This window comes from Macrosteles quadrilineatus, unplaced genomic scaffold (genome assembly GCF_028750875.1).
Source record: "Macrosteles quadrilineatus isolate MER2022 unplaced genomic scaffold, UCM_ALF_1.0 Scaffold_1__1_contigs__length_201487025, whole genome shotgun sequence".
NCBI classification, from domain to species: domain Eukaryota; kingdom Metazoa; phylum Arthropoda; class Insecta; order Hemiptera; family Cicadellidae; genus Macrosteles; species Macrosteles quadrilineatus.
The window spans coordinates 4,474,417-4,594,896 of record NW_026542594.1 but is presented as its reverse complement, the minus strand read 5'-3'; the positions used below and the strand labels follow the sequence as shown (position 1 = coordinate 4,594,896).

Genomic DNA, 120,480 nt, shown 5'->3' with positions numbered 1-120,480 from the left:
GTTTTCATTAAAAGGGGAAGACTAGTTACTAGTTACTACATGCTTTGCGCAAGCAAATTGTGGAAAACTAGTGGAGAACTGTTCCTCCTATCCCCTCCACATACCCCGGTTGCGACATCGGCCGGTAGCCAATTCTTTGACAACAAGTTTTCCACTAGTTGTTCTAAATTAATGAGGAACAACTTTTGGTTTTCCACCAAAAATCCTCCACTATTTTCACAAATTTGTTCAGAGCAACATTTAGTTGTAAACTTTAGTGTAAACATGGCTTTAAAGGCTGATGTATCAACCATCAGAGCTAACTAGTGCACCTGTTGCTCGAATTTGAGCAATTGCAAACTATTGCAGGCGTTTATTTCAAAACGAATAACAGTCATAATTTACGATGACTTAAAAGAGTCAACTGAAAGATAATGTAATCAATCCAGTTATCGAAACTGAAAACAAACTCACTCTGAAAACTAACGTTCTTGTGTGTATCACGTGTTTACTATGAACAGCTGTAATCAATACTAATTATTTTGTTTAAGTAAACAAAATATTTTCTTCATAAGAAATACATTGGGATTTTGATGGCCTGAGGGGCAAAGCCCGAGGACGTTTATTACAGGAATTGGTGATAGGGGGCGTTTACACAACAAATACTAAATAATTAATTTTGACCCATCGTTTGTAAAAACCATTATTAACGGAGGAGTAGTGTTTTGTAGAAATCGCCTTCACGTATTATATATAAGGATATAACCAAACGTTCACTTATCATATAGGCTTAGGAGTATATAATCTGTCTGCTTGGTGATTCCTTGCTTGTTGGAAAAAATAGGAATACTATATACTATATTCAGATTCAGAAAATCTTTCTTTAATCTTCTTTAATAAAATCAGCTGTGAATTCAACTGGATACAGAATTGTTTTCAAGCTCTAAGTGTACACAACAATTAAACCAACAAACTGTAAATATGAGTTAGTAAGGATTCCAATAAACTGAATAGTCTACAATTGTAACGTTTTGTGTCAATGGTGAAATTTGTGGTGTAGTGGTTTAGGGAACTCAGAAAAATGTCAATCAAGAGTAGCACAAAGAAAAGTGGCACCAAGTCAAGTTTTGGTTTCTCAACAAGGGTAATATTATTGATCACAATACATTTTTTTTTATCAACCGTAGGCGGAACTAAAGTTGACTCAAATATGTGGTTAGGTTTGCATGACAATGTCTGACCTAAAAAAAATGAAGATCTCCCCTCCTTTGAAATGTGAGATTTCATTCTATAATATGTTGCTTACTTTCTGACTAGCCCTAGTGGTTAAAAATAAGACCATTATTTTTACTAAAGCCAAACTCAATGCTAAAGCAATGTATTAGTTAGATAACCTAAACAAAGAAGATTAAAAGTAGTGCCTGTAAAATCTTTCATTGTAAATTTTCTTTACTACAACTACTATGGCATTCCTTCATGTACATGGTAAATACTACACAAGTGCGAAACCTTCCAAGGAGGATTTTACAGGAGAGATTTGACAAAAATCAATCGTGCATGCTTCCCATTATATAATCAAAGTAAAATTGAGCTTAACTCTGGAATTAGTTGGTCTTAAAAAATTTAAACACTTTTTTAGACATAACATGTCTATAAATTGCTTGGACTTGCTGTTTTGAAAATCAAATTTATGTGATATTATTTAAGTTGGAACTGCTACAATTATACTCATAAAGTTTACTTTGGTTTATATAATTAAATTATTCAAATAATCCATCGTGGTTTTGTTTTAGGATTTCCTACAAATGAACAACTCAATATGTTTTGGGAGCTTAAATTCAGAACATGGTTCAAAATTCGGAAGATCAGTCCAAAAATTTGCAAAACAAAATGATCCTGGACTGGTTCAGTCAGTATCGACAGTAAATTCAAGAGTTTTTTACACCATTGTTAATTTCCCTTTAAAAGCAAATTCTAAAATACCAGATTTGACACATATGGAGGCAACAGACTGTATTCGGTAAGGAAAAATAAATAAAATATGAGAATTAGTGTGTTCAATATAATCTAAAGTATGACTAGTGATGAAATATACTACTTCGTAATTCCGCAGCAAAAACAAGCCTTTTTACTCCCTAAGGAGGAAAAGTCAACTGCTGTAAACTCCGATTGTAAGCAATCACAATATTTATTAAAATTATGTAACAAATTACATCGGTTGTAGATTATAGCTGTAATCTTGTCAATAGTTCGACATAATGACTGGACACTAACACAACAATGAATAACTTCTTGATCAGCATCGTACGTGTTATAAAATGACCTGAAAAACAAACAGATTATATGTCTAATAACTTTAGTAATAATATATTTACACTTATACTGTTGAATCACAAGATGGTAAATACATATGAAAGATGGTAAGTGGTGATCGATTTTGATTGGACATTCCAATCATCATCAGACCCAATAGGCAAATGATTCAGTAAAAAATGATTCGCCTATTGGGTCTGATGATGATTGGAGTGTCCAATCGAAATCGATCACCACCTACCATCTTTCATATGTATTTACCGTCTTGTGATTCAACAGTATAAGTGTAAATATATTATTACTAGTGCTATTAAACGTATTATTATTATTTTTTTTTATACTAACACAACAGTAATAGATGAAATGATTGAATCACTTAGGTACTATATAGCTGCTTGCTAATTTGCATTAACACAATTAATTAATAAAACAAGTTGGAAGTTATTTTGAGAGAACGAGATATTATCTTGAAATGAAAAGTATTTTAGTTTTCTAGCTTAGCTTGTTAATGTTCCAATATGACAAAAAATATAGTTAATCACACGGACAAAGAGTGTCTTTTCAACCCTTACTCATTTTCCTCTTATGGGCTGAAACTTGGATTGAAAAGAGTCACTTTATGCCCTAGTGATGAAATATATAAGTTAGAGTTTTATTTATAAAACTAGCTGTACCCGCGGGCTTTGCCCCGTTTAACTTCATAAGTGAGCTCGTACGCATGGTTCAATCACGGCCTGGTTGAAGTTCGTTCGCTACGCTCACTCACCTTTAGGTTGGAGCTCGTTCGCTGCGCTCACTTGCCTTCAGGTTAGCTCGTTCGCTACACTAACTCGCCTCCAGGTTGAAGTTTGTCCACTACGCTCACTCACCTTTTGGTTGCAAATTAGCTGTTGTCATAAATTAAAAAAATATAATAGTGCTGCACCCTGTTGGTAATCATTGTAACTTTAATGCTATTGAACATCATAGAACAGAACCAACTTGTTTAATTGAAACAGCTGTTCAACTGTTAAACAACTTGTTTAAGCTATGGTTCCACAGGATGCGGAATCTCCGCCGTGCGGTGCGATTTCTTCCGCTGCGGAATTACAACGACACTGGTTTAATGGAGTTCCCATGTGTGCGGTTCCACTGACGTGCGTTTCCGCATCCCGAATTTTCGGTTGCGCATGGCGGACAAATCATACTGGTCTGAGAGCAGTGCAGTGCGGATTCCGCCAGTGGAGAAGAGCCATCAATTAATTATTGTGACCGATCAGTTAAGTTTCCTAACATTATTTCAATAACCTTATTCATTTTTGGGGCTTGTATATTTATTCGTGTATCAATAAAACTACAATTTAAGTCCAAATTATTATTTTATTTATGTTTACTATCACCATCCTCATAAAAAATTAATAAGGTAATTTTTAAAACATCAGTTTACAATAAAAGTAACCACAATTAAAAATAGTTAAGTCTGAATATTACCTAATATTATTTTATGGTATTTATGGTATTCTATTTGTGTTCCATACTCGTCGCTAGTTTGGACAGAACTGAATTTCCGCAACGTTATTTCTGCAGTCAGTGGAACCACCCCTCCAGATTTACGCTGCGTAATTTTTCACAGCGGAAAATTACGCACCGCACGGCGGAAGTTCCGCAGTCTGTGGAACCATAGCTTTAATTGAAACAGCTGTTAAGATTCATTAATTCCATTTAAATATGAGTACTCATAAGGTTAACATGGGAAACTCCAGAGCCACTGGGGCGGAGCCCAAGAGTCCGATCGGAATAAAAACAACTTAGTTTTCCTATTTAATGCCTAAAGAATCAGTGTACCAAATTTCAGCCTCCTAGGTAAATGGGGAGTAAGATAATTAGTGATGAGTGAATCAGTGAGGGCTTTGCCTTTTATATATATAGATACAGTATAATTTCATCTATTTTTGTCTCTCCAAATCGTGTAGGTTGTTGTTTGTTTTAGGGAGCTAGGAGGTTGTTTGAACATTTTTGATTATGAATTCAACTGTACATCTTTTTGGCTTTTGGATATTTTATCCAAGTTAGTCAAGTACTTGCAACTCAAAGGCTTTTCTACTCAAGACCAAAATGTTCACCTCATGTGGTTCAGATTTGTCTTACGCTGTATTGCAAGTAAGTGACATGAGTACTTGACTCTTTGTATCACCAACCTAGATTAGTAGATTTGCAACTGATGAGGTCCAGTTGATACACGTTCTAGCGTGACGTCCATGCCGTTAGTCCACACAGTGAGATACTGGTAAATAAAGATTTGAAATAAACCACAAGTTGAAACCGATTAAAAAAAATAATATTTTACCCTATAATATATTATTGTTCATTTATTAATTTTCCATTTTGATCTATTGTGTATTTTATAAATTTGATTCTCCTTACTAAAATCCATTTATTGGCAGAGGACAAGACTGAAGAGTATTTTTAAGTTCAGTTCTAATCGATTCACCAACAAATTTAATCATTGTATATTAAGGACAATTAATTGTTGCAAGAATTGACGTGTCTTTTGAAATGTTCAACAACATTTGTTTTACAGAAATTGCCAGTCTTATTACTTTGTAATAAAATATGTGCGATTCTAGAGCCATGTTGCTATCACAGATTAAGTCACAAACTTTGCACAGTTTCACCTTTATTTGATGTACAGTATTAATTTGTAGTGGCGAATCAGGCTGCTTTCGTTGGAGAGCGACACGGAGCAGTGTTGACATGACGGCTTCATGTTTAGGAATGAGGTCTCGGGCTGATGTCACCTCTATATATAGGCTTTTGCAAAATTTCAACATTTTTAACTAGAAATTAAGAAATTTTAACATAAATAATAAAAAATGAACTAGAAATTAAGAAATTCAATAAGAGATGAAGTTTGGAAGGTTTCCCACCCAGGACTCGATCAAGAGGTGCCACTGGGGACAAGAAGCACAACTGTGGGTCGGGAGCGAGACAATTATAGGGAAGCGTGCCCGAGTTCGCGTGCAAACCTCGCACAATTTTGAAAATATAAGTGCGAATGGATGTGGATTTGAAATGTTTATAGAGTTGTACAATAGTATTGAACATTTGCATGTATAGGCAAAGATCAGGAGTTTTGAAAAAGTGGCTAAAAATGATCCCCATTATGGGAAAAAACGCCCCAAGTGGTGTCTCTTTCTCCTATTGCCTCTACTGGCAGAGAATGACGAGAGAGATTAGGAGAGTTGAAGAAAATATACCTGGTTTGATTACAAGAGATCCCAATCTTTGTGCAAGGGTTTCTATTCATTGATTTAATCTACCATAACGTCGTTGAAAGTATACAAAATCGTCTAATGAAAGACAAAGCCTATTTTAGCTCCAAAAACAGTGACTGATTTGATCAAGAACAAAGTCTTCGATAAATTTTTCCAGGTGAGCCCAAGGTCTACGAAAGCATTGATAATTTGCTTGCAGATTATTTAGTAATCTTATTTTGTAATCTTCCTGAAGGTAATATGTAATATGTATTCAAGGGTTTACGACTAAAAACGTAGTATTTAAGGAACTCTTGTGTTAAAAATATTGTTTTGTAGTTTTTATTATTACAAGGGTTTTCTTCAAGCAGCAGTTTTATGTCCTTTTAATATGCTTTTATATGATACAATGATCTATTAAATGTGTCCCTTCTAAGGCTTTATTACTTTATTTTATTTTCGATTTAGAGTCACTGTATTAACCGATGAATTTGTTTTCTAAATTCCTAATATGTTATTTTGCGGCGCGTTGAGCCTCACTAGTATCGTAAATAATGATTAAAATGTAAAATTAAATTTATATTTTATGCTTGTGATTTTAAGGTGCTAGAGTTGTGGAATAAGTTTCTTGTACTTAATTTATATTTATGAGTTAGTCCAATTAAAATATAAATAATATCATATGAACAAAATAATCATTACCTATTAATATATTACACAGTCAATGGTGAGTTGAGGGAAGAATTATTTTTTCAACTACAAGAAATGTTTTATAAAGCTGAGAATCACATTAAAGCTGGCGAACCAATGCCCCAACCAGGACAAATGTGTACTCTAAAGAGAAAATCAATCATTGGTTTATCAAGTGACAATGAAAGTCGGGTTTCTTCAGAATCCCTCCATAGTGTGAGTATACGTATCATGTTTATTCTGTCTATGCACTACTAAGGGTATAACAACTCTGCTAGTTCATCATTTTTACAGCCCCATCGGAGGGTTTTTCCTAACACATTTTAAATAAGACCGAACATATTCTTTATTCCTGATAATGTATTGCTGGTGTTCTTAAGTTAAGTTGCACTGTTACTATGAAATGCCATTGATTGATGGGCTAGGATGAGGTTTGGGAAAGCACCTTTATGCCTCTGTGCATGCTGGTGACATGTTATGTCTATTGGATAGCTTCTTGATGCTGACACTGCTGCTACCCACCATCAGAGCCAAAACTCAGTGAGCTCTAACAATTATAATTGTCTTGCTCCTAATCTTATCTGAACATTATTGACTATAATAGTAATTTCTTAACTTATTTCAGGCAATTTTAAGAAATAACCAAGTGAATCTCTCAGACCAAAATCTTGAGCTAAAATTTAAAAGATCTAATATTTCACATCATGCCTCTAGAACTCAATCCAGTTACTCATTAAAAGTTGAGGAAGAATCTGGCTTTACAGAAGAAAAGATTGCTAAAAATTTACGAATCCTGAACTCAGTAATGGAAATGATTTATGATATGTATGTACACGTTACTACTTGTAGATAGGATTATTAGATCTAAATTTATTTTAGATGTTAAATGAAAGGCCCAATCAAATTTTACATTTTAAACCATAATAATTTATTCTATATTCAATTGCACACAGGAAAGCTGAGGCTTATAAACAGCTTACCCTAACCATCTTATTCCTTCAAATTTGATCACCCAGATGTCGGTTCAAAATCGTAATTATTTACCACAATCTGTTGATTAATTTATTTTCGTACTTATGTAGATCCTAAAAGAAATTTCTCAATATTAGCATTACTAACATGATTTTGTATTAAAGATAGCTGAGAGGATATAGTAATTAGTCAGAAGACTGGACAGTTTAGACCTGAGCAAAGGCATAAATAACTTGTTGATAGTTTGAAACTTAACCAAGCTGTCCTTAGTGGGATTTTAAATCCTGGCTAATAAAGAACAAGCTAGTCAGTACAAATACGTAATTTCATTCATTCATTTATTCTTTCAACACGTACTCGGACTATGATCATTCTTCATTCATCTTCGCCTTAAAAACTACATTAAGGTGTTGGGGTACATCTAATGCAATCTAAAGTATCAATTTCAGTTAATAAAGTGCAAATAAAATCTTCAAGCAATTAAATTTGACCTATAATTTACAAAAATAAACATAAATTTGTAGTTTTGCAGATCGTTTTACATTCTCGCTGATCAGTCAGACTTATAGCTCTCCTACCATTATAGTCCCAGTGGAAATTCCACTTGTTTTTAAAGAACCAAAACTCTTAACATCCACAAATGATGGAACACTCCCTGAGTCTCCAGGATCTAAGAAAACACTGATTCCGAAACCCAAGAAAAAAAGAAAAGGTCAAGTGAAAGATAACAGAAAAGGATCTCCATATTCAAAAGGTATCGGCAACCCTGATGTTGTCTGATTTTTAACATTTTTATAATAATTTGATTTGAGTTTTTAAGTAAATTTCAGAAATGTCATTTAATCTTTCCTTAGTCTATTCATTCATTTGCTTGAAGTTATAATTTCTTGGTAGGATGTTGCGATGTTCAAGGGATCGGTCTTCTGCAGTACTTACAATGCTAATTTACAATTTGAAAATAAATAAGTAGGAAAACGATTGTGTTTATTCAAGGATAATAAAACACACATTTTTTAATATTTAATTTTGTTTTCAAGTAGTAATCATGGTTCTTAATAGTTCTTAAAATATTTATTCATTTGTTTTTTAAAAAAAACTTACTATCTATTATATGATTGTGGTTGGACTTTGCTAAATAGTATTAGCCAAAATAAACAGTTCTGAAACGGAATCAGCTGTTACAATTTCAATAGTAGTTTAAGAGCCAGTGAAAAGCTACCTGTATGTATTTGACCAGACCTGGGGTTTTGTACGGTGAGGCCCCTATACTTACCATACATGAGGTGGAGAGTCACTAATCCCAAAGTGATAATATTTGAGTCGAATCTTGAAAGTCATCAGAAATTATTACTGTTATTCGTTTTAAAATTACGCCTGTAATACTTAGCAATTGCTCGAATTTGAGTAACAGGTACACTAGTAAGAATAAATAAGCATTGCAAATTTAAGCGATCTTTGCACACCTGTCATTCGTTACTCAGTTATCCGTTTGAGTTCGGGTTTGTGGCATTGTGTTAAACTAACGGAGACCTTTAATTTAATACCAAACTCAACCTATGCTGATATTTAAGAGTTTTTTTTTATTGTTTCAGCACTTCACCTTTACAACTGTCTGCCACCATGATAAACGCACAATAATGGTCTGCCATTGTTGTTTTTGTATAATAATAATAATATATTTTCAAATAACAAAACGGCAGACGTGGTCAACATAATTTAAAATTCGCCGAAAATCGATACCTGTCTTGCCTGTGGGGGTCTGTGGGGGTCCATTACTTTGGGATTAGTGACTCTCCACCCACTAGGTAGGTAGGTACAGTATAGGGGCACTGTACAAAACCCCAGGTCTGGTGAAATACATACAGGTAGCTTTTCACTGGCTCTTAGACTATAGATATTAACATTTACTAGTCAATACTTAAGACTACAAATTATAAAAGTACATATACACAATTAAATCTAACTAGGATTGCTTTCATGGCATTGAAAGCCAGTTGAGCAGAACGATCACGTTTCATGGTTTTTTAATAATTCAATAATAAAAACAATGTTTATAGATATGGGTAATACAACTATTTCATCAATTAAGGCCTACTCATCAGTTTCTCTCAAAACTATAAACATTATATAACAAGTTTCATTAAGGAATGGTGTGAACATACATATTTATTCTGTATCGGTATTTTTTCCATGTTTGCTTGGTAATGTCATCCTGGTCAGCCAACAGTTCTGGTTGAACCCGACCAATCAACATTATTTTGTCAATCTTGGCCAGATTTGGCAAATGTGTTTTTTTTTACATTTTCGTCCTTATGTTTTAACAATCATGGCAACCCATAAAGCCAATGTTAAAATTTATAAACTTTGAAATTATAGGCTAGGCATTATCAAAAATTGGAATTGTTTTTTCATAAACCTTCCTAACATTTTTCGAAACAACCTTAGTAAGTTTGGCTAAAATCTGTTCAGCCGTTATTTAGTGATAGTGATAGCCTTAGAACGTTTGCATTGCAGCCGATCCCAAAGAGCTTCGCTTCGCTCCGCAAAAAAAAATATATACCTTATCAGGGGTTGATTCCAAAAATTGTGACTTAATTTGAAAATACACTGTATCTCTGTAATATTATACGTTCATCACTGTTGTCACAGATGATAACGTTTCCCCTTATTTTGTTTATAAAATACCCCTGCCGCAGCAAACCTGCAGACTAAGCGAATTTCCATATGTCTGATTGGATTTACACTAAAATATCTACTTAAAAATTTAACATTTATTTCCTATTTAAATAGAATTATTTTAACAGGTACTTAGGTTTGCTGCATCAGGGAGGATAAAACTTTTTTTGTAAAATGTTAATAGTTAGTAAGAAATAAAAACATTTTCCAAATTTGATCAAAATATATTCATAAACAAGCAAACTACAACAGTTTACTCATTCTCCATAAGAATAACATGGGAATTTAAAATTTACATTTTTTTGGAATTTTCTCCGTAACCATTAGGCGCATAGTAACACTTCAATATACTAAATTATTTGTTTTTTGAAGCTCTACAAAATGGTTTGAAAAAATTTTGCAAAACTTTATTTTTTTTGGTAAAAAATGGGAAAAACCTATTTTTACCCCATAAAACCCCCCGTAAACCCCCGTTCCCATAGTCCGATCATGCTGGTTCGCGAACTCGTTCGAGTTTATCCCGCCTTACACCTTCAAACCAAATTTTATCAAAATCGGACAAAAATTACTCAAGTTATGGTGCGAATGGACACACACACATATATATATATATATATATATATATATATATATATATATATAGATATATAAACATTTGAACGAATGGTGTTTTTGGCCTCTGGGGACATCAAAATGAAAAAGTAAATCGGTCCCGGGCCTAGGTCTTACCATGAGACCTACGGTAATAGCTACTTCCCTATAGGGAAATTCGCTAAAAAAGATATTTTGTTTATAATATTATGTTTTTTTAAATAAGCATATTTGATTTTTTATTCTAACATTTTGATCTGCTTCTATATTTTCAGATGAATTTGATGGGGAAAATGTTGGAAAAATCATGAAAAAGTCTATAAATAGAAGAAATAAGAAAAACGAGTCTACAGAACAAAATAATGGAAATGAAACATATAAAGAAAAAGATGAGAATAAACCAAAGCTCAGCAGTAACCACGATGGAAAATCTGAATCTCCACATAAAACTAAAGGAAGAAATAAATCTGTAGGAAATAAATCTAAAAATAGGTCAATGAACAAAAATAGAAAATTTGGTAAATCTATCACCCAAAATAATCTTACGGCAAACACACAAAAGCACACTCAGAATATTGAAGATCAACAAATTCAAGACAAATTAGAAAATTTTAACAACACCATTGCCTCTAAAACGAAATTAGAGACTAAAAAAATAGAAAAAGAAAATCAAATCATAAGTATTTTACCCTTATCTGAAGGGGTTAAAAATGGGTGAGTTAAACCAAACTAAAGACAAGGTAGTAATGCTTTTAAGAATATTTCCCTAATTGGGAATAAGCTATACAGTAGGTCTCATTGTAAGACTTGGACCCGGAACCGATTTATTTCTCGTTTTATTTCTCCCCTTCAGTGATTGCCTGTCTGTTTGGATATTTTTCGTAAGTTGAGCTACAGTAGATATTGTGCAATCGGCCCTTGGTACGAACGCTATTTTTCACCACATTATACGAAAGTGAGAAAATATATTCAATAAATGCACACATCTACAATTTTAAGGTTAGGGAATGACGTGCTAACACCACCACCCTTACTAAAGATCATAAACCACAACAGAAACCCAAGAAACGTTTGCAACGTTTTTTTTTGTGGAAAAGATTGTATGGATATCTTTCCATTTTTTTCAATTGTATGGAATTTTAGTGATTCCATTTAGAGGAATCAGGAAAAATAATAAATACTGTAGTTGGTAGTCAGCTGTGACAAAAACAGGTCTATTCAAGGTTTTTTTAGTGTGGCCATGGTCTATTGCAATGCATGATGTGGATACTACACTAATGTTTTGAGTAAATAAACGAACAGCTTATTTTCAGCCCTGGGGATGTAAAACCCTGCTCGGTCCCCAAATGACGATGACAGCTGGCATGCACAGCAATAGGCCTACGTAGCTTTCAGTTCAGATGCTTTCAGCCTCCAATTATAAACGTTTGTAAAACGGCTAAAAACATCATAGTGTGGTGAAACAATTGTTATCTTACTATAGTTCGGCCGCTTGGAAAACGACCTGCGCGCTAATGCTAAACCAATGCTGGAGGAGGTCGCTTTCTAAGCGGCCGAACTATAGTGTACATGTTGCAACAACATTGTTACAAGTAAAGTAGCCTAGTTATTGAAACACAAATAACTGAATTAAAAACGAATAAAATCATAATTTACGATGAATTTAAACGACTCAACTAATAGTTTACGTCCCTATCAGTTCCATATAATCAATATTTCTTGTAAATATTTTATAATTTTTCAAAAGCTGATTCGGTTTTTTAGTGTATTCTACAAATGTTTCCCACTTATAGCCGCATTTGCTTGTCCATGTTGATCTTAGTCAATGATAATGTAGTCTGCATGGTACCACCCATAGTCGCCAGTACGTTTACAAATTTCAGTCATTTTTTTATAGCGATAACATTTTGTATATATTACTTACGAACTACCTAATTCTCTGCACAACCTCTCTGACATAATTTTATTTGCTTCAATTGGAATTAATTTGGCTAGTTATTGTTATAACGTAAATTATATTTAGGGCCTACCTGGAAGAATGCAGAATTGAAAGGCCTAATGTTGTTCAGATGGTTTGTTGTTTCCCTTAAATGTGAATAATGCGAATCCTTCAATTCAAGTTTTATTAAGGTTTCTTGGATGTAGTCGTATTCTTTTTAAAATAACTTGACCTTTATGAAAACATATATTTATTGTCCTTGCATTACCAATTTAAATCAGCAGAGGGGTTTCCTTTGTCAATTAGCGTAATGTTAAGTCCATGTTTCCTACAAAATAGTAGTACTATGGCTAACATCCTTCTTCATTGTTTGTGGGAATCTTCATATTGTAGGTGTTCTTCATCATTATATAGGCTAATAACGATAGTACTTAACCTAAATTTTGTTTTCTCTATTTCTTCTACTTCGTGGCGTTCTATGACTTTCTTATGTTTTCGTGGTAAAGTAATCGGTTCTTTCAATGATTGCTCAAGAAATACAGTACAATGTCAATTGTCCAGGCTTCTAGATTTTTTACATTGTATGTACGAATATAAATTAAAATAGTAAATATTTCATTTCTACAAAATCATTGAATGTACTTAATGCGTTTCATTGAATTGAAAAAAAAAACAGCAATTAAATTAGACAGCTGATCCAAATGTAAACAATTATATTCTCCATAAGGATAACGTAAGAACTTCAAAAGCCACTGGGGCAGAGCCCAAGGGACTTTTTCAGAAATGTAAGGCCAGTTTACAAATTTACGCGACACGCTCTTTCCAATGAGACGACAATGGATAAAATCGGTTAAGAAATGGTGGAGGAGCTCAACCGACAAACTTCGTGTCTATATTAATTATATAGATTATATAGATTTGCCACTACTATCTTTGTGCAAAATGTGAATACAAACTTTAAGATGGTTTTAAAATAGCATCTTTTAAAATATTTGATACAAAATTTATCAGAAATGTTAATTTTGCAAATAAATATCATACATCAAATTTAGCAAATTGTGTAGACATCTCAACAATATCTTTTAAGCTTAGTTTGGAGAAAGAATAACTGAGGAATTAATTCATTCCTTGCAATATTCACAGTTTTCTTAATTTGAACAAAGTTAAAATGTTAAAACTACCTTCCGCTTAAAACTATTAACTAAATTAGGTTATAAGATGGTATGCATATTAATATTTTAAGTTTCAGTATCGAATACCACAAATAACATTAGTCCATGACCATCATTTAACTATAGAAACCCCTTTTCTAGATATGTGGAACATTTAATTAATTCATTACATCCCTTGGAAACAAAAGCAAAGTATAATGAAAAAGCAGTTGACCATTCAAAAGCAAGATCGAGAAAAAGTTCCAAATCCCAAAGAAAGAAGAATAAACAGAAAATTTCATCTGAGAAGAAAGCTAAAGGCAAGAAAAAGTAAAAACAATAGTAAATGGTTTAAACTTCATGCATAAGGAGGTAACAAATAAAAAAAAATACAACTGTGTTCATATACATATTTATTTTGTAAAGTGATAAAAAATTGTTTATATTACAGTATTACAATTTGAGTATTGTTTTTTTTTATACTAAACTATCAAGCAAACAGTGATAGTAAAAGACATTGCTCTTAGAACTTTTCTTTGAGAAATGGTTTGTCAACTGAACTAATAAAAGCTTTATCTTACTAATATTATAAATGTGAAAGTTTGTGCGTTTGTTTGTTTGTTTGTTTGTTTGAAGTTCAATCACACATTAATTACTGGACGGATTGGGCTGAAATTTGGCATGATGATAGCTCACATTCCCGATTAACATATCGGGAATTAGTTTCATATTCTTTTCTGAAAAATCCTTTCAGGCTCCGCCCCAGTGGCTCTAGAGTTTCCCAATAAGTACTCATATTTAAATGGGATTAAAGAATTTAGTCAGCTGTTTCAACTAAAAAGGTTGGTTTGATGACATGCAAAAGCATTAAAAGTTATACGATTTACCAACAGAGTGCAGCACTGTTATTTTTTTTCATTTATGAAAACAGCTAATTTGAACCAAGCAGCAACAAAAAACGCAATGAGAACTGGCTGTTTACAGTTATGTTTATGTTTTTAGTTTCAAGAATAATTTGTGATATTTTGCGAATATTTAATAATGTATTTTTTTCTATTGTTTGGGTGAAGTAGTAGAATCTTATGGCTATGTTAGATGTGTAATACTATAGTATACCTTAAAATTTTAAGAAGCAAATTTTATCAAACTGTATCCTCTCCCATTGCAAACGCAAAGCTTGAGTATAACTGCTCATCGTGGTTGACTACTAAAACTAAAACCATAGGATATACATCCCATGAATACTAGTTTAAATGTTTTAGTGCACAAGTTTAAATATGGCTGTGTTTAAAATTTTGAACAACGTTTTTAAAAAGTTAGAGGATGAGAATTTTAACTGATAACTTAATCTAAAGAGTAATGAAATGAGAATGTGTTTGGCAATGCTAGAAGCTTCTGTCCCAATAAAAATGGTAATCCCGGGACTGCTCTGGAGTCTAAGCCTCCATCATAAGTCAGCTGGTTTACGTCCGATTCTGCTTTAACCAGATTATCAAGGGTAAGCCTCCTTTTACACTTTGTCAAGTTTAAAATACCAGAAGTTAAAGTTCCATTATGTTACTCTTTCCTGATATACAATCTTGTATAGCCTACCTTAAAACTGTATGGTTGTAGAAAACATGTTATATTTATGATTTGTGATGGAGGCGTAACTAAGCCAAAATTATAAGTGTGTTGACGGTAGTAAACGATATAAATATGATTGGTAACATTAAATAAGGAAATTATGTATTATGTATATGTATCGATTGATTTAATCGATGTAGCTTATTGCTGCATTCTTGTCAATAGTTAAACATATAGATAGTAGACTATAATGTATAGTAACACAATCAGACAAAATAATTGAATCACTTACTAAACAGTTGCTTGTTGGTATTACAACTTTATATTTGTAAATTTGAAAACATGTTTAAAGTTGTTTGAGAGATTATTTTCCAGAACTTCACGTAATATTTCATTTCGGCATTTAAGAAATAATCTTAATATTTCAAGAATCTAACTAATATTATAAATGTGAAAGTTTGTGTGTTTGTTTGTTTGTTTGTTTGTTTGTTTGTTTGTTTGTTTGTTTGTTTGTTTGAAGTTCAATCACGCATAAACCACTGGACGGATTGGGCTGAAATTTGGCATGATGATAGCTCACATTCCCGATTAACATATAGGCATATTCTTATCTCAAAAATCCTTTCGGGCTCCACCCCATTGGATTTTCCCCAAGTTAACCTTATGACTATTCATATTTAAAGGGAATTAAAGAATTTAGTCAGCTGTTTCAACTAAAAAAAGTTGGTTCTATGATCTACAAAAGCATTAAAAATTTATAAGATTTACCAACAGGGTGCAGCAAACTATATTTTTTTGCATTTATGTAAACAGCTAATTTGAACTAAGCAGCAACATAAAACTGTAATACGCAATGAGAACTGTCAAAATAGGATTGTTTACAGTTATGTTTATGTTTTTAATGTCATGAATGATTTGTAATTTTCTGCGAATTTTTAATATTTTTTTTATTGTTTTAGTGGTAGAACATTATGGCTATGATAGATGTGTAATACCATAGTATACCGTCAATTTAAAGAAGCAAATTTTGTCAAACTTTATCCTCCCCCATTGCAAACGCAAAGCTTGAGTATAACTGCAATAAGCATTTTAAACTTATTTGCACACCCCGTACGTAGGACGGGTACTCTGCTAGTAGAATATAAAGCTACTTTCAAGAACTTATATTTATTATACAAGATAAATCAATTGACAAAAGTAGTAATAGTCTAAGCAAACTAAAAAAACTTACACAGGGATCGTTAAAAAAATTTCAAGAAAACGTTTTATGGTTTTACTTTGTAGAGTTGGGTTTGCAGAATGACATACTAAAAGTTGCCAAAAATCGGTGGACGAGAAAACCACTAGAGTTACAATTTAAAATGGCGGCTTTTCCCAACATTGAAAAAATTACAAAAAAAAAACAAACATTTTTCACATTCATTTGTTATGCACATTTTTCGAGATATTGGCTTGGGACCACCGCCTGTATTTATCAGGTGGTTAGTACTTCATTTTGATAGGGAACACGTTTTTAGCCGCCATTTTAAATTGTGATTTTAGTAGTTTTCTCGTGCACCGATTTTTGGCAACTTTTAGTATGTCATTCTGCGAACCTAACTTTACAAAATAAAACCATAAAATGTCTTCTTGCAATTTTTTTAAGGTCATATCCTATATTTCTCTGACTATAAATAAATGTTATTATTTGTTTGAAATAGGTGAACTAATTGAAATTCCCTAAGCTGAAAATTTTGCAAACTTGCATTATAACACATACAGACCGGTAATAACACAGGAATCAATTGTTGACCTAGAATAATTAATACTTGTAGTAAAATCTTGGATTTTCCTACAATAGTAAAATATTTTCAAATTGAGTGATTTTTTCTATTTGATCTTTCTAATCTGACCATCTCAAACTTTTTAAACCACATCAAAGTCCTGTCCTTTGCTTCTTCTAATCTATGTCTGTATATAAATGAGGATGGATTCAATGTCATCATAACAAAAATGAAGTTTAATAAGGATACTAACTTTTGTGTTATAAGCCCTATAACAAACCATTTTATATGTCAAATTATATTAATATTGCTAAACCTCTTTTAATGAGATGTATTGAACGGTTTCTATTTATTATCTGACATCCCAGTTTTAGCCTACAATGATATCATTGTTGGGAAGAGTAGGCCTGATTTAGGTTATTATTTAATCACAAACAGGCCTGGTTCTGACAACTAGGTGCTGTAATCAGTTACGTTTTGGAGCTTTTTCAGGTCTTGCCATTATCGAAAATAGTCTAACTCTTTATGTAACATTGTTTCGTATAAATACTCTACAATGTATTTATATTGCATTTAAGTTTAGTGTAAACTTTAAAACCTGAAGTTGTCAAACTCTGGCCGTCTATGGTGCCACAAAGTTATATCATACCACAGAATAAATAGTGATGCAAAATATTCAACATAGTAAGTACAAGCATGGGCCTACTATTTATTCAGTAATGTCACCCTTACCTCTAACTAACATTGTTCAAAACAAAAGTAACAGTTACTAAAGCTATCTACTAAGGTTCCTGAGATATAATAAACAAATAAGATAAAATATAGTGATTATAATCCCTATTACATAATATAATTTAAATATATACGTTTAATGTTTAGATGGCATCATAATGACATTTACAATTACCACATATAGAAAGCTGAATGTTAAGTTTAATTTGTTTGTTTGAATGGTCCGAGAGTGTCGTAAATTGACTCGCTAATAAACTCAAGCTGCGATAAGAAGCATGGGCTAGTCATTCAAAATGTACATGTCTTTCAAATATGCTTTATCTTGTACCGTAGATCATTGTTGTTTTTCATCACAGTTGATAAACTTTTAGATGAAATATACCTATATACAGGGTGATTCAAAATGAATGACCCAGTTTTAACGCTTTATAACTTTTATATTATTAAACTTACCGCTATAAAATACACATCAAACGAAAAAGCAACTCAAAGAGTTTATGCCTTCCAAAGAGACGTCATTTAACAAAATCGATCCAGCAGAACTGTAGATTTAATTGTACAAAGTTAAAAAGTAATCTCCAAATTTTTACCGCTAGAAATTTGGAGGTTACTTGACGTTTTTGCAAATAACTTTTAAATGGTGAGGAAATCGACGAAAGTGGAAGGTAATATTCCGAAAGAGAATAAAATTTCCTACAATCTACTACTATGCATTTCTTGAAAATACTCAATAAATGTAGCTTAAATTTGGCTTAAAATAAAAAATTGTGAAATTTAATGTTTGCTATGTTTATTGTCTACATTAAAGACGGGGAATTTCAATTTTTCTTTCATTTTGAGGCATTTTTTGGTACCTTTCTTGAGTATTTTCAAAAAATGCATAATAGTAGATTGTAGGAAATTTTATTCTCTTTCGGAATATTACCTTCCACTTTGGTCGATTTCCTCACCATTTAAAAGTTGTTTGCAAAAACGTCAAGTAACCTCCAAATTTCTAGTGATAAAAAAAGTTGGAGATTACTTTTTAACTTTGTACAATAAAATCTACAGTTCTGCTGGATCGATTTTGTTAAATGATGTGTCTTTGGAAGGCATAAACTCTTTGAGTTGCTTTTTCGTTTGATGTGCATTTTATGGCGGTAAGTTTAATAGTATAAAAGTTATAAAGCGTTAAACTGGGTCATTCATTTTGAATCACCCTGTATATATATATATCTATGTATACCTAAAGTGATAACTTTTACATGAAGTGGTGAAGTAGGTTCGCGTCCCTCTCCCGATGCCAAGCCACCACTACAATGTATATAGGCCTATCACGTACCGTAGATGAGTCTACTATGTACCAGCTCAGCAGCTCACCCCTGAATGTGTTTGATACGTTCTTTTTAAGAATATATTCTGAGGCACTATAAATTCCCTGGTTCTACACAAGGGATCCATACTCCTCTTTAGAAAAATAGATGTCAGGGGGAAAACAGACCGCGAACCTAATTTATTCACACAAAACCTCATTTATATTTTTCACAATAATACAAATTGTAGTCAAACTTGGCATGCCAATTGGGACTCTTATACCTTATTCATTAGAGTCAGAGTCATACTACTATGATATTAGGTACTGTAAGTGTAAACATGATACTTCCAGTTTTTATCTCATGACAAGCTGCACACAATTATTTCCAAGTTCTAAATTCAAACTTTAAGAAATTTGAACTCCATGTTTGTACCATGAGGTACACTCTGTAACACACTGTTCTTTGAATTCCTCCTCCTCGTCAACTGCTCAAGTATTGGATTAGGCTTTTCTAAGACAGTCTAATTGAAATAAATGATATCATTAAAAGAGTTTCAACAAAAAGGAAAAACAGAGTAAAAGAGGAAGCGAAGCCCCGATTTGTGCAATTGGAGGGATAAACCGCATCTCGCAAACCCCATCCTAGTAAACCCCGATATGAGGCCCAGAATCAGAACGGATCACCATTTAGCCCATGGTCGGGTAGTGTAATGAAATGTTATAAAAGTGCAGTTCGCGAGGTGTGGGAGGAGGGGGAGAGGGTGAAGCGAAGCGTTACCCAGCAACAGGTGGGCTGGATCAGACAAAGCCCCCCCCCTCCACCTACCCCCGACCCGCGACCTATTTCCAAATCTAGGTTAGACGTAAGTTCCTTCTTATTTTTTGAGCGTCTGGAGGAGCGCACGGATCGATAGATAGTCTAGACGGTGGATGCGGCGTCTTATTAATTTTATGTCCTTGTTCACGCCCGCTCCGCGCCGCGCCGCGCCGAAACCCTACTCTCACACTAGCAGCATTACATTGGGATACGTAACACTTTGAGTAAGCTGTACTGAAAATATTTGTACGTACAAGGTATTGTAAATAGGTATTGGAGCATTTTAAGACATAGTCACTTAAGATAAAATAATTTCTTAATATTTACGGTTTTCATGAAATTTGGCATTAAAGATTTTAAATGGCCGCCCTATTGAAACGGCTTGAGCTATTGGAACGAAGTTCATAGTTATTTTTACTTTCAGAACTACACATTCGTAACAAATTTTAAATTTCTATCTTGAAAAATACCCAAGATATCAAATCTATCTATCTATATCTATCTATACTATTATAAAAAAGAGGTGGTGTCTGTGGGTGTGTATGGGAAAAGTAAACGCGAAAACTACTGGTCGGATCGGGCTGAAATTTGGCATGATGATAGCTCACATTCCCGATTAACATATAGGCATATTTTTATCCCAAAAATCCTTTCGGGCTCCGCCCCAGTGGCTCTGGAGTTTCCCATGTTAACCTTATCTTATATATTAAAAAAATTTGGTTTTTCTTTTCCGAGTTCGTTTGGCTCTTCTACCCGACCGATTTTCATGATTGAGGTCTCAAATTAAAGGTATGCACGCTCAGATTTGCCATCAAGCATCGGCATATATTTATCTATAATCCTACTCGGCTTATACGTAAAAGAAATTTGCTCCCCATGTTATTCTTATGGGAGTTAAATTTGGTTTATCTTTGCCGAGTTCGATTGGCTCTTCTACCCGACCGATTTTCATGATTGGGGTCTCAAATTGAAGGTATGCACGCACAGATTTGCCATCAAGCATCGGAATATATTTATCTATAATCCTATTCGGCTTATAAGTAAAAGAAATTTGCTCCCCATGTTATTCTTATGGGAGTTAAATTTGGTTTATCTTTGCCGAGTTCGATTGGCTCTTCTACCCGACCGATTTTCATGATTGAGGTCTCAAATTGAAGTTATGCACGCACAGATTTGCCATCAAGCATCGGCATAGATGTATCTATAATCCCACGCGGATTATACGTAAACGAAATTTGTTCCCCATGTATTTCTTATGGGAGTTAAATTTGGGGTTTCTTTGCCGAGTTCGTTTGGCTCTTCTACCCGACCGATTTTCATGATTGAGGTGTCGAATTGAAGGTATGCACGTACAGATTTGCCATCAAGCATCGGCATCAATGTATCTATAATTCCACGCGATTTCTACGTAAACGAAATTTTCTCCCCATTTATTTCTTATGGGAGTTAAATTTTGTTTCTCTTTGCCGAGTTCGTTTGGCTCATCTACCCGACCGATTTTCATGATTGAGGTCTCGAATTGAAGGTATGCACGCACAGATTTTCCATCAAGCATCGGCAAATATTTATCTATAACCCCACTTGGTTTATACGTAAAAAAATTTCCTCTCCATGTATTTCTTATAGAAGTTAAATTTTGTTTTTCTTTTCCGAGTTCGTTTGGCTCTTCTAACCGACCGATTTTCAAGATTGAGGTCTCAAATTGAGGGTATGTACGCACAGATGTCCCATCAAGCATTGGAATATATGTAGCTACAGTCCAAACCCGGATTATACGTAAAATAAATTTGCTCTATTGGTAGTTAAATTTAGTTTTTCATTTCCCAGTTCGTTTGGCTCTTCTACTCGACCAATTTTCATGGTTGAATTTTCAAATTGAAGTTATGCATGTCCAGATTTCACAACAAGCATCGGTTTAAGATACAATATACAAAATACAAAAAAAATAAAAAATACAAGGTTAAACCCGTCGAAATCAACAGGTACTGTTGAGGTAATTCTATTTTGGAACCATTTGGTTTGTTTGTGATTCAGCACTATGCCAATCTTAATAATCATAATTAATTACACAAATGATGCCGGAATTTTACCGAAGGTTCTTATATGAAAATAAATAGGATAACGTAATTAGAATTGAGTATAGATAAAATCAACTTTCGTTTTTTCGTTTCGTTTAGTTTTTTGTTTTGTTTTTGTCTAAATAATCTACTTTTATTTGGGCTATCGGTATAATATCGGGCTATACTTTTATTCGGGCGGAGGGTATGTTGAGTTGAGCTGACTCTGAACTTTAGTTTCAAAACATTTTCCAATATCTTATCTTAGACACAATTTGAGATTCCTTCAAAAAATATTTACAACTGTCTTTTGAACATATGATTGAATATTTATTTAATTCCGATAAGGTGTTTACATTTTAAATGCATTTTCGTTTTGTTTACTAACACGTTTACGATTTTATCTGTGGCATTTATGATGAAACTGCGAATTACGTAAATGAGTCGATTATTATTGTTCGTTTTATTATTTTTTTCCAGTTATTGCTTTTTGTGTGTTTACTCAAATTTATTTGTATCTACGATGAGTAATTTAGATGATGGGCACTACAGCGTCCTTGAACATAAAAGTGACAGTTCTTCTTGCGTAACACCAATGCACAGTCTTGGGTGTACTGATAAAAATGTTATACCTTCCCAATACCATAATAAAGGGGATCAGATTGTGGTCACAGTTCCTGCAAAGAAGCGTAGGCGCAATTCGACTTTAACAGGGAGGCGTGAGAGAGGTGTTAATTTCACAAGAAAGACTTTAGTTGAAAAACCATTCTTGAAGACGTCTTCAAGCAGTGCCTTTTCAGACAAAATTACAAATGAGTCTAATGTACCTTCCCAATCCCATAGTAAAGCTGATCAGATTGAGGTCACAGTTCATGCAAAGAAGCGTAGGCGCAATTCGACTTTAACAGGAAGGCGTGAGAGAGGTGTCAATTTTACAAGAAAGACTTTAGTTGAAAAACCATTCTTGAAGACGTCTTCAAGCAGTGCCTTTTCAGACAAAATTACAAATGAGTCTAATGTACCTTCCCAATCCCTTAGTAAAGCTGATCAGATTGAGGTCACAGTTCATGCAAAGAAGCGTAGGCGCAATTCGACTTTAACGGGAAGGCGTGAGAGAGGTGTCAATTTTACAAGAAAGACTTTAGTTGAAAAACCATTCTTAAAGATGTCTTCAAGCTGTACCTTTTCAGACAAGATTCCAAATGAGTCTAATGTACCTTCCCAATCCCATAGTAAAGCTGATCAGATTGAGGTCACAGTTCATGCAAAGAAGCGAAGGCGCAATTCGACTTTAACAGGAAGGCGTGAGAGAGGTGTCAATTTTACAAGAAAGACTTTAGTTGAAAAACCATTCTTAAAGCCGTCTTCAAGCTGTGCCTTTTTAGACAAGATTCCAAATGAGTCTAATGTAGTACCGATGTCACACAACGCTACTTCATCAAAGATAGGGCAAATTACCGTGAGTAATAATTCTTTGAAGACTAATTTTCCTACTTTTGATATGATTCCTATTGTTGGTGACGGAAACTGTTTATTTCGTGCTATATCTTACTGTTTGCATGGTAGTGAAAATAGACACTCTGAAATAAGATCAGTTATTGTTGATGATGTAATAAGAAAGTGGAATTTATATAGATATTTCATAGTTGGGGACACTTCTTATGGACATTATATTAAGAACGTTAGTGATTACGAAACTGTGATGTCCGCCAATGGACAAAAAGCAGGGCATGTTGAACTTAACAGTGCTGGTGAATTATTTCACGAGTGTAAATTTAAGGTGCACATTGAACATACTAAATCAATAATTGAATTTGGTTCTGGTAGAATAATTCACAACCTACTCTTCACAGGTAATTTAGATGATGGACACTATAGCGTCCTTAAACATAAAAGTGACAGTTCTTCATGCGTAACACCAATGCACAGTCTTGGGTGTACTGACAATAATGTTATACCTTCCCAATCCCATTATAAAGGGGATCAGATTGAGGTCACAGTTCCTGCAAAGAAGCGTAGGCCTACGAGCAATTCAACTTAAACGGGGAGGCGTGAGAGGGATGACGATGTTACTAGAAAGACTGTCGTTGAAAAACCATTCTTAAAGCCGTCTTCACGATGTGCCGTTTCTGAAGAGATCCCAAATGTACGTGCTTTCTCTGTAGGGAGCCTTCAGGAAGTGTGTAGACATTGCTCTGCATTGTATTTAAAAGCGGAAAAAAATACATCGGGGATCTTTTCCTTGTGTTGCTATGATGGGAAAATTAAGTTACCACCCAATAAAATTCCTGAGGAGATAAAAAAACTATATACTGGAAATGATGAAAAATCCAAAAACTTCCGAGAAAATTTAAGGCAGTACAATAATGCAATGTCGTTTGTTTCTTTTGGTGCTAATGTAGACCTACCTCCGAGTTATGGTCCTTATACCTTCAGAATCCATGGCATGGTCCACCACTTAATTTCGCCTTTATATCCCAAGGATTCACAAAGTGCTTCTTATGGCCAGTTATATATTCTTGACTTCGCCAAATCTAATGAAATTAGGATTTCTCACAATGCTAACGTAAATTTAGACAAAAATACACTAAATGATTTAAGTAATTTGTTAGACAAATGTAACCCCTATGTTCGATCTTACAAAACCATGCACCAGAAAGTAGAAGAGGAAAAACTTCATGCACAGAATGGGAACCGTGTTCCTCTTAATTTTGTTATGAGGTTCTATCATGAGCCATTTGCAGATCAGCGTCGTTACAATGACCCAGCTGCCTCTGAAATTGCGGCTGTTTTCGAGACGGAGGATGGTGCGCCACATTCACATAGACATATTACAGTGTATGAAAAGGAAGGAGGTTTAAAGAAAATCGATTATGATAGTATGCACTGTGACCCCATGTGTTATACTTTAATTTGGCCCTGCGGTGAAACTGGTTGGCATATAAATTTGCCTATTGAAGGAACGCGTGAAACAAAAATACGGAAAACTGTTACCATGCGAGAGTATATTCTATACAGAATTTCAGTTAGGGGAAATGGTTGTGCTGGAAACTTTAATCCTATAGTAAGCGCTGGAAAACTTACTCAACAGCTTTTTGTAGACTATTATTGTCGTATTGAAGGAGATAGACTAAAATACATTCGAAGAGAACAAACAAAATTACGTGTAGACACTTATGTTGGTTTGTCCGATGCTTTACGTATAAGGGCTGAACAGGATAAGTTAAGAGTAGGTCGGATCGTAGTTTTACCATCGTCCTTTATTGGTAGCCCCAGGAATATGATGCAGAATTATCAAGACGCTATGGAAGTTCATTAGTCAGGAAGTTTGGGAAACCTGACCTTTTCATAACATTTACCTGCAATCCGGCATGGCCTGAAATAACAGGGAGTATTCATACTTGGGAGACGCCAAATAACAGACCAGACATTGTTGTAAGGGTATTTCATACTAAGGTTCAGGAGCTAATACGTCTACTGTGTACAGTTGGGATATTTGGAGCAATAAAAGCATTTTTGTATACAGTGGAGTTCCAAAAGCGTGGATTGCCCCATGTTCATTTGCTTCTAACGTTAGATGATGATTGTAAGTTTAGGGATCCAGAGGACATTGACAAAGTTGTTTCGGCCGAAATTCCCGATCCCATAAACCAAGATTTGTATGACTTAGTTAGTAAGCACATGGTGCATGGGCCGTGTGGTATATTAAATCCTTCCTGTGTATGTATGAAGGATGGAAAATGCAAAAAAGATTTCCCTAAATCCTTTATTGAGGAAACGCAAGATAATGTTAATGGCTATCCGATTTACAAGCGTAGAAATAATGGGAGAACCATAACTAAACGTGCAACTGGAGACGATGTAAATGTTACAAATCAGTTCATTGTACCATACAATCCATTTCTTCTTCTATATTTCCGTGCACATATTAATGTAGAGATCTGCTCCAGTGTACGATCTATAAAGTACATCCATAAGTATGTATATAAAGGTCACGATTGTTGCAATATAGAGGTAGCAAGGGAAAACGATGTACTTGATCACGATGAAATTAATTTATTCCTGAATGCTCGATATGTTGGACCAAGTGAAGCTGCTTGGAGAATGTTTGCATATTGCATGCACGATCAATCTCACACTGTGGTTAGATTGCCAGTCCATTTACCTGATTCTCAGAATGTTTACTTCAGAAACGATGCCCCGGAGGAAGGTTTAATCCAAGCACAGTTAAAAACTACCCAATTAGTAGCATGGTTCAAGTTGAACAGCAATCCTTCAACTAGAAGTCCTTATGTATATCCCGAAACACCAGTTCACTATGTATGGAAGAAAAATGAATGGCATAAACGTAAACACTATTCTAGAACGATTGGCCGAATGTATAATGTTTCACCTGCGGATTCCGAGCGATATCATTTACGTATATTATTACTACATGTGATTGGTGCTACCAGTTTTGAAGATTTGAAAACGTATGAAAATTTCACACATCCTACATTTAAGGCAGCAGCAACAGCACGAGGATTAATATTGGATGATATGGAATGGCAGCGAGCCTTACAAGAGGCCTCTTCTTTTCAAATGCCATACCAGCTTCGACAGTTGTTTGCCTACATCTGTATATTTCAGTGTCCATCAAATGTTCTGAATTTGTGGAATCTCTTTAAGGACTCAATGTCTGAAGATTTCCTTAGATCATACCCGACCGAAGTAGCTTACCAATTAGCTCTGAAAGATATTTCAGAAACGTTAAAATTACATGGTTTCTCTCTGAAGTCATTTGATTTACCATCTATTGATGAATTGCCTCAAAATACATGTATAGAGGAAACTATAGATGAAATCCAACATGATGAACTAGCGAAAATGATCGCTTCATCAAATGAAGAACAACGTGTTGTGATTGATGAAATTCTAAACTTACTTCTAAACAATGATGAGTCTGCAAGTGTTAAGGCATACTTCATAGATGGACCTGGTGGCACCGGAAAAACATTTGTATATAAATGCTTAATCCAGAGCTGCATTAATATTGGAATGCCAATCATATCCGTTGCATGGACTGGGATTGCTGCTATGTTACTTCCCTTTGGCCGCACAGTTCATAGCCGATTTAAATTACCACTGAATTTGAATGAACATTCTGTCTCCGGCTTAAAAGTCAACAGTAAAGAGGCTTCTATCATTCGTTCTGCAAAATTAATAATTTGGGATGAAGCACCTATGGCCAACAAATATGCTCTAATGTGTGTCAACCGGCTACTGAAAGATATAATGGATAACGATGTGCCATTTGGTGGGAAAATCATTATCTTAGGTGGAGATTTCCGGCAAGTGTTGCCGGTTGTGCCTCATTCATCTAGAGCCTCTACTGTTCAGAATTCAATTAAGTTTTCATACCTATGGCCACTATTCAAAATTTTTAAATTAACAAAAAATATGAGGGCTAAAACTAATGAGTTAGATTTTGCTAACTTTTTGCTCGAAATTGGCAATGGGGAATACCCAACAATTGATGACAAATCTGTGGACTTACCCCCACCACTTATCTCTGATTCAGACATAGTTTCAGAAATTTATGGAAAAAACCTACAAACGCCTATGGACTCATCGTACTTATCAAAATGTGCCATTTTAGCACCAAAGAATGAGCATTGTGAGGAAATCAATAAAAGAGTTTTAGACCTCATCCCAGGCTCAAGCAAAACATATATAAGTGTGAATAAACTAATTACAGATGATGACAGTGAACTATTGCAATTCCCTATTGAATTCCTCAACAGCCTTGAGATGACTGGTTTGCCTTCTCACAAATTAGTCTTAAAGGAAGGTGCCATTGTGATGTTATTAAGAAATTTAAACTACACAGCAGGTCTTCTAAACGGAACAAGACTTATTGTCAAGAAAATGTATGAAAACAGTTTAGACTTAGAAATCATAACTGGCACAAATATTGGACAACGTGCACTATTACCCCGCATTGATCTCTCTCCATCAGATTCTACAGTACCATTTTCTTTCAAACGAAGACAATTCCCCATAAAGGTTGCGTTCTGCATGACCATCAACAAGGCGCAGGGCCAAACGATTGATCGAGTTGGTGTGTACTTGCCTGAACCAGTATTTAGTCACGGTCAGTTGTACGTCGCCTTATCGAGAGGGAAATCTTTCGATACTGTAAAAGTAGAAACTAAATCAAAAGGTGGACGAACAGCAAACATTGTTTGGAAGGAAGTATTATAAAAGTCGTAATATTAATAAAGATTACCAGATGGAGGGAACTACTCCTGAGAATATGCGTAGGCCTACATGCAATTCTACCGACAGAGATGTCTATTTTACAAGAAATATTGTTGTTAATAAAACATTCTTAATAAAGCCTCATTCACGCTGTGTTACATATGAGTTAACAAATGTACGTGCTTTCTCTGTAGGTGCTTTTAGGAAGTGTGTGGATATTGTTCTGGATTAATTGATTTTCAAAACGGAAAAAAATACATCGGGACGATTTTCTCTGTGTTGTATGGAATGTGTTATACTTTAATTTGGTCATAAGGCGAAATTAATCCAGCAGCCCTATAAGAGTTTAATTAAAGTTGTACCGCCCTTATTTAGTTTAGTATTTTATTTTTTTATTATTAATTTCAATGCTGCGGAGCAGCACGGGTCATCTAGTGAGAAATGAAATTATTGAATCTTAACAGCTGTTTCAATTAAACAAGTTGGTTCTGTTCTGTGATGTTCAATAGCATTAAAGTTACAAGGATTACCAACAGGGTGCAGCACTAGCACTATTATTTCTTTTACATTTATGACAACAGCTAATTTGCAACCAAAAGGTGAGTGAGCGTAGCGAACGAACTTCAACCTGGAGGTGAGTGAGCGTAGCGAACGAGCTAACCTGAAGGCAAGTGAGCGTAGCGAACGAGCTAACCTGAAGGAAAGTGAGCGCAGCGAACGAGCTCCAACCTAAAGGTGAGTGAGCGTAGCGAACGAACTTCAAAAAGAACCGAAATTTCTTAAACCATGTCCTCACTCATAACTGCTATAAGCATTTGATACTTATATGCCAACCCCGTACGAAGGACGGGTACTCTGCTAGTACTATTATAAAAAAGAGGTGGTTGCTGTATGTGTGTATGGGAAAAGTAAACTCGAAAAATACTGGTCGGATTGGGCTGAAATTTGGCATGATGATAGCTCACATTCCCGATTAACATATAGGCATATTCTTATTTCAAAAATCCTTTCGGGCTCCACCCCAGTGGCTCTGGATGTTTCCCATGTTAACCTTACGAGAAATGGAATTATTGAATCTTAACAGCTGTTTCAATTAAACAAGTTGGTTCTGTTCTATGATGTTCAATAGCATTAAAGTTACAAGGATTACCAACAGGGTGCAGCACTATTATTTCTTTTACATTTATGACAACAGCTAATTTGCAACCAAAAGGTGAGTGAGCGTAGCGAACGAACTTCAACCTGGAGGCGAGTTAGCGTAGCAAACGAGCTAACCTGAAGGCAAGTGAGCGCAGCGAACGAGCTCCAACCTAAAGGTGAGTGAGCGTAGCGAACAAACTTCAACCAGGACGTGATTGAGCCATGCGAACGAGATAATCTTGAAAATTAAGAAGTTAAACGGGGCAAAGCCCGCGGGTTACAGCTAGTAATTTTATAAAAATCCCAAACAGACCGACAGACAGATATCTAGGCACTTTAGACCCATACTTATAAGGTGTTTTATGTTTGTCTTAGCCCAGGGAACAAGTCCAAAAAATATGTCCAGACAATTCGGAAACACTGTATACTTTCTTAAGTCCTAGGATCGTATATAACTTACAACACTATTTCTCAACTTTACTAAGCAATCTTTCGTTCTGTGCTGTCAGACCATGAACTATTTCGTTTATATTTCCATACTAAAAGTTAATATATATATAGATCCTTTATTTGCTAATTTAATAGGTATATGTATAATATATGGGCCCAAATATTTTCCCTATCTTAAAGTTGTTTTATTAAATTGGAGAATTCTGAATCTGAATTATTAGCTCTCGTGTTTGCTGTTGTTTCACTAAATACTATGAATTTGATACATTCAATTGAAATAGTGTTATAATGGGGTACAGTGGGCAATGATTGTCTAAAATCACCAAACACTAATACAGGAACCCCACCAAACATTGATTGTATAAATTAATAATATACAAATGTAGTAGATATAGATAATTGGGGTGTTACACGATGTATTAATTAGCGAAGAAATCTTTTAGGAATCGCTTGACATATAATGGAAGTAGATTGTTTCCTCTTTGTATAAAATCTCTTTAATATCATAGTTATTGTAATATTTTATAAGAACAAGATAAAATCTAGTGTATTCAATTTATTCTCCATTTCAATCACAACTGAATTATTATTGTTATTTACAAAATTAACAATCAGAACAAAACAAAAGTCTTTAACATCTGGAATGCAACCAACATTATAAAATCAAATGCTGCTTCTTGTACAATTAATATAAACATATATTACACTCGCCAACACTTAAAATTTGCTTGGCTCATAATACTTTAAAACTTTAAAATTTCTTCTGACTCTTTGGCTTCTCCAACTTTATAGATCCAAATTCTCCGGCTTGTGCACAGTCCTCTGTGATCTCCTCAAAACTGTAGATGGACTGTATTGTACACCCCGTGGTTTCCCAACATCAGACTTCAATCTAGGCAAATAAGGTGAAGCATCATGTCTTGATATTGATGGTGATGTAGACTCCTGAAGAATAGGCAAATCTCTATTGAATTCTTGTTGATGTGCCTCAATAGTCCTTCCAACTTCCTCATTCCGCACAATGATTTCGTCCTCCTCTACCTCAGTTGGCCTAAGATGGTCTGCATGGCAAACTCTTGTTTTGCCAAGAACACTAACCAAATAAGTAACTGGACTTTTACACTGTAATATACGACCTGGAACCCAACTAACCTTCTCCTGTCTGACTGTTTGAGCCAACACCTTCTGATTTTCATTAAAAAATCTACACGCACCTCTATGCCTATCTGAGGCTCGTTTCTGCATTTCCTGCTTCTTCCTTGACTCGTCTAGTAGATTAGGTTTTAACATAGTCAATTTTGTTCGAGGTTTCCAACGTAAGAACAGTTCAGCCGGGCTCACACCGGTTACTGACGATGGAGTATTACGATCTGCGAAAAGAAAGTTATCCAATTTATACTGCAGTGATGTCTGCTGAGATGATTTTTCACCCAAAACTTGCCTTAACAAACTTTTCTTAACTTCTTGAACAGAACGCTCGGCTGCTCCATTGGAGGCAGGGTGATATGGTGGAGAAAATGTTAGTATCACACCATTTTTTCTAAGAAACTCCCTGAATTCTAGACTGGTAAAAGACGTGCCGTTGTCACACACCAACTCCTCAGGTAAACCATAAGCAGAAAATAGTGTACGAAGTTTCTCAATGGTCTTCCCCGTGGAAATAGAACCCATTAAAAATACTTCCATCCACTTTGAAAAACTATCCACTACAATCAACATTTGCTGTCTGGTGGTTGGATATTCAGCAAAATCGATATGAATTCGGCGCCATCTCTCGGAAGTTAACGGCCATTGCTGCAATGGAACTTTTGAAGCAGCATTTCTTGTACTTTGACAAATCAAACAAGATGACACAGCATCCTCAATTACTTTTTCGATCCCAGGCCACCACACGTGGCTGCGTGCCAACAATTTCATTCGAGTAATTCCAGGATGTTGTTCATGCAATATCTGGACGACTTTACCTTGCAATTTCTTAGGTATGACTACTCTACTGCCCCATAAAATGCAATTTTTATCCACTGACAATTCATCTTTCCTTCTCTGAAATGGAATTAACATTGGGTCTACAATTTAACGCCACCCATACAACACAAAATCCCGAACTTTAGACAACAGTGGGTCTTTATCAGTCAATTGTCCTATCTCTAAAGAAGTGATTGGAGAATCGTCACTCCCCGAATTGAAGAAGTTCATTTCTCTTACACAAGATTCCACATGAGATATATAATTTTCATCCAACTCCAAAGTTTCATTCTCGGGTAGTGGTAAGCGTGACAACGCATCAGCGTGAGGCAAACTGGAACCCTTCCGATATTTTACCTCAAAATTGTAGGCAGACAAAATCAGGGCCCATCGTTGTAGGCGAGCAGCAGCTAAACTAGGCACCCCTCGCTTCGATCCAAAAATAGCTGCTAGTGGCTGATGATCACTTTGTAAAATACAATTGGTACGCCCATAAATGTATTTATGGAATTTCTTCACTCCAAAGATCAGTGCCAACGCCTCCTTGTGGAGCTGTGAATAGTTCTTCTCACTGGCACTCAGTGTTTTTGATGCAAACGCTATAGGTCTTTCTTCTCCGTTTATGATATGGGACAAAATGGCAGAAACTCCTTTAGGACTAGCATCACAAGTGAGCACTAAAGGTTTCAAGACATTATAGTGTACTAAAACATCAGAACACAGAACCCAAGATTTACTTTCTTTGAATGTTTGAGAACATTGCTCGGTCCATTTCCATGGGACATCTTTCTTTAACAGTTCATAAAAACAATGAATTTTAGCAGACAAGTTTTGAATAAATTTTCTGACGTGTATTCACTTATAAAATTAAAAGTACAACTTAGTAAAACGAAACTTGACTTTAATCATGTAAAAACTAACTGACAACAAAAAGTAAACAAACTTGTTATTTGTATGTAACATATGGTAATAAATAATGTGAACTCTATACAGACAAAAAGCACGAACACTTCACCTTCTCGCCGAGATTGAACTACTGTCCTTGTCTTCAAGAAGGTTTTTATGCTTTAGTTGGTCAGCGTGTTTTTTAAAGATTCTTCTATTGTTACCTTCAACTTTCCACACGTTTCGCCCTAGTCTCTTCAAGATTACGCCGGGTTTCCACACAACATTTCCGTTTCTGGTTTCTGCCCAAAACACAGGTTCATTTATTTTGAAGTTTTTTAGGCTAGTAGTGGCTCCTTCTTTATTCTCTTTCTATTTTGTTTTACCTTCTTTATTTTCTTCCTCTTCTGTTTTAATCTGACTTCCTTTTTGGGGTTGAACTAAATCTAAGATACATCTTAGCTGACATCCTAAAAACAACTCAGAAGGTGACATTCCAGAAGTTATGTGTGGTGTTAACCTGTACTTAAATAAAAAGTTGTTTAAGTCAGCTTCCAAACCTTTAGGGGATTGTTCTTGGCAAAGTTTTCTCAACGCCTGTTTCATGGTACCGACGTATTTTTCAACTTGTCCGTTGGAACACGGATGGTAAGGTGGAGTGGTTACGTGGTCGATTCCAAATGCTTTACAAAACTGTGTAAATTCTACGGACGTAAAACAGGGTCCGTTGTCTGTCACTATGGTTTTAGGGATTCCATATCGGCATATTAACAGCTTAATTTGTTTGATTGTTACTGAAGTCGTCATAGAGTCCAACTTGATAATTTCTGGCCAACCGGAGTATGCATCTACGACCAAAAGAAAAACACTATTAAGGAAAGGTCCAGCGAAGTCCAAGTGTATACGGGTCCAAGGGTCAGTGCATCTCGGCCAATTACTGAGGAACTTTCTCTGTGGTTCTCTTGCAGCATACAAGTTGCATAGTGCACAAGTTCTTGCCACGTTTTCAATGTCATTGTCCATCGATGGCCACCAAAAACGATCTCGGGCCAACGCCTTCATCTTTACCATTCCTAAATGAGTGTCGTGCAGGTTCATAAGTAATTTCTGCTTGAACTTTTCTGGGATAATTGCTCTAACCCCCCACATTAGGCAGCCCTCATGTATGGATATCTCGTTCTTCCTTGACTCATAGGGTTTTAACTCCAGATTGTCTGTCTTGTTTGGCCATCCACTTAATACAAACTCTTTGACCCGATTAAGAGTGACATCATTCGACGTTTCTTCACTGATTTCTTTAGCCGTGACTGGTAGACAATCTATGTTACCTGAGAATATTAATCCAACTACGGTGCTATAACTCTCATCGGCTTGGTCAAACTCGACATCTTCCTCGAAAGGCAAACGACTTAAACAGTCAACTTTCCCAAATAGTTTAGTAGAAACGTATTCTATGTCAAAACGAAAATTTGTTAAAAACAAAGCCCACCTTTGTATTCTGCAAGACGTGGTTACTGGCACTCCTTTGCTGGATCCGAATATAGACAATAGAGGTCTGTGGTCTGTTTGGATCAGAAAATGTGTGCCCCAAAGGTAGATGCGGAACTTTTTAATAGCATAAATCAAAGCTAAAGCTTCTCGTTCAATTTGCGAATAATTTTGCTCTGCCTTGTTCAGTGTTTTAGAAGCATACGCGATCGGCTTCTCTTCTCCGTTAGGATATCGATGAAAAATTGCGCAACCAATCCCCACTGATGAAGCATCGGCTGCAACCACTATAGGTAATTCACTATTAAATGGCACTAGAATAGGAGTGGAAACTAAAGCATCTTTAATACGGTTAATTGACTGAGAGCATTGTTCTGTCCATGTCCATTGAACATTTTTCTGCCTTAGTTTGTTTAATGGTGCACAGATCTCAGAAAAGTTTGGGATGAACTTTGAGTAAAAGTTTGCCATTCCTATAAATGATTCCAACTGTTTAATGTTTTGGGGTTCAGTCATATCTACTATGGGCTTTATCTTGTCTTGATTCGTCGAAATTCCATCTTTGGAAATACATAGACCCAAATAGTTGACTTTTTCCTTCATGAAGTGACACTTAGCTCTGTTTAAACAAAAACCATTGTCCTCAATGCGTTTCAAAACCTCTTTTAACGTGTTTAGATGTTCAGTGTCATTTCTTCCTGTTATAATGACATCATCCAGTAGGAAAGCGACTCCATCTAATCCAGAAAGCATAGAATGCATCTTTTTTTGAAAAATTGCCGTAGCAGGAGCTACGCCAAAACACAGTCGATTGTATCGCATAAGACCAAAAATAGTATTAATGACAAGGAGTTTTTTAGATTCTGTGTCCATGGGAATAGAAAGGTAAGCATCAGAGAGGTCAAGGGTAGTAAATTTCTGTCCAAAACCTATCTTGGTCAATAAATCGTCTTGAGTTGGTAATGGAAACTGCTGCACCTTTAATGCTTGGTTGAGTCCCGTTGAAAAATCTGCGCATATTCTAATAGCTCCATTCGGTTTTCTTACAATCACGCATGGCGCAGCCCATTCTGAATGGTCTATTTCTTCAAGGATACCATTTCTTTTTAACCGGTCAAGTTCTTCTTTAACCTTGTCCCTTAAAGCTAAAGGAACAGGCCTTGCCTTTTTAAACACTGGTGTAGCACCCTCTTTTAGGTACAAATGAGCAGTTGTCTTTGAACATTTATTTTCATTGGGTTGAAAAACGTCAGAAAACTCATCCACAAGTTTGGCAAGTTGTTGATCCGTATTTTCTATTTGTAAGGTTTGTTTATACGGTTCTGAACATATCCTTTGCAAATCGGAAAGTGATATTTTGTGGAGAAATAAAGGTAAAATCCAATCTCTTCCCAAAATATTTTGTTTGACACCGGAAGCGACAAAAGCTCTGAGTTTGGTTTTAACGTTTGCAAAAACAACTTCTACATCCATCTCACCAAGAAGTTTAACACAATGACCTGTAAATGAAGTAAAATTCTGTTTACTTAACAAAAGGTCGGGTTTTCCTATCTGTTTCCAAGTATGATCTGAGATAATTGAAGCGCAGCTACCTGTATCAAACTGCATCCTTACGATCTGGTTATTGAGTAAGATATTAAGAATAAGTATCGGGTAAAAAGTTGCCTGCTTTCCGATTGAAAGAACGTCCTGTATTCCTCCCAAAGAGTTCGTATCATTATAGCTAGTTACATCATTATCAACAACGTTACTACCGGATTCCTTTGACTTTGGACCATTCTCAACAATGTTGCTTTTAAGGTGTCGTTTCTCCACCTGTCCCGTTTTACATATTCTAGTTATGTGATTCCTACTCCCGCATTTGTAACATATTGGATTTTTAATGTTACAATTCCTTTTCAGATGTTTACCACCACATATAAAGCATGGTCCTAGAGATAAAACATTACAATCTTCCCTCTGAGAAAAACTATTTAATGAAGCATCTTTTACTGAGAAAAGAGAATTAGCTACGTTAATGACTTCTGAGAACGTTTCATAATCCTTCTCCATGAGTTTGGATCTTATATTGTTATCACATATCCCCATTACAAAAGCGGTAACAAGTGCTTGTTGGAAAAATTGAATGGGAAATTGACAATCATTTACTTTATTCCTCAGAACATTGGCAAACTCCGTCAGACTCTCGCAGCCCTGACGCAGTGAAAAAAACTTGACTCTTTCTGCAATAGCGATTTTTTTAGTTTTAAAATTGTCCAACAATAGTTTAAAAAGTTCTTCATACTTAAAGTCATTTAAATCATTAGGTCTACAAAGGTTAACCAGTGTGCTTAACACATTTGTACCCAAAGCGTTTATGAATAGCAAGCGTTTGGTTTCATCATCGTTAATTCCATTGAGTTTAAGACCTGTAGTAAACTTAATGTGCCACACATCAATCTCTACTGTGTCCGGGTCGAACAAGTCACATTTAAAATTACAAATACTTTTTTCATTACGAACTTGATCGGTACCTGGATCGTCTTGATGTCGTCTATGTCTTCCTGATGTCGGCATTGTGTGAGTTTTAATTCCTCGTCGCCAATGACGTGTATTCACTTATAAAATTAAAAGTACAACTTAGTAAAACGAAACTTGACTTTAATCATGTAAAAACTAACTGACAACAAAAAGTAAACAAACTTGTTATTTGTATGTAACATATGGTAATAAATAATGTGAACTCTATACAGACAAAAAGCACGAACACTTCATTTTCCATAATAGTTTATTAAACCAACATAAGCCCTTAGCTCGTCTTTACTAGTAGGTTCGGGAGCTTTTTGAATAGCTTCAACAATACCTTGTTGTGGACTGACTCCTGATGCTGAAATGACGTAGCCTAAATATTCCACTTCAGGCTGTAAGAACTTGCATTTACTCCCATTAACTTGTACTCCAAATTCCATAAGACGCTGTAACAATTTCTCCAATCTATAAAAGGCTTCCTCTCTTGTTGAGCCGCCAACCAAAACATCATCTAAATAGGCTACAGTACCTGGTAATCCGTTTATAATTTGATCGATCACAGCTTGAAATATAGCTGGAGCTGAAGAAAGTCCAAATGGCAGACGTCTTAGTCGAAATAGTCCCTTGTGATTTGTTAACGTCAACAGAGGTTGTGAATCCTCCGCAACAGCTAATTGTTGATAAGCATTAGTGAGATCCACAACTGAAAAATATGTACAACCAGACAGAGAAGCAAATATATCCTCAGATTGAGGTAATGGATAATGTTCCGTCTGTAACACCGGATTCAATGTTACTTTGAAGTCTGCGCACAATCGGACACCATTAGTCTTGGGCACTGTAACTAACGGAGTAGCCCATTCTGAACTAGAAACTCTGTACGCTATACCATCCTCAACCCACCGATCTAATTCTTGTTCTACTTCTTCCCTTAACGAGTAAGGCACAGGCCTAAATTTGCAAAACTTAGGAACAGCATTGTCCTTGAGAGTGACTTGAGCCTTAACATCTTTTATTTCTCCTGGCCCCCCTTGAAACACTGCATTGTACTTTTTCTTTAACGCCTCTACTTCAGCCTCAAGTTTGCCATTAGGCAACACAACTTCACAATTAGATTGCTTCAATTCACATGTGGTAACATTCACTGTAGTCTTAGATTTAGTACCAGTAGTATCATACGATCTTGAAAATACAGCATGCCAATCCAACTTTATTCCCTAGCACAATATTCCCTAGAAAACAAATACACAAAGCGACTTGGTCATCTCCAGATGGAAGAACTGCGAATCAAATCGACCATGTGCTAATAGACATCAGACATGCTAGTAGCATTATGAATGTGCGAACAGTACGAGGAGCAGAATTTGGGACCGACCATTATTTAGTAATTGTTAATCTAAGACAAAGAATAGCGTTAAAAAGGAAGAAAACATCAAAAAAGGAAATCTTAGACACAGAGAAATTGAAGTTACCACAAGTACAAAAGGAATTCAGGATTAAGCTAGAAAATAGGTTTGAAGTACTGACCGGTGAAATCGCAGAACCACCTATAACAGAACCAAATCTTGTCCAAAAACAATGGAAGAGAATTCAAGGAGAGGTTAACAATACACTTAAAGAAGTGTGTGGTAAGAAAAAGAAGACTAAGAAAAATCCATGGTTCTCGGACGAGTGCCAAACGTTGGTAAACAGAAGAAGAGAAATCAAGATCAAATGGATTGCAAGCAGGAGAGCTGACAATGAAGAAGAGAAAAGGAAATCAGAGCAGCTTAGAGTAGAATACTGTGAAATTAACAGAAATACAAAACAAATGCTTAGAGCATGTAAAAGAAACTTTCTGAAGCAAAAACTGACCAAAGCAGAAAACGACAGAACCACGAACAACACCAGGGATTTTTATAGAACAATTAGATTTTTCAAAAGTGGTTTCTCTGCAAGAACCTATGGAGTTAAAAATAAAAGTGGAAATGTAGTAGTAGATAAAGAATCAGGCATTAAAGTATGGAAAGACTATTTTGAAGAACTTCTAAACTGTGATGGACCGACAATTAGAGACATAGAAGAAAATCTAAGATACCACAATGTTGAACCAAATGTTTTACCACCCTCAGAACAGGAAGTAGAAGAAGCAATTAGGTTACTCAAATGCAATAAAGCACCTGGAGAGGACGGAATCACAACGGAAGTAATTAGAAGTGGTGGAAAAGTCCTAATCAAAGAAATTCATAGCCTTTTAACAAATGTATGGAATTATGAAATAATACCAGAGGAGTGGGCAGAAGCGATAATAATCCCATTACATAAGAAAGGTGACAAACAGTCTTGCTCAAACTACAGAGGTATCTCACTTCTAAACACTGTATATAAAATATTCTCAAAAATTCTATTAATGAGACTAAATCCGTACACAGAATCAATAATTGAGGATCAACAAGCCGGCTTTATGAAAGGTAGATCGACAGTAGACCAAATATTTTTGCTTAAACAGGGAATCTCAAAATATTATGAATATAATAAGAGTTTTTATGGGATATTTATTGACTTCAAGAAAGCTTACGACAGCATTTATCGAAGGACCTTATATAGGAAAATGGAAAAACATGGCATACCTAAAAAGTTAATAAATTTGACCAGATTATGTGTTGACGAATCAAAAGCGAAAGTAAAGGTAGATGGAGAAATGTCGGAGAGCTTTAGTATAAATACAGGAGTGAGACAAGGGGACGGGATTTCCCCCACTCTTTTCAACATAGCGATTGAAGAAGCTCTACAAAAAGTAAAAAATCTAAAGAGGGGCCTAAAATTGGGTGTAGACTTAAATGTCATGGCCTTTGCAGATGATGTGGTGATATTGGCTGAAAAGTCGGAGGATTTGTGTTTTCTAGCCGACAAGTTTATTCAAGAATGTAAAAAAGTGGGTTTGGAACTAAATGAGGAAAAAACCAAAATAATAAAGTTTGGACGACATCCCATCAATAGAGGCACCAATTTCAATATAGCCAACTATTTAATTGAACCAGTAGAAAGCTTTAAATACTTAGGAGTTACTGTAAATAGCTTTAACATAGAAGATACAGAAATATTAAGTAAATTAGCAAATGCCAATAAATGTTTAGGTTGCATGTATGAAGCTCCTGTCATCAAAACTCCTATCATCTGATACAAAAATAAGAATATATAAAACCATTATTCAACCAGTATTATTGTATGGAAGCGAGACCTGGGTCCTATCCAAGAGAAATGAAGGACGCTTGGTTGTTTTTGAAAACAAGGTCTTAAGAAAAATATTCGGCCCAGTAAACGAAGAAGGAGAATGGCGGATTAAAAAAACAGAGAGCTACGAGCGTTATACCAGGACCCTGATATAATAGCTTTGATAAAGGCAAAAAGATTAGGTTGGCTAGGTCATGTATTGCGAAGGGAAGAAGGAACAAGACTGAAGGAAGTATGTTCTGCTGTACCAACTGGAAAGCGTCCACTGGGTAGACCAAAAATGAGATGGTATGACCAAGTTAAGAGAGATGTGAGTCAGTGTGGAGGGACAGTGGAGATGGCAGCGGACAGAGAAGCGTGGAAGAGGCTGATCTACGAGGCGAAGAATCGACTGCGATTTGTAACGCCCCAGCAGTAAGTAAGTAAGTAATCCAACTTTAATTTTGCTAACCAGTTCCTTCCAAGCAAAATAGGCTGGTCTTTACGACAAACCTCAACAATCAATAGTGGTAACACTAGGTTCTGGTTTTTATATAAAACTCTAACCTCAGCTTGACCTAGAACAGGCACGTCACCACCTTTGTAAGTTCGCAATTTCATAGAAACAGGCTTTAATTCAATATGAGAAAAATGTTCATTAAAAACGTCTGAAGGACAAACTGATACAGCTGACCCGCTGTCAATTTCCATCTCCACCAGAACCTTCTCTATAGTTAGCCTTACCTTGTAAGCTGCCATACCTGTGTCTAATCCAAAGTTGTACAAACACATATTATTTGAAACTTCATTGCAGCTTGAGCTAAGCTCATTGACATCATCTTCGGAGATTTGATGGACTCTATTAGCACCTGACTTGTCCTTCCTTCCAAATTTTGCAACTTTACTTTGGTTTCGGCAAGCTTTTAGTAGATGCCCAACCATGATGCACTCATTGCACTTATAATTTGCATATGGACATTCATTGGCCCTATGTTCAACTGAACAACATCTGTAACACTTAAATTTAGCATTAATATTAGTCATACCAGTACCAATAGCTGAATTGAAATGACTACCAGTCTGCCTATTTTGATTCACATGTGAAGAATTGGGCTTGGAATTTAAATGACAAATTTCCTGTTTTGGATTGAACAAACTTGTCTGTTTTTCAGCCTGCTCTAATCTGAGTGCCAAACTATAAGCTTCTTCAAATTCTTGATCCTCAGACAATAATTTTTGCCTTATGACCTCATTACTTATCCCTGAAATAAGCTTGTCTCTAAGAGCCTCTTTTAAGAATGTGCCAAATTTACATGAACTAGCTAAATGTTTAATCGCTACAACAAACTCTGAAATACTCTCACTAGGTTTTTGCACACAAGAATAAAAAGTGTATCTCTCAGCTACCACCAATTTCTTTGGAGAAAAATAGTTCTCAAGCACTTTAACTAACTCTTCATAACTTTTGCTATCTACAGCTGCAGGTGAAACTAAATCAGACAAAATTGTTAAAACTTTTGGGCCTACAACAGTTAAAACAGAAACTTTAGTATCGTCATCAATCTCATTAGCTTTGAAATAATGCTTAAGCCTCATTGCATATGATTCAATGGACTCATCTTGTGGGTTAAATTCACCAATCTTACCTATTCCTAACATCTTAGTCTTTAAGTTTACCTCCCTTTTTTTTGAAGTTTAGATTTATCTTCTTCAGAATCTGGTATAAAAAAAAACTTTACTTTTACTAGACTTACTATCACTCGGAACGAGGTCCGTTTAATTTGACTGCGCCATTGTAATATTTTATAAGAACAAGATAAAATCTAGTGTATTCAATTTATTCTCCATTTCAATCACAACTGAATTATTATTGTTATTTACAAAATTAACAATCAGAACAAAACAAAAGTCTTTAACATCTGGAATGCAACCAACATTATAAAATCAAATGCTGCTTCTTGTACAATTAATATAAACATATATTACAGTTATACACATATATTCTCTTAGCTGCAATGGAATAGAGTTTCTTATTAGTAACACACATCATGCAAAGGGGTGAAAGAAAATTCACATCGTTCGGTAGAAGGACAGCTGTTAATTTTGATTCTGTATTCAGGTGAAACGTCCGAAATGTCGAGTTTACTCGTAGCAAGAAATTCCCCGTTCTTCTTACGGTAGGTACAGAAGAAATGTGAAAAGTGCATCCAATGTATTACTAATATACGCGACGAAATCTCTTTTCAGAATTCTCAGAAATTCTCAGTCTTCACTAGATTCTAGACTTGCACCATAGATGAAGTCTATGCTTGCAAATTTTAAAAGTATTCGGACAGATTGGAAATACCGCCAAAGTGTTTTGGAAACTGATATCCACACAAGACAAATACACCATAGGTACAAAGTTTTGAGAAAAAATTGTTTCTTCAACGTAAAAGTTACGTTTACAAAATACATAGGCTATAGCAAAATTAATGCCAATTAATTTAATGATGCCAATTAATTAATTCATTTAATGAAAGCATCGATTATGGATAAAAAACTAGACTTCTGGACCTAATGTTAAATCTGGAATGTTTTTGGTGTGTAATTGATGATCGGTTACATCATAGAGCGCTGGTGTCTGCCAAATCTTTGTTTGAGGGATCAATTTACTCTTTTGTAATGGTAATATCAGGGAAAGATTGGGCATTCAATACTTTACAGATAATGGTTCTGTATGGTCGTAATAGTTTTAAGTTGGTAAAATAAATGGAGTTCGTGAAAGGCACTTTACATCTTGATCAAACATCGGCCTACCTTAAAATATTTTTCTTCTCATAGATCCACAAAGGCGTATGGATAATGTACAACCATTGACTAATTGACTATTGGATACTGAAGTAGACATCCCATCTATATGGACCAGCTGCAGCTAAATTTTTATTAAAAAAGAACGTAGTTGTGTGAGCCAGTCACAGAATGTGCGCTATTGTCTAAAATTCTATTTTATACCTTACTAGCTGAACCCGGCAGACGTTGTCTTGCCTTTGACTATTTATAATCCCGGCTTTGCCCCGTTTTCTTAATTTTCAAGATGATCTCGTTCGCATGGCTCAATCACGTCCTGGTTGAAGTTCGTTCGCTACGCTCACTCACCTTTAGGTTGGAGCTCGTTCGCTACGCTCACTCACCTTTAGGTTCGAGCTCGTTCGCTGCGCTCACTTGCCTTCAGGTTAGCTCGTTCGCTACGCTAACTCGCCTCTAGGTTGAAGTTCGTTCGCTACGCTCACTCAACTTTTGGTTGCAAATTAGCTCTTGTCATAAATGTAAAAGAAATAATAGTGCTGCACCCTGTTGGTAATCCTTGTAACTTTAATGCTATTGAACATCATAGAACAGAACCAACTTGTTTAATTGAAGCAGCTGTTAAGATTCATTAATTCCATTTCTCATAAGGTTAACATGGGAAACTCCAGAGCCACTGGGGCGGAGCCGATTAGACGGATCACGAAATTGATGGTGTATAAACCTATTCCATGACATTCTACACGTATGTACCAAGTTTCGTGGCAATCGGTTCAGCGGTGTCTGAGTTTATCACTGCCAAACAAACAAACAAATATATATACAAACATCCTCTTTTATACTTATACTAGCTGAACCCGGCAGACGTTGTCTTGCCTTTGACTATTTATAATTTAAGTACCGTTACGTTTAATTTTCAAGATGATCTCGTTCGCATGGCTCAATCACGTCCTGGTTGAAGTTCGTTCGCTACGCTCACTCACCTTTAGGTTGGAGCTCGTTCGCTACGCTCACTCACCTTTAGGTTGGAGCTCGTTCGCTGCGCTCACTTGCCTTCAGGTTAGCTCGTTCGCTACGCTCAATTGCCTTCAGGTTAGCTCGTTCGCTACGCTAACTCGCCTCCAGGATGAAGTTCGTTCGCTACGCTCACTCACCTTTTGGTTGCAAATTAGCTCTCGTCATAAATGTAAAAGAAATAATAGTGCTGCACCCTGGTAATCCTTGTAACTTTAATGCTATTGAACATCATAGAACAGAACCAACTTGTTTAATTGAAACAGCTGTTAAGATTCATTAATTCCATTTCTCATAAGGTTAACATGGGAAACTCCAGAGCCACTGGGGCGGAGCCCTTTTGACGGATCAGCACCAAACTTCACACAAACCTTCCTTGAATAATGCTTAATAATGCCTGAAAGTTTCATTACAATCTGTCGAGCGGTGTCCGAGTTTATCCCTGCCAAACAAACAAACAAACAAACAAACAAATATATATACAAACATCCTCTTTTATACTTATAGATTTTTTGTTGCTGACCAGGTTGATGGGTCATAACAGTTGCTATAACTCATCATAAGTCATTCCCTAAGTTAGATTTGGTAAAAAGGTTTGTGTATTTGACAGAATTTAGTGATTTAGATCAGCGCAATCTGTAGGTGGCTCACATCTACTTCGACGATTTTGAAAAAAAATCTGACTACAAATTTAACATGGGGATGAAATGTCTAACAACAAAGTTACGTAAATGAGCGTGACGTCACATCACTAATTAAGGAAAGCGGTGCCTATATCAAGTTGCATAGAGTAGCATACAAAGAAGTATGTATTGGCTCGCAAGGTAATATTGTAATTATAAGCTTGATGTGGCTTAGGTAGCGTCTTGCTTTAATTACTATCAGAACATCGGTGGTATCGGTGAATACCTGTAGCTCAAAGTCTGTAGTCTGAAATGCGGCGCTATATTACAAATGTAGGAATACACTTACACAAGGATTGTATTACAATACACAGGTTGTTTTCATTCATACTATGTATTAATGAAGAAATTGTAATAAGAAATCATGAAAACCTTTCATATGGCTGGGCAGAAGATTACGTTTCCTATTTCATTTGCACACACTTATATCACATTTATTTTTTATTCTTTAAGGCCTTCTATTCTGAATTTTATTCTGTCTTAAAACAGAACGATTGATAGCAAAAAGCAATTTTCTTGAATATATTGGCTATTCTGGTTTCAAAAGCTGGTTAAAGCTTTGAAAAAGTAACAGTTTAGGCTTTATTTAAGGAAACAATGAATATGCAGTAAAATTACAATGCTTAAAACTATTAATCAATTACTAATTGCTTACTGATAAGTAGCTTGAAACCAGGCAGCTAACGGACTTAGGAATGGAGAAGGCAGCCTATAACCATCAACCAGGATTTCACTTTGTGCTGTCGTATTTGTCACACGAGTTTACAGAAATAAAAAAAATCCTATCCCAAACTATGAATTCCATACATATAATTGTTTTTACTACTGCTAACACTACACTTCTCGACTATCCCTAAGGCCGCATTAAAACTGCGATTTCACTTTGTGCTGTCGTATTTGTCACACGAGTTTACAGAAATAAAAAAAATCCTATCCCAAACTATGAATTCCATACATATAATTGTTTTTACTACTGCTAACACTACACTTCTCGACTATCCCTAAGGCCGCATTAAAACTGCGCTTTAACTAGCAAAAGCGCATGGCGAACCTCAGCAAACAATATGTGCTGCGCGCCATAACGTGAAATGGAAGACCCAGACGCTATCTACAAAATGCTACAATAAAGATAACCGGGCCCGTTAAGACTCCCTCCCCCAGCCCTTAAGGAACCCTTCTACATCGATCCTGTGACCCTAATACAACGGAAATAAAAACCGGGCAATCACTAAGAACTAGATGCAGGCGGATGTTATTATAAACGAAGGAAAATAAATGAAGTAAGTCATCACGGGGGGCTGGTGAGCGGGGGAATACATCCGACGTGATTCTCGAAGTTCGCATATCGTTGTTGTTAAACATAATTATAAATTAGATAGAAATAGAAATTATTTACCATCATCATCGTTATTTATTAATAGTTATTATGCCTGGATGCAGTTTTACTGAGATAATTTTACAATGTTCTTAGGATTTAATAAGTTGAACGTGTTCTCAAATAGTTTATAATACAAAAATGTGATGATTTGTGTAGTTTTTTAGTTGTTGCCTCTTGGTTTGTTATAGTCATGTTTCTACCAGCTTGGTCGATTAAGAACTTTTTGTGCGAAAACTCGCACTGCCTAGCTGCTATCCATCTTAACTGCGATGATAGCGAAGTAGCTATGCTATTTTACATTCAAAGCACTTGCCCTATTTTCCAGGACAGAAACACGAACATTACATCTTAATATTCTCTAACGTAGAAAACCCGTTCCTGCAACTGCAACGTAGAGAAGGTGCGTAGTACAGCAAGTGATGTTCAGCTTAGCAAATCATACAGATGAGAAATTGTTAAACGCGTAGACTCATCATGTGGTTAAGGTATCTCCTATTTTAAAATCTTTTACAACTAAATCTACAGTTCTACTGGTCCAATTTCATTAATTAATGGGTCGTTGGAAAGCTCACTCCCTGTAGATTTGTAAATAGTTATGAAAGTTTGTTTTTGTGAGGACCTACCTATTTTCAAGAAATGCAAAATGGTAATTTGTAGAACATTTTATTCTCCTTCAGAATTTCACCTTCCACTTAAGTAGATTTCCTCATAATTTAATTGTTACTTGCAAAAACTAAGCAACCTCTAAATTTATTGAGGTGAGATTAAAAATTGTAAAATTTTTTCCCTATTAAAATAACATTAAATTTAACGAGTACTTAGGTTTACTGCTACATCGACCTTTTACATGACTCAATTTAGATACAAATTACTAAACTTTCAGGAGCTTTGTGCAATAAAAATACAAAACTGATAAATCTCTAACCTCAGAAGAGCACTAAAAGAGTAAAGACTATTACTCTTTACAGATATCCCCCTTATTTAAATGAGTAATGTTGTTTGTGTATTTTTTTAAGACAGTTGAAATGTTGCCTCTGAAGTCGACGTTCTCGTTTCATGAAGCTTCATATAGTACACTACATAAATACATAAAGTACATTTTACAGTAGTATTGTGTACTGTGCTGGTGCCTACAGTTCCGTCGCTGCAATATAGCTACAAGTGCGCGTTGTAGGCACCTCTTAACAGGCGTTTTGTAATTGTAGACTTGCAGAGTCGCCCATCTGAAGTATTTTTTTATTTTTTTTATCAAATATAACCAGGAATAAAAAAAAGTTAACTTTTTACAAGCGTCGAATCAGTGGGTATCACGTGGTTGTTTTCAAATTCATAAAAAAAATTTTTATTCACAAGACCATTAGTTTTGTTGGAACTTAAGGAAGTTTATTTTTATTTTGTGGCAATGCAGGAAAACAGCCTTAATAGTTGCTGAGTTTATTGTTACGTATTATGTCAGACAATCTTGTTTTATTGTGCTGTTATTTAGAAAATATTATGTAAGAGGGGAATTTGTGAAGAAATTTGAGTTCATGGCTTTATTTAGCGCAATCGTTTAAACGTCCCTATTTCCTGCTCATATTTACTGTGAATGCATTTATTTAACACTGCATTGCATAGGATTAGGTCAGTGGTATATATCGAAATAAGTGCAGAGGCATTCACAAATGCTAAGAATAGTATAATTTGACAACAGTCCAATACGACAATAGTATATTTGATAATACTGTAGTGTCAATGCGTAGATATATTTGCGATATTCACACCACGCAAGGAGCGTGGGTTCAGTTTATCTTTGGTACAATTTCTTAGACAACATAAATATTATATTTGGTTTTAAATTTAAATTTTCTTTTTAATCGACGTTATAGAGATGTTTTATGAAAATAAAATAGTGGGCCTACCCCATTTGTTAACCAGAAACATATTTTCCTACAGTTACCTGACAAAGCGAGCTTCCTTGCACTGATTATAGCACGCAAAGTACCTAATTGTATTTACACACTTTTTCCACGCTCATTGACTCATTTTACTTTGCCGCACTCCAGTATTGTTTCGTGTTTGAAAGACTAATTATTTATATGCTTTATAGTAACTATAGGAAAAATATAATGTGTTACGCGAGTGTCAAGTGCATTTGCTGCACACGAGAGAAATGTTTACTCGAGTACACAAATAACTAAATAATAATTAATCGACAAAACAATAACACGATAGAAAAAAAACAATAGTTAATTTCCAGCAGTTACCCGACAAAGTGGGCTTCCTTGCACAGATTATAGTACACAAACCGGACAAAGCCTTCAATAAACTATCAATGTAATGACAGATTTTCGCATGTTATTTGGCAAGGGGGCACTGTATTTTATTTTCAGATACAACAAGTAGCATAACCTTTCGTTTATTTATTTGAAAAAAAAAAAAAAATACATCCAAATATCACAAAGTTTCAGCCTGGAAACGCCCGGATCCGGGCAGCTAGTGTGAAAGGAGTCGTCCCGCCTAACCTAAAAAAGTGTTGTACAGTGTTTGAAAGACTAATTAATTATTTATATGATTTATAGTAACTGTGGGAAAAAATTTAATTAGTAACACGAGTGCAAACTGCCTTTGCTTTTGCTGCACTCGAGAGACACAAATAACTATTGGGTAACTAGTGCACTCGCGTTACACACTATATTTTTCCTACAGTTACTATTAAGCATATAATTAGTCTTTCAAACACGAAACGACAGTTTTAGGTTAGGTTAAATCCAATGAACGAAAGTAGAATGTTAACACGAAACAACAGGTTAAGTCGTAGTATTAATACTCTAAGGAGGTACCAGCACCAGCTTAGTCGTAGTGTCTTTATGTATTATCAACTTTTCAAGCGTACACGTATTCAATGCCTTATAAAACACACTATTTTGTGTTGTATGATTGGAATACTAGATTGCGGCATATTAAAATGAGTGTGGCAAAAGTAAATAAATGTTACAATTAGCTACTTTTCGCACTATAACCAGTGCAAGGAAGCCTGCTTTGTCAAGTAGGTGTATAAAAAACATTATTTTTAAAACCGCTGTTGCAAATAAATATTAAAATAAGAGAGGGAAACAGTTGTGGCGAAATTGACCCCCCCCCCCAAAAAAAAAGAGGAGACTGCAAGACCAGGGTGATTGACAATAAATTACATGTTGTTTTTCCCCAACACAAACTTTAAGTTAGTTACCATTATAAACTGTTTTTACGACAAAACAAGCTGATAATATGGCATCCCTGTTTTATTTACTTCAGTACCAATCAGCTGATATGCATTGTTGCGTAATTATATATGAGATTTCATATTATTGTGAATAAGACCCAACATGGTGTTTTTCAAGCTCACACAAAGAGAATGCATTGTCCATTAATAGGTTTTATGCCAAGAAAGGTTTTAAATTAAGTTTCTAGGTGTAATTCCAGTAACTAAAAAATCAACTATTCCTAGAATTATTAAAATTTAAGGATACCGATTATGTAGAAATCAAAATACCTACAAAAACCTACACTCTATAATTCCAACAAATTGTTAATAACACAAATTTTCTTAGATATCTACGCAACAATGCATATTAGATGATTGGCAATGAAGTAAAGAAAACAGGGGTACCATCATATCCGCTAGTCTTGTTGTTAAAAAGTCACTCACGGCAGTTGTAATTATTTTGGTTGCTTAAAAACACCCTGCAGTTCATCACTATATAAACAAGTATAATATATTAAGAACGATTAACAGACAAAATAACAGACAACTTGAGGTACTGTATTACACCAAGGAAAAGAAAAATAACATTTTAACAATACACCAACAACTGTTGCAAATAAATATTAAAATGAGAAAGAGAACATTGAGCTGTTGTGAGGTTGAACACCACGTTTGTTCATACTAAAATAAAATCATTTTGCAAAATGCAAACTCGTCACTACGCAGGCCAACCCTATAACAACCCAGAGTTATTCCAAATACGGAGTTCCAATCTCCAAAAACCATCTAAACATGTTGTGGTGAAACATGAATCCAGTAGTTAAATATTTGGGCAAGCAATTACACGAATTACAGGGTGTCCGGTAAACACACACTAGACTGGCCACCGACTGTTGACGCTCATTAACATTGAATACCTACGCCACTTCCGGCCGAAAATGCAATTACTCAACCACCGGCTTGGAACGGTTTAATATTTATAAAATAACAACAGCGGTGGTGGGGAGGGGGTAGTCGCCGTGCTAAACTGGAAACAAGATATCGAACAGCTCATTTGAATTTTTTATCGTTCGCATGGTGTGTCAAAAGTTATACTACAACTTTATAAACATCTCTTGTTCTTTCATCTAGATAGTATGAGATAAATGTTAAATAGTTGAGGGTGATAAAGAAATGTCAATATTTTTCTACGATAAATTATCTTTTATGGAAGGTTTACCAAAAAAAGTTAAAAAAAAGTTCACATGCACAGATAAATAAAAACTTCATTGAAAAATTTCACCCTTAAATTGATGTGTAAGGATTCCATACAGCAGATCTAACGAACAATATTATTCTCTTTCGCGTCATCCTTTTGATCGTTGCGAAGCACGAGTATAGCATCTCGCACGATTATTTTTTTTCACACTATGATGTTTTTAGCTGTTTTACATACGTTAATTAGTGGCTGAAAGTTACGTTTTGCTGGCCATGCCAGCTGTCGTCGTCATTTGGGGACCGAGCAGGTTTTTACATCCCTAGGGCCGCAAAATCAGCTGCCCGCTTACTTTCTTAAAACACGAATGCATATTAAATACACAATCAGTATCCATAGCATTGGAATAGAATTGTATTATTGTCACCGTTGCCTAGCAACTATTTATTTTTTTCGCTGATTCCTCAAATTATTTCTTTACATAACCTTAAATTTGTAGTTGTGCTGACTATCAGTGTGCATTATTATTGTGGTGAATAGTGGTAATAGGCCGGTAATAGGGTATAGTGTGGTGAAAAATAGCGTTCGTACTACGGACCGAAATGGTTTTGCAGCTCTCGATCGTTTTTAAGTTCTCGACTTCGTCTAAAAATTAAAATAACTCGAGCCGGCAAAACCTCATTTTTGGCCCTAGGTACGAAATATACTATTTCATATAGAAAAGACCCGGTATGGGTCATAAACATAAACAAACGACGTTTTTGGCCCAAAAGGAAACAAAACCCCTATATTGATAGCATTAATTAACACATGGTTTTGTTTAACTTTGGGCCAAAAACGTAATTGCTTACGTTTACGATCCATACCGGGTCTTTTGTAGTATTCGTGGCATCTCATAAATTAATATTGAAATATTAGGTTTTAAATTTTACAGCTGATCAGTATGGTTGTTGCAAAATATGACAGCATTGCCCTAAAGAGACTGATCAAGACCACAAACCCATTGACGATGGAAGTGCCACCCTTAAAGACGGTGACACACTATCGATCTTTTCCCCGAACAAGACCCCGAACCGAGCAGGGAGAAGGGAGAAGGGAGGTCGAAGGGAGGATGTTCGATAGTGTGTCACGGGTCCGTACACCGATCAAGACGCCGAACAAGACATCAGGCCGAGCAGGGAGACGAGCGCTCTGGAGGCGGTTTTTTGGCGAAAGATCAAAGAAAAGATCGGTCCGATGTACGGTCCGATGTACGATAGTGTGTCACGGTACATTTTTGCCCCGTACATCGTCGCGAGCGCCGCACCGAGCGGCCGCCTGCGCTAGCATTGATAGTTCTGATTTAATATGGCAATTAAACTCTTTAATTGGTAAAATAAATAAATGTTGGGTAATATGTTGCCGTTATATATTATAATCATTTAAGATGTAATGTTTGTGGTTTGTTTGGTCAAGGTTGAAAGTGTAGAAACCGTTAAATCAATTATATCAATAATATTAAGGTTGAATTAAGTAATTGATGTTGACTTAAATTCTTTCAAAAATAATATAAACATTAATATTATTAAAGGCAATTAAAATGATCATTCTGTAACGTTATTTCAATGAATAAAACCAATAGAAATCAATAGATATAACTAAGCATCCTTTCTAGAATATTTTATTTTTGCGCTCTCACTCGCACACACTCTCCATCTCTCTCCAAACTTCCTTTTGCCGCGCTCGGTAGAATTCGTCTGGTCTTGGTCATGTTCGGGGAAATGTTCGGAGTAAAATTTTGCTGATATTTATCTCCCTTCTCCCTTCTCCCTGCTCGGTTCGGGGTCTTGATCGGGGAAAAGATCGATAGTGTGTCACCGCCTTTAAACAAGACAGCAAGTAAACTCACCAAGTTAAAATACAAAGACCTTTGTTCCCTCTGTGAAGGAGAGAAAAGTGTAATCCGATCAGAGGACCATAAACAGTTCTATGCGAATCTCCCTCCTGAGGCGACTCAAGTTGTCTTAGGAGAAATCTACTCCTGCAATGTAATTATTACAATATTTGAACTGTTAATAATTGCCAGAAAGTAGTTATTTAATTTAAAGTTGTTTAGTTCTGGGTTTGTTACATTTTACTAGCCAAATATTATTTATTCCTTTTATTTTGGATTAAAAGTAATATTTTTAATTAGTAAGATTTACAAATCTTTTTACAGATAACATATTTTTATTTAAACTTTATTACTATCTTGGTAAATTTTAAAATAGGTATATTATTTTATTAGTTTGTAAAGTATAAACTAATTTTTAACATTTACAACCTTTATAAGAACGGGAGTTTTCAAGTACTTTACTTTATATAGTTTTTAAGTTATACAAAAGTTATATAAAATAACAATTTTTCATCAATTGACTTTATTTGTAGTAATAAATGCTATTTCAAGCTATTTTTGTGTTTGATTTATATTGTAACCTGAGGGTGCAACTTAAGGCGTGACCTCAATTGCTGGAAAATGTTCCCTCTTAAGGGCGTACAGACTATCTCAGAAAACCCCGATTCCCGCCAAACTTTTCACAAAAATTTTGATTTAATGATTGCAAATTGTGAAGACATTCTACAGTTACTTAACTACCAAAAACTAAGAGTATAAAAATAGCTTTTTATTGTACATCAATTCAAGTACTGTAGTACCATCTTTCTTTAAATCGCTCTCCTGAAAAGTTAGTAAAAATTAGATACAATGACGGTATTGCAATAATAAACTAGTTTTCTAGTTATAAGAAGGACTTTCAAGTAAGCCAAGTAATTGACAATAAACACGAGACATGGGCCGTTGTAGACAAATTAGCATTCTGTTCGATTTCGAGCACACGCATGTTAACAAATTGTAATTTATCGAGTACTATATACAGACAGCAGACTGCAGTTGCAGGATGCAGCTCGAAGCTGCAGGCAGGTGGGCCGCGAACCGAACAGACGAGTTGGTCGCAAATAAACGAGACAAAGGCCGGTGGTCGGTTGCCGAAACGTAGTGGAAGGTCAAGATTAGGCTGGCCATAACCTGCCCCAAGGTTGGCGGGCGTCGCTGCTCGGACACTGACCCTCAGTCCCCACCACATTGACTTTGAAACCGATCGTTTCCATCTTTTTGCTTTTGACTGGTGAAAAATTGCACGTTGCAAAAGCGTGTAGAAGACGTAAAGTTTCGTCGTGAATAGACTTGTAATTGTCCATTACTTCGACCTCTTTTCAAACTCAAAAATCAAAAATAAGATTTATTAAGCTTCATATGATTTTTTGAAATTAATTAAAAAACAATAAAATTATATCTCATCTGATAGTGGATGCCACGAAGGAGTGGTATCTGCTGCAAATCTTGATACGCGTCCTGTATCCAACAATTTGATGGTTTTAGTTGGTTTCAACGGATTAATTGTTGTTGTTTACACTTTAGAAAAGTACGATATACGAAATTGTTTAAACACATTGAAATTATTTTGTTCATCGTTATGTAAGAGTTTTTAAATTATCAATGTACAAAGACACCTATATGATTTTGCAAACTATATGCTTTATACAAATTACAAAACTTAGATTTTATTCTGATGTCCAATCCGATGCAATTGTAAAATAAAATTTATGTAAGTTTTTAGCGAATTCCCCTTATAGGGACTAAGCTATTCTATTACCGTAGGTCTCATGTTAAGACCTAGGCCCGGGACTGATTTTAATTTTTCGTTTTCCCCAGAGGCCATTAACAATACCCGTTCAAAATGTTATACAGGGTGTCCCACGAGAGGTGTCTCAAATTGATTACGGAAAACGGTTTAACCTACAAGGATGAAATGAAATTATTTTCTACTTAACCGACCCCAAGGAATAACTTAAAAATAGTTTTAACTTTTTTCCAATACAGGGTTGCCAAAAATTGGGGGTCACTAGTTCAAATCTTGAAATTTTCAAATGTAAACATAAGTCATGTTATACACCGTTTTAAAGGTTATTTAATAGGAAAACATTTTGGCGAAAAAAATAAATTAATTATCTTTTTCCGTTTCAAAATGGCGGCAGTTTTTTTAATCTATATTTTTTTAATACTCTGTGTTTCCTATACCAATGCACTTAGCCCTTCTCCGGTAGAATTTTCTTACTCGTTATGAAATTAGCTTTGATATGCTACAAGTAACGGTTTTGCAAAATAATAAAAATAAAAAATAAATGATTTTTGAAAATTTAAAAATACCTATTGTTCAAAATGTTTAAATGGCAACATATGTGAAGTGGCACATTATTTTATAGGTTTTTTTAATTCTTGACAACTTTGTAAGTTACACTTACTTCGTATCACTTTTGGTAAATAACAAAAAACCTAATTTTCCTATATCAAATGCATGTTATTTGAGTTCAACCCTAAATTAAATGGGACCTTTAGTGTTAAACCACAATTGTTCAATAAAGTAAAATTTTTAGCTTATAAATCTAATATTGCGTCAATATATACATAAATAAGAGCTCTTACAAATGCTGCATTTTAATGGGTAAAAAAATTTGTATCGAAGGCACAACGAATATTGCAATACATTTTTACTTTTCAAGGGTTATGATGGCTTAAGAGTAAATTAAACTACGTGTAATTTATAATCAACTAAATTTGGTGATTTTGGATCTACAGCACAAAGAGTGATTAAACTTCCTCAATCAGTTTAAAACAATAACAAAACTGCCTATTTAAAATCAATTTCCATCAACTAGCTTGTCTCTTGTTTACATTCTACCTGTGGTTAAACATTCGACTGACCTGCTACAACCATAGACTTCGTCTATGCTACAACTCACATTCAAACCGTTATAAAGAAAGTTGATCAGCATTGTTACGTCTTTGAAAGATATCAAACATTAGGGGGCGGAGCCCTAAAGGAAATTACCTTTTTAGTCATCATTCGTCCCTCGGCTAAAATAAAAATCGTGTAAGTAGGACGGCCAAGAAAGGATGTTGAAGATAATTGTAAGAAACACTATTGTAGTTAATTATCTCTCAAAACTACTCTAACATTCCATGCCGCTATGACCCCACTAAGTCTTAACATGTTATAATGAAAACGGCCTACAAGCTACTTAATCCAAGTAGTTTATTTTTTTTATGTAGGAAATTATTTCTAACAAAATCGTTCATAGATTAAATTAGCAGGGCTGTATATTTCTATTTTTTTAAATTTAGATGTAGTTATAGTTTCGTAATCTGGCGACACGGGGCTGGATGAAACCCGAAACACAACTAATCCAAGTGTCACATCGCACACCGTGCCCTACTTACAGAAGTAATTACACGAATTGACTTATCTTGTTATCAGATTGCCTCAGGCCCGTGGAATCAATAACGCAGCTTCTTGTCTTTGCACTCATAGCTGGTACTCTGTACTTGGTCCCAGACTTGCAGTGCAGAAACTAACTATATTGGTTGATAATTGCGAGTTCAGTCCTTGGAATTTCTGGGCTTTCAATATAAGACCCGCCGCTTTTTTTATCATATTCAACGTGCCAATAAAAAGGTAAATATAATAATTTGCAGTTTTTTGTACTGAAATACTGAAATAAACATAAAATATCTATGTTTCGCAAAAAAAATCTGTAAATGATACCAGTTTTAAAGATTTTTTAAGATTTTTTGATAGTTCATCTAGGCACTTCCATTTTATGACCTTATAGATGTACCGTATAGGAATCACATCTGTAAGGTGTAACGGAATTTGAACGAGTTAAACTACCTAGATAGCAAATTGAACCTGCAAATTCAAACACACTGTGAAGTGAAACCTTTTTCCAGATTAACTTAACATTCGTGCCGATTGTTCTAATGGTGTCCACCAAATTGATGTATAGAACATGACTTCTCAGATGGTCATAAACATTCGTAGATTGTTTTTATTAGGGGGTATACAAATGAATGGTTGAATTTTCTAGAGCACCATGAGGAAAGATATTTGCCGAGCTAACCAGTACAGAATTGAACATTCAAACATTTTTGGGTACTTTCACCCTCTTCACAAAGGGGTTTCTTCTATTTACCAATAAAAGTGTTGATTTTAAACGCCTTTACAATCAAAATAAATATCTATCGTTTGATTACAATATATAAATAGTGATATAATTCTTTATCAGAGCCAAGGCTATGTTATTACCTCTATCAGCTTGACGCACTGAGCGCCGAGCGCCGAGCGCCGAGCGGACTACCATGCACCACGCTGCGCTGCTAATCACATTACTGTACGCGTAACTACTGTAATTATTATTTATCTATGTTGCGCCAGATTACCATAGGGATCCACACCTGTTAAAACTAATTCGATTACAGTGGTTAAACAGTTATTATCGAATTAGTTACTCTTAGGTTTGATTTAATTACCATGTCATTAGCGTAATGGACTATTAAAACTTATTCGCGGAGAGAGTGGTTTTTCTCTTGATTATTGTAAAACCATTTCCGTTTGACGAAACGTTGCATGTGTGATTTTAATAATTTTGTGTTTGGATGTCCGTAGACACAACAGGGAAGAATTCCTAAGATTTGTCTGATATCGATGAAATTTAACAAAGGTGTAACTTGAGCAAGAGCAGATCATTGTTGGGTGTTTAACCCCGTAATAAGCTTTTGTGGCTTTTCCACTTGTTCTCCAACCTTTCTTTGTTCTCCAACGAAAATTGTTTTGTTCAGCATCAAATGGACAAACAGTTTAGTATATTTTATTTTGATTCCACTGCTATTAGTCAACAAATCACATGAAAAAAACCGTACTTTAACTCACATGTTATCTTTAAAGAAAACAAATTGATTTCTGTTGAATTTGGGATCCTGCAGGAGCCATTTGTGCAAGGGCTATTAGGACAGCTTAGACCTAATTAAAATACCAACAATATGTTTGATTGATAGAAAATGGCAAAACAAATTAAAAGTAAAAAAATAAACTGATAGACTCATTAGCTATATGGTATATTTACTGTTAAGGATTCGCTGCAGTGTACATGTTAATGTTTATATTCGATACAAAAGACATGTATAACTCATTATTAAGGAATAAAAAACTACACGAAAATGTGTTCCCGTTTGTATTGATTTTCTGTTAACAGCTTTGTTGCGTAAGCCTAAGAAGGCTTTTTCAATAAAGTGGACTGTATGAAGAGATAATAAATTTAATATTATTTACAAAAAATATTATGGACTTTTAGTTTTAATTTACAATTAAGTAACCACACATGAAGTTCTGATTCGAAGGTCTGGTAGAGTAAGTTTGAGTATGGCCATACGTTTCTTCTGGTGAAAGATAGTTTCTTCAAAGTAACAGTTTTTAGAGTTCAAAGTTCCACACGTACCCTCACACAGTGATCAGCTGCCCTGCTAATGAATAGTGAACAAGCTTGTTAAACCTATATAAGCTACAAGTAAGCTGCAAGTTTGTTCTTGTACGTCTCTGTATTTTTGTATAGTTCGGCCGCTTAGAAAACGACCTGCGCGCTAATGCTAAACCAATGCTGGAGGAGTTCTAAGCGGCCGACCTATAGTATGCGTAGCTCTACTTAAATCAAGCACTAGTTTCAGACGGTTTTACAAGACATTTGATGACATTTTTAATCATGTATACCTAACTAAAACACAAAGTAAATAAAGCAATCGTACACTCGATTGGTCCCATGCTAAAGTGTGTACAGTATTTCCATTGTGTCCAGTCGCAGACGGCGGCGGGAGTTTCGGTGCCAAATCCTTTGTGCCGCAAGTGGGTCACATTTTGGCGGGCCAAATTCAGTCTCTGTACATCTACCAGAAAAAACGGCCACAAAAACTGGAGTACTTGCAGTTCGGTGCGCCAAGGCCAGTCCAGGAGTATTGCAAGGGTCTGCAACTGCAGCCTGTCTGGGCACACCTCAACAATCACTCAAGAACAAAGACTACCAAACAACGACTACGTAAAATATTGTAATGTCACATAGTATGAATCGACAAAGCACATACGATTGAGTGTTGAGAAGATGAACAGATTGTTAAACATACAATCAAAGCAGTTGGTTAGTTTTAAGAAAGTTGAAATTGAAGTTTATTTTGTAAAACAGCTCAAAGCTATTTTCTTTTTTTTACCTCTAAGATTTTATTTTATTTTATTTTATTTACATGCTTCAATACAGTTTGAAAACCATTTACATTGAGGCAGTTCATGCACTTATAGTATTATTGCTTCAGTGGGTTTCTTCTTGTCTTTTCACTTCACTCTTACTTACACTTTCATGCCATGCATTTAATACTAACATAAAAATATAACATAGATGATCAATAATTAAGTAGTAACGGTTGGAAAATATATCTATCATTGTATCTGTGCGTTCGTTTATTTGATCTATAAATATTATACAAAGATTATATTATGAATATAAAATAAAAAGGTTTCCAAACACATTTTCATATTGGAAGTTTAAAACCCATTCTTAAGATCTGATGAGGTAATCGTGGAGGTGTTTTCCCTGTTTTAAGAAATAACTACCGTAACTGCATGAAAATTACAGCGGTTCATTAGAAAGTCTTATGAGTTGGATAAAAAAAAATTAAGAAACCGCGTTTGAGTGGACAGAAATTAACACTCTATTTTGACGAAATTTCACAAGCAGTTTTTTTTTATAAAACTAGCTGTTTGCCCGTTCTACGCACGGGGATCTTATCGTAGTCAGTTTGAAATGAAATGAAATGCTTTATTGTCGTTAAAACTAAGTACAAAGTTCATGAAAATCGTCAAAAGAAAAAGAAAACAATCAAGATGGCAACTCAAATAACTGAAACTAAAACTCTAAACCAAAGTACTCTTCATGTTTATACAGGCAAGCCTGGGTGAGAGTAGTTTTTAAAGCATGTTTAAATTTTGAAACACACAGGTTTTTGATGGACGCAGGCAAGAAATTGTACATTTTAACACCTTGGTACTCAAAACTATTTTGAGTGGCTGTATACTATGCCTTAGTGTAGACAGATTATCTTTAGATCTCGTACAATAGTTGTGAACATCAGATATCTTTTCAAAGTGAGAAATGTTTTCGTTTACATACAACACAAACTTTTTTTTTACTTTTTTTCGTTTACAAACAAACTTGCCAAAACATACAAAGATGGAAATGTGAGAATGTTAAGACCCACGAAAAGGGGCTTACAATGGGTTCTTCTATTCACACTACAAATTAACCTCACCGCCTTCTTTTGTAAAGTAAAAAGCAACCTGTTAGCATAAAAACTGTTGGCCCACAGTGAGGTACCATAGGACAAATAGCTATGAATGTGGACATAATATATACAAATAAGGACATCATCTGAAACAGTGGACCTAAGTGCTCTTATCATAAATATGCCTTTTACAATTTTAGATGCTACAAAATCTACATGTGAAAACCACTTCGAGTTTGACTGCAAATGAAAACCCAAAAACTTTAGAGTGTTTACCTCATTACCGTTACTGCTAAGACTAATAGTCAGGTCCTGAGTCTTATCAGCATTAAGACATAAGACATTAAGTTAAAACCTTCTTCTATTAAGCACAGCAGTTATATAGTTTGCATACTTTTAGATATGCTGACAAAACTATTTTTATATAAACCTTCGTAAATACAGTATCTGACAGTTTCAAGCCAAAACTAAAGGTTCGCAATTAAATGTCGCCCGGATCTTGTTGGTCCATATGTTAAATCCTGCTGTTGGTGACTTAATTCACAGGTAAGATAAGTATTCTTTTATCTTTGATTTATTTATTCATGTAAGTTGTTATTGTGTCTAAGATTGGGTACAGTGGTACAGCTTTACATGGGAATTAGTAACTTACTTCGGGGTAATCTCTGTAGATTACCGTGAAAGCACTTATAAAATACTAGAGTTTTAATACAATTAACATGAAGCCTATTTTTTAGGTCTGTTAGTAGCGCTGACCACACTGTTAACACTGCATTATTAACAACAACTAAATTTGTGATCTTAATACACGCTTCTTCTACATAGGTGAGTTTCTACTAAGTGCGTTAATTTTTACCAGTTATTCTACTCACTAAAAGGAACAAAAAATGACAAACAAAAATTTTCTATCCCTACTCGTTATGCTGTAATGGCCGATTATGTGAATTTTTAAAATTACCTGTAGTAGCTTCACTAACACGAGCATAGAAACTAAGCCAATACACGTACAGCATAATAATTTATACCAATAAAAAGAGCGTTAAATTTGCTACAAAACCATTGAAACACCTTTAACCTACAACCATATTTTCACCGTTGTATGTCTCACATAACATAAAAAAATAAGTTTCAAAATTAATTCTTTACAACTTCAAAGTGGTTTTACAACTATACATACTAATGTGATGTTTTGTCAAATTACGTAAAAAACTTTCCCATTTCATGCCCTTTAAAATGATGTAACCCATAAGGTTATTGCTGTATTAAAAGTTCGAAAAATTAGGCCAAAACCGCGTCAAGTTTTCGGAATCAAAACATTGAACCAAATATAATACAGTATCTGTTAATTTCTTTGCTATCTTATAATCAGCTGACATCTGATCAGCTGGGTGTTAAACTTTGTTTACAAAACCAGCTGATTGCAATTGTTGGCTTGTAAACATTTAAGTTATTAACTATTTCATTATTTTATAATTCTATGACAAAAATTCAAAATAAATTTGATAAAAATCTAGGTTAATACATTTGTACAAATAAACAAAATGAATCCTGTAAAGTCTGGTTTCTAGATTTTTAATCAAAGTAAGTTTTCAAAATGTCTACCATTTTTGCTCTAATACATGTGGTCATAAATATGGTCTTTTCCGAAAGTTTCTCACTGTTGCCTTTAATTTCAGCTCCTCTTGAAGAAGGTTGGAAGCTTAAGTCCGATTTCATAGCTCATCCGCTGTTTGAACTAGTGTTCGGTAATTTTCCTGTTTGAGGTAACCTCAAGCGTAGTAGTCCATTGGAGTCTGGTGACTGTGGTGGCCAAGAAATTGATCCGCCTCTTCCAATCCACATTGGGAAAGTATTTCCAATGTAAATTCGCACCCCATTATTTATGTGGGGTGGTGCACCATATGCTTGCTAAACTATTCGCTTACGTACATCCAACGGGACGTCTTCAATGAGCCTTGGTAGAGTATCAGTAAGGACGTTGAGATACTGACAGCAGTTTAATGAATATGAAAGATCAATGAAAGGGCCAACTAACTGGTTTTAGAGTAATCTATTCAACTTAAATCTTGTTTGGTTTCGACACTGGTGTATCACATGTGGGTTTTCTGTAGCATAGTGATATCCATTATGGATGTTGTAAATACAATCCCGAGTAAACGTGGATTCGTCTGTCCACAAAATCGACTTGAGGAAGTCACGATGATCAAGTCAACTAACAGAGCGACGTAACTGAAGTCTCTGTAGACAATCTCTTGGTTCAATAATCTGTACTCATGTAAAATGGATCGTCCTCAAACCACCCAAACACATCTGACACAGCTTCTTAAACACATACACAATACACAACTTGTATCACGTTCCCAACAGAATGATGTTTATTGCCCATGGAAACTTGTATGGACACTGATGAATATTCGTTCGTTTGAAAGGCAGCTATTAGGAAACTGACGACTGTAATCACGTCGGATTACAGCTGCATTTGAGAACAGAACCCGGAAAATAAAATCATATCAAGACACTTTGTTGGTGAACACCAACATAGCACTAAACAATTATAATATTTTCCTACAGTTACCTAACAATGTACATGTTCTCACTGATTTGAGAAAGCAAAGTGGCCAATTCGCTCATCAGTGAGACAATGTTAACATTGTCTCACTCTAATTACTTTGTCTCACTCCAGATTTGTAACGTGAAGGCACGAAATAGTGAGCGCGTAACATGCAGGCAACGTCGTATGCGCGCGAAATACGTTGGCAGCACTGGCTGTAAATCAGCTGGTCAGCTGTTGTACTGTTGTATTTGTCACTTCACATTAAATGTTATATTAAAAGTTCACTTCAGTGTAAAAATAGGTTATGTTTCTTCACCAATTTATTTGTTTTATGGTAACTGTTGGAAAAGTATAATGTGCAACTCGAGTTCAAAGTACAATTTGCCTCACTCGAGAAACCATTCCTCGAAAGGATTTCTCTCGAGTGAGTCAATCGCTCACTTTTCTCACTAGTTGTACAAATAACTATTTCCAAGTATGTTCATGAAATAGTTAATAATTTAAATGTTTACAAGCCAACAATTGAAATCAGCTGGTTTTGTAAACAAAGTTTAACACCCAGCTGATCAGATGTCAGCTGATTATAAGATAGCAAAGAAATTAACAGATACTGTATTATATTTGGTTCAATGTTTTGATTCCGAAAACTTGACGCGGTTTTGACCTAATTTTTCGAACTTTTAATTCAGCAATAACCTTATGGGTTACATCATTTTAAAGGGCATGAAATGGGAAAGTTTTTTACGTAATTTGACAAAACATCACATTAGTATGTATAGTTGTAAAACCACTTTGAAGTTGTAAAGAATTAATTTTGAAACTTATTTTTTTATGTTATGTGAGACATACAACGGTGAAAATATGGTTGTATGTTAAAGGTGTTGCAATGGTTTTGTAGGAAATTTAACGCTCTTTTTATTGGTATAAGTTATTATGCTGTACGTGTATTTGCTTAGTTTCTATTCTCGTTTTAGTGAAGCTACTACAGGTAATTTTAAAAATTCACATAATCGGCCATTACAGCATAACGAGTGGGGATAGAAAATTTTTGTTTGTCATTTTTTGTTCCTTTTAGTGAGTAGAATAACTGGTAAAAATTAACGCACTTAGTAGAAACTCACCCTGTATAATCAAAGGCAAACCATTTTTCAAATTCAATTTTTAGAAGCAATTAAGAATATTCCATGAGTCATGGGTTGGATTGAAGCAACATATGACTTTGGATACATAAATCAGTAGCACGGTATTTTCATAGGAAATATTTGAATACAATACAAATATTTTTCCATTCATTTAACATAATGATTTAACACGCAATAAAGTAACAACTGTTAAACTATAACGCATTCTCAGTTATCTAGAGTTACATTTCATATCTTGATGTTATTTTCATCCCCAGGTTATGTACTAACTTAGTTTGAGGCTATTGGGGTAAAGATATACGAGTATTTAAAGAACAAGTGATTATAGATGAGTGTTGGACATCTCTAAATGCCAATAACTGGCCAGGCATTACATTAGATGCTGACTCAGATGGTTTTGTAGATAAACATTTGTGATATTTATTTTAGTTATTTAATACTCATTGATATAGGGAATAATCTTAGGAACATAGGGATTCGTTGAAATAATAAAGTTTAATTTCCCCCAGTAATTGCAGTAGGTTTTCACAAAAATGTTGGATTTGTTTCACTGAAACATTTATTTTGAATATGATTTTTAGATTGAAATTATGAATTAGTAAAGGATATTGACTATCAAAGTAGAACATCATGTCAATTGCCCCATGTATAGATTAACAGCTGTTTGGAACCATTGAGATCAACAGACACAGAAAGGCATCTAAAGCTAACTAGGTGGCGTTCGCAGAGGCATCCACAAAATTGAGCTGACTCATCAAGGGTTCATATTATATTTTTGTTGACCTTCTGTATCGAGTTTCATAATCATTTTTACCAACAGTTTTAAGTGAAGATAACATTTATGTGGATATAAATATTAGGGCAATTATTTGGCTATACGTTGTTTTGTAGTGAAGGGGAGTAAAAACACAGATATGACATTTTAGGCCTTTTCGGAGGCCTGCATTTACATTTCAAGTTTAAAACCTCTGGGTTGGTCATTAGCTTTTTCTCAAACAGGGTGGCATACTGTATTAAGGCTATAGTATAAGATTCAAGCTAGTGTCGTCATTTGATTATATTTATGATCCATACCGTTTCTATTCTAATATCTGTGGAATAATTGCTATCAGTTATTTCTTGATTTACTGCATTCAAAATTCAACAGCTGGTCATATGGCTTTCTGTATGTATTAATTACTGCTTCAATAAGGATTACATTGAAACTTAAGACTCCGTGGGGCGGATTCCTGAGAGACTTTTTAACGCCATACAGATGTTGGCACTCACCGATATGGTATTATATCACCATGCAAAATTTGAAAACGATTGCTTCAGCCGTCTATGAGGAGTTTGCGTATTACGAAATGCATAAGAGTCGACGTACAAGAGCTTCGCTCAATAAGAATCACGAACCTTTCAGAAACCGTAAGCCACATACCGTACCGTTTAAATGCAGACTGTATTGAAATATCTTGATGAGAAACTATCCAAAAAAATATTAGTTTTTGGATACATCCTCTCCTAATTTAGTACCTCCATACTGTTAAGTACCTTAATAACCCATACCTTAATTAATTAAAGAATTTTTTAGTCACATTTAAAATATTGAATGTAAGCCAGCTGATACTGCATAATAAGTACGACATAGTTTTGCCTCCATCAACCCTGGTAAGTGTGTAGCTGTTTCTTATAGTAGTTAAAAAACAAACGTATTATTATCTACTGTATTTTCACCCCGTATCGAAGCACGGGCAGAGCAACTAGTTGACCACTAGAAGACATCCCATCTAAATGGATCAGCTGTCGCCAATTTTTTACTAAAAAAGAATGTAGTTGTGTGAGCCAGTCACAGATTGCGCTAGTGTCTAAAACTCTATTTTGTACCTTATTTTTCGTTACTGACATAGTTGCTGGGTCACAACAGTTGCTAAAGCTCATAATAAGTCATTCCATCAGTTTGACTTGGTAAAAACCACCATGCAATCGGCAAAAATCAGTAATTTAGATCAGCGCAATCTGTAGGTGGCTCACATCAACTAAGACAAATTTTATTAAAAACCTGGCTACAACTTTAACATGGGGATGGAATGTCTAGCCACTACTCAATGGCCTATAATTTAGTGTAGTATACTATACCAATAGTTTATTTCAAAGTGTTAATATCATCAACTAAAAAAAATGAAAAAATATGTTAGCTGTTCCTGAAATATACATGACAGACACATGATGGGTAAAATGATTACATTTCTGTGTCCCGAGATTGTTGTTCGAGTCTCCTGGTAGAAGAGAACCCAAGTTCAAGAGGGTGTAAGTAAGTCCCAGTGGGATGACGTCACTGTCATGAGAGGTAGGCCTATTATTGCACGTTTCATATCATCCGCAGATAGTGAGTCTATACGGCCTCAAGGTTGCTGTGAACCTGTTTTACTGCCTAATATCACACCAGCATCAGGTAACCATTAAAAACATTTTGTTCTGCGTACCGTAACGTAATCGTACTTTGGAAATGTGGAAAACCTCACATTTCAATGTTGTATACATCTTTGTGAGGGCTGGAGTGGAGGATTGTCACAATGCAATCTGCTATTGATCAAGCTACGAATACTGCTTGTAATTGTATTTTGGCAGGTCAGTTGTACCACCACAATTAGTGAAGAAGACCAGATAATAGTATTTACCTTACAGATATATTTCACAGACTTCAAATGTTTTAAAGTATTAGCTAAGTAAGATAGTTAAGACACCAATACAACTGGCTCACACTTTTGCAGTTACCATAAAGCAATTTAATATCAGACAAGAACACTAAATGAGAAACAAGGTACAGCTTCACAACTCACATTATCTGCCTTGCGCTGGTTCATTTTTCAGGACAGGGTCGTTCTATATAGCGGGAAATGGGAACAAAGTAAACAAATCATATATAACACTATAAGGGCCTTTGTTAAAACGTTAGTGGTGTTACTCGGTTACTGCATTTACCAACCTCTATTGTTATGATATTTTGTTCCATCTATTTTAATCTGTTTACTATTATTGTGGGGACTCTGGTGTGGAAGGTCAAAGCCCGAGTGAGTGTTATAAGTTCATCACACAAATGTTCAATCATTTCTGAGCCAAGACAGACGTATATGCCATTTATTACCTAACTATTATATTTAATTAATAATAACAGGCAACATAGAGCGTTGGACCACGTCACGTCATTCAACATTGCTCTTTACCTGTTATGAGAACGGAGATTTAGGTGATGTGCTGATGTGGTAGGGCAGTATTGAATTAACAGTGTTTTAAAAACATAAACAATGGTAATGTATAACCATTTTAATTTGTTACCTGTTTTTCATAAACACTGGCCAGTAAAATAATTCGTATAAGCTTAACCTGGTAACGTGTTGAAAGCCAGAGGGTAAGAGTGCCAAGGGATTTTAGTAATTTTCCAAAATCATATACGTATTTATACAGTTATACATTTTGTGCGTGTTTAACACCGTGTCACGTATATTCCACTGCAATCCATCTACATTGATAACAATTTCACATGTTAAAACTGCACTAATTTGAATGCGTTGATTGCGTTGATGCGCTTTTGCGTTGATTGATTAATACCTTAGACATCTAAGTAACGGTATCAGAGTTTTACCTTTATTAGCTGGATAACTAAAGATAAACTAAAGGTGGATAAAAATATGGTAATTTTGTAAACAAAGCTTAAAGGTAAATATCCTCGCCACAGCAAACGTGCAGACTAAGCGAATTTCCATTTACCTGGCTGGATTTCTACTAAAATATTCCCTAAAAATCGTCAGATGTATTTCCTATTTCATTAACATTAATTTTAGTGAGTACTTAGGTTTGCTGCTACAGGGAAGAGATTAAGATGTGTTTTTTTATTGCCATGTCAATAGCTTATACTGTAGTATTAAATAAACAAAATTTCCAAAATTAGCTTGTCGTGTGGTTATAAACATTATGTCATTAGTTTTTTTTCAAAGTTTAACACACAACTTCACACAAAAAACCCATAACTTAGCTGTAGCTACTAAATGAGAAGGTATAGAGAGAAAATGCCATGAGAAAAAAAGTCTTAAAATCGCATCTATAATCTAAAACAATTATAAAATACAGGGTGTTCCATAAGAATTTTTAAAGTTAGCCACCATATTGGAAATGCCATTTTTGAAACATTGGAATTCATATTTTTATGCCATTAAAAACTAGTTGAAGTTCCCCATTTAATGTTCTTTCTAAATCTAATAGTTTCTGAGATACCAATGGTGGCACAGTTAAGTTGTTCACCCTGTATATATACAGAATGTCCATAAAACACGTTTCAGGACTTTGGAAAATGAATCCTCATACCAAAAGGAAGAAAAAAATTTACGTGAAGGTATATCCGAAATGCATATTCACCCAGATATCCACAGACATCCAACCAAAATGGATCAAACAATAATATATATCTATCTTTCTTTCCTTCTTTTGAAAAGTATCTTTTCAATCCTCGATCATTTTCCATACTAAGTCACTTATCTTGAACTCTTGTTGAATAGTCACTTTAGGCCCTAGTAGTTAAATATACTATTCTACTGTAGCTATAAACAACAAGGATTTTCTACTCTGGTCTAAAAGCCCGCCAAGCACGGATGAAGCGACTTGCTGGGTTGCCGCCGTGTGACCACGACCTAGGCCAACACGAGAAGAGTTGACCGTGAAGTGGCGAGCCATCGCCCGCACAGCTGCCGAAACTGCGGCCTCGATTGCATCCGAATAAAAACAAAAACATATTAACCAGTCGGGGAGACGACCTTGGCTGTTTTGGGCAGAGAGCCTCTCTTCTCCGCATTTCGGCTCTACCGGTCCTTGTCCAAGGTCAGCTACACCTGGCAATCATATGTTGGTGGAAAAACTGCCTCTCGCGGTAAATACACTTGCATGTGTTGATCAGAACATGAGGCAAATCTGATTAGTTCGATCACTGATCAACGTATAACAACTTGTAAAGCCATTTTAAAGTAGATTCCAACGGGACAATAGCCAATATTTCCTAGGTTTCTCCCCCAACACCTTTACTAGTATTTTGGCAAAGGGGTTTTCCCGTAGACAGTGATCTCTAGACACGCCTTGTAGAGAAACATTTTGAATATACTATAGTTTTCATACAAAATGACAGGTAGTAGCATGGATAAAAAATGTCTCATACTTATGGATCAGCTGAAGACAACGTTATTGTTAGCTCTATCCGGTGCACTGCAGAGTGTCGAGTCGTGTTCTGCTTACAATTTTGTTCCTCGTCATTTCAGTAGTTTAAAACCTTGTCTAACCAAATAATGATCTAATCATAAACAATAATTCGTTTCCTAGTTACACAGGGTTCACTTAAAGTGTTACAAAAGGTAAGTTGATAGGGGTTTATTTTATTTTACAGAGAAATTTAAATGAACAACTTGCCTTCTTTTTTGTGGCATTTTACGAGATGCTATTTTACATTTAAAATGTTGCCACCATTTTCCAACATGGTGGACAACTGAATCTTTTCATGGCAAGCCTACTTTTTATAATAGTTTTGGATTCTACGTAAAATTGTAAAAGATTTTTTTGATAAACCTAACTGTTTTGAAATTACAGCTATAATAAGCCACACATAACCATGGATATTGTATTACTGTTAACAACATTTCAGTAAAGTTTCGCATTAAAGAAGAAGATAATAAGCTGATAGAAGAATAGTATTCAGCTGATCAATTGTTATTCTAGTTTTTGAATAATAAATAAATATTTAGCATTCAATATGCATGGTTATGTTTGGCTTATTATGGCTGTAAATCTGAAACGAATTAGGTTTAGTTAGGAATTAGGTTTCAGTTAGGTTTATAAAAAAAATGACAAGAGCAAACATGTTTTAAAACTTTACGTAGAGTGCAAAACTATCATAAAAAGTGGGGGTTGCCATGAAAAAAAAAGTTTTCCGCCATTTTAGAAAATTGCGGCTACATTTTAAAAGTAAAATAGCATCTTGTAAATTGTTACAAAAAATAAGGTAAGGTGTTCATTTTAAGTTCTCTGTAAAATAAATGCCTAACAAGTTACCTATTGTAACACTTTTAGTGAATCACCCTGTATAACCAAACAATAAAGCGCAAATAATGAAATTAACCATAAAATAATAGTAACAAAATTTCGTCGACACTAGCGATCATTGTCACTAGATATGAACTAGACACGAAAAACTATCTTCGAAATCTACAATGGGAAGTCTACTTCGTGTTGGTTAATCTATGGTAGTAGGCTGTGAAGTTTTCGGTCTATTGCTTTGGGTAATAAGGCATTTTAAGAGTTGTTTTATTTTGCAGAATACACAACAGCACGAAGTTATCAATCAAAATATTTAAAAATGAATGATAATCGATTTGGTCAGTTATAAAAAGATTAAAAACAATTAAAATATTCTGATTACATGGTTTTAATAAAGATTTTTTTCTCTATTAATTATATTGTGTTACTTTCTCGTTCAAGTTATTTTGAAAATTGAAGTGATTGGCTGTCTAAAAAGTAATATAGTTTGTTATAAAATATTTAACACGTTGGCCACTTTTATCCAAATTAAAATGGGATGGGTCATTAAAATAACAATAACAAATTAATTACGATAGTAAATCAATTTGTTTTGAAGATCATCTTCTCAAACCACTTGATAAAATTTAAATTGGAAATCTCATTTATTTTTGGTTTAAAACCAATTGGCCTAAGCGACACAAATGTTAGCGCAAATGTTGTTGATTTTTATATTTTGAAATGCTTGAATGTTACAATTTATGTTATGTATTTAAACTGTGAAATAATAAGACCAATTCTACTAGAAAAAGTAACAGTAATGAATCAAGATCGGGCTAATAGTAATAACTTAGCCATACAATAATTAATTATCTGTTGCATGAAAATCAACAGAATCGGATGATCAATTGAAGGTTATTTGGAACAAAATAAAACTATTGTTTTGTTTATAACTGTTTAATAAGTATGTAAAGTACAATAATAAAAAAATACTTCAGTTTTTATGAAGCAAACATTTTGTCAGTAACTATCACACTTGCAAGGATATGTAACTCAGTCAAGTAAGTGAGAATATTGTGATAAACAAAATACTCCCAGCAGCCATCGAGATGCAATGTGCAAATGAATTCTTCTTCGCCTTAAATTCAGTCCCGAACTAACTGAATTATTTTCAGTGTAAAGATAGAAAAGATAGATTCTACACATTTTGATTTAATACAACTCATGTTGACATTGATACTAAAAACTCAAATACAGACGTGTGAATAAATTAATTCTACGCCCATCCAAAACAATTGAGTGACTTGTAGTCTTTCCCAATCATAAAAAATAATATATTTAATAAAAAATTAGTATTCGTAGATTACTAAAAAAGGTAAATTAGAGATGGAAATACATAAATCAATTTGCTAAAATTTCATGACAAATTAGGAGAACACATATACACACTTTGATAGCCATTGAGGAGACGGTAAACTACTAACTATTGCATGTTGCAGCTATTGGATAAACTAAACAATTTATTAACTTTTCTATAGTTTTAGTGTTAAGTTTAAGTGTGAACTGGAAAACCTTCAGCTTCTAAGCTTGGTCCCCACTCTATAATCATGAAAGTTGCCTAAATTAATCTTTGCAAGTGTGATTTAAACATAAGTGAGCGAATCGCATACATACTTCAAATCGTCCAGACACTTTCATACCGAATGCACTTGGAAATGGGTCAAAAGTTCAGTCAGTTTAGGACCTGAGGAGGGACTTCGGCTTCATTTTTAGTATAAATTGTATTTATTTATTTTTTTTTTTTTACTTATTAGAAGTAGTCATGAAAATATCAATACCGTTTGATGTTGATGGAAAATTTTCAAAACAAGGATTTTGAAATGTATAGTAGCATTGAGTATACTCGTACAAGTATACTCAATGATAGTAGTAAGCTACATATTTTTTTTCGATTTATAAGCATTTGTTTTGGCATAAGTTAATTTCCATGCATAACTACAAAGGCTCTAGTAGTTCCTTAGTTTGAAAATTATTATTCAAAACTACTTTATTTAAAAAATCTTATAGTCTAAATGCAAGATTATGAATAAGAACATTTATTGAGTTTAAAAAGAGATTCGTATGGTCAAAGAGTTATCATAGCATGATATCGCTGATAGTCCCACCTCAAAAAAGAACACAGAATAATTAATCAACAATATTAAACAAGTGTCAAAAATCAATTAAAATATTCTGTTTGTCTAAAATGCCTAAAACCAACTATTAACGTAGTAATATAATAACAAAAGTGAAAATTGAAACCGAATGTAGCTTTAGCGGTTGCAGTCTCGTATTCCTAGGCTAACAATCTAACTGGGCTAGGTATATAAACTGCTCACATCAACAAAGAGCAGTTGAACACAGGTTTTGATCATTAAGTAGAGTGTATTTTACATGGTATACAGGCATGCCAGCATTATAAATTAAAAATATAAACAAATATACATCTTAATTTGTTTTGTTATATACATTTCGATTCACATGTAATGAGTACCACGTAGTTTTAACAAAGTTTGTATTCTATATTTAAAATATTGTGTACTGGTTCTTTAAAGTTACTTTACTTGTGTATAGTTATTCGGTTTTTACTGATTCAAACAAGTTTTATCTTACAGCCAAACACAGTTCCATATGGATAACAATACCTTCTTTGTTAAGTACGTAGTATTTTACATCCACCCTTCTTTAAAATAATTATAATTTCATCATCACAAACGAAAAACATGATTTTGATTGTTTTAAATTATAAATAATTGTTAAGATATATTTTAAAAACAATTTAAATGAAAAATATGGAACCTCACATTATATTTGTTTACATTTAATCAAATAACACAAGAAATGTTTTTATTTTATAAAATAAAAACTAAATGTCATACAAATAACTGTGATAATAACTGTCATCAGCTAAAGGAATTTAATAATCATAACAATCATTCTCATTCTATTATAATTTAAGAATTTATTCATAACAAATCTCATTGGGACATAACAGACAATATTACGAATGCTTAATAGGTATTAAATCGAATGTCAGTTTAAATTTAATAAAATAATGTTATTCTAAACTGTTGATACGTCAGTGTATGGTAAGTTAGAAATATTATCCAAACTTTAGCTGAGAACTGTACAACAGTTTCCTGTTACCTTGGAAAAATGGCACAATCTTAACTGTTTTGACTAACCAGACAAAAGAAGGCATGTTAAAATATAAAAAACATCAGAGATCTTAAAAATAAAACACGGTATAAAAACAAATTACTAGTCAATCTTAACTAACAGACAGCTCAGTTTCCTTCAATTACATACTGATATAGATTAACTAGTTTAAAACAAATTAACAACACAACACATCGCTTATAAAGATTTCTATTTTACAAGAACACCGGGGTACTGCGATAATCAACAACAACAACAAATATATCACATTCATAAAAACTTCACACGATAATAATGAAAATAACCAAACTGAAATACGTACAAGCATTGCACAGTTAAAGTATACGGCAAAAACTTAACTATCTGTCTGTAAAAATACGCGCACACGGGCACACACACATACACGTGGTCGAGGAGCCATTGAAATGCATATCGGAATCATAAATGTACATCTGAGTCTGTAAAGCGCGTATACGCACTTTGTCTGATAAAAACAACTTATCGCCTATATAGGAAAGAAATACTGGGTAAAATGTCCGGCCGAATGCGGAATGTAAGCAGAGCGGAGGCTTGCAGGCTGTAGGCTGTATCTAGGAATGTGTTGTACCGACTATGCTGTCACTGTCACTGTCCACTGGATATGTAGGGTCTGTCACTTGGCTATCCTAGGTTATGTACTGTCTAACGTTCTATCCACATTTCCAAATCATTCTTACGAAATAAAACACACACATTTTGTTAGTAAATGTTAAGGCAATGTCGTATTTCACCATCCCAACAGTTGTATTCATTAAAAAGATAATTGAACCCCTATGGAATTACTTAATGGTCAAACATTGTATGTAATCTGAAGTAAAGTAAATGTCTTGTTACATTTAAAGGAAGAATATAGGATGAGAGTTAATGGCCAAATGTTATAAAAACTAAACTAGCAAAAGGTCACTTCGAACATCAAATTATGTGGTTGAACATGCCATAATACAAAGAATGCACTATCATTTTGGTCCCAAAAATATAAGCTGTTTAATTACAGTGATGGTAAAAAGAAAGTACGGGGAAACATTAAAAGTAACATGAGCTAAAGTGACAAGATGATAAATGTATTCATCCTTAGATATACGACTAACTCAGTTGATATGTTTGTATTTTGATGTAATTTAAAGCCTATACGACGTATGCTACAAATCATTGATCATTGTTCTTATTCCTAAAAGAAATTCTACCATAGATCAAACGGTTAGTCTATGGTTCTACTTTTAAAACAATATTTTTCAAATCTGTTATACCATGATAAGTACTAATACTTTTTTTTATTAATAAGGACACACAAGGGTTACTGTATGGGCTTAAAGTGAACTATTATTATCTAAAGGCTATTCCTTGCATATAAAAATAATACTTGTCTTCTTATAGTATTACGATTTTGTAAAATGAAAATAAAGTATTTGGTCTTGTATAAAAAAACCTAACTACATTCGATATGAAGATTACAATTGACTGAACGTATTTTCTAATATAACCAATACATTAAGTAAATAAGGGAATGCCATTAAATCTTAGAAGTAAAATAAGGTATACAAATTAAATGCATTTTAACAAGATTGAAAATGTGGATAGACTCAGCTTATAGGTTCTTTTAAATATGTACATACATTCATACAGAGCAAAATACACATTATCATCCTAATTGCACTTCAGTTTCATGATTGGGTAAAAAATTTAAAAGATTCACAAATTGGTATAATTTACCAGTACCATAAAATTCATTACCTATTCTAAATTTAAAGATATGGATAGAGAAAATATACATCAAATTTGGAATCATCACAGATAGTCAAAATCATTTGGAGATGCCCAAGATTTTGGAATATTTTTTCTGAACTTTTAATAAAACATCAAAGCAGCATTTACAAATTTAAAAAATCACGTTTTGAGTAAACGTGCACCACCAATCACACTAAAATATTTCACATTAATACAAAAAGACCCCTCCTTAAATTGTACACTGAACACATTCTTTCTTATGATAAATAGTATATAAATACAACATTGACAAGACCACATGGATTAGTGTCAGATATTATGTAGTTACTGTATATGTAGTTAATGACGATAATGACATTTACGGACAGCCAGAAGAAAGGTGAAGAAATCTTTTACATCAAATTTACAAAATTATATTTTAGAACATGTACTTGCGTCATACTGTAATATCTGCTTTGAACTTCTTGGGGAGCTCCAGATGGATATTATACTACATAAATAGTCTCAGATTTTAATAGAAAAGATATATGCAAATATGTGATAAACCGTAATATATCTGTAATTGTTAACTTTTAAACACATATCACACTTCCAAACCTGGATACACACAAAAATGCATTTCCAAAAAAGCTTTAGAAAGAAGCATATTTTAAACTTTACGCTAGAAATATAAGCACATTGCATGAATCACGGATAATATTTTTAAACACATTAAAGTAGAAGTTTAGTTTCATTTGATATTTACGACTAGAATAAGATAAATTTGGTAATATAATAAATTTATAATATTATGCATAATCTTCAACATTTACTTAAGTTTCAAAAACATGCTTATTTCTCATTTAAGTTGAATTTCTCCATTGTATTACCTCTATTTCATGTTTGAAGTTAGTCGATAAAGAAATAAATTTCTACAGTGCACTCAATTTAGATTTAGCAACAAGGCGATTGTCAGAAGACGTAAATATAACAGAATTATGGTAATAAAATTCAGTATAAATACAAAACTAATCGAAACCGTAACGTTTTCATATGAAAATGTTCTAAACAAACTATCGAATAATAACAGACAGCCCATTAAACTAAATTTAGAGACAACACATAATCAGTACATCAAGGTGTATTACCTTAAATTCATTAATGACATTTTATCAGTCTCAAAACAAGATCTATGTCTCTCCTTCGAGTTTTACTCTTTTTATCGTATGGTTACTATCACAGGCACTTTCATCGGCATTATCAGTTTTTATGTTAGAATCTTCTGTATTTATATCGGATTCCTTTTTCACTTCTGCTCGCAGTGTAGGGTCTAAGTCTTCAGGCTCTTGATCCTTCGCTTCAACTTTTACAGAGTCTTGGGGAACGGGGGAAGAATCTTCACTAGGTCGTTTTTGATTGTTTGCTCTCTTGGTTGTCTCCTCATCAGAACTGCTTGGCTCTGCCTTGGGTAGTGGAGCCATTCGACTGTTTCGACATAGTTGGTCCAACAAGGCCTTGTTGGACATGTCTTCAGGACGCTTCATCTCTCCTTCTTTCACTTTTGCAGACAATCCTGATTCTAAGCTAGATCGGATTATTCCATCTAAAAAGCTTCCATTTGCACCTGTACCGTCATAGAGAGTTTCAGCTAACTCTCTTGCTGTTTTTCCTAGTGTGGGGGGAGGACTTAGTGGCGTTCTAGCTGAGTCTTCCTGAAGTCTTTGGATCATTTGAGATGCAAAGAAGTGATCGGGAGTAGGTTGAAAGCTTGGATTTCTAGGATATTCCATTGGGATATGGGGGAAAGGATTTGGAGCCCAGAAAGGAAAGGGAGGTGTTGCACTATATGGTAGAGAAGGATCAAATATAGGAGGCATCTTCAAACCATTAGGGGTTGTGGGTAAAGGGGTTTGAGGGGTGAATGGCGTTTTAAGCGGTTTTGATGTAGGTAACAATTTACACTTATCAGAGGCGTTGATGGCTGGAGATATTCTAGCAGCAATAGGATCTTCTTTAAGCTTAATTTCCTCTTGAACTGATTTAGGCTCTCTTTTTCTTGGCCTCATTAAATGCCTCTCCTTTACTTTGTACTCCAATGTTGAATGGGGAACACCATAATATGACCCCGCCCTATGAACACTCATTTCCCCTCTTTGAACAGCTCGCACTGCTTCAACTAAACTGTCCCTATCATAATTTCTATATTTTCCTCTTTTAGGCCTAGTTCCTTTCCCTCCGGATGTTGTGCCCGAGTTGGTTCCACTTGTGGGTGGCTTTGAAGTTGGCGCATGGTGCAGTTTTCTATCATCAACATGATTGTTATTGTGATTCCTCATGATAGGAGAACTACATCCAAGGGCTTGAGAAAAGTCTGCTCTCCTGTAATGATCTAACCCATGAGGTGTATGAGGAAGATGATGTAAGTCTGTAGGCTGTTGGAACTTTTGACTAATGCTCTTAGCTATGACATCTTTCAAACTAACACTAATGCCTTTTCCAATCGAAGTAGGGGACGAAGATTCACTTCTGCCAGCACTTATAGGAGGAGAAATTACTGAATGCTGACTAGATTCCCCTATTTTCACTCCTAAAGGAAACATCGAATGATCTCCCGGGCTGTTTTTAGGGACTGGTTTAAAGGACGGAATTCTTAATATCACATTTGGTGGTGTTCCCGAACCGGATGTTTCATCATCCTGGGCAATGCTGGAAGACGGGCCAGGCTCCCCAAGACGTGATCCGTTTATAAAACTTCTGTCTTTTTTCTGCTGTTCTTCCTGTATAAGTCTCTCTTCAAGCATCATTCTTCTTACTAACTCCAGATGAGACATTTTTAAGTCATTTTGTGATTCTGTTGGGCTTCTCTGAGGAGGAGAATTCCTACTACCCATCGTAAAAGGGTTCACGGTTCCCAAAGGGTTCGCGCCTAGTAAACGATTGATGTACGGTCCCAATGCCGAATGGTCCAGTCCATTCAACAATTCTGAAGACAGTGGAGGAGGATACATGGGGTACACCGGGGGTGAAGACGATCCATCTTCTTTTTTGTCTGAAAAGGTCTTATTCCCATGTTGTAAAAGTGTTCTTAACGAATCCGTCCCAGGAAACCCTCCACTTTCACTCGAAAGTCTTATAAAGTCCTCTATTGAGATGATTGGCCTCATGAGAGCCTTCTCAACCTCGCGCTCTTCTTCTGCACCAGAGTCTTTGTCATCGTCATCTTCTTGATCATCGTCATCTTTGTCTCCTAGCAGAGCCCTTGCTTTTGCTGCCACCTGGGAACAAAATGTGCCATCGTTTTAAACTAATTTAACCATTAGTATTATTTTATATTTAAACTAAACTACTCAATCAATGACGTTTGGCCGTCCAATAAATGATATTTATTTGATTCAATTTATTAAGGTCTTAATGCAGTGCTCTTCATTTGTCATATTATCCTTTCGCTTAAATATATATTTTTACTATTAAGTATTGTATACGGTATTTGATTTGTTGCTGATGATTACCTGTTCTGGGCTGACAAGGTGCGAGTCCCGCTCTCGCTCCATGGCCAGCTTGTACACCTTGTTCCTGAGAGTGGACCGCGGGATGCCGTAGATGACCGCCGCTCGCCGAGTGCCCAGTTTGCCACTCTGTATGTCCCGCAGCGCCGCTTGTAGCTCATCCTCCGTGTATGTGCGTCGCCCCGCCACCGCGCTCAGTCGCGGCTTCGCTCTGAAATCAATCAAACTGCTTTACCTACTAAAGGCACACTTACAACGCACATAACGTATTCTAATAACTTTGTTGAGTATTTTTCCCCCAAGAGTTTCTTTGCTACAAAGTGTTTTGTAGCTGGTAATAATAAAGCTGTTACTACAAGTATTACGTGGCCACTTCCATTCATAAGTATCCATGAGTATAGCAATATTAATGAGTAGCTCCCTAATTATAAGCTCAAATTCTTTAATAATTCAACCATAAACTAGAACTGTATCTGAAAAATATCTTAAGCTCTTGTGTGTTAAACTGAACGCATAAACCATAGAATGTGGTGTTTTATTTACTTGATGCTAAAACTTGTAACTGGCAACCAACACATTTCGTGACTATTACATAGCATTTCCGCCAAATTATACTATCAACAGAGCTTCAATTACGTTCACTCTATGAAACCAATTATTTATTGAACAAAAGATCCCAAAAGAATCTACGTGTTTAAATTAACATTCGCATTCAAGTTTATTCCAATATGGCATATTACGACGATTGTTATAAATTTATTTCAGTACTGTATACGTTCAAACATGAATAAGATAAGCATAAGTCAATATTTGTTATGTGTATAAAACTTTAAAATAAGCTTTTGTTGTAAGCCAACTAATTCTTAAAACTGGTAAAAATGTAAGGTTTATTTAATTTCAGAATAATTTGTAGTTTCTTCAGTAAATATGATAAAACCTTTTATATATATCGAGTGTTACTTACTTATACAGCCTGTTGATAGCGGCCGGCACCTTGAGGCTAGGGGAGGGTACGAGCCGCTGCAGGCTGGGCGGCGTGTCCGGGGGCGGCTCTGCGGGGGCGGCGGGGGGTGGTGACTTGGAGACGGAGCTCTTGCTGAGGTCCAGAGGCTGTTCGGAGGCGCCAGGTTTGGGCGGCTCGGGTCCCAGGTACCAGGGGAAGGGCGGGTAGAGGGCGGCGGGTGGCTTCCCCTGACTGAGGGCGGCTACGGCGGCCAGGCTGGCGGCCATGGAGTTGGCTACACTCTCCAGCGTGGTCATGGCGGGGCCGGGGGCAGGACTGCTGTCTTCTGTCACACTACTGCTCACGCTACCTGCAGACGCCGGTCGCTACAACACAAATACCATCACTCATAACCGTCCACAACAAAGCATCAATACAGTAATATTTTGTTTTATTACACCACTATAATATTTGTCTCTAACTGTGCCAATTCATTTCATTAGTCTACTATATCTGCGTTGCCTCTTGTCACGCCACCGAGTAAAAAAGTCGCCAACAGATAACAGTTAATCTGGCACACGATCTGTGGGGCGGGTCGATGCGATGGACCACAGAGTTTGGGTACTTTTCACGACAAGGGGCGGGGGTGGGGGCGGGGGACTCGCGTGTGCAAAAAAAGGCTATCAACTTACGTGGGACACACGGAGGGTTGTTTATTAATGAGCTGCTGCGGCTATACCGCTTCACCCCACCTGCGACATTTGGCAAACAATATGCAACTGCACGCTGTATTGGATAGTTTGTGACTATGGGTGGGCCTTTGTGAAAGAGGATGAGCTCATTCGTTGATTCGCATGCATCATCATCGTCATCATCCTGTTGGTTGTGAACAATATCGCGTCGAATAAGCGAATTAATTATTAACTGTCACAAAACAGCATTAAAATTTCTCTTGCTGGTGGACTGTCCAGTAGGCTACTCACTACTAATGTGAGGGCTCATCTTCACAGTATACCCAAGGGAGAAACAAACACAATAATAAACCCTATACAGTAGTTAAACTGAAAGGTATTTATTGGTTTGATCACTCTAACTCTCCTTATCTACTATCACCCCTATCACAACAATTGTTTTTATCATTTTTGAACATAAAAGGTGGAAACGGTGAGGTTTAAACGATAATGTTGAAAACTTAAAATGACTTGTGAACTTAAAAACTTAAAAAGGTTTTTGTGAAATATCGTTCACATTAAATTCTTACATTATAATATTTATTAGAATCTTATGAGAATAATGCTTATATATCAAGAGATTGCATGTTTATTACAATGCTCTGTATTTGTTTGTATTATTTTTTAAGGTTTTTGTCAGAAATGTGTGTACTGAAACAAAATATTTCTTATTATATTATTTTTAGTTTTCTTTTAACTTGAGAAGTAAAAATTACGAGCGGTTTTTTAAGAATACGAAATTCAATTTTAAGCTTGTATCTGTGAGAGTGCACGGCGTGCTTGAGGTGTAAAACACCTCAGCGGCGGCGGCGGCGGCGGCCAGCACCATGCGAGACCTCATATACATTTACAACGACAGCTAATCCATGCCGGACCTATAACTCAACCTATTCTTTCGCAACGCCGCATCCATATGGTACAAACTTCCCACGCTTGTACCCTCCAACAGAGTTGCCCCACTTAACCTCAATACAACTCCACTTTAGATGAAAAAGTGAAAAAATAATATTGAGTCACTAAGTAAACTCAATAAGCCATGATTGACAACCTAACTAGGGTTTCCATATTGTTTACACTAAACTACTACGGGAAACTAAATATAAGTTAATAATTTAAAAAATATATATATAAATATAAAAGTATAAAGCAATGTTCTACATATATCATTATCACAATAGCTATTGTGACTTCTTTTCAAGTAAGAAATGTCATATTTTAAAATAGTTTTATAGAACTATGACCATTGGAATTTAAAATTCAACAATAGGCTATATATTATATTTCTAGGAAGAAAGTTAATTTAGTTATTTTTTAGTTTCAGGTACATCTGACTGCCTATAGACCACCCCTCCCAAAACTGGTACCTGCCAAAAAAAAGTACTGTATCACATAAAAAAACAACAAATGGAAAACGTAAAGATTATCAGGGCAAGTTCAGATACATTTACCACTAAATTCAGTTACTCTCTATCCGATTGGGGAAAGATTGAAAACTTTTTGTACTAATATACTGTAGATTGATTTGTAGAGAAGAAAAGTAGCCTCATGTTTGTAGACAAGCAATAACGTGTGATGTCCCGTGCCACCTGCTGTCTGTCACATTGACAGTTTCTCTACGGATCAGTTTAATATAGGTAATTAAACGGAATGTAATTATAGTATATACAGCGATGAATTAATGCACACTGCCTCACTGATCATGCATGCGCAATCATTTCCTTAATGCAACCGTAATATACAGTTCGTTATTCGATTAATGGCAAGTTTGTACGACTGGGGATTGAACATGTATCGTCCAGTGACAAATGCTATATGTTAACAGTAATGTGATGACAGACAAACGACATTATGTGCTTTCACGCATCCGATGCTTCCGAAAGGGATAATGTACCGTGTGTATTTGATTATTGTGTAGATTAATGATGTTCTCATGATATATCCTAAGGGAAGTTGGGGTTTTATTCGTCACGTACATATTAAAATTCGTTTTTCAACTTTTAAGCGCTCTTTATCAGATGTAAAAACGCCGTTTAAACGTGCTGGATTTATTACACAGGTGTTTAAAAACACAGGAAACCTGCAGACGAAGTGAGTTTTTTTTCATTTATCTGGTTGGATTATCACCAAAATATTCCCTGAGAATCGTCAGATTTATTTCTTGTATAAATAAAATTAATTTTAATGAATACTTAGGTTTTCGCAAAAGGGTGTGTATTTTTTAGGAAACAGATATGTCAGATTTTATCAAAATGATCTCTAAACAAGCAAACTACAACAGCTTATTTTATTCTCCATAAAAAAAACATTAATATATTAAATTCTCAGTTTTTTACATATTTTTATAAGGCGTACAATTAATAACGCTTTTGCAAACTAATATTTTTTCTTGCTAAGCTTTACAAAATTGTTGAAAAATAAATTGAAAATTTTTACTTTTAAGGTGTCAAAAATGCGATGAACTAATTTTTAGACCGTAACCGGACTCATAAAACTCTGCTTTTATAGTCAAATCATACTGGTTCTCTAAAGCATTCGAATTAACATGAAATTGTACGTTTTAGCGAATTTCCCATATAAGCTATTACCGTCGTACTCATAAAATAGAATAGAGTAGAATAGAATAGAATATATGTGTCCGTTAGCACAATAACTCGAACAAAAATGACCCGATTTTTGAACCAGCATGAACGGACTATGGGAGCGAGGGTTAATAGTGGGTTTTATGGGGTAAAAATTGGCTTTTTTCCATTTTTGACCCAAAAAACATAAAACTTTTCAATTTCTTTCTAAACCACTTTGTAGAGCTTAGAAAAAAAATTAGTATATTGAAGCGTCATTATGCACCTAATAGCTACGGAAAAAATTCCAAAAAGTTGTTAATTTAAAATTCCCATGTTATTTTTATGGACAATAAGTAAACTATTGTAGTTTGCTTGTTTATGAGCATGTTTTGATCCAATTCGGAAAATGCATTCATATCTTACCAAACTATTAACATAAAAAAACACTTTTTTACCCTCCCTATTGCATTAAACCTAAGTACTCGTTAAACTAATTAGGCCTATATTTAAATAGGGAACAAAAATGTGATATTTTTAAGGAGACATTTTAGTGTTAATCTAATCCGGCAAATGGAAATTAGTTTAGTCTGCAGGTTTGATGTGGCGGGGGTATTTACTAAATTGTATGGAAATCGGAAGATATTTACTCGAATTATCGTGCTAATGGGCGAATATTTGATATTTGTATAATATGTACGAAGTTGAACGGTTGGTGTTTTTTGCCTCTGGGGACATTACAACGAAAAAGTAAATCGATTACGAGTCTTTTTCCTACCATGAGACTTGCGGTAACAAATTATTCACTATTTTATAGGGAATGCTCAACAATTTTCCTTAAATCCTATACGATATAAGATCGTATGGTCAGCCTTTTGTTTGTTTTTTACCCGACAGTCAAGTATTTTAAATATTTGTCTAGCGAATCCCTGGGTACGTAATACCATAGATAAAACATACTCCAATACACAAGATTAAAACTGCTCTAACTCGCACTAGACAATTTTTAGCCTCACGAAAACGTCTTGTCTGATTCAGCGTTAGGTTTGGTCACACGAAATACAATCCCTACGTGTACATTCATTCTATCTGGCTGGTCTTACCCAGGTTTTAAGGTTTTTACTAACACTTTTGGTAACAGAGACAATGTACCAGTGTCCTCTATGATAATGAGCAGTCCCGTTCAGTTGCAAAGTCACCAAAGACACATATATATCTAGTTGTTTATCGGGTGTTACACTACTGTCTTTCATATATTTAAATGATGACACAGTACAGACCTGTTCATCGATCAGTGACGTCACTGTGACAGGCCCCGGAAACCCAGCTTGGCCTTGACGAGCTTTTCATCAGAATTTTCCAACATTACTCATACTGTAATACATGGGAGGCCAATTCCGGGATGAAAAAAAATTATGTTAAAAACGCTACAAGTACTTGACGACATCATATGATTTACAGAAAACAGGATTTTAATGCAGGATCCCTAAGAAATTGCTTTGGTGATAATTGTTCTCCTTGTGACTTCAAAATTCACCATTTCCTGGTAAAATGATAAGTTCCTATATTATATTAATTATATTATAATAACACTAGGACTAAACTTTATTCAATAGAATACTGAATACCACAATGACAAAAAGTTACAAAATATAAGGTATATTTTAGTAAATATTTGTATGTTATTTTACAAGTGTGCTTAGAGTATCTTCAACATCATAAGTTTAATATTCGAGGTATAGATAACTTGTTGAAATATTGACCCAAAAGCTGGGATAAATTTTTCAGCAATCTAAGATATCAAGGGGTTTGAAATCTGTACAAATCACGCATAAATCAAGTTTGGTAGAATATTTCATTCCAAACATAAATGAAAATCAATATCTGGTATATTACTACATTCCTGGGTATTTGTGCGGTCTACAAAACTGTAAATCCAAATCCACAGTACAGGGTCACTACAGCTATGGTATACACGCACATTGCAATGTTTTGTACGGTCTACAAAACTGTAAATCCAAATCCACAGTACAGGGTCACTACAGCTATGCTATACACGCACATTGCAATGTTTTGTACGGTCTACAAAACTGTAAATCCAAATCCACAGTACATGGTCACTACAGCTATGCTATACACGCACATTGCAATGTTTTGTACGGTCTACAAAACTGTAAATCCAAATCCACAGTACAGGGTCACTACAGCTATGCTATACACGCACATTGCAATGTTTTGTACGGTCCAACAAACTGTAAATCCAAATCCACAGTACATGGTCACTACAGCTATGCTATACACGCACATTGCAATGTTTTGTACGGTCTAACAAACTTTAAATCCAAATGCACAGTACATGGTCACTACAGCTATGCTATACACGCACATTGCAATGTTTTGTACAGTCTACCAAACTGTAAATCCAAATCCACAGCACAGGGTCACTACAGCTATGCTATACACGTACATTGCAATGTTTTGTACGGTCTACCAAACTGTAAATCCAAATCCACAGCACAGGGTCACTACAGCTATGCTATACACGCACATTGCAATGTTTTGTACGGTCTAACAAACTGTAAATCCAAATCCACAGTACAGGGTCACTACAGCTATGCTATACACGTACATTGCAATGTTTTGTACGGTCTACCAAACTGTAAATCCAAATCCACAGTACAGGGTCGCCATAGCTATGCGATTGCAACTCATGCATGTTTAATTGCCATTAATTTATAACTCTTTGTGATGCCGCCGAGGCTAGTTGAGTTGCATTGCAGTGTAGATAGGCTGACCTTTGTCCGAAGGCCGCCTAGTCCTAGTCCTAGTCCTAGCCGTTGGTCGTGACTATACAGGACTATCGCATGGGTAATACATGGCAGGAGCTACCGAACGGGCAACTAGGACAGGAGGTCGACACGAGGGAAGGCAAAAACCGTCAACTCCCAGATGTTACGAACAAGGGGACAAGGCGAATGAATTGCATCCGCTGTAATGTGAAAACTGTAACATCAATTGCAGCCTGACCATGGTAAATCAATTTACACAAGCTTCGTTAGTGCAAATAAATGATAAATGTGCCATTACGTAACTGGCGAGACTCAACTACTAGTAAGGTCAGGCGGAGTATGGCTCTTTGGTGTGAAGTTTAGGTGTATTAATGAACACAGAGGTAATTGCTGGTAGTTTTAATTGCCTATAGGTAAACCGTGAATATTGTCCAAGCCTGGTCAGTGAAGACACATTTGGTATAAACTAGGTCCACAGGTTTAGTAAATAGAGTTATGTCAGAACCGATGGGACCCGGGGATTGGAGGGACCGAGTATTAAATTTATCATTGTCTATGGTCAAATAAATAGGTAACCATTGTTAATGAATAATTTCTTACGTTGTAATATTAATAATAAATAAACCAAAGCTACACAATGTTAAAACAGTCCAGAGTTTAATAGATTGGAATCTTTTGACTGTATTTTTTTTTTAAGTGGGCAGTCTGTAAATTTATAAGAGTAAATTTCATGTTTTATTACGACTACGTTTTGGTTGTACTGTGTATCGTGGTTTCTAAACAAAATTGAAACTGATGAACTTGCGTACCTTTGCAAGCTTTAATTATTCTACAGATCCATATTCCTTATTTCATTTGGTTAGTGGTGATACACGTAAATGTTTCAAACGCAGTAAAGAAATCTGTAAAGAAGACGAGTGAACTGAGTCGCCAATACTATTAGTATAATAGCCACTGGCGCCTGGGTGTTAATAGTATTGTAAACTGCAACTAGGCTAGTACATGGAGTGGCAAGTTGATCCGGCTAATGTAAAAGTGTGCTCGACTCAACAATGTACAGGCGAAACTGAGACTACAGACTCGATAACACTTGTTCTGAATCAGGAGAATCGTTGACAGTCCTTAATAGAAGTTGAATGTCACGTTAAACGCGTTGGAATACATCATTTTCGGGAAATATATTATACAGTACTCAAGACATAATCGTATTTTATAAGGACAACAAATATAACAAAGTATTTAAAATCTACGGTGCAGCTAACATTGAAATGAGTGTTACATTATACCTTTGTCCAATAATCTTAATATAATATAACCCCCCCCCCCCTAAATACACTTTCCCTTTAGAATTTTTTTAAATTATTTGAAAAAAGGATGCTGTTTTTGTCATTTAATTACTTCACTCAAATGTATATTTTTCGTTTACTGTTCTGCAAATTTATATACATTTTTATTGTTAGATTATTAGCTACTAAACCAAAAACAAAGATAATAAAGCAATTACTGGATCAAAGGTGGACTAAAATAGCCATTTACTGTTATTCAAACCTGTTAAAGTTTACAAAACCACGCACAATACTTAAAGAACAATAGTACTTTACTACAGTCAAGACAACAATGTTTTGTTCGGCTATATGGTAACGTAAAATGAATTTCTAGAAAGAGTTAAAGATTTTTATAAATTAATGGTGACAGCAGAAGATTCAATACTTAAAATCTTTCTTGCTAACTGTCCAATTCACAACTTACTTATTATCCTTTAATTAGGAATTGTCAAAAGAATATTTCTTTCAATTTAGTTTTAACTCCTTGTATTTGAAAAATTAACTCCATAACTCGTTTATTCGACTATAAAGAAAATATACATTTTATAAGTTCTGTGACAATTTATGTAGATAAAATTAGATCAAACAAGTAGCTACAATTCTTCCAAAGATAGAATTATATAAACTAAAAGAGTTAGTTATGGCCACATTTGGGTGTATACAGTATTCGTGTAGTATGTTGTTTTGATTAGGTCTGCATATTTAAAAATTAATTGTATATTTACCATTGGCCTTACAAGGGCATTCATTGTGGTTGTTGGACTCACCGTACAACTAGTTTTTCCAAATTTGTTGCATTGCTGAACCAATATTTCAGAGCTGTAGAAAAATATCCTCACCGAATTTTAATTCAATTTCCGTTTTAAAAGTTTTAATTACATTTTATGTAATTTGTTAATGTTAGAAAGCATACGTACCCGTAATGTATACGTAGTCATAATTTCAAATAAACACCCTCAGATCAGCTCATAAATGGTGTATACCAAAGCCATACAAAGTACCTTCACACGGTAAAACATATCTTCAAATTGTACGAAAAAGGGAGAATATTAGCCGGTCCTACTGGGACAACAAAACTACAGTAAATAGCCTGCAAATGGTGTACTAAACAAGAATGTAAAATATTACACGCTTGCAAAACATGTCTTTGTATGTAAAAGACATCTGGATAACTGTATTGCATTTTTAAATTCTGTCAACGACTATATCAATAAAATTGTTTCATACAATGGGTTGGTTGAGAAGTTGATGAGAAGTTATTATTTATGAAATGAAATGGTGTTTATTGCCATGAACATATGAAATATAGAAGCAAAATTCTTAAACATACAGTGCCACAGAAAATCCTACAAAGTTTCAAAGTTGATTTGGAAGAACTTAGGTTTCTTATGAAGCGCCCTAACTTATTTTATACAACTAACCTCATACCCACACAAATACCCTGACGAGGCGACTTATAAAATAGTTTACTGTCCCGGATTCAAGAATTTAACTCTGACCCAGACAGTTGAAGCAGCGCAGTATGGTTGTGGTATTTAATTTGCAAGCGAAGAAATATTTCATAATGGCGCACTTCCGATTCCAGCTAGGAACTAGGGAGTTATAAAGACGGTCGGGTCTAGGCTAGGGCTAGGAAGTATTGAACAACGCATAGAGCTCGACAAAGATGGCGGCGATCGAACAATGGCGGAAAGAGGCCCTCCAAAATGGCGGCTTTCCGGCACCTTTCCGTTTTTTCTTGCGATAGGGTACCAGGCCAGGATATGAGGGCGATACACGGCTATTCACATAGACTAATAGACAATAGACAGCCATTGTTTGATTTGTATCGTTGTGAGATTGAGATTCCCTGTAAGAACTTAGACAAATTGGAGTCAGGTTTTAAAAGTTTTGGCGTTATAATGTTTACATTATTGCCGTTCTTTGGCTATATATATAGTGAATCGCGACAACAACTATAGTTGTATAAAACAATCAGTACATGAACTGAATATCAAAATTAGTAGTAGAGGTGCTATTTTGTAAGAAAAACTACAAACACCTACGTTTGTAGGAGAGGTTCCTTGGATACAAGTCTAATAACTCGTTATCAGGACAATGCCTTATATTATTTAAAATGCTTTTGTCATTTAATTATTTTAGTTATAAAAGGATTGTTATTAGAGAACTGCTTGGGTTAGTCTCTTGTATGACGAAGACAATATATATTTGTCTTATGAACAAGTAAAAATAAGTAATACACCAATGATAGTTTTACGATATTAAACTCTACAATATTCAAAATAATCCATTGGCTGTACACTAGATTTTGAAGCACGAATTAATGATGCACATATGCAGCTGCACACGTAGCACGTAGCTTTTCAGTTGAATTAGTTAACGTCTCTAGTTCTAATTAATTAGACATTACATGGAGTGTCCCACTTGCAGGTCCCCAAGTGTCATTGTTCAAGAGCTAATTTACATTTAGTTTTTAACAGACTAACCAGGCAGGCTTGTCATTTATTTAACTATTCACAACTAGACAAATGTAGTTAGTGTTTTTAATGGGTTAGTTAGCACTTTCTAGGATAATATCTATGTTTTGACATTCATTAATACATTTTATTGCCACAAAGAGAAACATGCAAAACTTTGTTGACTAGGAGCACAGAAATGCGTCTAGTATCTTGCAATGTTTTCGGCCGCGTTTATTAATATTTTACTTTTACTGAGAAAATCCTGTAGCTCTATCACTCATAGTAATATTTAGAAACGGATTAGAGAAGTGCATCCCACAGGGGAAAAGCTTACTGACTTACATGTACCAAGTTTTTTCCAAGTTATAGTTTTTAGTAAAGAAATTAAAAAAGGGTGATATGGTTTATTTTTATATTAATAGTAATTATAACAATATGCCATTAATTTCAGAAGCTTTGTGATAGTGATGTTAGTGAGTAGCTATAATTTTTTGAAGTTTTATTCTATGTTGACAAAACTGTTGGTTTTCGGAAGAGGAACAAGTTTAGCTTTGCTACCACACTGGGTAAAATAAATCTATTGCGAGTATATGATAAATGAAAATGAAGAACATACATTTTTCAAAGATCAGAACCTTTGTAAGTGTAGACACTTTATTATTTGTTTACGAAAGAATCTTTTTTGTTAAATGCGCATTGTTTAGTAATATTACTATATTGGTTACATAATTTAGGGATTAAGAAATCAAGTTTTTACAAAATGTAACACTGCTCAAACATCTCAGCATGGGAAATAGTTTTGTTTTGTACAATATTGTCCAATAATTAGGCCTGATAGCTTTACATGACCTATATTCTATATCACATGATAAGATTCAATGGTAACTGTTTTACAACAATGCAGCACATACTATAATTGTATATTGAGAATGAGTTTATTGTACAAACACAATATTATTTACCGGTCTGTATATATCTGGCAAAGGTTTATCAATGGTGTTTGAATATAAGATGTCGTATTGGCATCACTCCCGCCTTAATTATATCATCAACAACTGTTATAGAGGTGTAAATAAGAATAAACCAAGCATTTTGTGTGCTGTGTAGTTAGGCTACATAAAAACTATAAAATTGTATACAGGTAAAAGGGTGTTAAGAAAAACGTAGCAAAACTCAAGACCTAAAACCTTCTTCTTAACATGACCGTTTACAGCCGGGAATGACGGGCTGTGGTGTGTCGGGCGGGGCGAGGGCGAGATTCGTTATTTGGGCCAATATTTCAGCGGAGGCCGGTTGTCAAGAGTAGTTACGCAATTAAATGTGCATCCATGCATAATGCATCAGCAATATGCATAGACCATGCATGCATGCGTCTTGGCTTCCCGGCCGGACTGCAACCTAACTACCCGAGTGGAAATTTGTTGGGCCGTAGAATGCAAATTAATTGGGTTAGAGTTACAAGAGAATCGCCCCCTCTGAAAGTGTATGCGGGATCCGAAACTGAATTAAAATATGTTTGTATATTCCTTGTATACTTGTGGTATTAATTATAACCATTAGTTAATCCATATGTGGATTAATTACCCGGTACTTCTAGATTAGCTACTATAACAAACTTGACGAAAAGTATTCTTCAGGTGAACAATTAGAGAATGTGATCGGTCCGAGTGGGACAGCTGGTGGTCTGTAAAGATAATAAGCCTCTAGCTTTCACAGAGAGGTCCAATATAACGAGCATGCAGCCAACATGGGCAAGTCAGTGACGTCATATTACAATTGATGGGTGTACGGATAAATTCACACAAACATTGGTGAGTCAACATCAGTCATACGATTGTATTCCGTACTTATTGATATTAAATAGAGGTCGTCGAGTGGTCAAAAGCTCGACCAAAAATATCTAATGCACAGACTCCTCTACGTATTTTCACATCACACTGTAAAGAAAACGTGTAAATGGAATATCTTCTATTTGTTTTGATTTTCTGTGTATATTTCGTTGTAATTTCGTCACCAGCATACCTATAAGGCTTATGTTATATTTTTTTTATTTTAAATTCATTTCTTGTGCTTATTTTTGAGCCCATTTTAATTTATAAAGGGATTCTGCACACCTACAGGAAAATATCTTTCTAACAGTATGCGTATATTTTCCCTACGATGCATACGAGCTGAGATAAAAAGTTTTAAAGAAACATGCTTGCCTACAGTAGATGGTGTGTGATTTATGTGCATTTCACAGTTGCGTGGTTGAGTTTCCCATAGAAATGTGTTATAATATGTATGGCATAACCCACACGTTGTTCTAGTCCAAGATTGTTATAGCAATGCATTTTATGGTCAAGTGACGTTTCCTTCATTTTCCAATCCAAAACGACTTCGTTTTAAAATTTTTTCGACTTACAAAATCTGAATATTCCAGCTATTTAAGGATTTTTATCTAAGCGATTCGAGTTTTTGAGTTGTTTAAATTAAAATGTAGAGAACGTAAAAACAAAAACGTTAGAGCTTCCCCAGCTATTTCAGTTTTTTTCAGTTTTTTAGACATCATAAGGATAGTGTAGTTTCAAAAGAGATTCTGTTAACTTTGTGGTATGGACTCGAAGAATTGAAGAAAGAAAACTTGAACGAATATTGACAAGGTTTAGCGACTTAGTGTTTTATTATTATCAATAAATTTAGCAGAAGTCAACTAAACATCCTTCTCTTCACCCAAGCCTTCCTCTTTGCCATTCCTTCAAATGTACCACATAAAGTTGAACTCACAGGCGCGTGCGTCAGCGTGTCCGGGTGTCCAGGCTGCAGACACAGGTTACACTTGTCGGAAGGCTCCCAGTCCTGGGTCTCCATAGGACTCTCGACACAAGCCAGCTCGCTCGACACCAGCTTCTGCAACTGTCTCCATTTTCTTCTGCCCATCAACTCTTCAGCGACACGTTCCAAGCCTGCAAAACAAACAGGATATCAGTACGCTGCTCAGATACTTAAAGCTACCCATGAAAACACTACATTTCAAGAGCTTCGTCTCGTAAACGGTTATTTAACAGTTCCATAAGACATAACAAAATACCGATGATGTATTTAGTGAGTCGGTGGCTCAGTCGGTAGCGTCGCGGACTTCGGGCCCAAGGCAGGATTGTCGTGGGTTCGGATCCTGGTCACTGCTGATAACATTTTATCACCTTGTACTGTACCGGCTCACTCCTTGCTTTGCTGTAAAGCTAAGTTTACACTAGCATGTAGCAGTGGCGCCACTTTTACTGGCTTCAAAGTGGCGCCAAAAATGGACCGTGTAAACCCCTAATGACGCGCCATTTTTAGTGGAGAGGCGCAGTGGCGAGCCAACTGGAGTGACGCCACAAATATATGTTTTGACAAATATTAGTGGCGCCAGTAGCGACTGACGCGCCATCTGTACTGACGCGTCACTTGCGGTGGCCCGTGTAAACCACAGTTCCAGTGCTAGTGACGGACGTCTAGCTCCATTTTCATTTGTTTACCTTGCTTGATCTCTGTATAGACGTGTGTTTTTCGGTGTTAATTAGTATAATCTTTTGTTTAATTTTATATTAATTAATTAGTCGGGCTTAATCCGACTCACAATGTCACGTGCTTCCTCCAATAACTCTTCACTAACCACATCAATCGCCGTTCCTAACACATTCCGAACACTCTCAATGCTATCGGACATTTTGAAGGTAATCCCTTTACTTTACTTTGATGTTATTTGTTGTATAAATTGTATAAGAGACAACAGCTACAAAATAAAACCAACCATTTCTGTGCAAAAAACTCGAGTGTCTCCATGAAAATGGCGTCATTAACAGTGGCATGGCTTGAACACTCCCTTTTGTGTGTAAACCGCTAGTGTCATGACACTAAAACTGGCGCGATTTAGTGGCGCCACTGCTACATGCTAGTGTAAACTTAGCTTAAACGATCCACGCACGGGCGCTTAGTCTATGTGGACGGGCAAGCAAGGTTAAAAGAGGCCGCCAACCTCTTTAAAAAAAAATAAATAAAAAAATAACTTTCAGTTGATTGGTTGAAATGCAATTCATGTCTTCCTTGCCTAAAAAAGGAACAACACTGTGTAACTAGTGGTGCGGTTTACATCCCTTGTATATTAGACTATTTGTTGGGTTTGGAGCACTATTACTTAAAATGGTGTGTAATTCTTCTTAATAACTCTCGTTGGGTTTGGTGATAGACATTTAAAATACACCAAAATGTGGTTTTATACACATTTAGCCATGATATTTTTAAGTAGAGTCACTCCAGGATATTTCAAACAACCCATATCATAAAATACTCAATTGGGTTGATAATAAAGAAAAGGTGGGTCAAATAACCTTTAATCAATGACAAAATTCGAATAGGTGATGACAAGTCACACTAAAACGATAATGTGTAACCCTTATATTCATAATAATTAGACTATCAGAAGGATTTAACGCGGTTTGAAGTCTTACGCAACAGTTGAAATGCCAATATAATCCTAATTATCTAAATGCAACGCGTGATCTCTCACACTATACGTCTGCGGTCGTAGTTGAAGTTGAATGTAGGTGTTTTATGAGGGCGTTGACGATTGTTTCCTAGCTGATTTCGCGGTCCAGTTTCAGCGATATGATTGTTCGTCGGTGTGATAAGGCACGGCGTTGTCGATAGTTGGTCGAGGTAGAATGGTAATCGATAGGTCGAAACAGACCAAGTCATATTCAGCCTGAGGTTAGACTAAACATGAGTACCATATCTCGCTTTACACTTTATAGATGTGTAAGCCTACTATAATTTGTACTAGCTAATACCACAGAGAAGAAAATACTTATCCCACGGCAAATCAAGCAATTTAAAACTGCAAAAAGTATCACGCTTGCTTAAGAATTACGTTTAACCCTCTACATCGATTTCGTTAAAAACTCTTAATTTGAAAAACACGTTTTTTATAAGAACGCTTTCAACGACTCATGTGCAAATCTATTTTAGCAGCCCTTGCTGTACATCGCATTTTCAAAAATGTGAATTTAATGTTTGGGATAAATTTTAAAAGGATAATTCGTTTTGTACTTATCAGTTTTGTTAATATTTGTGGTCATCATGCTGTATTGCAATGGCTATCACACTTTATGTTTTATACTTTGCAGAGAAAAATACAACGAGGTAAAGTCATATATCTGTAAAGGATCAAAATTCTCACTATGAGACTCACCTTTTCAAACAAAGATTTAAATACTATACAGTTATTAAACGTTCTTATTGAAGTCCGATCAGTGACATAAGATAGCTCTCAAATACAGAACTGTATCTGATATAATTATTGGTTTTATATGTCCAATAAACTATATAAATAAATACGATTAGAAAGAATAAGTCGTATAAGTCTCTTAAATGTTTGTTTCAACTTCAAGAACTCTTTATTTTTCGTTTTGCTGTTTTTATAGTTGAAAGATATTTTTATACTGTACTAGACAGGCGGCAAACACTCATTCCGATTAGCTAAAACCTCCATCGCGTATACAGTATTTCACTCAACTCAGGCTTATTTTATACTCTAATTACTAAGCTCAAGTATCAAGTAGTAAGTAAGAATACATACGCATTGTCTTCACTGGATCGTTCTGTATTACGTAACAATACACTGTAAACGTGTTAACAAATTGGGGGATTTAAATTTACCAGACAATTTGGATAGAAATCAATATAATAAAACGCGAATTCTATGAATGGCAATAGGCGAGTTTAATTTCACCAGTAAGCTTGTGACAAACGAAACTGAGAAATGCCACACAAAGTAACTGGATGATTCAACACATAGTTGCTCTAAAATGTGGTCTAAATGTGTTGGTCCTATATCATTCTGTTGCTTGGCAGTTGAATAAACAAAGACCGCTTGAATAAACGAAGAATCAAACAATATATACACAGAATTTCGTTGTCCAAATTTATACTTTATGGTTTACGATATCATAAATTTTTATCAAAACAATTATGTTTATCCTTCGTATTTATAATTACTATGGAATCTCTTAAAACCTATTAGGAAACATCTGTTAAAAGGAACCCTTTGAAAAAATGTAAAACGTGTTTGTATTCAAAACAGTAGTGTACTTCATAACTAAAGAATGTGATTATTCTCGTCAAGAGTTCAAGCGACTAAGGCCAAAGTTTGAAAATGAACAAGGGTCGAAAAAACATCCACTTTAAGGCCTAAATTATGGTAATTCACTAGTAAATTGACATATTTTTCTTCATACTTCCCTAATCTCTAAATTAAACTCACAAAAAGAATTAGGTGTTCTGTTTATCTCACAAGTTAGTCAGCTACCAAAATCGCTTCCATCTACGACATACTAGTAGTTACATCAAATTACGATATAAGAAATTACGTAGCCTAGAAACATACTGTATTTGGGAGTTATTGATCAGTTTTGGTCCTTAGAAGAAAGTTATGCATATCAGATTTTACCCCACCTACGCAATAATGAATTCAAGTTCAAAAACTTAGGTGTTTTACACGATCAAGCTGTATATCGTAGTTAAATAAACAGAGTAACACAATGATAAAACAATTGATTACGATGGAATGAATTTAAAGAATGGAACTATTTTCTTCGTCAAAATCAAATTATAAAGTGAAAGGTAATCGGCTGATATCTTCTGATATACTCACACTTTTGACTCTTAGGAAAAATACTAATTTGGATCTTCAACTCGTGTATTGAGAAAACCCTTTTCCGCAGTATGACGGAGGATTAATTGTTACTATTTGTTGTCCAAAATATTAACACTACATAACTCTATTGAATCATAATGTTATTCATGGTGTCTTCATTTGAATTTGTTGTAATATATGTGTTATTTTGCGTGTATTTTGGACTTAACAATTGTAACTTTCCCGACACTTGAGGATATTACGAGTCCACAAACAATCTAAGGTAAGGTATTAGAGAAGATTTCTGACGTGTTGGAACAAATATAAAAATAATATGAAAGTGAGGTTACGTTTCCAACCAAGTACAAATGGTAATATTAGCAGGTTACGCGCCACTTTAGCTGTCAGATATGCAGGCTAATAATATTTTAATGTTCACCCTTAACCTAAATACCCCCGCCGCAGCAAACCTGCCGACTAAGCGAATTTCCATTTGTCTGAATTGATTTTCAGTTAAATACATTTTAACAAGGAAACTAATAAAGTGTGTTTTTGAGTAAAATATTGATAGCTTAGTACAAAATAAATAAATTTGCCAAGTTTGATCAAAATATATCCATAAACAAGCAAACTACAACATTTGACAATATTCTCTATAAGAATAACATGGGAATTTTAAATTTACAATTTTTTTAATTTTCTCCGTTACTAATAATCGAACAAAAATACTTTTATATACTAAATTATTTGTTTTTTTAAGCTCTTTAAAAAGGTCTAAAGAGAAATCGGGAAATTTTGTGTTTTGAGGGTCAAAAGTGAGAAAAACCAATTTTTGCCCCATAAAACCCCCCGTAAAGCCCCGTTCCCATGGTCCGATCGTGCTGGTACGCGAACTCATTCAAGTTTATCCATATATAACATTTATACATATATAAAAATTTGAACGAATGGTGTTTTTGGCCTCTGGGGACATCAAAATGAAAAAGTAAATCGGTCCCGGGTCTAGGTCTTACCGTGCCACCTACGGTAATAGCTACTTCCCTATAGGGAAATTCGCTAAAAACAAGTTTATTTGACCAAATGAATTCCTCTTTCCTCCTTTTGTGACACACTACTATAACGTCAACAAGTATGCGTATGTCCCTCACCATATTGTCAATCTATACAGCCGTCAGCTGATAGCTGATAGCATCAATGAAAATTTACTTCAACATCAGATAGTCTCTACTCAAGAATATTACTACAACATTGTATCTTGGCATTCTAGAGTTATTGTAGAAACTGGTATGAGAATTGTCACACTTCGGTCATGAATTCAATAACTTGTTATAACCTGCCTAAAGCTACTACACACCCCTCTACATAGTTTTGGCCAACATTCATTACGTAATTAGGAGGCTAGAGGTGGTCTACTCTTATAAACCTGTCAACACTAATTAATTATGGTACAGTACTATAATTTGGTAATGAATTGATAGCCCTTTCTGAAATATCGATAGTCTATACATTTTTAACTCTTTAGTTCCAGAATGAACCAAAAATATCACTATTTTGTTAGCTTTACTGTTTAAAATTAGTTGAATAAAATGTTACAGAGAAAAATAATAAAACCTTCAGTTCTTATACAAAATATCAAAGCAACAATGTAGAATCAACACATTTAAATCATGTGACATCTTCAACACAAAATAATCCGGATATAACGTTTTTTATGGTGTGCTCTACGTATCGTAATACATATCCTCCGAGTCAAGGTTTCATAAATACTCCAAACATAAATTAGGATAAACAGATTTTATATCTGTTTACAGCTACGGTAATTGTAATTGATGGTCTTACATAAAAGTATTTACTATTTGAAGTATTTTGTTATATTAACAAATTCCATGGCAAAGACCTGTTCAACACTACCGTAAGCAGCATAGCCGGACTTCTGTTAATTATGTATAGGAAATAGTTAACTAATTTAATTAGATGACTCAATATTATTTAAATTGGTGTATTTTATTAGTATAATTTCACCTGTATACCTTAAAACATAATTATATTTTAAATTACTTCATTTTCACTGCTAGTGTAACTTCTAACTAAATATGTGACTACATTTGCAATCAATGCGAAAAAAGCGGATAGTGCTTTAATTACACAATTAATCATAGTATAGCCACTTAAATGCTGTATTCTGCATATTTAATTTTAAATTCTCTAAATTATTTAACAAACACACTGTGACGACACGTTCACCTCATTAATTAACCAAATTTATCGATTAATTGGTGGCAGTAAATATATACCACTTAAATACAATAAAGACTTATACCATTGGGAATATAGTTCAGCAACGATGCAGAAGGGACGATTAATAAGTAGACAGAATACCAAACACCGCACCGCGTATAACAGCAGTACAAATAGCAGCATTTGGTGCTTGGGAACAAATAATTAATTACTAATAATGGCAAACAAGGATTCATTGTATTTCGACAGCACTATCTATAGTAATTAGAAATTAGCGGGAGCTACTATTTGTTCATAGTCGGTTAGTTTTGTGTACAGTCGGTGTGTATTTAATGTGCTCGCTCTGGCGGCTAGATTAATAGTGGCTCTGTCCTCTCATTTGACTATTTTATGACCCCGCACTATTTCATGACTATTGTACTTGTACACGCGTTTATGCATTGGAGAGAGTGCATTTGTTATGACAAGTGCCAAAAAATTCCTTTTCAATTTCGACGGCAGGACTACAATGGAATAGTTTTTCTCGCCCTTTGTCACTCGCTTTGTTTGGACTGCATGACACTATTACTATTTACTATTTACCCGTAACAATTGCCTATTTCGTTAGTTTTCACATCGGCCTCGCTTTCAAATCAACGAGTACAACTTTCTATTATTTCGTAGTTAAATACAATGGGTTATTGCATATTAGCAAATAGAGATTTTAATTTTGAATGCATTCATTTACTTGTTGGACATTTGTAATATGGCGGGGGGGAACTTTAAATAAAACTACGAGACCGTCCAAAAATCCAAATAGTTTTTTGTTAGAGTTGTCACTTTATTTAACTAACAGGATAACAACAGGTTAACTTCCGTGTCCTTGCGACTTGACTTCGCAGAATTGCCAGGAAGTTTTGATGAGGAATAGTGATTACCAAATTACCGAACGTAGGTCATTTAAAATTTCATAATTAAAAATAATACGAATATCTAAAGAATATTTGAAGAAGTGCAGAGGACGCTCGCAGTGTACGGTGGAGCGGCGTATGTTGGGTTAGGTCAGTTGACTATAATTGACGATACTTGACAGACACCAAGACGCCAGAGAAGGCATGATAATCCAATACTCTAAATGTGAGTACGATTGGAATGTTGGAATCTTTTTAATTTCCATAAAATATTGTCACTGGAGATACCTCATGTTGTTAATTGCGTTATCTTTTTCATCACTTGTTTTAGAAAATCTAATCATTAGATGTCTAACTACGACTACATGCCAAATTTATTTTAATATATAACCATAATACGTCACTAAAACTAAACTTAAAACGCGCAAAACAGAATCGAATAGAGAAAGTAAAACGCCGAGATCGTGATGAATTAATGCAAACTAACGGGCGAGTGGCATGTTTTATTGAATACTACGGACCGAGCAGAAGAAACCTCGGTTGCCAGTTTTTGTCACAAATGCAACATATCATCTAGCGACTCTCGTGCAAACGTGTTCCTCCTAGTTGAGGGAAAGTGGGATTCCACAGTGGATGTGTACAGAGACTGGCCAAGTGGGTCGCACACTATACACACTATATACTATACACTATACACACTATATACTATACACTATACACACTATATACTATACACTATACACACTATACACTATACACTACACATTACAGTGTAGCTGTAAATAAACAAACAGACAGGGTTTCTACGGCAACTCAAAGTGGTTCCCGCGCTTACATCCAAAAAGTACATGCTATAAAAAAATACAAGAGAATGTACACTAATCAGTGCACAGTATACACTAAACATATTAGGCTAAACACGTAAATCAAATGAATAGAGTAGTATGTATACAAACCAGCATCTAGCACGGGTTCTGCAAGAAGGTATTTAAGATTGTCACATTTTAAACCATTTTCACAAAATAAATATTGTACACTATAAAATACACTAAACGATATATATAAGCAACATAGTTGAATAATGAAGTATGTTTACAATCAATCACATGAAGGAGAGTTTAAGTGAGGCATTTAGAATGGCCAATTAGGTTAAACATATACACCCTACATGCTTATACACGCTTTACACTGTATATACTACATCATAAAGTGTACAATAGCATAATAGTTAATACAACAATCAGCTATTTAACACAAGTAGCTCTATACATCATTCAGTGTCACGTGTATATCTTGTCAATATATATATACCTACAGTACAGTATATAAATTAGTGGGCATCAATTGATTAGTAGTTGCAATGATTGTGATTACAATGATTGATAGTCCTGTGATCAAATAGTTCAATTTATACACAATAGTTAGAATTGCATTCTAACAATGTAGACTGATGTTTAAAAAATATTATGGTCAAAGATTAAAGTAGCAATACTGCATTTTTAGAGATACATTTGAGTATGGTCCCATATGTTGCAGCATTGAATGGGCGTTTTTCGTGATCTTGTCTGTGACTGTTAGATCAGCTGGTTTGATGTTGCATTGTTGACATTTTTACAGCCCATAAGCCAAGGTAGAGCTGTTTATCATGAGTATATAGAGTAGTATCAGCCAGGATAGAGGCAACAGTCAGTTGTTGTTGTTGACATTAAGCATCGGTTTCTTGGCATTGTAGTCTAGCCACCGTCTGGTTGGCGGCTGTTCACGTTGTCTATGTTTATTTCTTTAACTTTATTGATTTCTTGATTGAAAGTTACACGTTGTTAACGTGAGGTCATTTAAATGACTTTTTCACGCTAAATATGCATGCTAAAAAGCTTTATTTTAAAATGTATTTATAATATGAGAAGCAAGTCTAAAGGTGGGCTTGGTTAATCATTTCTAAAAAAAGATGAATGCCTTGAGCTATTGTGAGCTATGTAAACGCTATTGTGTATCCGATATGTATTTAGGTAGTACCTATTAGATAACAAAACGGTTTGATCACTTCGTTATATAACATTAAAAAGACACAAACTTGCATACATACTTTTTCCCTAAAATATTCTATAAACGTGCTTCAAAACGGTTACAGCATAGTTCATTTGAATTATCTTCTCTTTCTGTCGTGTTTGTAATCAGCTGAATCATAGTTTACTAGCAGTGAAAGTGTTACTACAGTTGCAGTTATACCGATGATGACTGATGATTGACATGATGACGTCATCAGCGACGCTCCTCGTTATCACAGCTGATATCACAGCCAAGGTCACGGTGACGTCATGTCGCCGCCACGACCTTCACTGCTGGATCAGGCTTAATTATCACAATTATCGTCCGACGTCCGACATTACCAATCTTGTTTCTCTATTGCACCAATCGTACCACACCTTCATGTAGTAAAGTGAAAGTCTTATTTACAAATGGTGCGATCCATCGTTCATCTACAATTGGGAATGTGTAAACATCAGTTCACACAAACTGTTCTCGATCAGGAAGTAAATATTAATGAAATCACGATTCGCAAAGACCTTACTACCGCGTTAAAATTGTCTCAGCCAAATATCTAATCATTATATACATACAATATCTCTATTGAAATATTTTATCGTGAGGTCACATAAAATCGACATTTTATGTGATTTTATGTAAGTATTTTTTTGCTTACATACAAAATTGTTTAACACCAATCACAAGGATGTCAAAACTCTAAAGTAATGAATTCGTGTACACCATCTTCAAGCTTTAACTATTTATCTTGGGCAGTAAACTGAAATGCTGAGTAACAAATCTGTTCCAAACGTCTTTTCTTTACCTTTGCTACAGTTTCTTTCCTGTATATTGTAAACATTTACTTCACACGACGTAGTTATAGTGACGTGACCACACTCCTGGGGTTGCCAGTATAGAGGTAGGTCTATGTCAGTCAGTTGTGTCTAGACGGCGTATGCACCGGTCAAATGCCGCTATTTCGGCCCGCGGCTATATATAGCGAGGACAGTGGTGGAGTGGTCGTCTCGCGATTGCCACAATTGCCGCAATGTCGTCTGATCAGCTGGATGTCATTTCCTGACAGTTTTATTGACAGATAGTTTGTGTCTTGCGATGTTCCGGGAAGTGCAGTGCGCTGAAAGCCTCGCTACATCACCCGATGTAAGTGGGTCACACACTGTCCACTGTCCTAAGCCGACTTCGTTAGGCTATATGCACAGTTGCAATTTGTCATTAATATTTTATTTAGTCATGCATTCAGTCAACTGACTTGAATAGGAAGTAACCAATTATTTAACCATTTCCTCGCAAAAATGCATAGGTAGACTAACGCTGCAGGTAAAAAACCCATCTTTCATGGTAAAGAAACTCACTGATGTACACAGTATGCTGACAGTTTTTGACTTGAATGTTTTTAGTTACTAAACTGTAATCTGATGTACTGTCAAATATTTATTAGATGTATCATTAATTAATTTATTTATTGGGCTTTTGGGAACATTTTTACTTTCAGTTCTTCCGGTCATATATTTCAGGTACATGTTTACAATTATGTAAACTAAGGGATAGACTATTTTTCTCCTCCATAGTTGCAAATGCCACAACGCGTCTGGTTCATTGACCTGACGATATGTTGAAGAACGCATAAATTATATGCGTGCAAGGATTTAATAAACATTCGGTATGATAAATATTACTGCGCATGACACGATAACTGTATAAGTAAAATGAAAATTACACCTCGAAATAATTATTAATTATACCCAATATTTTAATGCAAATAAATACATTTTAATGTGAACGAAAAATAAACAAATAAAATAACGAAATTTTTTTTTTACTATGAAGACGAATTTGACTATATATGCTTTTACAAAATATGAAAGTTTCAATTTTCATCATGCATTTTATAAATTTAACAAATTATCTTCGACAGACATGTTTCCACCAAAGGTACCAAATACTCAAAAATGTATTACATAGCTTTGTGGTACATAACCAAACAATTTTTTTAAGACATCTAGTTTAGCCTATAAATCTACCTTACTGAAAAAGGTTTTAACGGAGAAATATTTGATCATTATTATAGCTTAGACAATACTAGAAAGTCTTGCTTAATCGACGGTATGAAACACGTTATATCTAGCATAAATAATAGTACGAAGTTGTTGTTTTATATATTACATTTTGAAAACTTATCAGTATCACAGAGAGATATGTACATTGATACATATATACATACATATACCTATATTACTTCCTTATTACCATATATAAAAACATTATACATCAACCTGGATACAATAAAACCAAAAATATATTCATACAATCAAAGATATACATACAACCATTGACTATATAAACACTAATGTTTCTATATACTGTAGTGTTTTATTTGCAATGATACAAATCATTACTTGTAGTTAAATTACGTATTGGGTGTACTGTACTCATAATTATTAAACTATTTATCGTGTAAATCTTATAATCTGTTTAAAACTAGCTTACAAAAATATTATTTGTTGTAAAAATACTTTTAATGTTGATCAATAGTATTGCAGTGTTATATGTATAACAGTAAAATTATACATAACATTTATATCACAACTTTCTGATAATAAACTTATAACTATACAAAACCTTAACCAACTTACTGTTTAGACAAAATACTTTGAGCGTTACCTCAAACTATATTTGAATAACATCCGTGTTAAAATTATAAGAAAAAAATTTTCATCAGTGTACTTAACTGACAAAAGTTTATCATTTACATTACTAACATCATTAGGAACACAAAACTAATAACCTTTGTTACATTGCTACAAATCTAACTTTTAAATGCCCACTTGCATTTAAAAAATTATTTTCGATCAGCACAACATAATATAGGTACAGACATAGATTAGAGGAGGTAAATATACTCAAAGTATTGGTGAAGTACTGTAAATTATAATATACCTTTTTTTGATTTTTTTGTGTTGGAGATATTTTTCAACCCGAAAATATAAACCCAAACTAAAGTTTTGCTAATTTCTAAACAGCTTACTGAATTCTTATTACATATTATAAGAAGAAAACTTCGTGTCTGTTTATGAAGACACATAAAGTACTTATGTAACTAGAAACATATTAAACTCACCGCCATATCACAAACTGTATCTGACGTAACACAAATATATAACTATGTATAGCTTCAACAGTATTGGCAAGTAGAATAATTGTAGAAAGCGGCAATAGCAAGCAATGAACTGTAGGTTGACAAATACGCTGTTCAAATAATATCGATAAAATTTTAATTTAGTGTTTGCTCATCGGTTATGCAAATTATTTAGAGCAGTCCCAATATTGGCGCTAGATAAGATAACGAATAGTAAGTGCCGTATATCAAACCAGCCTGCACAAGGTTCTTCCCCATTCGAATTTCAAAATGAATTATTTCGGCACTCAATGAGATTGACATTTATTCGTATGAGACAATATTTTTGAAAATGTAACGCCTTAATGTACGTTGCATCGAGGGCAGAAAATTATGTTGTGCAGACTACAGATCGTATTTCCGCCAGCTTGCAAAACATTTGCACTTTAGTTTAGGTGCGAACGCTAGTTTTTGCCAGACACTAAAATGAACTCATAATTATTAAATAAAACAATTGAGAAAATTATCTCCTGAAAAATGATTTATCTTACTAACAGTCACCGATATAAACGTGATGTCACAATATTTTGAATTGTTTGAATTATATTGCTAAGGACGGCTTACAGTGAGGGTCTTTATCAAATTAACAGATGACCCCCAGTATATCAAGTAGAGATTTTCAGTAACCGTTCATCAAATACTACTTCGTCCAACAGAAAACGTTCCGAAAAATAGTGATCTTTTTGTGATTAAATTTTAAAAGTTCGTCTTGTGGCCAAGCAAACACTTCTACAGTGAAGATGTACCACACAGTATCCTGTATATACATATAAATTGATTGGTATTCAAAGGACGATGGAAGAAGGGAAAAGCTATTACCATTCCATGAGACACGGGCTGGCATGGTGTTAGCTATTCCATGGACATGGGCTGGCATGGTGTTAGCTATCCACATATAAATCCCAAAGTACCCATGAACATTTTGATAAAACTACAAGTCACACCCTAATAAACCATATACTGTACTTAAAATGTTCGTCATGACAAGAAACCTTTCGCAAAACCATCCATTATTTCAGAAATTGTCCTTTAAGGTCGTAATTCCTTTCTAAAGGGAGTTTTCTTTATACATAATGTTAAAAATACTCCATCTGTACTTATATGTTTGTTATTCTTTCAATGTATTACCATTGACAATTGGATGTTGTATTTGATAGTCGAAGGTATTACCTTATTACAATCAGGTGTGATTATTTTGTTTGTATTACTGTATTCTGTTTTGTTTATTTCAGCTTAACTTGAGATGTTCCAAAATTATTCTCATTGTTTACTTTTGAATTTGTATATAAGTTGTTTATAAACCATGTGTTATGTATCCAAACGCCTAGGCCTACTATTAGCTAAATTAATACCTCTAAATTATCACATGACCTAACACCTCTAAAATTTCTATTGACTTACGCCGTTTTGAACTTTAACCTAGATTATCATTTTACTAAATTCAAAATTTGAACTTTCATCTTTTCAAAAGTATATACCTAATTGAACTGTAACTTGTGATGAACATTAGGCTAATGCCTATCCAAAATCACATAAGCCTACTTTGAGCCGGCACGGTACTCCTAGAACCCTGAGATAAGAGTTTCATCTAAATTTATAACCATATTTGTACAATTTGATAAATAAAAGGTTTATATGTGTTCATTATTGTAAACCCTGGACATTTATTTATTTACCAACACACATAGACTAATAAAGAACTTTACATAATGTATTACCATTGACAATTGGATGTTGTATTGATAGTCGAAGGTATTACCTTATTACAATCAGGTGTGATTATTTTGTTTGTATTACTGTATTCCGTTTTGTTTATTTCAGCTTAACTTAACCAATCAATAGTTTTATTAATACTAATGAAGTCAAACGGGGAGAAGCCCGTGGGTAACAGCTAGTTATTAGTCATTAAAAAGGGTGCAGTTATTGAATTTTAGAAAACAATCGTATAATCTAACTATACTTTAGATTGAATTTTGACACGTTTTAACTTTAAATCATAATTTTTTGGTGAATCTATAACTTGAGCATAAACATGGAGTACTGTAGGTCGCTTACCTAATGTCAAATAGTTTATAATGACATACTGTACAGTAGACACCCTCTTATCCGGATTTTTAACCGGACATTGGTTTAACCGGACTACACTCCAGCAGAATTTTATTTATATAGATAAAACCTTTTAATTTTCCACAACGCGGCTTTATTATACGATTCTATCATTTTCCCCAATCACAATAGCGTCAAACAGGGCCATAACAAATGTGAACCTAATCTTGCTGGAACATCACAGTGTTACAAGATTCACACGGTAAATGTAGGGTCGATCGACGATTGGTATACCTGTTTCCGGTACAGTCGCGGAGGCGGAAGTGGCTGGTTTGACGGCCGACAGCGAGTTGGGGCGGGATTTATTTAATAGGGTCGGTTATATGGTTCGTACAGTGACCATTGTTCTAATCAATAGGGGGGGTCTGGTATTCTGTAAGATCTGCGTACACCCTTTATAGCTCATTGCTAGATGTAGCTCTATTTTTTTAGAACAGTTTTAGTGCGTCTTAAAAAAATATTTTATTTAATTAATTCAATAATTCAATTCGTTGGAACAGATTAAGTAGTAAAAGGTAAATATTGCCTCTACAAACTAAATCATGCCCTTTTTTACGTGTCAACATTCGACGAAGAAGGTTTTATTCCCCAAAAAATGCTAAAATAACTGCAAAGAAGGTACATTTAAAAAAATAAGCGTTAATTGATCTGTTGAGCTTCTTCGCCAGTGGAATTTTGTAGCTTCGTAGGTAGAGAGAGAGAGAGAGAGAGAGAGGGGCATTATAGTCTATCTCATATCAACTGCAACCATTGTGATATCTTTATTTTACAGTAAATCATCATTGTAAAGCAGTTGATTACAGTATAAACATACGGCCAGTGAGTGTAGGGGTCGCTCGAGATACACTGGACCGTGTCCTGAGGATTGTGACTTCACTCGCAACGCTAGACGATAATTGGAATCCGCGTAGCAAAAGCTTTAAAATCCATTTTCAACAAGGCTTAGTTGGTCATATGATAGAATGTTGTTTGGGAGTGTTTCTAGCAGTCACTTTTTTACGTCAGGAAATTCCAGAATATTTTTTCCTGAGAAGAACTCAACTGCATACAGTAAAACCAACCCAATACGGTCACAGAAACTAATGTGTAATCAATAAAATGTTGGTAAACATATCGCATAAACACATTTTAAATTTTAAAAAACCGCAGATAAAGGGCAGTTTTTTCTACACAAATTTCATCTGTAAAAGTTTATTTATTACAATCGCCATGTCATTTTCATTTGTACAAGCCTCGCACGCTTTGATCGGTGATATTCATAGTTCTCTGCTCTCGCCAACTGCCTAAAATGACTAGCAGTGCCGGCGGCTGAACCATGTAGCCTAGCGAGCACAGTAATGTAGACCTGGGCAATGCCGAGTCAAAGAGGGTTGTTGTTGTAATGCAGTTGGCTACATGTAAAAAAAGGGGCATGTTCATTTGGCGTATATAAAGGGAATTGTAAAAAATAATTAGAGCTTAAAAAGTTTTGGGGTTAATATCCTATCCTATATGAAAACCAATAGTCGGGGGTCAAACTGTATTCCGTGGGATTTTTTGTGAAGCAAATGTGTGACTATGTGGAATCTCTTTATTATATGTCACATAATGGTGTAGTACCGGGTGTTTACCCTCAAATTGCGGGGTTTGGTTTTTATGACGTCGTAAATCCAAGATGGCCGCCATGTGTGACATCTATTCACTAAATTAATAATAACTCTTTTCAAAGTAAAATAATCGAATTTTAATTTACACCATTGAATTCAGCTCAAAAAATCAAACAATTTGGTGTTTTGAATCATTGCTCTATGACCATTGGTTACCGAGATATTGAAGGCGGAAAACACAGAACATTGTCGCCATGTTATCCTTATGGGGAAAAAATAAAATTGTATATCTAGCTTATTACTCAGCATATCTTAATAATAATTGGTATGTGGCTTCATTTAGTAGAGATCTACTTGATTATGGCATAAAATCCCCCATTTTTACATTTCCGTGGCAGCAAACCTGCATACTAACTTCCAATGTTATTCTTATGGACAATTTTTTGCATGCTTGTTCATGAACATACTTTGAGAAATGATGATGTGTGGCTCCATTTTAATTATTTATTGAAGCATTTGTAATTCGTTGAGTTACAGGTCTGCTGCTACGGGTAGGTCTGCTATAAACAAATTATAGGTATTAGAAAATAAAATAAATTAGTCTATAGTTGTGAGGCATATAAAATTTTGTAGGATTTTAAATTAAGCAATTGTATGATTGTTGGCGATTGATAGGTAATGACATGTAGAACCGTGTACTACCGAGTATTTTGTCTGAAAGTGTGGCCAAGCTGGTGTTTTCGGTCGCCATCTTGGATTCGCCATATTGGATGTTAATAACTTTTTTATACAATGCTAGTGTTTTGACACATCATTATGAACTAAATTTTCACGCTGATTTCAATGCTGAAATATGTTTTTAAATATATTTTTTCGTTTGGAAGATATATTCAAATAAAAACTTTCCCCATACATTTCTTACGGACGTTTCGTACTTTGAACATTTTAAAGATTATTTTTCTTATATCTCCAGTTCCTATTAACGCTTGCAGTTCGTTCTAGTCTTAAGATATTCAGTGATGTATGAGCTTTCATTTGAGCTATTGATCTTTAAATTCGGTTGAGTTAGAGCGTTAGAGTCGAGCTACGAACCCTAACACAATATTAAATTTAACTTATTACAAATCTGTTTATTTTTTATTTATTTATTTATTTGTTAACGGTTGCACCATTTTTACATGAATAATACAATAATCTTACATACGGAAGAAGCAGAAAAAATCACAGGCCAGTACAAAAGTAGTGAAAAAAAACTGGAAAACAAGACTTCAATACAAGACATAAAAAGATAAATAACAACTATAAATAACAAACTATAAATAACAAACTATGAATAACAAACTATAAGTAACAACTATAAATAACAAACTATAAATAACAAACTATGAATAACAAACTATAAGTAACAACTATAAATAACAAACTATCTGAACAAGTTGACAAAACGAGATATTCGAAAAACAAAACCAGTATAGGAACAATAACAATGATGCCAGTAGCCGAGTGAAACTTCAGTAAAGAGGCAGAACATACTTCATCAAAAACAGATAAAACTTGCAGAAAAATAACAATATGATAACTCTGTACAAGAGCAACATATAACAATGCAATAACAACAGGATAGACTATATTAACAAAAATAAATAACAATGCAATAAATAGAAAGTTTGGAAATATGCAAAGATTGATGCAGGAGTTCAGAAAAAAAAGAAAAAAAGTTCTGTTGTTATTAAAAGATGTATATCTCGGGTTATTAGTACGTCACTAAGTTCTTCCTGGTCTCAAATTACTTGGTTAATGTTTGATTTAACATTTTATTAATCACTAAATGAAATCTGACTAAGTTATTTTAAAATGAGTCATGAACCATCATTTAACATTAAATTATTTTTATGTCCAAAACTTTCTTTGGTTAAAGACATACAGGGCTAGTCATCAGTGTTACAATTTTTAGACGTGGAACCTTTTAGTCTTATATGCCTCATCACACATAATTTACTTTGTACTTACACCAAACAAATGTTGTAACCCTGATGACCAGCCCTGTATGTCTTTAATTGCTTTAACCAAAGAAAATTTTTTAAATAAAAATAATTATTAATGTTAAATAAAGGCCCATGAGTCATTTTCAATTAGTCAGATTTCATTTAGTGATTAATAACATTTTAAACCAGACATTTACTCAGTAATTTAAGACTAGAATGAACCTTTTGTCGTATTAACAAACCGAGATATAACTCTTTTCATAAAACTGATTTGGAAAAAGTTAAATTTAATATTGTGTTGTGGTTCATAGCTCAACTCTAACTCGTCCGATTTTAATGATCGATAGCTTAAATAAAAGCCCTTACATCACTGAATACTTTAAGACTATAACGAATTGCAAGCGATAATAAGAACTCGATATATGAGAAAAATAATCAAAGTACAAAACGTCCGTAAAAGATGTATGGGGGGGGAGTTTTCATTTCAATATATTTACAAACGGTTTTCGGAATTGAAATTAGCGTAAACATCTATAGTTTATAATGCTAAGTCACAACACCCGCATTACATTTAAAAAATTATATTAATGTCCAATATGGTAGATCCAAGACGGCGGGCCAAAAACACCAGCTTGGCCACACTTTCAGACAAAACACCCGGTAGTACACGATTCTATATGTCACTACCTATCTATCACCACCAATCATAGTTTTTATTTGAATATATCTTCCAAACGAAAAAATATATTTAAAAACATATTTCAGCATTGAAATCAGCGTGAAAATTTAGTTCATAATGATGTGTCACAACACTAGCATTGTATAAAAAAGTTATTAACATCCAATATGGCGAATCCAAGATGGCGACCGAAAACACCAGCTTGGCCACACTTTCAGACAAAATACTCGGTAGTACACGGTTCTACATGTCATTACCTATCAATCGCCAACAATCATACAATTGCTTAATTCAAAATCCTACAAAATTACATATGCCTCACAACTATAGTCTAATTTATTTTATTTTCTAATACCTATAATTTGTTTATAGCAGACCTACCCGTAGCAGCAGACCTGTATACTCAACGAATTACAAATGCTTCAATAAATAATTAAAATGGAGCCACACATCATCATTTCTCAAAGTATGTTCATGAACAACCATGCAAAAAATTGTCCATAAGAATAACATTGGAAGTTAGTATGCAGGTTTGCTGCCACGGAAATGTAAAAATGGGGGATTTTATGCCATAATCAAGTAGATCTCTACTAAATGAAGCCACATACCAATTATTATTAAGATATGCTGAGTAATAAGCTAGATATACAATTTTATTTTTTCCCCATAAGGATAACATGGCGACAATGTTCTGTGTTTTCCGCCTTCAATATCTCGGTAACCAATGGTCATAGAGCAATGATTCAAAACACCAAATTGTTTGATTTTTTAAGCTGAATTCAATGGTGTAAATTAAAATTCGATTATTTTACTCTAAAAAGAGTTATTATTAATTTAGTGAATAGATGTCACACATGGCGGCCATCTTGGATTTACGACGTCATAAAAACCAAACCCCGCAATTTGAGGGTAAACACCCGGTACTACACCATTATGTGACATATAATAAAGAGATTCCACATAGTCACACATTTGCTTCACAAAAAATCCCACGGATGCTGGATATGTGCAGTTTGCTCCTGGACTACAATGCCTTTCATTGATTCTTTTTATAATTATCCTATAATTATATAATTATCTTATAATTATCCGAGTTGTGGGTTGATGTTATTTTAAAAAAATATTGTAAATGTATCCCTTATAGTCTTGAAAGGTTTAAACATGTTTTGGGGTAATGAAATCTAATCACCTTTCTCAGTTGAGACGAAAGATATTCAGGGCAAGAACCAGCTGTTGTCGGAAATCACATCGAGTTTTATATTATTCAGAACATAAAAATAAAATCCAAACAATCAGAACAAACTACTTTAACATTGCCATTGCAAAATGAAAACCAACAATTAATTAACAACACATCCCATACATCAATGCCCGGCCCGGCATGGATGCTGAGAACATCACGCTGTGGGTTTTCACGAGTGATTTTCCAGCCACGGTCGGTTCGTCAACAACTCTTATGTTCTTGGTACTCTACATCCAGGATATGCATTTTTTATACTAATCGTGGTGAAAAATGTCCCCAGTATTTCTGTAAATGACAACCTCTTTCTGAATAATGTTTAAGTCTGTGAAAAATATCCATCTAAATCGTTATTGTAAAATCCGAAAGAGATAACCAACTGTATCGAGTAAAGCTAAGAAACAAACCAATTTTGCCTTACAAAGTTAACAGCACAAGTTAAAAAATACTGTGCATTTTGTTGCGTAGATAACATCACAAATAACAACGTCTAAATAATATTGGCCAACGTGTTTTCATATCGACATCGGACAAGGATTTTGAAGTCGTTCCAGATGATATCGTAGTCAATTAATTCACAGTCTTTGTTTCACATAGCGACATATCACTTTATTTACTGCACGCAATAGCACCAAAAACTCAATATTGTATGTACATAAATAGCAACATAAATATAGATCATATTATCAAATGAAACCCCGCAACCCAAGTCAACATGTTCTAAACGCCAGTTTGAAACTTGTCATCATGCACTTATCAACTCTTCACTTAATTTATTGAATAAACCGGCGAAAACGTCACTGATATGAAATAATAAAGTAGTCGGTTTGGTCACACGCTATGTTGTTAATAGTAATGAATTGCATCAACATCGTCCTGCCGGCCCGCCCTATAGCACGGCATGGGGTAGCAGACGGCTGTCACCGAATGTGGTTTGATAATATGGTTGATTAACTAATATGGAAAATACCCCGCCGCAGCAAACCTGCCGACTATACGAATTTCTATTTGTCTGAATTGATTTTCAATTAAATCTATTTAAACAACATTAGGTTTAACTAGTAACTAGGTTTGCTGCTACAAGGAAACTAATAAAGTGTTTTTTTTTTTTTTTTAGTAAAATATTAATAGGTTAGTGTAAAAAATTAATAATGCCAAGTTGATCAAAATATATTTATAAACAAGCAAACTACAACATTTTACAATATTCTCCATAAGAATAACATGGGAATTTTAATTTGTAAATTTGTTTGAATTTCCTCCGTTACCAAGAACCAGCTCTTTAAAAAGGTCTAGAGAGATTGAGAAATTTTATGTTTTGAGCCCCATACAATTTTTACCAATTTTTGCCCCATAAAACCGCCCATAAACCCTCCTTCCCATGGTCCGATCATAGTGGTTCGTGAACTCATTCATAGTTATCCCGCCTTACACCTTCAAGCCAAATTTAATCAAAATCAGATAAAAATTGCTCAAGTTATCGCGTTCACGGATGTATATATATACATATATATAAATACGAAAAAATAATGCATATATATATATACACACTATATAAGAAATTGAGTGTTTTTGGCCTCTAGGGACATCAAAATAATAAAATATCGGTCGCGGGCCTAGGTCTCACCGTGCCCGTTCCAGCTACTTCCCCTATAGGGATATTCTCTAAAAGATACAAGTTTGTAATAATAATGTGTTGAAAAAAAAAAAACTGCTCGGTCAAACTATACCGTTACAATTTACAAATTCTCCTTCCACAAGGGGAAAATAAATGTTCACCATTACAATCTACTCAAATACTTCATAGTCATTTTTATAGTAAACTTTTTTCATTTTAAAACAAAAGTCTAAATGGTATTTATGGATGACATATAACAGTGTTACAAAACCTCTTCCGTATTTGGTCAAACTGATTTCTAGAACTGTAGTACTATGTCGATACTATGTCTCCTAAATAAACTCTTGTTTATTATTAATTTAAACTCCATGAGTGTTTTTCACAGTCCGAGGGATCATCTAGATAGGCATCCGTGGTAATACCCGTGTCTAGGCAATGCATTTAAGAATATCTCTAGCTACTAGTTGTAAATAATGGAGCGTGACGAGTGCATTTCTAGACTAATTACGCACTTAATAGAGTTGAGATACACTTAGGACTAGCTATTAATTTTATTGGGGATTCCTATAGCATTTTAAATAAATTAATAACCATGTTTAACTAATAGGAAGTATGAGCTAGTCGAAACCCTCCTTAAAGGTTGAAGTCTGCATTTATGGTAATTAGAACAGCTATCGAAATTATATCATCGATATTAATTGAAGTTGAGGTGACCATATTCTTACACATCTCGTTCCATTATGAAGGTATAATATGTGTACACAAAATATTTACGGAAACTTAAAAAGTACCGAATCTTTATGCAAAGCGAAGATTTCACCGTATTTTAGTACAGTTCTTATTAAATATGGACCAACATTATAATATAATTGATAAGCACATTCCTTTTACTGCTAAAACAAATGTTCTGGGTGGTCTTTTCTTCTTACAAACATATTTATACTGTTAACCATCTAAAGGATGGTAATCTAGCAACTTAATTGTTTGTGTTGTTTGTGATCTTTGCTCCCATATAAATACAGTAAGGTAAACATTTTCTGTATACATTTGGCAACAAAAACACACTCTTGAAACTTAAAAGAAAATATGGTTTATTATTTTTGAAAGTTATCAATATAAATTAATGTCATAATCTAAAGGTATATCATAAATCTTGCCATTTTCCTTCGCATAATGTCATCATTTTTTAATGGAAGTTTCTTGTTCACCAAGTTATGTTTGAAAGTACCACTACTAAGCACCTTGTCTAGGCTATGTCTATAGGAGTATCTAGCTATATGGAGTACAGTACTCAGTACTAGTATAGTGATCACGCCATCCTGCCAGTTAAGCACAACGAGTGCAGTTTCTAGACTAATTAAGGACTAATAATTGAGTTTTGTTACTCATATGGACTAGTTATTAATTGTAGTGGGGCCAGTGAAGCCTGTACACTGTACTGTATAGCCTACAGTACTGCTGTACTATTTCGCCTATGAGGCCTCATTACAGTAGGCCTATGAGGGTTGGCTACACTACGTTGTCTTGGTATTCTTTTTACTTTCTAATGTCATAACGGAGCTGCAATTGATCTTACGGTCGCTGATAGTTTGGTTAAAAGTATCACATTGATGACAGTTATATTTGTACTCTGTGAGTTTATAAATTCTACCAAATGCAAACTATTTAAGACTCGCTGATCAACAACTCTTCTGCTTAAAGGTTGGTACAATCAGGAACAGTAAATTGTAAAACTGTAGAATATAAGTACAGTATTTTCTAATTGGGAATTCAAACCCAGATTGGCGCCATGTGTAGGCGTCGTAGATCAAGGCAAAGACAAAATAGACTTATCTTCGAAATTGTAATATCTAACACAGATACATCAATAGCTACACTTCAAAATATAGGCCTATAAGCAGCATTATTCGTAGCTTAATTCAATACTACTCTCTAGGTAATTCTTCATGATTACACCTCGAAATTGCAACACTATAACATTTGCTGAATTGGGCCAATGTGGTTCACAGTAGTCAATTGATGTTTCGTGATTATTTGATTTTGGTTAAAACTGTTGAGCAGTAAAGCCGACCTAATGTGCAAATACAACCATTTAAAGCTAAAACAGCAGACAGTTTGATTTTAAATTAGCCTATCATGTTCAAGTTCTGATTTTATCATTAATTGTTTAGGTTTTAACCAATAATTTACCACATCGATTAACATGTAGTTATATGCGTACGAGTCTTCAATATAGTGTTTTACATAAATGTTACATTATTCTTTTTATTAAGGAAAAATACAATTGCATCCGTATATTATGTTATGCCAATCTGATATGAATAAACATTTCTTCAAAAATTCAAAACAGGGACCAGGGTGTAAATGTCTAACTTGTATGTAGACAGTTCCCATACATTTAAAATGAAAAAGATGATTCATTGTAAATTTATGGGTCAAATAGGTGGATATGATTTATAAACTATTACATTAAATGTCACCATGCATGTTTCGAATTATTGATCCAACCAAAGAGTTTATAGGTTCTCATATTTGAACTATTATTAGATTATGTCGTGGTTGTTCACTATTCAATTTTGCCTATCAATTGTTTATAGTTAAAACGATAATGTTTATAAATTTTTCAATCCTGTTTACTTTAAAATATTGTGATATACTCTCAAAAAACTCGTCCATATTTGGAACCAGCATACTACAGTGCTTAGTGCACTGTACCATTATATAATCCCTATAGTTTTTATTTATTTTATTATTTTTTTTATTTTATCAAAATCACTTAATATTTGTAAGAAATACGCTGTGTACAAATGTAACGCGTATATTGAATAACTTTCAGCAAGCCAGGCATGTTTTAGCCTGATCAAAAATTTACCGAATATTTTTTACAATAAATTTTAAAAAAAACTAACCAATAGGAGTTAATGCAGTCAAAAAAACCCCTGGTAAAGTCTTCATTTACGGTAGTTAGAACACCAATTTTAGTTTAGATTACCGTATTTATACATCTCGTTCCATTATGAAGGTAAAAGATCTGTTCACATAATATTTACGGAAACTTTCAATGCACCGAATCTTCACGCAAAGCGAAGATTTCGCCGTATTTTAGTACAGTACCGGTACTTATTAAATATGGACCAGCATTAAAATATAATTGATGAAAACATTGCTTTTACTGCTAAAAGACATGTTCTGGGTGGACTTTTATTCAAACTGAAATCAATATACTGTATGTTTTAGCGCACAGTGGAGGTGATATTATATTAATCTCAGGTTTTAAACAGTGAAAGAGATAAGATCCACACTACTTTTAGAGTCATTTAGTAATTTATCGTCCCATTTGCTTTCATTGGTATGAACAGGCATTAGTACGGAAGAATAACTCCACCAATAATAACTATAAAAGTTTACACCGTAGAACCAGTACAACTTAACCATAGGTCAAGCAATATTTTACTGATATAGGTGTACCCTACCTACTACTGATGAATTCCTATAATTTTCTAGAACACCCTCTTCTAATTTGGATATGTGCTTTGGTGTTCCGAACAATATTTTTTGTAACAAATAGTAATTCTAACATCTGCTACACAAGTTAAGAATTAATTTTATAGTCTTGTACATTACTAGAATCATTGACTTTATATCTACACTGTGTAGATATAAAGTCAATGCTAGAATGCTACGATGGGTGGTTTTTATGTAATTGTCTTTTAATACATAATAGTGATACACTCGCCGCCAAGTGTTTTGACCAAACAACGCTAAGTTTTGACATTGACAAAATCTATGATAAACATTTATTATAAAACCTTCAGCTTAGAACCTGGTCCTCAAACTAAGCATACAATAATCTGCTATAGCCTAGATACTATTTCAGATTTAGTAATGAAGCCGATAAGCTATTTAACGCTTACATATTTCCTATTAGAATTCATTTCCTACTAGTCGTCGCCCAGAATTAGTCATGTGCGTACGTGAGTTGTGGCCACCGCGACGACAACAACGACCGGTCTTTAAATGTATTAAATGTGTGTTTGTGTATTGTGCAATGACTGTTTTATGTTAATATATTCATGACGAAGCGATAGCGGATACCTGATGATGTCACTGTGCTGACGAAACGCGTCGTAAGAATAACTACGATCATTTGGAACGGAAGAAGGTAACATTATTATTATTTATTATATTTCCTATATTCACATAATCTATCCTCAAGATACATCTATATCCCAGTGTAGTCTTTTAAACTTGTAGCAAGAATAGAAATAGGATAAATCGACGTTTTTAAGTATTTCCAAGTAATAATTTAACTTGTAACTTTATTATTATAAGATGTGTGTGTTAAAATAAGCGAAACTGGTTATGAGTGGTCTTGGGGGAACGGTCATAATGGAGTTAAATTAATTGGGTAATGGCTTAACATAGGTTATTATATGTTTTAGAACTACTCTGGTAGCTGGTGGTTTTCCATTGTCAATTCAACTATATTTATAGTTTATAAATTGCCCTCAAGGCAATTGTAAAAAAATTACAATGCAACGAGCAGCATGCATGATGTTTTCATACAGTTTTAAATTATTAAAAAAAAAAATTACGGCTAAGAATGTACACAATGGTGCCTTATGAAGACTACAATTATTATCGTAAATAGCACAATTGCGTTAGTTTTAGAGTTTGCCTTATGCACAACCCTAATTGGACTGATAATTCGCACAAAAACAGCCAGTTGCAGAGGTCATTTGCAGTTGATTACAGCAGAGAATAACCGGATTTTGGAGGTCAGTCGACTGCATTATCACGGAGTCGATGGAGTTTCTACGGTTTCGGCGGCGATTGCTTGTCCTGCCAATCGCAACTCTAGAGTGGTACATTAATACTGTAGTGTTGATAACGGTGTTGTGATAAACCGTACACCAGAACAACACTCTTTAAAATGACATTGATCGCAAGTGTGTTTATACAATCCAATCACAGTATGCTGCGTTTCTAGCAATACATTTTGTTTTATATAAAAAGAATCAGCGAAGTAACGCTTGAGTCTAAAATATCATCAGATAATGTATGTGTATTATAATATAGAGTACTAATGATAAAAGCCGAAGAAGCTATCAAAATATTGGTATTTACTTTTGGTAGTTTATATTAATATCTGTTGATATTAAAACGGCTTTTAACAGTACACCACCAAGGTTCTGTTATTTAATTGTGTCTAAATTATACCAGCTAAAGAGGGGATGCTAAAATCAAACCTCAATCTATTGTCATTATTTACAGAATATTCCAATTTAAAAACAAATGTTTTTCTATAAATGTACAACGGTATCACATCCATGTATACTTGTATTTTTGGGGCTAGCATGGTAGAGTTTAATTTTAAATTGGTTGAATAGTTTGACTTATTCTTGTAATATATGTACTTAATATACAACATAATTACCTTTGTTCGTATATTCTGTGTGATTCAATAGTAAAATTAATTTTAAAATTATCTACAGTTTTCACTCCCGAAGCCAAAAAAATATTTTCCGGGATTTAAAACGTTATAAAGGTATAATCTACGCCTACATAGTTTAACAACAATAATTAACTACTGTTCAACGTTTTAATACTAATTTTCAATACCCAATTGATTCAAAAATTTGATTTGACTAAGTTTTATAAAAGTACTCATACTGAACTACTATTTGAATTCTGATTTTTATTAATTACAGTAATTACTAACTTAAAATAGTATTAACATATTGTAATAAGAAAATCGTCCGCCGTTTATCCGAATTATTTTTCAGTGGACCAGAATTATTAAAGCAACATACAAAATTAGACGTTTGCGTCATACAGTGCAGTTTTAATGTGCAGTGAAACCTTATATATGGGTCAAAAAGAACTGGGTTAGTCCCCCTAATTCGATTAGTTCAGACCTACATTTCATGACATAATTTCCTAATGTTGTATACAGACAAATATTGCCAAGTGTAATTTAGAATGCGGTGCGCATGAGTCGTAAAGTTTACATCGAGAACCGCGCTGATTTATTTTTCGTCCCAGAGAGAATGCGGAAGTAAAACATCGGCGACGATAGTTATCGAGTATAAAAAATGGCTGACACGAGTGGAAGTATTTATAAACAGCGGGAACCAGGCCAAGGTTGAACTAGACAAAAGTTACGACAGACTTTGCGTAAGCACTGCAACTAGGTTATGTCAAAGAACAATAACAGTAAATAGTTATGACAAAATATATTATATGGAGACTCACTTGTTCTCGGAGGTGTAGAACGGGTCCAAACATCTTCAAAAACTACACACACTTGTCAAAACTGCACTTTTCCAACTCACTAAACATGATGCGGAGACGGAATATTTTTTTAGGTTATAAAATAAAAATATAAAACTTCGGGGGGAGACGCGCGCCGGGTGCGTCCGAAGGGCCGCTCGGGTGAAGACTAACTCGGGAGAGGCTCTTTCAATTCAGTTTGGCCTTGGTATGCACAAAATGTGCAACGTGCACTAGCGAAAAACTGCATTGGCAGCCATGCACCAGACCCTTGCATTGCCCAACTCGGCGATGCACTTCGGTGCAGTTCGGCAGAGTTCGGTAGTTCCCCCTCCAAGCGGTGCCCCCTCCCGCGGCCCCCTACGCGCTCCCCCCCAAGTGCATCCACAGTCTTAAGACGTTCTCAATCGATATTCCCCTAATTTCCTACTTCGCCCGAGTTCGCGATTTCATTAAAATTAGCGCACTCCTGGGTTCCTTCCTGGCAGTCGGAGCAATCAGGCGAGGATTAATATTGCTCCCCCGGGCTCGGCTGACACTACACTATCCTGCATCTGCATCTTTAAACACTACCTATTATATTTAAAGATTATCCTCATGCTAAGTTTGCATTGTTATTGCCATCCTGGGAAATTATACTCAAATAGTATTTATAATATAAAATTTACTGTCTTAAATCTGAGTTTTACATCACTTATGGGAGATTTATACTTGTGGCGATTTCAATTATTTTGAAGTAGGGCAATATATTTCACTAAGACGTCCATGCAATTGGTTAATTTCCATCTTGTCGAAATGCACTCGCGTTTTCCCTGTTATGCTTGATCTTAATGGTTTTCTTTACAGTATTTCTTTAATTCATTCATACTAAAATTTAAGAAATAAACATGGTTGTACAGTAGGCCTACTGTAGTGATTATCAGTATGTACGTATATGTACTACGTACGTGCCTATCCGTTAAATGAGACGACTAAATTTTAGTTTATCTATGCTAACTGCTTTATCATTGGTGCTGTAGCGTTGACTACCAAGTACAATGGACGTGTTGTTATCGGACATCCGAGAGCTGTATTTATGAGAAAGTGATGTGATTCACAACAGTTTTTGGGTGTGTTGAGATGCCGAGGATCTGACGTAGAACTGCAGCACGCTGCCAGTCAACCGACACAGCATCAAGTAAGTAGGCTATAAGGACATAAGCGTTGTCAGTGTATACTTATAATTAAAGTATTGTACTACTTATGTCTGGATTGGTCACTATTCGACAGTTTGTAGGCCAAGCAACATGATCACATATATGTATAATTCTACTTCTCTAACTCTGTGATGTAGAATCTAAACACAGATACAGTATAGCAACCACAAGAGCTTATATATAATATGACCCAAACAATGAATTTTGGCATATCGATTTTCACTAAACAATTTTACACGGAATATGTTACTCACGAGGCAAAATAGCTTTTAGACTATCGCATTTTGCAGTTGAATCAATTTGGCGAACTCGACTGCCTATGAGATGAATTAAAGGGAAGTTGAAAAGATTTGATTCCAATTTTATATTTATATATATATTTTTAGACAAGATTAAAAATCCTTGGAAAATTAACAAATAAAATGACATTATAAAATAAAAAGCTTATGTTCCGAGTTAAGAGTTAGTATTGTATAACTGACCATGACATGTTTCATCGTTCAAATACATTTACAAAATCAGGTACATAACCAAACCTAACCTATACTGATACTACCACGTCATGGGAAAATTACTTATCCATTATATCTGTAAATAGTATATGTTTTAGGGTATGTATGACTCGGTCGGTTGATAAGGTTAGAATTAACACATAACCCTCTAAGACCACGAGGGAGAGTTTTGGCAATCAATTGTTGTAAAAT

General features: G+C 34.7%; 4 protein-coding genes across 5 annotated transcripts; 2 read left to right on the top strand and 2 right to left on the bottom strand.

Annotated features, from left to right (window-relative positions):
• The first annotated feature begins 939 nt into the window (after positions 1-939).
• LOC128982997 (cylicin-1-like) lies at positions 940-13,936 on the top strand. Its single transcript, XM_054402112.1, has 8 exons — positions 940-1,123; positions 1,773-1,999; positions 4,262-4,431; positions 6,247-6,431; positions 6,841-7,040; positions 7,712-7,941; positions 10,730-11,168; positions 13,707-13,936. The coding sequence occupies exons 1-8, from the start codon at positions 1,061-1,063 to the stop codon at positions 13,876-13,878; spliced, it is 1,686 nt and encodes a 561-aa protein (XP_054258087.1). The 5' UTR covers positions 940-1,060; the 3' UTR covers positions 13,879-13,936.
• A 12,874-nt stretch (positions 13,937-26,810) lies between these two features.
• Positions 26,811-28,027, top strand: LOC128984010 (ATP-dependent DNA helicase pif1-like). Its single transcript, XM_054403319.1, has one exon. The coding sequence runs from the start codon at positions 26,811-26,813 to the stop codon at positions 28,014-28,016; it is 1,206 nt and encodes a 401-aa protein (XP_054259294.1). The 3' UTR covers positions 28,017-28,027.
• Positions 28,028-30,389: 2,362 nt separating this feature from the next.
• On the bottom strand, positions 30,390-31,520 carry LOC128983929 (uncharacterized protein K02A2.6-like). The gene has a single exon (XM_054403233.1). It carries the CDS (start codon positions 31,518-31,520, stop codon positions 30,390-30,392), a length of 1,131 nt encoding a protein of 376 aa, XP_054259208.1.
• Positions 31,521-69,778: 38,258 nt separating this feature from the next.
• LOC128989613 (mushroom body large-type Kenyon cell-specific protein 1-like) lies at positions 69,779-118,840 on the bottom strand. 2 transcript variants are annotated; one of them, XM_054411554.1, is made up of 5 exons: positions 118,563-118,840; positions 90,853-91,031; positions 78,246-78,610; positions 77,285-77,507; positions 69,779-77,050 (listed from the first exon to the last, which is right to left on the bottom strand). In XM_054411554.1, exons 2-5 carry the CDS (start codon positions 91,003-91,005, stop codon positions 74,966-74,968), a joined length of 2,826 nt encoding a protein of 941 aa, XP_054267529.1. In that variant the 5' UTR covers positions 91,006-91,031; positions 118,563-118,840; the 3' UTR covers positions 69,779-74,965. The 2 variants fall into 2 exon arrangements, with proteins under 2 accessions (XP_054267529.1, XP_054267538.1); XM_054411563.1 differs by having other exon boundaries at positions 77,285-77,492.
• Positions 118,841-120,480: the final 1,640 nt, after the last annotated feature.

Excerpts from the sequence above, each read along its gene's own strand:
- LOC128982997 (XM_054402112.1), top strand. The coding sequence starts at position 1,061 with ATGTCAATCAAGAGTAGCACAAAGAAAAGTGGCACCAAGTCAAGTTTT. Across the intron at positions 2,000-4,261 it reads GAGGCAACAGACTGTATTCG|GGAGCTAGGAGGTTGTTTGA; the intron begins GTAAGGAAAAAT and ends TGTTTGTTTTAG. Across the intron at positions 11,169-13,706 it reads TCTGAAGGGGTTAAAAATGG|ATATGTGGAACATTTAATTA; the intron begins GTGAGTTAAACC and ends CCCCTTTTCTAG.
- LOC128984010 (XM_054403319.1), top strand. The coding sequence starts at position 26,811 with ATGCCAATCATATCCGTTGCATGGACTGGGATTGCTGCTATGTTACTT.
- LOC128983929 (XM_054403233.1), bottom strand. The coding sequence starts at position 31,520 with ATGAAATTGTTGGCACGCAGCCACGTGTGGTGGCCTGGGATCGAAAAA.
- LOC128989613 (XM_054411554.1), bottom strand. The coding sequence starts at position 91,005 with ATGGGCAGAAGAAAATGGAGACAGTTGCAGAAGCTGGTGTCGAGCGAG. Across the intron at positions 78,611-90,852 it reads ACACGCTGACGCACGCGCCT|CGACCGGCGTCTGCAGGTAG; the intron begins GTGAGTTCAACT and ends TTTGTGTTGTAG. Across the intron at positions 77,051-77,284 it reads ACCTTGTCAGCCCAGAACAG|GTGGCAGCAAAAGCAAGGGC; the intron begins GTAATCATCAGC and ends TTTTGTTCCCAG.